Below are 121,896 nucleotides of genomic sequence, written 5' to 3'. Positions count from 1 at the left end.
GCCCAATTTTGAGGGTAAACCATTATACAAACGTACAAACTATTTGATTTAGTGTTCTCATCTATTTATATATAAATTTACATATAAGACATCATTCTCGTTATTTATAACTTATAGATTATGGAGTATCCATGGCACACTTTCTAAGCTAAATGGCATGATCTCCAATAACTTTTCTTCTTCGGCATATTTTGGAAAACCTTTTAACTTTGTAACGTTCAGTTCATTCGCGTTTTCCCTTGAATAATTATTATGAACTTAGAATCAATCATCATTTCTCGCTGGGAATGACCTATGAGCTCTTTTGAGCATTTGAGCAGGACCTAAATTATTATTATTATTTTCCTTGAACAGGAGGAAAAATATATTGTTTATTTGCTAATAGAGATACTTCACTGAATGCCTATATCTATATGGTTAGGACAAAAATACTTGCAAAATTATTACTTCTTCCATTCTAAAATAAACAAAGACGAGTCTTGATATATTATAGTACAATAAATCTAGATAATAATAAAAGGGATCACTTATACATTTATCAACAATTTTTTTTTTCAAAAATTTAACAAATATAACTATAGTATAATTGTGATGTAATTATATTATAGCTTACGTGTAACTATAATGTAACTTGTATGTAGCTTTTTAAAATCTCTACGTAACATGATATTTCAGTGAAACGGAGATCGTGGGAATGAATCCTCTCACATGTATGCACACTGTGATTTTTTTCCTTCCTCACTTGCACAAATCTTGAAACAAATCTAACAATTCAACATGTGAAAGTTACGTACAAATTACATGCAAGTTACAGTGTAATTGCATGCAAGTCTCGATATAATTATATTATAATTATACTGTAATTACATCCGTCAAATTTTTAGGAAAAAAATTGTTGATAAATATATAACAAAAATTGTAATAATAAAATATTGAACAGAGATACTATCGATAGCCTATCCAGATTTATTTGGGGGAGTACCTATACATATTTCGAAAGATTTTTATGATCGTATCACACATATTTTTAATCTTTGCATTAAAATTCGATAGATATAATAAAAAGCAAAAAGCAATTAAGAAACACCATAATGGACACTAAATTACCATATCCTCAAGAAAAAGACCAAATCCAATACAAAATTTAAAATTTACATGCAAAGATTCAAAAATTACATTGTAACTTACAAAAGTTACAGTGTAAGTTTCATAAATTACACTGTAACTTACAAGAAAATGCACTGTAAATTTGAGTGAGAAAATCGAGTGTGAGATAAGAAAAAATCTTTCGAGTGAGATATAGCAAAATTGTTTGGTTATTTTGAAGTCCGAGGGAGTACTGTAAACATATCGTTATGGGCTGGGCCTTGGGTTAAGACAAATCGGATCCGACAGGTCCACCGACCCGACCCACTACAAATATCCCCAACCCGAACGCCGTAAAAAAAACAAAAATAAAAAAACCCTAAAATTTCCCCACCGAAAGCCCAAGCCAAGCCACACAGGCGCGGCGCCTGCCTCACCTTCCCTCGCCCCGGTCGATCGATCGAAGCCGACGAAGCAGCGGGAAAACGAGTCTTCCCCCCTCAAAAGCGAGCGGAGGAAGGAAACCATCGACCGTTTGCCGCGCCCCGATTTGAACCCTCGCCGCCTCGCCTCGCCTCGCGGCCGTGGAGGCGGAGCGAAACCCTAGGGAGGCGATGGCTGCCTCGGTGGAGGCGGCGGCGGCGGCGGTGGTGGCCCCGCCCGCCTCCGTGGGCGGTGACGAGGTCGTCGTCGGCGGCGGCGGCGGCGGGGCGTCGGAGCAGGCCAGGACGCTCATCGGCGCGCTCAACCTGCTCTCCCGCAACCTCCCGCTGCCGCCCGCCGTCCTGCACGCCGTCTCGTCCATCTACCACGGCGGCGACGCGTGGGAGGGGGAAGGGGAGGAGGGGGGTGAAGAGGAGGTGGCGGCGGCGGCGGCGGCTGTCGGGGATGGATGCGGCGAGAGCGGGGAGGGGGAGGAGGACCGCGCGGATGCTTCTCCCGGTGCGGATGAGGTGCGTGCGCGCCCCTGTGCTTCATCAATTTTGCTGTGCGTTCCCCTTTCGGTTGGGTGTGCTTCGAGTTGCTCGATTAGTGCTAGCTGTTGGATTAGCTAGCATGTTCAGTAGAATTGGCGAGATGTAGTTAGGGTTTCCCGTGCTGCTGGATTCTAGAGTGGTTTACAGTTGGGGAATGTGGGCTGCACTTGTAGAACGCTCCTCCGGTGACATTTTTTGATGAATGTCTATACCTAGTATGGTTTTGGGTTTCATCGGGTGGAGGCATTGCAAGGCATACTTACCTGATTAATCTGGAGCTAGAACTGCTTTGTGGATCGGATGCTTGTTCCACCAAAAAAAAAAAAGAGATGTTTAGTGTTTTAGGGATTTCTGATGATGTGGAAACATCATTTTTTTTTATTTTTTACAAATGCATATATGTTTGTGGTGTGTAATATTTTAGATGTCATTAATCATTTTTTTTTACAGTTGGTATGCCACCATGTTTGTGAAGTGTGTACTAGCGTCTAGGATTATATTAGTAAAAGCCTTATTGTCTTTAAGGCCTTGTTCGGTTTGGAGGGGGTTGAAGGGGATTGGAGGGGTTTGAGGGGGAATAATTGCACACCACAATAGGTGTGGAATAAATCCCCTCCAATCCCTCCCTCTTGGGGATTAACCGAACATAGCCTAAACGGGATATAAGTTCCAGAGAACTTGGTTAATACTGGGTCTATACAAGGATTTGCCCTCAGTAGATGTATTTACTTACGTACATTACCTCATATTGTTTTTATGTGATTGAAACAAAATTCTGGTCCAAAAGTTAGATTCATACTATTTGGGCCTTGTTGAGTTGCGTGCTGTTGATTTTGTTGTTAGGGTTGTAGTTTCAAAGCACCATATTGTCACTGCGATGATTGGGTGTGTCATTACCTCTTGTTCTCCTTTTTGGGTTATGGCTGAGGCATAGTGCTTATGAGTAGGCTTTTGAATGGCCTTCTCATTTGCGTTTTAACTGAGAATAAATCGATTGCCTTATAGGGAGTCACCTTGATTCAAGAGCTTGAAGATGCTGTATTGAAGAATCAAGGACCGTATATGTCATACTCAGAGTTGACTGCTTTAAAAGAAGACCGCTTCAACACTTCCATTCAGCATAGGCTGACTGAACTTGAAGGTCTGCTCATACATCACCTATTTTTACTTTCTGATTTATTCTAAGTTAAATTACTTTAACGGCAAGACTCCTCTTTGGTGTTTGTGATTATCCTGCTTTGATTTTCCTGTTCTTACAAAACTGGATGGGTTGGGATGTGTTTTCCCGGCCTACTACGTTTTGGTCTTACGAAGTTCCCAGGCCTGGCCTTGGTGTAAACTGCAAACCTTTTGCTTTTGGGCCTGTAAGCTTGCACTGTGAAAAAGTTGAATTATAACTGGCCTTCTGAAACGGTGCAAAAGCTGATGTTGTTGTGTTTGACTTTTTAAAGTCTATACGTGTTTTATTGTCAACAGTTTAGTTTTTTCTGAAACTATTCTTAGCATATATTCCACCAATAGGATGCTGCCTACTAATATTATCATGCATAAGATATTTTTAATATTCAGCCTCTCTAAAACCTGCTTTGTTGTTGACTACTGTATTAGTTATGTACCACCACCAAACTCATTTCTGTTTATGTGCCAGGATTACCATCTACTAGGGGTGAAGATTTGCAAATGAAGTGTTTGCTTGAATTGTACGGGCTTAAGGTAAATGTGATATTAGAAGCAAATGTTACTTTGGAGGCGTTGATGTTTTCTGCTGTTACTGCTTTTCTTAGATGGTGCCTTTTGTGTACAGTGATGTCCCTAGTGGTGTGAAGTATACAAATTAACTTTGTTTGGAAAGCGACATTTGTGCAAACATGCATAATCTATTGCATTTTAGACTTCTAGTACATTTTATGGACGGGCAGATTTCAGACGTTACTACCCAATAATGTACTGCAGTAGTCTTGTCCAGGGAAAAACTGTTCGTCTTTTCTTTTGACTGTACCAAAAAACTTATTGTCTTTAACTAGCAGTTTGCCTACCAAATCTTGATGCATGTGTGAAGAAAACCATAACTGTACTATCCTAGGCAGTTGTTTTAGCTCCTAGAACAGAAACCAAGGAAACTATTGATGTGGCGATGATTACTATGTAAACGTCGGGGGCGCCTAATGGGCGAGGGAGTGTGTGGCACGCAATTTGCGCTCACGTTATCACGCGTAACATGCGTAGCATTAGGTACGAGCCATCTAGGAAGTTTTGATAACTTCCTATATGGGTTTAAATCTTTCCATTAGAAAAATCACTCTACAGATTTTTATTCTGAGAGAAAACTTCCCATAGTTATTATGGATACAAACTTTAATATGGTAAAACTGTCAATAGAGAGAAAAAAATCCAATGATCCATTGGAAAAACTTCCTTTTCTTGAAAATTTTATCTACTCAAAGATTTCTTTTTGAACCAAAATTGATAAAACCTAAAAAGAAGAAAGCTCATGTAGCCCTCTACCTCTAAAGCCCAGCGCTCTGTCAGTGGAATGACCACACATACGTTCGCGTAAACAGATTGTTTTATGCGGAACAGAAAACGGATATCACTCACTGGGAGAACGCTAAAATGGAAAGCGTGAGAACCATTCACACTGAACGCGCTTGCGAATCAGGAGTTCAAATATATATGTGGCCGGTTGAGGAATTCAGGGATGGAGGTGTGAAGCTACATCAACCGCAATGGTGATTTTGCAAATTATCTAATAGGCCCTCTACTCAATAGATAAATAAGCTTCACTACTAAAAATGTTCGAATTGGTGATTGTGATGGTGTGTTCTAAACCACATTCCTCCTCCCCACTCCCTCAGTAGTAACTAGTAAAGATGTTTGACTGCATGCTTTCTAAAATATCATATTTCTGAACGGATAGAATTTGTTCCTAAATTTGGGTCTTGAATGTACATGTAAATAACTCACGCCTTACTGATTTTTTTTATTTAATATGCCTCAGTACTTCTATAAAAAAACCACAAAGGATCTCTGTAATTTCTCAACTGTACAATGATTTGCATAAGTAATTAAGTATTGTGCTTTTCCACAAAAACTGCTATGCACCTAGCTAGATCCAACTCCGTTTTGATCAAGGCATTGAAACAATTAATCAGTTGAGTAGTTGGTATGGAGGACGTCTTTAGGCAGGGAGTACTAGTACAATAGTAGTATCATCATATGATCTGTGCACTATCCTTTAGTGAGGTGTTAATTCTATTTTGTTGGACAGTTTGGCTATTTGAAAATTGAAACTATCTAGTGCAAAGCTCAACAAGTGTATGAATTCCATAGGTCTATATCAAGAAGTACGATATTAGAAGTGAGTTATCCTATCAAGCTCGCTGATTATTCATATACTTGTGCAGTTATTAGACTTGCAGAAGAAAGTAAGGACTGATATCAGTGCAGAATACTGGCTACACAAAAAATGTGCACACCCTGATAGGCAATTGTTTGACTGGGGGATGATGCGTATACGGTATCCTTTTACCATGTATGGAATTGGAGATAGTTTTTCAATGGATGCTGATGATATCAACCGCAAAAAGAGATTCTCAGAGGTTTTGTATCATGTATCTTTTGATTATTATATGTTTGGTTAATTTATATACACTTGAATTAATAAGGACTCCCTTTTTGGTATTTGGGAACAACAGAGGATCTCAAGACTTGAAGAGGAGGAAAAGAACCAGGCAGAGATCAGGAAGAGGAAATTTTTTTCAGAAATTCTTAATGCTGCTAGGGAGTATCAGCTACAAGTACCGGCTTCTTACAAACGAAAAAAACAGCGCAATGATGGAGTTCTGGTACGGTCAATATAATTTTCATTAGAGATTAACAGATAGCTTGAGATTGGCCTAATTGGTTCCTTCCCTATGGAGAAACTAACTCACCATATTTTGGACCAATTATTCCCTTTTTTTTGGTTACAAAGACTAGGTTGCACTGGTACCAGTACCTTATGACAGTGTTGTTTGCCAATAGTGCCTATAGGTATAAGAGAAAAGAAACTATTTTTGTTTTACTATGCCTTGGAATAATATTTTATGCCCTATGCCCCTATCTGTAATGGTCTCGCGCCTATAACTTATGATATGCCTTGGAATAATATTTTATGCTGTTGGTGATTATGGAAGATGAGAATTTTGATGGCACACACATTTTGGTGAGAAAACAAGTGAACAATACCTTATGGATGATGACTTAATTGTGTACCCTGCAAAAATAATGAATTAAAGATTGAGTTTTTGTGTGATAGTATGGATCAAGTCTCTATAAAAGATGTTTAAATTCTTGATTCTTGTTTGCTACTTCATCAATACATTATCGAGTTATCATTGTACTGCATTTCCTTTGTTAGAGCATATGTACTTGTTCCTAGATATATTCCTTTTGTGGATTGTTCAAATGTTTGTGACCTTTTTTTTTCCTCTAAATGTAGGCATGGCATGTTCGTGCACGTCAACGTATAAATCGCATGGAAAAGAGTAGATTACAAGTTTTGAAGGCTGGTGACCAAGAAGCTTATTTGCGTATGGTTGAGGAGAGCAAGAACGAGCGCCTGAAACTGCTCCTTGGAAAAACAAATGAGCTTCTTGAAGGAATAGGGAAAGCTGTGCAGAGACAAAAAGATGCTGAGCATGTTAGTCGCCCTGATGGATCTGAACTGCCAAAAGGGTCAGAATCTGATGATTGTTCTCAAATATCAGGCCTCAAGGTTGAATCCCCTGATGAAGAGTCCCCATCAGATGTTGATGCAGACCATCATAGTTCTGCTGATCATAGTAAATTTAATGCTGGCCATAGGCTTGATTCTACCGTCCACTCTATTGAAGAGAAGGTATATGAAGTTCATCTTTCACCATATGAATTTTATGCATGTGCAGCCTGAGAAAGTGATGGGGTCATCTGGGTTCTTAGGACAATCTTATTTGTATAAGTAAAAAAAAACTAATGTGGCAGCTTAGTAGAAGAGGACCAATGTATTGATGTGAGCATACGATAAAATTCCAGAAGTAGGCGGGACATAATTTTGACCTTTGAGTGCGTGCTTTTGATGTGCACTAAAGTTTATGCTTCCCTCGGATCCCTGGTGTTAATAAATAAATGACGATTTGGATAAGGATTAAATTTGGGAAAACTACATATACATTGCCGAAGTGTGGGAAACTGAGAAAATTACAAATTCAAAATTTTATTTCACAAAAGTACAGATCTTTTTACGCAATTACCAAGAAACCCCACTGTTACATTAGCTGACTAGGCATCAGTGGTAGTCTGGTAGACATGTAAAACTTACTGTGTTTGTTCATCTCTCATCTGCAATGTGACATTATGGCATTTCTTGAAAATTGCATGCCACTGGCATGTGCCTACCTTGTCAGTTCGATTGCAATATGATTCTGTAAGGTTGCTTGAAACTTTTGGGCAAATGATGTGCACTTGTGTAAAATTAACATTAGATCTGTAGTTTGGCAACATATACATAGTTTGCGAAATTAACTTTTGAACAACTGGCCATTGTCACTGTTTGCATTCTCATGTGACATGGGCAATCTGATATTAAAGACTTATCATATTTCAGTATTTTTTTTCTTTTTCTTCGTTAACTTGCTGATATAATGATAGTTGTTTCTGTTTGATTTCAATACCTGCAAATGTATGATACTTCACTGCCCATGGGTCTACAAATGGGGTACTTCCAGTGTTAACGATCGGTTATCCATCTCTTGTTGACGATTTTGCTGTTCTGGTTTTACATTATTTTATCCTTTTCCTGCATCATTACAGTACAATTGTAGCGCTCTGCACTTTTGGACTCATGCAACTAAAAACAAACATTTTTTATTCCCTTTCTTTGAATTTATAGGTAACGGAACAACCATCAGCTCTTGAAGGTGGGGAGTTAAGACCATATCAATTAGAGGGCCTGCAATGGATGCTTTCTTTATTCAACAATAATTTGAATGGTATTCTGGCTGATGAAATGGGTTTGGGGAAAACAATTCAGACCATAGCTTTGATCGCCTATCTATTGGAGAAGAAGGAGGTTACAGGACCACACTTAATAATAGCACCAAAGGCCGTGTTACCAAATTGGTCTAATGAATTCAAAACTTGGGCTCCTAGGTACTTTTCATTGGGAGGATGATCATAACATCTGTGTATATTTCCATTCTACATTGTATCAAAGTACCCAAACTGATCATACTTTTGTGTTTTGCAGCATTGGGACAATTCTGTATGATGGTCGTCCAGATGATAGGAAGGCTCTAAGGGAAAAGAATTTTGGACAACGGCAGTTTAATGTTTTGCTCACGCACTATGACTTGATACTGAAAGATCTGAAGTTCCTGAAGAAGGTTCACTGGCATTATCTGATAGTTGATGAAGGACATCGTTTGAAAAACCATGAATGTGCGCTTGCTCGCACACTAGTTTCTAGGTATAGATTTTGCTCATAATATACTCTAGTAAAACTCAGCATGTGATCACATACCACTCACAATTTATGTCCTATGATTTTTGACCCACTGGCCCATAAATGACTTCAGTATTAGCGACCCAAAAAAATTAAGCATTATTTGTAGTACCAGGTCTTACAAACCTCCTCCCCAAAAGTGGTTTTAAAAACCTTGTGACTTCACCAGTTTGCATTCAGGAGACTAGTTATATTTGGCTGATTATCACTTGGAACTTTTCTATTTCTCATCAAAGAAGGTGACAGTGGGCCCCAAACACAACATCAAATTCATTGTGGATTGGTAACATTCACTAAAATTATAAGAATGAAATTTGTTCTGTGAATGTAATACATTATTAGTTTGTTTTGTGAATATAATTTGATATTTAGCACACCTATTTTCTTTCGCACCTCAGTATTTGTTTGCTTCATGGCTACTTGCCTACTCTCATGTTAGCAAATTCTTTTACATTTATTCTTCATCCTTCTTTTTAGTGATTGGACATTATTAACATATTCCTTCAAGCTTAGTGAAATGAATAGTTTTGATTTTTTAGGATAATTTTACATTGATTTTTTTGAATTGACATTTTACACTGACTTACATTTACTATACTTCATTTGTAGATATCAAATCCGTCGCCGATTACTTTTGACTGGCACTCCAATCCAAAATAGCCTACAAGAGCTGTGGTCTTTGCTGAACTTTATTCTTCCCAATATTTTTAATTCATCACAGAATTTTGAGGAATGGTTTAATGCACCATTTGCATGTGAAGTCAGCCTTAATGATGAGGAACAGCTGCTAATTATACATCGTTTGCATCAAGTGAGTGATGGTTGCCCCCAATCCACCTACTCATGTCATTCAGTATTTTTAAGTTTTAACTTAAAATTTGCAATAGTTAGCTTTAACTTTCTCTTGCATATCACCTTTTCGGTTGAATTCCTGCAGCATGCAAAGTGTGTGGCTAAAACATGAGTTAGGCTAATTATTAATATATGTGAATATTTATTTAAATAATTCCGTTACTCTTTGTTCTCTGCACAGGTGCTGCGTCCATTTTTGCTGAGGAGGAAGAAAGATGAAGTGGAAAAATATCTTCCTGTGAAAACACAAGTAATACTCAAGTGTGACATGTCTGCTTGGCAAAAAGCATACTATGAACAAGTCACTAGCAATGGAAGGGTTAGTCTAGGATCTGGTATGGATACTAATCCTTTTCATATTGTTAATTGTTTGTAATGTTTGACTGGTTCGAAGAGATTGGAATAATGCTCAGAATTAATGACTTGGCTCCACTGCAAATATGGATCTGTTTTTTCCCCTGTTGTTGCTATATCTAATTCATAGTCTCATCCTTGCTTTTAGTTTTTCACTTTCATTCTTTTTATGACCTTTCTGTCTTGCTTAAGAAAACAACAAACTTATTGTCATGTTTGTATATGCAGGACTCAAATCAAAGGCTTTGCAAAATCTGTCGATGCAACTTAGAAAATGTTGCAATCATCCCTATCTATTCGTTGAGCATTATAACATGTATCAACGGCAGGAAATTGTTAGATCATCAGGGAAGTTTGAATTGCTTGACCGGCTACTTCCAAAATTGCAGAGAGCTGGTCACAGGGTTCTGCTTTTCTCTCAGATGACAAAACTGCTTGATATCTTAGAAGTATATTTGCAAATGTACCAGTTCAAGTACATGAGGCTTGATGGATCTACGAAGACTGAAGAGCGAGGGAGATTATTGGCAGATTTTAACAAGAAGGACTCAGAATATTTCTTGTTTCTTCTCAGCACCCGAGCTGGAGGCCTTGGGTTGAACTTGCAGACTGCAGACACTGTTATTATTTTTGACAGTGACTGGAATCCTCAAATGGATCAGCAGGCTGAAGACCGTGCCCACCGTATTGGACAAAAGAATGAAGTGCGTGTATTCGTTCTTGTTAGTGTTGGCTCAATTGAAGAAGAGATCTTGGACCGTGCAAAACAGAAGATGGGTATTGATGCAAAAGTTATCCAGGCTGGGCTGTTCAACACAACCTCCACAGGTTAGATTAAATCCTCGAACAAAATTCATACTTCCTCTGTTTCATATTATAAGACTTTCTAGCATTGCCCACATTCACATATATGTTAATGAATCTAGATTCATTAGATTCATTAACATATATGTGAATGTGCAGGCTGGGCTGTTCAACACAACCTCCACAGGTTAGATTAAATCCTCGAACAAAATTCATACTTCCTCTATTTCATATTATAAGACTTTCTAGCATTGCCCACATTCACATATATGTTAATGAATCTAAATTCATTAGATTCATTAACATATATGTGAATGTGGGCAATGCTAGAAAGTCTTATAACCTGAAACGGAGGGAGTAGATTTTTTATGGTGCTTGGAAAGGTACTGGAGGTACTTTACTTAAAGAAATATTAACTGCTGAAATGATCTTGGAAGGTGCTAGAGGTACTAAAATGATCACGGTGGATATTTATTTGAAGTGGAGGTACCCCTAGTAACTTGCAAGCACTGTAAAAAAAATGCGAATTCATAGAGCCTTCATATCACTTTCATTTTCTGTGCGTGTATTGCGAATTAACACTTTCAATTCCTTCTGCAGCTCAGGATAGGCGAGCATTGCTGCAGGAGATCCTGAGGAGAGGAACAAGCTCACTGGGAACTGATATCCCTAGTGAGCGTGAAATAAATCGTTTGGCTGCTCGTAATGATGAAGAATTCTGGTTGTTTGAGAAGATGGATGAAGAAAGGCGGCAAAGAGAAAACTACAAACCGAGGCTCATGGAGGGAATTGAGGTTCCAGACTGGGTGTTTGCCAATGATACTTTAACAGAGAAGATACCTGCAGATGAACCCCAGAATGTTCTGCTAACTACGAAGAGACGCAGGAAAGAGGTTGTCTACTCAGACTCTTTTGGTGATCAGTGGATGAAAGCAGATGATGTAGTTGAAGAGACTCCAAGGATGGCTCCAAGAGCAAAGCGGAGCGCTTATTCGTCTGATGTACAAGAAGTCGATTTCAGTGAGAGGAGGAAAAGGCATAAATCTCTAGTGAACATTGCAGATGATGCCAGCATTCCAATGTGGACACCAGAAAAAGTAAGGGCTGGGGTTTCTTCATATAGCAAGGATGAGAATGAAGACGATGCCGAAGATGAATCCACCACAAGTGTTTTGCAGGGGGGCAGTTTTACATGGAAGACCCTTAGAAGGAAAAGGTCAAGCCACTTCTCCAATTCCTCAGATTCAAAAGGGCGCTCGGCATTCTAATCTTGGGATTCAGGAATGTTGTTGCCCTGATGCATTTGTTTGAATCCTCTCCTTTGAGAAAGGAGTGCTCCTGGATAGAAATTAACAGGGGGTATTTAGGGTACATTTAAGCTTACAAATTTTAGGATTAGTGGTATTGTATGGATTTCTTGGTATTAAATTGTGTCCATCAGAACTAAAACATCGTAGTTGGCTTTCTGGTATAAAGTAGATGTACTGTTCGTCTCGCCGTGATATATCCAGTGGCAGAGTGGCTTTCTGGTGTGAAGAATTATACTGTTGGTCGTGTTTTGGGAGTGGTGTTTATTGGTAATCTATCGAGCGATCGGTGTTAATCTAGCTAGGTTTCTGCAATGGATCATATCCATGGTTGTGCGCTCTGTGCGGCCGGATGATCGCATTAAATATTCATCATTTTTGCGCGAGCAATTTATACATACGATGAAACCAGGAAAGTTAAATAAATTTGGACTATAAGGTGCTCCCTCTACATTCTGGACTGAGGATATCAAAGCAAGTTTATTTGTTTATCCTATATGAATGTGACATCTTTCTGGTTTGAAAATCGTTGGCACTCTACACGTCCTGGTGCCTAACTGCCTATGTCTAATGCATGGAATTTAGAAATGTCAATAGAATTATTGGCATTAGTTTCTTGATGATTATGTTCAAGAGATACACTTACAAATAAGATATAAATGATAGTCTGTATTTATATAGTTGGAAAAAAATTAGCATCTTCAATTGAGGTGCTAAATTTGGCTCTCCAAATCTTCGTTCCGCCGTTCTCACCAAAATATTGTTTTTTTTTTGGTCCACTCCAACAGACTCTTTTACGTTAATTGGATTTGCATGTCAACTTGCATATTAGCGGGACTTGTACATGAGAGGAAGGGAAAGAGAGAGTATGGGTAGGGAAACAAAAATAGAATGGTCAGGGTGGCTAAATTTGGGCACTAAAAAAATTGTTGTTGTTTTTGTCATGTTGGCTAATACTCCCTCTCTCCGTACTCGTAAAGTAAGTCGTTTTGGACAGCCACACGGTCTCCAAAACTCAAATTTGACTTCTTGTTTCTATAAAAATATTTATTGAAAAGTGATATATGTATATTTTTATGAAAGTATTTTTCAAGACAAATCTATTCATATAATTTTTACATTTCCAAACTCAACAGCTTGAGAGTTATTCATGATTTTATATTTTCAAGGTTTGACTTAAACATTGTCCTAAACGACTTTCTTTACGAGTACGAAGGGAGTATTTCTTAAGATAGAGTGAGACGGCTTGAAGCATTTATTACATTCAAATAAGTAGGCACAAAAAGTATCTTCGATATTTTGCCTACTCGAAAATTACCGCACATCTTAAATAAATATAAATACAGAGTAATAATTTAGAGGGATAGATAGTGAGAGGGAGAAGAAATTAAAATTTTACTGCCCCGTTTCAGACTATAGTTGTTTAGATTTTAGTCAAAATCAAATTGCTCTAAATTTAATTAACTTTGTAGACAAATTCAGTAATATAATATTTACGACACCAAATTAATTTCATTAAATCTATAAAATATATTTTGAGTAACTTGCATATTGGGTCTATATTTTTTACTTGGACTAGAGGCAATCTAACCTTTCCACTATGAACCACCTAATTTTACAATCGATTTCAGTTTGGACCTCCGTTTCCTCAAGCTTCCTCTCCCTCCCCACTTCTCCATGTTGCAGGAACATCACCGGTGAAAGACCCTATCCGGCACCACCGCTGCACTCAGCATCATCCCTCACAACCTCCATTCTTGACATCGAGCCTCCGTAGCACCGACGCGGCGTTCGACCTCAAGTCCTATTGGTATCGGCGCTGGCGCAATAACATCCGTCAGCCAAGCTAGCACCACCTGTGTGCCCCATGGCTTTGGTCCTTGTCTTGAGCTCGAGCTCCACCGGTCGGCACCATGCTACACCTCGAGCTCCGCCAGCGTCGATGCAAACGAGCTTCACCTCTGTCCCTGCAATGGCCAAGGCCAATGGAGAATTTCTTTTCTGCTTTCTTTCTGACCGCAAGTGAAAATCTAGGTGGGGGAGATATCGAGATGCCACTCAAGCTTGCAATGCTGGGGAGCTCCGGCGTGAGTGCTGCAGCGGCGGTGGACTGGTGGTTGCTCAACCTACTCGGCAAACCTGCTCATGGTAGGGAAAGCTGAAGGTAGAAGAACATGCCCATGGTGAACCATTTGGTAATTTTTCTTGGTCCAAGTTGAAAATGTCAGCTTATCTCTGGTCCAAAGTGCGATAGTGGTAAAACAATGTGACCCTATGTACAATTTACTCATATATTTTTATAATGTATTTGTCTTATGTTAAATATATTACTACTCTTTTTATAAACTTGGAGTAGCTTAACTTTGACCAAAGTCAAAACGACTTATAGAGTTTGTTTGGGGGAGTTTCTAGCTGCTGCAGCTTCTCCCAGAATCAAAAGCTCCCCCAAACGGTGCAGCTTTTGGTTCAGATTATGAGAAGCTGGAGTTACAGAATCTAGAAAAATAAATTGAAGCCAGAAGTTGAGAAACCTAGTTTTTTCAGATTCTCGGAAGTTGGCTAACAAACAAGTGTTTATCATAATCTTAAGCTCCTTCAAACAACCCCATAATCTGAAAATAGATAGAATATATGGCTCTGAATTCCATTATATTGTTGGAATCTACTACTCCACTACACGCAAATTTTGGATTAACTGAGATCATTATTTGTGTATTGCCCTTTCACTAGAAGCTACTGACAGGTAGGCCTCGCTCTTCCATGGCCTGGCCCCACATGTCAACCACCTGTAATTCCTCCTCTCCTAATGAATCAACCCAATGGCCCACTTGTCAGTGACCCTGTTCCCATCCTAACCGCAGAAACCCTAACTCCCCACAAAGCCTTCCTCCCAAACCCTCCGCCTCCGCCTTCCCCTTCCCGCTCTCTCTCTCTCTCCCACGTGAGCGCGAGGCGGCGGCGGCGGCGGCGCGAGGTGAGCGGGGCACCAGCGGCGGCGGAGGAGATGGGGAAGGCCTCGAAGGGGTCGCGGAGAGGGAAGAAGGCGTGGCGCGCCAACATCAGCACCGACGACATCGAGGACTTCTTCGAGAAGCAGACGCGCGACGCGCACGCCGGGGCCGCCGCCATCCCGTCCCTGCCCTCCGACTCCCTCTTCTTCGTCGACAAGCCGGCCTCCGCCGCGTCCACCTCCTCCGCCGCCGACGCCGCCGCGGCGGATGTCGCCCCCAAAGGTAAAATCACAAGGCACGTGGGGTCGAGCGTGTGGATGTTGCTGGGTGATAGACTCCCGAGTCTTCTACCTCGTGGTTCGGGTTGTGGTAGTAGTTTCGAATCGACGCTAAAGTTTGTGTTCTTGGAATGCTTAATGTGAAAAATCGCTTCATATAGTCGCGTCAAGCTGGTTCTATCACCATTTATCTATATATATTGTTTTGATACTGTGAAGATTAGTTAACCTTCAGTTTGGGACCTGAGGATATGCTCTGTTACTTTTAACCGCTCCTTTTGATATTTAATTATAAAGTGGTTCATATCAGCAATGAATTATCTCACTTGCTTCAAAGTAGGCGCAAAGTTTCTAAATGAGTTAATGTTTATTGTGTCTATTCCCTCGTAACCTCTGTGTTTCCTGCTAATGTATCCCTTGGTGTGTTGGCACTTTTGTTTACTGGCTATAGATATTCCTGTCCAAAGGAAGATTGAGAAGAAGAGAGAGAAGGTTCTATATCATGAGAGTGTATTGAAGCGGAATCCATATGTACAACCAGTCCCGTCTTCTTTAACGACAAAGAAGGATAAGAAGAAGTCAAAGAAGAAGGAATCGAAAGAGACACAGGAAGCGAAAATTGTTCCCATGGTATCAATTGCTTTTATTTGAGACAAAATGAATTTCCTTTTGTTCAAGTCCCAGGTTGCTAAGGTGGACTCATCTGTTTTACAGGAAGATGATTCAGGTGATAAGATCCTTGACATCTGGGGTGAAGATGTTAAAGGAGATCACAAGGCTAAAAAGGTGTTGCTATGCTCCGCATTCTGTTAATCTGTTTTCACTTTCTCTATTTGTATTACAAAAAGTCGATTTTTAGAACTATGCAGTCATATTTTTCAAAATTTACAAATCTCTTCTGTTGCAATATGCTGAATTTGTGGGTTTTGTATATCAATTTTAATTTGTTAGTTTCTTTTTTTTTCTTTTTATCATTTTTGTTGCAGAGGTCTACCGCATCTGTGATTCCTGCTGTTGAAGTTGAGGCCCCAGGATGTTCATTTAATCCCCCATTCGAAGCACATCAGGTATGTTTTGTAATTTATGTTCCGGATTTGGCAATGTTACCCATGTTTTAGGAACTGATGATCCTTATATTAGTGGATATCTTAGCACTTATATTTAACAACAAAATCCTGTTGACATTGTAGGATTCTCTTGCTCAAGCTGTTGCTGATGAGATGCGTAAAATCTACACGAAAGAGTTAGGGCCCAAACCTGTGCCACTTATTGTTCCTGGTGAAGCAATCACTGAAGAAGATGTAAGTCTTATGCATCTCTTTGCCAATAGATGGTTGAAATTTCTATATTCTCATGTCTTGGAAATGTTACACGCGCTCTCAACTTTTTAGTTACTTTGCAATGAAAACTGCCTTTTTGTGAACTTCGTTGTGTATTATGAGTTGAGTATTTTTGGAGTTGGATTCCATATACAATGCCAGTATGTTCTGTGGTATATTCATTTAGAATAGCATGGCCCTTCAGGCCTTCACCTTACTAGTGGATTGTGCTTGTGATGTCTATGTAGCATTTTTGCGTACAATCTTACTTATACCTTTTTTCTGCATGTTGCCTACAGAAATTTTTTCTTGATGCGGATGATGGAGATGAAGCTGTTGAAGAAGGTGATGAAGACCAGGCTGCTGATGCTTTGGCTGTTCAGAGGTTAGATTCGACTGTTCTATTGGAAGTATAGTTTTAATAGGTTATGCACTTATGCTGTACGATAGACTTATGCGTGATGCTTAAATTTCCAAAGCTTTTACATGCTTTTAGGGATAACATGGTCACTATGCCCTTAATATATATTTTCAAAGCTTTTATGTTTTAATATATCTTTTTCCATTTCTATATGATAATAAGCTAATGGGGCAAAATATGGGTTATCCCTGTTTAGAGTTTTTATATTCCTCAATTGCTATGTGGCACTTGCTAAGTAATTATATTAGAATTCAGGTTTACTGTATTTGTGAAAATAACCATGAAAGTCACAGCTTATAACTTAAGAATTCTGGAATTACCATGTGCTGTTCTTGATGAACAAAACACACTGTTCTGACTCAGTAAATTTTAAATTTGTCTTGCAAACACTATTAGAGTGTACTTTTGATTGTATGATTTATTATTTTTTCAGGAAAACTAAAACGAAAAGAGTTACAAGAGTAGAACTGAACAAAAGAGCTCGTCGTAAGGAGAGGTTAAGAGCAGAAGCTGAAGCAAAGAAGATGGAAAATCTTTCAAAGGAAATAGATAGGTAGTTCTTTTTATTTTTGTTCACTAATCTCCCAAGATCTGCCATTTCAGTCAAAGTTAGCTTGTATTATTATATTATTCTTTTTGCAGCCTGCCTGATATAATAAATGAAATTGCTAAAGAAGATGAGGAAAAGGAGAAAAGGCACATAAGGCGAACTGTGGCTAAACAGGAAAGACTGAAGTCAGCCCCGCCTCGTCTGGGCAGACACAAGTACACCTCTAAAATCACCTACTCTAAGTCACTCATATTTTCTTACAGCAATTCCTTTAATCTTGGATAAAATTGCTACACTGTTTTAAAGATTCTGCAAATTAACAAAATAGTTTAGTTTGCATATTTCACATATAATGATGCCATAGTATATCATGGAGACATTTAAGTTAGTAGGCAAGATGTTTCATGGACACTCAAGTAGAACAATAATTTTAGAATACCGTGATGTAGTAGTCGTATTCTTTTTGGAAGTGAGGCAGTTGAGTACTCCCTCCGTTTCATATTAGAAGACTTTCTAGCATTTGCCTACATTCATATAGATGCTAATGAATCTAGACGGGGCAATGCTAGAAAGTCTTATAATATGAAACGGAGGAAGTAGTTGACACAAACGCTATGAACTGTGAGTAAAGTTCTCTTCCGGAGAAGTATTTTGGTGTTATACTGTTATGCACCCACTTACAAGCACATCACATGTTAGAAAACAGTTCAGCAAAGCAATAATCAAATCATCGCATGTGCCTACTTTTTCATGGAACTTGTCAGCCACAAACTCTTTATCTTAATTAAGATAGAAATATTCATCTGCTCATCCAAGTCCTTTTTCTCTCGCCCTATTACTTTATGCTGTTCAAATTAGCATTGACAGTGACTTATTTCTGAGGGTATATTTTAGTATAGCAGGATTTGTTGCTACTTCCTCCGTTTTACAATGTAAGTCATTCTAGCATTTCCCACATTCATATTGATGTTAATGAATCTAGATAGATTTATATGTCTAGATTCATTAACATCAATATGAATGTGGGAAATGCTAGAATGACTTACATTGTGAAACGGAGGGAGTACATGTGATGCTATATGCCTTGTTATTTGGTGATGGGTTTGGTTTTCTAATTAACAATTACAAATTTCAAACAGATTTGAACCAGCTCCTGTTCAAGTTCTATTAACAGAAGAGATTAGTGGCTCTCTTAGAAAGCTGAAGGTGAGAGGGACTCCTTTAGTTTCCATTCTGGTCCAGAATTCAGCACGAACTAATTGCTTTTATATGATTTCATGCAGGGGTGCTGTAATCTAGCAAGGGACCGATATAAGAGCATCGAGAAACGTGGAATACTTGCACCAAGCAGAAAAATAAGGTTTGTGTTCTTGTTTCATCTTAAAGATAAGTCAAGGAATTTTGCATAGTTTTGTTCAAGTCATGGCTGAGAGTCTGAGAGCTTTGCTGATTGATATCTTTTGGTTGGCACAACATTTTTTTTTTTGCTGACTGTTAAGTGTTCTATGGATGGTTTGCTATAATTCTCCAAGAATGCTTCACAGTATAACCCATGTTTACATCAAATCTGCCCCCATGAGCAGGAAGCAACGCTAGAAATGCCACCTGTGCATGTTCCAGTACAAATGAGGAACATGGCGATCCCAGACGTGGAGCGTCTTGAACAACATCAAGGAACAGGCGCTGTGGAGGCATTGGAGAGCGCTCACAAGGCTATGGAAAATCGTACTCTTCAAACAGATCTGACGAAGCCAAAATTGCTTCGGAAGTTTAGACGGATAGTTTATTCTCTTTATATTCGAGTTTTTAATTGTTACAAGTTTTGTAGTGCCAGGGCAATGCTCAATCGTTGAATTGTCCTCTGAATTGCCTGAGGCAAAGTTTTGGAACGTCAAACTATAAATCTCTTATTATTGTAAACTACTGTTCTACTTGTTTATGTAAGATATGGCTCAATTTTACCATCTCTACACTGAAATTAGCTTCCTATGTAATATGCCTTAAATACATAAAACCTATTGGCTTTATTGCGGTGAGCATTCCTGGGTTATTTTTGGAGGTCAAGTCTGTGTGTTCTATACTTCCTCCTAACTTTTGCTTTCTTGTTTTTCGAACTTTTAAACGTTTATCTTTTTAATATTTTTAATTTTCAAGTTTTTCAACTAATAGTAATTCGTCGTTTCATAGGTTTTCCAACCCTCAGCTTCAAACACAGCCAAGTATTTGATGATCAATTCAGTATTACTAGACATATTCGTGAATTTTGGATGCAACAGAACCAATTTTCACTGCCATTGGGACACAAATCATTTATAATCACATTCTCAAGCCTTGTTCGAAGAAGCTTAAGATTCTAAGAATTTACTGGTTGGTAACCAGTTTCTAAGAATATATTCTACAACTACAGATTTTCAGAATCTAGATGACAATTTGGTCTATTTGGAGGAACTGGAGATTTTGTGAAAAGCATTGCTAGAAGCTTCCCTAAACATGCCTCAGTTGCAAAGCTCTACAAGCCAATTTGTACTGCACCAAATGCTAATGCTGCCAACCGTACAAGTGTTACCGTTTTGGACAGTTACCATTTTTAGCAACTTATAAAATTTAGGTTTTCTATTTTTTTTCAACATCATATTGTCGCTGAATAGTTAAATTGATAAGTATAGTCAATTCCTGACTGACTGAGAATTGTGCCCAAAGAAACGCTACCGTTTTCGACTGTTTTCACCCCTATATACACTGTTGCAATCAGGAGAGCACAAATATAACTCTTTGCAGGCGACCAATGGCCTCTCTACAACAGAAAATGCAGTTTGGCAGCACCCAGTCCTATACACTGTTGCAATGAGCATTGCAATCAGGCGATTACAGATGTAGCAACATCACAACTCCTTACAGGAAACCAAAATGACTTCTCTTCCCTACAGCAGAAGGTGCCGTGTGTACGACTGACGGTAAGGACTCGTCCTCTGTTCGTTTTCCGTGAGCACAGAAAGGTCGTCCTCGTCCCCTGATGCCTCCCACCTTGCCAGGTAGCCGTCCCAGGAAGAGCTGACGATTGTCAGGTTGTAAGGATGCCAGGTACAGTCCCTGATGATCGATCCATGCCACGAAAGCTTCTCGACGATATCCCCAGTTACCTGAAAGAACATCAGTTTTAGATTTTGGAACGAGATGGATTTTATGCCCAATGATAGTTGACACACTATTGGTGTAACATAACAAATGACCCAAGTATCTGAAAAATGTACCAACTCAACAGGCTATAGTTTACAAAATATGAAGAATAAACAAATAAATCAATAGAGTATCCAGAGGAAATTGTTGAATCACATACCACGTCATAGATGTAGACATACTCGTCGCTGGATCCTGTGTATATGTATCTCTGACCCGTGCTGCAATGAAGGAAATTGTTATTAATAAGACTAGTAACTGAACAAGATCCATGCTAGTTTAAATTCATTATAATAGCTGTCTTTACAGTTTTTCACTCAAATGGTCACAAGCAAATCGACTACCTTAAACTTTTTTTTTCTTTAGAAGGGATCAACTACCTTAAACTTAGATCTACCCACTCCAGAAACCAAGACTGACATAAACCTCTAATGACATAAACCTAAGCTTTTATAGCGATTAGTTAGAGTATGATGCTCTACCAACTTTGATGGACATCAAGGAGTAAAAAGCAGCAGCAACACTGATTGTTTCTTTAACAGTATGTACATGATGGTGCTGAAAGAGTGAAATATAGCTTTGCTAAAATGGTTAAAAATAAACTTGAATGCGTGTGACTAAAATAATCCATCTTGGGCTCTAACCTGTACACTGGGGAGAAGTAGCAACGGATAAGTGTCCGCAGAACTGAATGGCCTCTGTATGTGGCCAGAGACTGATCGTTTGGATGCTTACAGTGTCGAGCTTCCAACGGGAATGACATCCATCTGTAATCCCAGTCAAAAAATCTCGGTTGACGGCTGCAAGAACAGGCGATAGAGAGTCTTAGAAATATATATAATAAATATGGGGATCAACATTGTAAATGTAATTCCTCGCAAGAAAAAGAAGTGAAAGTAATGAATGGCCGTAGAGCAAAAACTATACCCTTTAATAGAAGCGGACATTTTCCTCACATCCCAAAGTTTGATCGTTTGGTCCTTGCAGTTGGATATGAAATAACGTCCATCACCACGGCTATCAATAAATGTAATCCCATCTAAATGTCCTGTCAAAACACCTGCTGGTTTTTCTCTAGCAAGGCACCGCCTATCCCACACCTAAGGATCATAAAATATTGTTAGGACAAGCACTGACTACAAGATTGGATGTTTTAAGAGTCTATTTATTGGATTTACTACTGTTCCTTCACAAATGCATTCTAGCATCTAGATGCTAGGAGCTGTATTATTCCATTTCCAAACCGTAAACCCTACCCTTCACCATCACCTATTCAACTCTTGTTATGCTCATTATACACATAGTTTGTGATAGTTCTTCTTTCCAATTGATAGAGTACGTTTTCATATTGAAGCAAGATTAAGAAGGCATTATTCCAACAATTAACAAGAACACTAACCTTACAGAGATTATCATCACTTCCAGAGTACAATAGATTACCACTTTCATCAGCGAAGGTGACTGCATTGACATCAGCCTTACAGAACCAATTGAGAAGAAAATAAGATAGCAAATAAATGTGTTATACAATTGCGTAAAATAAAAAACTAGAAGATTGGTATAAATGAGATAGCTAGGTCATGAAATGGAATGAACAAGGCAAAAACCAGTCATACAACTGATTGAACCAAAAAGCATATGGCAAATCAGCTAATTTATACCGCATGAGCACGGATGCGAACAGACACTTTATTTGCTCTAAGATCATAAACATTTATAGATCTATCACTATTGCCAACAACAATTTCTTGACCATCCTTTGAAAACTTCACAGAAAATATTCCAAAAGAATATTCATCATCGTCATCATTAGAAAACTCCAAACCATCATGAATTTCCTGCAGAAAACGAACAATTGAAACATGGCTGGTTACAAGAACATTACTAGCATTTTATGAATTCAACAAAGCTAGGCAGCTCATGCTTTCAAAAGCTAGTACTAATATAGGGAAAGCTTCGGAGTATAGAACATACAGTAACATTAGCTTGTGATTCCTTTGCAGAACTCTGCACATTCACTATGTGAACAGTAGGCGACAAACTGGAATATGCCTGTGAAAGGATCAAATAGACTTGAGGGAAAACAAGCACACACATGAAAATGAAACATCCAGAGTGCTAAATGATTAATGTCAGCACCCAGTTCGATGCAAAACAGACCGTTCACCACGGAGATAATTTTATTCATAAAACAACGGCTATTGTTTGTCAATTGATATATCATTGAATTTTAAAATGGTAAACTAAATAACAAATCATAAAAAAAGTGAACTTCACCAATATCAGCATGCAAAAGAGAAAAAATAGTTTTTCAACATGTCTTCTATTTTCTATATAGCATCTACATGGAGATAGCAAGTAGTTTTTCAGATTGGATAAATGTTACCACTATGGTTATCATTCCCCGTAACAATTACAAATCAGTTCCTATATATTTTCCTTCATCCAAACAACAGGGCTAAGGTCTTAGATCGAGTCCTGTTTATTAGATGCATCATAGACAGACTTACAAGTAATTGCTGATCAGGTGATAGAGCAATATCTGAAACCGTCCACTGCAGGCTTCGGCAGCTTATATCCTTATGAACCTTCCACCCGTTATCGGCATCGTAAATTCTGATGCGGCTTCCCTTATCATCAAAATTTTGTGGAGAGAAACATTACCAATTAGCTCTGAAACTTCTGTATGCACAACTTTCACTAATAGAACCACAAGAAAACATATCAAGGTAGATTATTCTCTGCAGCAGCAAAATCACCTACCCGAAACCCAGCAACAAGCAGTGAACCATCACTAGAGAACTGCGACACATACGCCTCACTAGTCATGTCATCCACACACCATGGTCCTTTTGTTGGCAGGTGTTTCCGGGCAGCGTAAGCGCAATCGGCTCTAGAGAATCCACCAGCACCCGAACGGCCAGACTCCCTCCCGGACAACAGCCCGAACGTTGAGATGCCCCTCTTGCGACCGGCGTAAAAAGCACCAAGAGTCTTTTGACTTGGCTCTGATCTAATCCTGGTGAGATGGGAGACCTCATCGTCAATGGTGAATGGCTCAGGCACAGGGTCAGCTTCCCGAGCTCTCCGCCGTCTCCCTCGCATTCTTGCTGATGCTATTACTTCTACTGCTCCTTTGGAATGAATATCACTAGCTCACTACTACCTAATCATCAGTCAAAATCTCTATCAAGAACACAGGAACTTCCTTGTTTACTAATAGGATAACTCGTTCAGACAACAAAATATTCACGGATGACGGATCAGATCATCTTTACGAAAAAACAACATAAACCCCCATAGAATCCATTGGAAAAATACAAACTTTAGGTGCGGTTCTTGAATCACGCAGGCCTAATTTACCCTGAAAAAAATTCACCAGTGTAAGCTTGCATAAATAGTAAATCGGTAAAATTACTGAGAAATTGCAACGACTGCTAGCAACGTACTCCATCAGTGGATTGCGAAATGGAAGCAGCCAAAAAAACCCACAAAAAAAAATTTCGCACCTTGGTTTTCCCTGGATGCCGAGAGGGTTTGGGTGCGCGCCGCTGCAACCTCTTCTTGGAAGGAAATGGAAATGGAGAAGACAGAAGAGGATGGAGAAGAGGTGTTGTTAGCAAATACCGTTTGATGTGGGGGTGTTTATGTAAAATGCGATTTATCCATATCTACTGATGAGCCACTGACGGGTGGGGCCAGTTGACTGACATACGGTGGTAGGAGAGGCCACGTGTGCGTCCCAGCAAGTGGGGAGAAGGTGATGGACACGTGCCTGAAGCGCGAGCGAGTGATAACTTGCCACGTGGCGTGAGACCTGATGCCACGGAAAGCCCATGGGCCTTCGTTGACGGGCCGGGCCGGGCCGCAAGATAGACTAATAGTTGGGCCCGTTATCTCAGCCCACATAAGTCGCGGAGCACACCCCACTCGCGGCGGTCGCCGGCGACACGCACCACCGTCTCCGCCTCCGCGCCGCCGCCGTCGTCTCCGCCGCCTCCGGTGGAATCCTCGCCGCGGCCCCGTCACACCTCATCCTCTTCGCTTGGCCTTCTCCGCATCCGGTTATTTTAGGTCGGAGAAGGCGGCGGATCCGCCGCTCGCCGGGCGGATCACGCTCCCTCATCATTGGTATCAGGGGCGGAGACGCGAGCGGTGAGCCTCCCCGCCGTTGGGAGAGATCTTCACTTGCCAAACTCAATTCTCAGCATGTCGTGGAGGCGGCTGGAGCTCGCCGCGCTCTGCGCCTACGCGCTGGGGTTCTACCTCGTCGTGATCCGGAAGTCGCTTCGCCTCTCTCATGGTATCCAATCGTCTCAGATTCCAAAATCTTCCATTGCTGTTAATTTTGGAACTGCTTCGCATCACATTATCGCTTGGTTTGTGCAGATTACTCTGGGAGGTTGTACGGCCTACGAGCAGGCTCACTCGCTGGCCATCTGAACGTGTGTTAAATTCCTCCCATTCCTTTATCAGTGTTCTAGTTTTATCTGAAGATTGAGGAGCTACGCATCTGATTTCCTTGCATTCTGTCGTTGCAGGACTTGTCCGATGCACAATGGAGAAATTTCCGGGGGAACTTACCTGTTCTTACCATTGTGATGGGTGCATTTCTGATGTTGGCGAATATGCTTCGCTACTGCTACAGCTTGAAGGGAAGAGGGGCCTCTTTGGTGTGGCTTCTCCTGTCTGTCACCTATTTATGCTATCTACATGGTGCTTGGTAGGAAACTGACCAATGCTTTTCGCTTGTTCTTCTCCAATATTTGTAAAGTTTCTGACATATCTATCTCTATGGCAGTGTTAGTTTCATTCTCCTAATAGCATTGATTAACTACTCCATAGTGAAGGTCAGTGCTAGCATCTTTGATCAAAACTACTGTTGATTTCAGTTGTCTTAGTCGTTGTTTTTCTGTTTTCCTTTTTTTTTTGCATAAATATATAGATAGGCAATGCCACAAACAAAAGTACATGGAGCAAAACAGAATGCTTTTTTGTTCATATTCTTGTTATAGGTATTAGAGGTAGCATATTTGTCAATCGAGCATATGTTTGTGGATGTGCACAATGTATGTGTATGTTTAACGGATGCAACTTTCTCAACGTGATATAGAAAACTGAAGACTACTCCACAGGTGCATATGATATCAAGCACATAAAAGATAAGAAACATAGTACACATCAACTAAAGAAGAGACACTGTGATAACAGGAATGCCAGATCAATGGATTTTTTAAGTCATTATTCAAGGGAAAACTAAGACTCTATGTTGGTAAAATTCATTTGGGATGAATTTTCGGTTTATGTATTGATTCCAAATGTTTCATTCATCAACTAGAACTGGTCAACACAACTATTACAATATTGTTGGACTGAGTGGTTAAACATCTAGTCAGGTTGGTTGAAAATGGTGTCCTCAGTTAAGGAATTCAAGTTAACATGCTGTTTATTATGTGATTATTGTCAACCTGTAAGTGGTACCTTAGTTGTAAGCAATCATTCCGACTGTAGTGTTGACATCACTGTTCGATTTTCTCTGTTCTAATTGATTATGGGTTTAAGTTTTGCTTTTGACCATAGTATTCTCTCTTGCAGCTATTTTCTCGATATAAATATTGTGTTGGGCTCATTTGGAGCTTCAACTTAGCTGTCCTTATACTTAACCGAGTCTATGAAGGCTATTCATTCTCATTGTTTGGGTGAGCTGTTCTGAAGCTGCTCTATCTGTATGATGCAATTCCTTTCAGTGAGGTTCCTTTTCTTTTTAATTTTTGTGACGTTTGATTTTCTTATCGAAATAGGCAACAGCTTGCTTTTCTAGACAATCATCGGGGTACATTTCGGTGGCACATTTGCTTCAATTTTGGTATAGTTCTCCTTTTGTCATCTTGATTTGGTTGAAATCATGTTTATACGAATAGCTTTTGATGTTTACTATGTAGAAATCTATAAACGTGTTCTCCTTATGCCCCATTTGATTTGTCTGGCAGTTGTATTACGAATGATAAGCTTTGGATGCGATTACTGCTGGTCACTCCGGTCTTCTCAGTTTGATCATAAGGTATTATATTTCCTGATGACTTGTCTTTTTGTACCACATTATCTGTACTTCATTATTGGAACATCAGATGCTTTAAATCACAGAAACATAGTTTTAAAAGCACACATTACATCCCTGTTGGTCCATAAGATCTGACACTCTTAACAAATCTGATCTTGTGTTTTCTTATTCATCTTGGTACATTTTCAAAACAATATGTCTACTTGTCTTGTTTTAAATGTTATTGGATAAATTATAAAGTTATATCTGATATATGTTGTGTACCTCATGGGAAACTGATAAGTTTATGAACAACTCTTGTAGAGATCTGTACCTGTAAATTAGTAAATTTATTTTTGACCATACCTCTGTCTTGTCAGTACTGCACTGTACTGAAATGAGTTGCCTTGGTACAGAAGCATATGCAGCGATGCCAAGTTTGTTATTCTGGCAAAACATGCTACTTTGCTTTGCAGGTACTTATATTTTCATACTTCCCTTGTCCCAATAAAAATACTGTTGTTGATAGTGCTGCTCTAATGTGGTACTGATTCATGGTAGTGTCTTACAGCCATTGTTGGTTTTACCATTTTGGAAGCATTACGACGGTATCCCTTTAGTTTCCAGCAAAATAAGTGTTGACACAGCACAGAATGAAACTAGTGGTTTTGTTGAAAGATGTTGATAATTACTAAGCGTAAATGAATGGTTAACATTTCTGCTGATACCAGGTTGAACTGTTCTGAGTTGTTAGTTGCAATATAAATATTTTCTGAGTTACTTGTAATGTAGGTCTTGAGTCTTGACATTAGTGTATCTTATTTACCTTTGTTTATGGTATTATCATTTGAAATTTGCAGCTTTGATAGTGACTCTTGTATCCTACAAGACCTTCCTTTACAAAGCATACTATATTCACTCTTATATTTGTTGATAGAATTTTGCATTGTTCTTGGCAGGAGAGAGCGCTCATTGGTGACAAATACACATTACTAACATATTTATGCTACTTGACATATGCTCCACTCTACATCGCTGGACCTATTGTAAGCTACAATGCATTTGCAGCCCAGGTTGGTCTGTTTCTTATAGATAATGATTCAATGCAGCTGAATCGGTTAGATGAACTTCAAGCTAAAAGCAGCAGAAATAAATATTAATTTTAAGAAAATGAAAGGAAGAAGGGGAGAGAACTACCATTTAAATTAAAAGATGTCAAAATTGAACAGAAACAAATATTGCTTTCATGAATGTTTCTCTCTATTTTTCATTTACAGGTCGTGCTTTATGAAATGAAGATGATATCAAATTTGACATGATTCTTTGGCTATAGTAGAGCTAAAACAATACTTTCATAAAAGCTGAACATGTGACAATGACATCATATATTAATGCATTTTTGACCTGTGCGCCTGTCAATTTTATGTACAATGCATTGCCGTGACTTAGGGATTTATTTCATGCGAAGGGTTAGCGTGGGGGACTTGATCCTGATCCAAACTCTGACCTTGGCTTAGGTGTAGACTTAACTTTGAGCTAATTTCTTTCTTTCCCTTCTTATACTCATTAATTGACAAGTGACATCCTTTATGCACTGTGAGGTTCTGTAAACAAATCTTGACTAGAAATGAACTGGTGTATTTCCAAACAATTTTTTAACTAGGATAGCGAGTGATTATAACAACTTGTCTCTAAGTTGATGTGGTTGAGGGACCAGCCTTTCCCTACATCAGGCACTAATCTATTTTTAACGTCTAATTAGATCAGGGCCCTTTGCCACTGCCATCTTAGTCTAATCTACAAAAATAGACACAACATTTACATCCTTCTTTAATATATTTGGAAGTCATTAAAAGGAATTTCTGAATGGTCCTTAACAGGTTAATCTATTATCTGCCATAGTTGTTAACAACGAATTTCAGCTCTGAAAGGTAATAATATAAAAGATATTAGCAATTTATGTGTAGTGAACAGTAAAAGGGCACTAGCTATTATGAATTTGCTTTCCCTGTCTATAAATGAGTTATGCCTTTGTTTCTTCCTTTTTTGTTTTGCAAAAATATCTTTGAGCTTGTTATAAACGATCTTAAATGGTACTGACCATTGGGTGACTTTAGGAACTATATAAGTAGTAAGTTTTATTAGTTGGATATAGTGTAGAAATATCTTGACAAATACTAACCTGTTCTTGTTGTAGCGATCTTGCAGTTAGATGCACCCCAGAAAAATTATTCAGTTGCACAAATATCTTGGTATGGGGTGAGGTGGATCCTAAGTTTCCTTCTTATGGAAGCTATGACACATTTTTTCCACTACAACGCCTTTGTAGTTAGGTACATGCTTATCTTTATATAGTATAATCAATCCATTCTTTTTTTACTATATTCTGATTAATTATTCTTTTGACAGCCGATTATGGCAGCAATTATCGCCATTTGAGATCTTCATCATTAGTTATGGGGTAAGATTATGTTGTACATACTGCATTTTCTAGTATATACTCCGGTTTTTCCTTCAGAGTTGTCAGTTATGGAATTTTTCTTGCATCATTTTCAACAATATGTAGCAGTTGATATTACCATTTTATTACTTATTATGTTTTTATTCAAGATTGAATACAAGTTTTCGTGATCTCCTGTATGAATACGTGTCCTGACTTGCAATACTGTATATTTGTTTCCAAAGTTGTCTGCCTAGGTTGTTTTCTACTTTAATGCGTTAACTTGCATGCTTACCATATCCACGGTCCTGTTGCTATTCTTAACTAACATACTGTAGCTTCTTTTTTCAACTTGGTATACCTTGTTGTTGGGGTTAATAATCATCAATAAGCATTGACTATCAAAACTTTCTTATGCAGGTGCTGAACTTTATGTGGTTGAAATTCTTCCTGATTTGGCGCTACTTCAGGTTTTGGTCACTGGTAATTTGAACATTTAAAATCAATATTGATTCATCATGCACCCTGCATGCTTTACCTTTTGATACAAGGGAACATTGTCAATAAAACAACTGTGTTCTCATATCCGCACTGTTTTATGTAATGTTTTTTGTGTTTTATGCTGAGTGTTTCATTGCAGGTAGGAGGAGTTGAGACGCCTGAAAATATGCCAAGGTGTATAAATAATTGTCATGATCTGGAGAGTTTCTGGAAAAGCTGGCATGCTTCTTTTAACAGATGGTTGGTCAGGTTTGTGTTAAAGTAGCTGCTTTAAGTACTAATTTATGAATTCATCTGTGCTACCATGCATATATTTCATTTTGAAGTTTTGGGGTTAAAACTTTATTCCTGTTCATAGCCTCACTTCTTTAACATATGCTCAAGAAACGCATGCAAAAAACTGTCATATGTCCGCTTAGACAGAGTTTAGGCCTATCAACATTATTACATAACCCCATGCTTACACAGAGTTGGTATGTGTGCATACCAATGTGCATCTGTAGTCAATCCATAAGTATTAATAGTCGATAAAATTAAGTTTAACTTTCTTTGACATATGTCTTTCTTGTTGCAGGTATCTGTACATTCCTCTTGGGGGTGCTCAAAGAAAACTACTTAGTATCTGGGTGGTATTCACGTTTGTAGCAGTTTGGCATGACCTGGAATGGTAAGTTCTGTAAAATTTATAATTGTTATTTTTGTTTGGCAACAGCTAGGTTTTATGATGACTTACGATGTCAATTTGATTGCATTCTCATAAACAGGAAACTTATTTCATGGGCATGGTTAACATGCTTATTTTTCGTCCCTGAAATATTGGTCAAGTCTCTATCCAACAAGTTCCAGGTAAAGTTCCCTTGTGTGATTTGATAAGACTTCATAACCTAAAGGATAAAGCAGCATTTCTTTTTCTGTTGTTGCATTCATTTGCTTAGTTGCAAGAAACAAACTTAAGTATTTTTTGTATGGAAATTTGTGAGATGGTAAAGTTGTTTTACTACCATGTTAAGTTACTCCCTTTGTTTGGAAAAATAAACCAGTCTGTACAGCTTGAGTTTGGAAAGGAATACTAGATACTTCTAATTTAAGGTACAAACAAGAACAACAGCATGGCAACCATATATACTCCAAACTAATAAGTTTTTGTTTTCTCATGCATTGATGGATTCTTCATCATGCTTGTTTGATGTCGATGGAAATTTCATATGATTAGTAGCTAATGTATTTAAAAATGTAGCCAAGAAGTGCCCTTGGGTTGTTCATTCACCGGGAGTTAAGTGCAATTGCTGGTGCTGTGACAATAAGCTGCCTTATGGTACGTCTTTTTTTTGGGGGGGTATTTGAATTCATATTTAAATGTATTCAACCGATTATTCTCTTACTTCGCTACTGGTTTACTACAATTAAAGATTCCTGGCACCAAATCTCCTAGGAAAAAGTATGCATGCAACAGCATTTGTTGTCAACAAAGATTCTTTTAGAGTAATTCATATATCATTAAATCTAGGATTTTCAGTCTTACACTAGATGGGTCACATCCTTGTTCCGCATTGATACTGATATGCTCCACTCATGCAGGTGGCAAACCTTGTCGGTTATGTTGTAGGACCCTCCGGCATTAAACTTCTCATGTCACGAATGCTTGGGAAGGATGGTGAGTTGCGAATTCACATCCATTATTTCATAGTGAATTTCATTCAGTCATACGGCCTCTTCAGCTGACGCCTGTGTCTATTTTGCAGCCCTTCCTGTCCTTGCCTTCATATTTATCTCATTCTATGTGGGAGTTAAGGTGATTCCTTTGCTAATTACTTTCTTTTTGACGCTACAAAATAAAGGTGATTCCTTGTCTCACAGCTGGTAAACTTTTGCAGCTTATGTTTCATATACGTGACGCACATGAGAATCAAGGGTGATAACTGATAAGTCGACGGGGAAGAACTCCCACTGTAAAATGTAGACAAGCAGCTGCGATGAGACGCTGTCAAGACTCAAGACAAATAGGCTTACCTCTTCTTTTATGGGATTTGTTTGACACGAACGAAAAGCTCCTCTGACCGCCGAGCTTTGGCTCTTCTGTAATGTAGGGCTTATTGATTGGGGTAGTGAAGATAATAGAGCACAAATGGAAATGGTACTACGAGCTCTGTTTTTAAGAGTGGAAATGCAGGGCACACTCCATTGGATTGAAGGAATTTCAATTCTCAGACAATTTTCCTATGAGCTCTTTTGGAACAAAGCAATATCACTGGCAAAAATCCTATGGAGATTTGCTTCCTATGGCTCAATTCCATAACAGTCTAAGCATGAGCTCATACCTCACGTTTTCGTTTTCCTTCGAGAAGTCGTATGCATTCTCTTCCTTTCTTTCTCTAGCATCTCTCTCCCACAAAACAATTTCTTCTAAAATTCATATGTTTTGTTTTCTACAAGCCATCCACACACAAACTCTTAAATTCCTATATTTTGGAGCGTATAAGATTTTATTCCTACGTTTTATTTGTTCTTGTGTTTTATAGAAATCGTACTTTCCAAAGGAGCCATAAGAGGCTCGTGTTCAAATTACTCTTTTAGGCCTTATGAAATTCCTATCATTCCCAATGGGGCATCTAGGTAAAGTAACAATAGTTCAACTGGTTAGGTTACTGGATGAAGCATGTTCATTTTTGTTCAAGCTATATACTTAATATGGGTGTTTGTATTTATGGCTTTATTCTTTTATTGGTAGAAATAAAGTGACAGAAAAAGGAGACATCTCTTTCGCTCTCATCGTTTAGAGATCCAAACATTAATTGAAGAAAAGGGAAAAAAATAAGTCCAAGTAGAAATAGGATTTAAAATACCTGAAATCCTCTCTCAAAAGATTAAAAAGAGTTTTCCAATTTCAATCTTCCACATCAATGCTTGACACCAAAAAGATTCAAGAGCGATGATTTGCTCTATGATTGATAAACCTTCATAAATGGTAGAAAAATAAAAAAAAAATCATTCTTAACTACTTGAAAGCCAATGACGAAAATTTATCAATGATAAAAGCCTTAAAACCTAGTTTAAAATTGAGTTTTAAAATTCAAATTCCGATTTCAACTGATAAGCTAACAAGCAAAAGGTAGAGCCTAATTTAGCTATAAAACAATATCGTAAAATGGTACTCTCTCCGTTTCATAATATAAGACTTTCTAGCATTGCCTATATTCATATAGATGTTAATGAATCTAGACATGTGGACAATGCTAAAAAGTCTTACATTATGAAACGGGGGAAGTAGTACATACTAATTGGATAGTTTTCGTTGAATAGCAAATGATTTGGCAATTCTGTCTTTTTTGGCCTTTCAAAATACCTGTCTACAGAAACCAGAAACAAGAACTAGTGATCACTACCTCTAAAAATACCCAGATACTTAGCCTTTAAACCTGATGAAAAATCATGAGGCCGGTTCAGCTACTGGGCGGTTTGATTCGTACGGCAAAAGCGGCTCGGGTTGGCTATTTAATTCTTCTCGCAGATCAAGAAATTGTGGATCAGAATCCTCTACCTTTTTAAGTCACGTGACTTTATCACTGACATGTGAGCCAGATAGATCTAGACCCACGTGTCAATAACAAAGGCATGGTGAGGATAGATGATCTACATCTGAAATGGTTCGCCATCGCTAACTCAGAAAACTCAAGTCATCCCCTTCGACGAGACATCGCCGACATCCCGTGAGGTTGCCATCTGCAGGCCACGTCAGCTCGCCACGCCACGCCATGCCGTCGCCTGCGCCAACCTTGGGAGTCGAGCCGCGTGGACAGCCAAGAGCCGACGCCGCCGTCCTCAAGAAAAAGCAACCTCGGCGCATCGTGGCACCGCGCCGATGTGCAAGAATGTCGGTCGCGACATCAGTACGGTTAGCTGCTGAGGTCATAGACTCCGAGGAACGCCAACAGCAACCCACCCCATTGTGGCCTGCGGGCGCCACACGCCGCCGACGTCTTCAAGAAACAATAGCCGCAAACTCGGCGCGCTGTGGCACCGCACCGGTGTGTAAGAACATCGACCTCCCCCGCCGAGGCTTTCAACTCCGAGGAACGCTGAGCGCCGCCACAGCCGCTGACAGGCCGGCGTGCGCCAGTTACCACCCCGCTGAGGACGCTGAACTACCATTGAATCAAAAAAGGACGTTTGAGATTCATTCACATCACCATGAGTAGCATTTTTACTCATGGTGATGTGAATGAATCTCAGACGTCCATTTTTCGATCCATCGGTAGTTTATAAGTTTTCACTGCATATGTGGTTTGCACTATATATTTTTCCCATCTTTTCTTCTCTATCTCTATATGACCATGCAAAAATATGTTTTTAATTCTTTTTTGCAATGTGACTGACATGTGGGTCCCACTGCAATGCATGTGCCATCATACCATGTCACATCAGCGGATGAAGGGAATTAGAGCCTATTTGAACCTATATGACACCAATGACAAGTTTGAAGAAAAAAAAATACATTTTTGGAGTTTACAGAATTACATGACACATCCACACTAGTTTTTAAATACCGTCTGTATACTTTAATCTATTTTTTTCATCAGTGGTCCTGTTCTTTTCTCCAATAAGAGTTGGATGAAGATTAAAATTTTCGTGGCACGCTTTTCAAACTGCTAAATGGTGTGTTTTGTGCGAAAACTTTCTATATGAAAGTTGCTCTAAAATATCATATTAATCTATTTTTTAAGTTTGTAATACTTAAAAAATCAATCAATCATACGCTAATACCATCTCATTTTATGTAAAAAAACTTAATCTTCATCTTTAGAAGAAAAGAACACAATATATATTATCAGAAAAACTACCTAATGGCATCCCGTGGAGACGGAATAGTAGTACTGCCTTATCTCCTCTTCCCCTCTCTCTGTGTCTCTTCCCCTCCACTCGCTCTCTCTCTCTCTCTTCCCCTCCACTCGATCTCTCTGTGACTATCACCCATGAGCACGGAGGCGGCGACGGCGACGATGGCGACAGCAACGACGGTGATGGCGGCAACAACGACGACGATGGCGGCGGTGCCGTCACCACTAGCCCCCGCGGATGACCTGGACGACAGCCGGCGGGGCTCCCGACCACCACGGGCGACGGCTGTCGTCGAGAAGCCTCCCCATCAATCTCCTCAAGCCGCTCCTCCTCTTCGTCGTTCTTGTCGCTGGCTTCCTCGCCGTTGCCGCCCTCCTCTTCCTTGGCGGTGCTAGCGCCTCCTACGGTCGGGGAGCGGTGGACGCGGCCACCGGGGGCGAGCGCTTGCACAACATGAGCGACGAGGAGCTGCTCTAGGCGGCGTCGATGGAGCCACGATTTCGGCGGTTTGGAGCGAGGCACGACGACGAGCGACGGAATGGCACAAGGTAGGCACCAGATCTATCGCCTCCTCTTCCTCTTCCTCTTCCTCCGCCGCCGCCCCGCTGCTCGACCTCCCCGACCCGCGACTCCTCCTCCTCCTCCTCCTCTCTCTTGGGATATCACGCTGATACCCAGGTACCAAGGCATGATACCTAGGTACCAGCTCGATACCCAGGGTACCAGGTATCAGTCGATACCAAGGTATCAAGGCCTGATACCCAGGTACCAAGCCCTGATACCTAGGTATCAGCTCGATATCCAGGGTACCAGGTATCAGTCAATACCCAGGTACCAAGGCCTGATACCTAGGTATCAGCTCGATACCCAAGGTACTAGGTATCAGTCGATACCAGGGTACCAGCTAATACCAGTGTATTAGATACCACCTCGATACCTTACCCAAGGTACCAGGGAGGATTGGATAAGGTGGAATCACATGATAGCGTGGGTCTCCCCACGAAATTGACGATGCATATTAAATCTCTCAGGATTTTAGTTGTCCCGTGACTAACAAGAGTAACGGAATCCCGTGGGGTAGCAGCCCTCATATATTATTCTGTCTGGGGAAGCTATGTGAGAAAAATTTATAACTTCGCAAGCCACCTAATATGCACCACTCCACTAGTTTTTACAAAACCAGCTAATTTCGAGCTGCACCACCTCCGGGTTGACCAACCCAGCCGCCCGCCAATGGCGACCGCCGCCGCCGACGAGCTCGCGCTGCGGCGGCTGGACGACGCCACCCGCGACGCCCGGAGGCTTCAGCTCGAGACCCTCCGCGCCATCCTCGCCGAGAATGCCGGCGCCGCCTACCTCCGCCGGTACATCCCCTCCGACGGCGGCGCCCACCACCTCCTCCGCTCCACCGACCTCGCCGCGGCGGCCGACGAATTCCGCCTCCTCGTCCCCGTCACCTCCTACGACGACTACGCCGAGTCCATCCGCCGCGTCGCGGATGGCGACGCTGCCCCCGACGAGCTCTCGCCGCGCCCCCTCCTCTGCTTCTTCCTCAGGTGATCCACCTCTCCTCCTTTCCACTCTTCACTTCCATCAGAATTTCTCCACCAATCCATGGCTGATCCGATCGACGTGCAGCTCTGGGACGAGCTCGCTGCGGCCGAAGCTGATACCCTACTTGGATTCGCCGGGGGCGAGGGCCGCCACCGCCGCCGTGATGCAGGCCAACTCCGCCCTCGTCAGAAGGTGTTCGACGCCGACCTCCTCAGCCTTCACCATGTTTCACACTGATCAGGGCTCTGATCTGATCTGATTCTTTCAGGCTGTTCCCTCCACGGCCGGCGGTGAGCAAGGCGCTGTGGTTCTTGTACGCCGGCGAGGTCAGGAAGACGAAGGGTGGATACGAGGCCATGGCGGCGACGGCGTGGGGCATCCGGAGCAGCGGCATCCGGGGAGCCTCGCCGGTGATGTCCGCCTGCGTCAGCCCCGCCGAGGTCATCCTCGGCGCCGACCACCAGCAGCAGATGTACTGCCACCTCCTCTGCGGCCTCCGCCGATGGGACGCCGTCGACTGCATCCGCGCGCCGTACGCCGCCGCCCTGGCGCGCGCCCTCCGCCTCCTCCAGTCCAAGTGGCGTCAACTCTGCGATGACCTCGAGTGCGGGACAGTCTGCGCCGACGTCGTCACCGACGCGGCGATGAGAGGCGCCGTCCAGGACGGAGTGCTCGCCGGGCCATGCCCCGAGCTCGCCGGCCGCGTCCGCCGAATCTGCGAGAGGGATGACTGGCGCGGCGTGCTGCGCCAACTGTGGCCGGACGCGAGGTACATCTCCTGCGTCACGACGGGGACCATGGAGCAGTACTTCCCGGCGATCAAGCACTTCGCCGGCGAGGCGTTGCCGGTGCTCGGAACGGACTACCTCGCCTCCGAGTGCGCCATCGGCATCAACCTGGAGCGCACGTCGCCGCCTGAGGAAACCACCTACGTGCTCCTCCCCAGGGCGGCATACTTCGAGTTCATCCCGTTCGACATGGACGCCGCCGGCCGCGGCGCCGCCGCGGCAGAGCCGGTGGACATCGCCGGCGTGGAGGCCGGCAAGACGTACGAGTTGGTGGCCACCACGTTCCGTGGGCTGTACCGGTACAAAGTCGGCGACGTCGTGAAGATCGCCGGCTTCCACCACTCCTCCCCTCGGCTTCAGTTCGTGACCCGCGCGCCGCCGCCGCAAGAACACGGCGAGGTGCTCACCGAGAGGGACGTCATGGCCGCCATGGACACCTTCCAGCTCATGCTAAAGGACGGCGGCGAGGTTATCGAATTTGCGGCGTTCATCATTGACGGCGACGGAGGCCAGCGGCGGCGGCGATGCGCGACGATCGCCGTCGAGGTGAGCAATGGAAGCAAGCTGCTCGACCATGAGAGGTCAGCCGCCTTCCTCAGGCGATGCACCGCGCCGCTCGAGGGCTGCCTCGGCGGAGCGTACAGGCTGAGCAGAGCCACCGGCGACGTCGCGCCGCTGGAGGTCGCCGTGGTGAGGCCCGGCACGTTCGACAGGCTCGCCGAGGCCGCGATCCGCGGCGGCGCTCCGGCGAACCAGTACAAGCCGCCCAAGATCGTCAGGCACCGGCACCTCGTCGATGTGCTGCAATCCTCCGTGGTGTGCAGCAGCAGCTCAATCACTGAACCAGCTGCTCACTAGCATCTGTCTCATTGTGTCACTGAACCAGCGGCAGTTTCTTGATCGTGAGTCCAATTCCGGCACTGACAAGGTGTTCATCTCCGATTCGATTCTGAATTTTCAGCACTGGGGAGGTTTCAGTCTCCGATTCGATCTACAAGAAGAATCCCTCACCCTTTATAAGGATCACCCAAGCTAGAGGGAATCGTCGGTCGGTTGCTCTCGTTTGGTCAGCGCTGATTTCAGAAATTCAGACTTGCGTCCCCGCAAAAAAAAAAAAAAAGAAAAGAAATTCAGACTTGTGCAGTTCAGAAGCAGAAGAGATGGAAGCTGCATCATCATCGGGAGCTCTGCCATTGCCGTTGCCATTGCTCGTCCATGATCTTGGAACCCGTAGCGATGACTCGCAGACGCAATTCAGCATCTGCAACCAAGCACTCAGCACTGCAGCCATCGAGCTACTGAGAGATTTCAGGTGCTTCGAGACTCCACAAGGCTGGGTACTCACTCTGAATCCTGCGTCACTGCAAACCTTCCTATGGCGACCTCAGGACAGCAAGAAGATCGATCTCCCAACGGCGAAACAGAACTTCCCTAGAAGCGGCAAGTGCCTCCTCTCCGGCAACCCAATCTCGTCGTCGTCAGATTGCGCCGTGTTGGTACTAGATCTTGACACCCCAGCGATGCTAGTCTGCAAGATCGGAGGCAGTGAATGGGATTCTTTCAGCTACGAGCTCTCCATGGTCAGCAAGAACAACAAGACCCTGGAGGTTCACATGGCCAAGCTTCAGGGCATCGATGCTGTTGCCGGCAAGGTGTACTACACATTCTCAGGAGACGCTCTCGGAGTAATCGAGTTCAGCCTGGAGGTAAAACTCTCTACCATGGATGTCGACATGGTTGAATTGCCTGCCAGTATGCCAAACTTCTCGACAGTCATGCGGCGAGCTGTTTCTTGTGGTCGTCTTCTTCCTCGGCCACAACCTGCACAGGATCGCGGAGGTGGCGGTGTACAAGATGGATTTCTCGGGGCCATCAGAGTGGTGCAAGGTGGACGGGATCGGTGACAGTGTGTTTCTTCTCGGTGGAGATTTCATCGGAGCTTCTAATTTTGGAGCGTCGTGCTCGGCTAGTGACCATGGTTTGTCCGGGAATTGCATCAATTTTGTGAACAATATTGCCGCTGAGGAGAATTTTGTTCATGTCATCGACTTGGAGAAAGGGACTGAAGAAGTGCTTCGGCCTTTCAGACACAAAGGATACCCGCTGCCGCTGCGTCCACCCTTCTGGCTATTAACCACCCATGATTGATATCTTTTCCTTGTAGAATTTGCACCTCACTTGTCATATTTGTTAAAGTAGGTTTACAGTTAAATTTGTCATTTTTGTTACGAATTATAGAAATCGAATTTAAATTTATGTCTGTGGAGTTATATATTTTATATAAATCTATTTTATTTTTTTTAAGAAAATAATAACTATGTAGTTGGCAATTTGGCATACAAGGAAAAAAAAACAATTTCACCTCCTAAGTAACAACAAAAATTCGTACCATAGGGACATAGGGTCACTGACATTGAACAACAATATAAAAGTTTATCTTAAATCATAATTAACAGGTGAGGATATGTTTAGTAGAACTTCAACTCTCAGATCTACCTAAAGCTCAACCAAACGGTTCAGCTTAAAAAAACTAGAGAGCTAGATGGAACGTTCTGAAAAAATGTACTAGCGTCGTGGTGAAGCGGGGAAAGGCAGCTTAAATTTCTGAGGAAATTTCTGTTGATCAGACGAGTTCTGCAACAGGAGCCAAGGAAATAGTCCTCAACAATATTCAGATAAAACTAGAAGACTGACAGAAGAGAGAACGCATGCAACAACAAGTAAATCATCTGCGTCGTCACGTCACGGGTGCACGTAGACGCCGACGGCGTCGAGCAGCCACCCAGACCGCGCGAAGAAGCCGACGACGCGGCCGCCGCCCTTCACCGGCACGCGGAACGCCGCGCCGCCGACCTCCTCGCCGAACGGCCCGTGCGTCTTCCCGGCGCTGGTGACGAACGCCAGCGACCTGACGACGCACGCGTGGGGGCCCCACGGCCCGAGCGTCCCGGAGACCTCCGTGACGCGCTCCGCCTCGCCGAGCTTCACCTTGTGCTTCTCCCCGCCGGAGCCGCCCCACGGCCCGGCGGCGTGCTTCGCGCCGTCGATGGCAGCGTAGGTGAAGGACAGCGCGTCGATGGCGCCGCCGCTCCTGACCTCGATGCTCACCAGGCGGTGCGGCGCCGCGCCGGCGCCGAGGGCGATGTCCTGCGGGTCGCCGCCGTCGCCGCCCCATGGACCGATCTTGGCGAGCCCCTCCATCTCCCTCCTGCACGACGCGGACGAACACCTTGCAACACACCTATCTACTCCTATATACTACTCACGTACACAGCGCACGAACACCCCTTGGTATCTCCGAGGCGATTAATGGATTGAATTTTTCAGTAAATGCATTGAATTCAAACCAAATCGTACTATTGGTTATCGAGCACCAGAGGCCGGTTTGAATGAATTAATGCGGAATTTTGAACGGCGCCTTCAGTTTTCGATGTGACTTTTGAGCTGCCACGTTACTCCCTCATTCCCAAATTAATCATCATATAATAAATTTAAAATTTCTTAAATTGATCATCATATAACCGCATAGATATGGATTTTATCATAATACAATTAGTACAGCATGGGAGAATGTGTGAATGTGTGCATGCTAAGGTATACTCCCTCCATTCCATAATGATCAGCATATTTCATTGTGGCATCAAGACCAAGGAGAGATCCTCTACCCGTTTTCTATTTAATCCTTGTAATTAATCTCCATATTAATCGGCTTGGAGAAACGAAACGACGTTACTGCCGCTGCATGATTGCACAGGCAAGGAATGTTCCATGCTGCATGCAGCTCGAAAATCGCATGGCCTACTCGATCTCCGTGATAACTAGTTAATCCATCCAACATGCACATGCTACCAGCGATAATATGCTGATCAAATCGGAATATCTCCACTTTCGTTATGTGCTGATTATTATGGAATGGAGGGAGTAATTGGTATGGTGTTTTAATTTATGCATGCACTGTGAGAGAATGTGTACATGGTGTCTTGGTTGATGTGATTTAGACAAATTATCCTTGGTCTCGGTAGATAAACATACTCCCTCTGTCCATAATTATAGAGGATTTTGGTCTTTAGATTTGTCTAAAATTATGGACGACTTTGCTTCTCCCAATAGGATGAGTACAACCGTCATTAGTAATCGAACTCCCATCCTTTGTAGTATGCTTATGCTAAATTAAATTATTGATTGGAATCCAATAAACCATTTTAATATTAATTGGTTGCATGCATGTATATGATTCCTTTCTTTTGTCACATAGTGGATAAGTTAATTCTTCCTCTATCTTGATGAAAAACAAGTCTTAGACATTTAAATGGAAGAAGTACTATGTTTAAGCAGGTAGATTATAAAAACTAAATGTAGAAATGAATTGTTTTGTTTCACTTGATAGAAAGTAAAACAAACAATTTTATCTCTAGGTACATAATCTTTCCGTCCCAAAATAAACTAATTTTTAGAGTTTAAATTTTATCTCTAAATAAGCTAATTTATGTATTTTTTTATATATACCTTTAGTCCACAAAATCAATAGGTTTATTCCTTCAGTATGTCTTGCTGCACCTACCTACTCCCTCCATAAAAAAAAATCAAACTAGTATTAGATGGAGCCTTTCCTAATACAACTAATTTGAACATACTCATATCTAAATTCATTGTACTAGAAAATATCTCGTCCGATATTAGGTTAGCCATTTTGGGACAAATGGAGTACGTACTAATGCTATACTTGTACTTCAACCATTTCAAAATATAAGGCATAATTTTTTTTTAAGATGTTTCATAATATAAGGCATGCGTGCATGCATGTAATTAACTAGCGTCTACTATTAAATTTTAACCTATTCATTCTCAAGATCTCTAATTTTATTGTATTAGGATGATTCAAACAATAAGGTAATAATAATTATTATTTTTTTGTCTTTAGGTAAAAATGTGATTATGCCTTATTCTTTGAAATAGAAAAAAAATTATATTTTATGCATTGAAAAGCGAGCAGTCGAGTCTTTAATGTGACAAAGCAAGTACAAATAACGAACACCAGAACACCAGAGAATGCAATAGAGGATCAGCACCAGCTTGGCTAGGTTGAATGATAGTGCGAGGCTAGCTAGGGTCAACGCCAACGCCAACGCCAACGCCAATGGTTCAGGGCAGGTAATTGCACTGCAAACATAGTACTGTACTGCTCGTTTCAAAATGTAATAATTTTCAACTATAAACTTAGTCAGTTGTTTGTCTAAATTCATAACTATAAATGATTATATTTTAGAATAGAGATAGTACTATTTTAACCATATAATGGTCCTAGAAACATAAAACTAGTGATGTTAAACTGTATGAATTTATAGAAGAGTATAGTAGATGGGCCTGGTGTGTCATTAGGTCCCTGAACTCCTAAAATGCATTTTTAGGTCCCTTGCTATGTATGTCATATAGGTCCAAACGAGTTCTAACCCGTTCCATGCGCTGACGTGGCAATGCCACGGTGACGTCTACGTGTCAGTGGAATCCACATGTCAAACATATATAAAAATTAAAATTAAAAACCATATTTTCTCCTCTTAGGTAGACAGAAAAAAGATAAAAATTATAAGGTAGAGAGGAGAAAATATGTTTTTCTAATTATATTTTATTCTATGTGACTAGCACGTGAGTCCAACTAACACGTATACACTATCGTGGCATGCCACGTCAGCGCATGAAGGGGTTGGAGCTCGTTTGGACCTATATAACACCCAAAAAAAGTTTAAGGACCCAAAAATACATTTTGAGAGTTTAGGGACCTAAATGACACACCCGTTTAGACCTATATGACACCAAAACAAGTTTAAGGACCCAAAAATACATTTTGAGAGTTTAGGGATCTAGATGACACACCCGCACAAGTTTGAGGACCGCTCGTGCACTTCACTCTTTATAGAAATTAATTGTCAAAGATATAAATTTTTGACTTAGAACAAAGCTTGAACACCAAAGTAATTTGAAACATAGTAGTTCAAATACTAGAGCTGAATTACAGGCTAAAGGAGGGAAAATACTTGAAATGCAATTAAGTTTTACAAGTTACAGCAATGTCAGATAGTAGTACATAGTTGCAGCTCCTAGCTCTGCAAAGGGAACAATGTTCCTGAGAACGAAATACTAAAGCAATGTCCAACATTGTGCTGTTTACATGATCCTTCTTCGGATTTACTTGGAAAATAAATTGAATAGCAGCATCAGTCAGGTCAGTAAAGAGTCCCTTGTTTTCTCAGCAAGAAAATGTTACAGTCCACTTGTTGCTTCCAGTTTCCACTATACCCCCTTCGAACTGAATCATGTGATGTCCAATTCCATGAGATCTTGTTTGTGTACCAGATCATTCAGAGGTTGAGCTATGAAGAAATGAAGAAACAGGCAGCCTAATCCACTAGGGCTTGCAGTACAATTCTACTGTTTTTATCATGGAAAAGCCCCCAAGAAACAATACAAGTCTGTACAGAATGACATGTTTTAAATGTCTAAGAATTTACTACATAGAACAATAAACCCATGCTGATGCTGTGGTAATAACTAGCGTTTTCGCTGGTGCGCTGCAGAAATTTACCAGTGGCCACTCCGACCATCGACGGTAGCAGGCAGTTTGTTCGCCACATATGGCTTCGGTGGACCGGTTTGGCTGGAATCGATCCTTTCAACATCACCTGTTTCACTCTTGCAGGTCTGGTTTCTTCTGGGGTATGAGCTCCCCAGAGGAACACTGCTGTTTGGAGCAATTGCTGGGTTCCGAACAACCCTTCGCTGCTCATATTGTTGCTCAGCAGCGGATGTCGAACAGTTACCGTAACGCAGCACCGAACCAACTGCTTTACCAGGTCTTGCAGCAGCACCTGGAAGATAGGTAACGTGCAAAATCTATCTTGAGTCACACAATGTATGAAAGATATAATGGAGGATACAAGTTTAATTGCAGGTTAAAGTCAACTGGTAAGGACAGATGCTAACCTTGAGGGATTCTGCTTGCACCGACTGAAGCAGAATCCTGTGATTTTAGATTGTTGTCTCTGATTAAACACCTGGAAAGATCCTCAGTGACACTGGCTGTGCTTTGTGGCCGGTTATCTGAATAGACAACACAAGGCCTGTCGATACAATAGTAGATAGTCAAGAATCAAGTATATATTCAACTGGAGCTACAAGTTCCATCGGTTAATCCATGTCATATAAAATAAAATAAAATAAATATCTTACCTTGGTAATGAGTTATGTTGTCTCTCAGGTGGAGCTGCTGTTGATCCCTTGGCATAATGTTCTTCAAGGTATGCAAACTGTTTTTTAAAATGGTCTACTGCACTGTAAACATAATAGAGTAATTGATCTTAGTTCTTTGAATTATCTCAAGTTTTTGTCGTGCCTAATCGATTTCGAGCAACAAATAGAGCAATTAAAATAAGTAATCACTACTTAATACGGTGCATCAACAAAACAGTCAATTCGCATAAATATTTGTTATTTAATTGTTAACCTGGACATATAGCATGTTCAACAACATACAACTGGCCTGGCAGTTCAACAATAAGATCACTAAATTGTCTCAGAAATTATAATAGGAACAACTCAGTTGAAGATTTTAAAGCAATGGAATAAAAATAAACTTGGCATGACTACACACCTTGGGTACATGAAACCAGTGGACTCAGTTCCCTCAAGGAACTCCCTCAGCATCTTTGGATGATACTCCAGAATTTCTCTATATATGAGTTCCCTTATATCTTCCTTAGTAATTCTCCGCCTCTCGAACTCAAACTCTAGCTTTGTGATAGGTTGAGCAGAAGGCTCTCTATCAACATTGGCTATGTTCTTGAAATAAGGATCAGCAAGCGCCTGAAAATGTGGCTGCTACATTAGCTGCTGACACTTGAGATAACACACCAAAAAAAAAAAAAGATGCAAGGTTGATGCTAATACTGACAATACCTCCTCAGCACTTGGCCGATCTTTTGGATCAAAAGCTAACATTCTCTCTAACAACCGCATTGCAAGTGGATCTGCATTTGGGAACTTCTGTGTAAATGGTATAGGTTTTTTCCGCCTCATACTGTTCAAGTAACGTCTTGCCTTCTCATTTCTAATCTGTTGCATAAGTGAATGTAGATATAAGCATTATAGGATTTTATTGGAACTAAGTAATAAGCAATTTTTTGAAGTCAATCCATACTGACCCTAGATATTGTTTCTGGAGAAGGTGTTCCTAGTAGATCTGTAATTATATCAAGTTGATGAACCACATTCTTCCCAGGGAAAAGAGGTTTTCCGGTTAAAAGCTCGGCAAATATGCAGCCAATACTCCATATATCTATTGCTGGTGTATACTGCAAAATAATGAAACACATTATGTTCATCGGTGCTTCGGATATTGGACAAACATAGAAGCCCATGCAAAAAATAAAAGGAGAATACATGTGTACACTTCCCGGCGAAAAAAAAATTCCCCAGCGAGAATACATGTGTACACAGCATTCCTTGTATGAAAGAAGACAAGTCATAAAAACAAAAACAGTTTTATTTGCTTGGCAATGTCTAGATGTTAAATCAGTTTTTTTTAAAAAAAAAAATCATGATACGCATATGAAACCCAACCTATCATATGATCATTGTATAAAAACTAGGTAACCCAATTTGGACCATTCGTGAAGGAAAAGGTATTTTAAACGGTTATATGGTCAGGACATAAGGCGGGGAGGCTCTTTGTGTAGTTCACTAGTTCAGGTTGTAAAATATGTCAAATTATTTGCAGGCATCAATAATACTAGACACAAGTGGCATGAACTACAATTACATATGACTTTATGTGACATTAATTAGTTGGTTCACAAAATTCAAAAATAGCATAATCAAAATGGAAGTTGCCAGGAACATAGTAGCAAAATTAGGCATGAAAAGTAACATAAAGAGGCATAAATGGCAATGAAACACTAGCTATCAAATGCATAAGAAAACATTACTAACCAATAAAAACATTCCATTCATCTGTCAATAATTCCTAAGCAAGAAGGCATGTTGTCTAACTGGTAGAAGCTGCCCTTCAGATAAAAAAAATACTTTACAGTATGTTTGGATAAAAATCCTAAAGAAATGTTATCCACGTTTGCTTCGCTGCCCCAGGTTAATAAAGGTAAAAAGAACAACAATGTATTTCTTTTTGCAGAATATCATGATCCAATATAAAATTAAAGATGTGATTACAACCTTGGAGAAAAAAGATCCACACAGCTCTGGTGCTCGGTACCACCTTGTTGCAATATAATCCTAAAAACAGAAAAATCAATTAGCTGATGATATAAATCTTAAGAGTAATGAGCTGCATAGTGTGTAGTGGGCGTGAAATGACGTACCGTCCAGAAGATGGCGGTTGGAGTATCACTAAAAGCTACCCTTGCAAGGCCGAAATCACATATTTTGAGCTTACAATCAGCATTCGCCAAGATATTTTTTGGTTTGAGATCTCGATGAAATACATTTGCTGCAAAAAGCTATCAAAAGATGCATCAGTCAGGAATTAGAGTCACAAATAGGATGGACTGATAAATAGGAATCACACAAACATAGAACACTGAGTACAGAAAAAAGATTAATCTGTTAGTAGTCCTCGTCTTATTATTCCTTTCCTGAATGGTGCGTTTGTATTTTTCAGCCTTTCATATAACAAAAGTACTAAATTGGTCAAACTGACTTCTTAGAATAATTTAGAAAAAAAGAGGGGATGGGGGATGAGCACATGCATTATTTACAGCATCATTAGAAGCAAAGCAAGATAGATGTTTCTATCATGGTATAAAATGAATAGGGAAATCCTATTCAATCACAATCAGGTTAATAAAAAAACCTAAAGAACAGAACTAACTTAGTCACAAAAGGGTGCTTCATGTGAAGGGTATGTCTATCAGGAACAACGAATGCTGGAATGTGTCAAATATATGTAAACACTTGTGCTTGCCTTTGTTCTTCTGCTTTTGAAAACAAACTAAGTTGTCTGACCAAAGCCAACAAACAACCAGGGTAAGAAGATGAAGAAACCAGAGAATATGAAATTCCTTGTTTATTACAGCCCAAACCTCGGTTTGCACCATGGCAGATGTGTATCAGATAACAAATCCAGTTCAATTGGAAGATGTTAGCTAGTTGTTCGACTTTTCACAAAGGGCAGCAAGCATAGCCTCTTCCCTAGGAAAAGTATTTGTTATATTGTATTGCCAGAAGGTAAGAACCATGGTCAATAGCATGTACAGATAGAAGATGAGGTTGCAGTTACATGCATTATACTTTCAGGATGCCATGAATAATTTTTTGGATGGTTAAACTACCCAATGCCTCAGGCTGTACCATCCTGGCACAAATTCAGTGTATCCACAACTTGGGAAGCAAAGGAAGACAACAAGATTCTGTTGATGCCCGCTATGGAAGCTTGCTAACACTTCAGATTTTATAAACTCTACATCAAAGGGCGCCAGGGGGCATCTAGTCATCCCACAAGAATGATCCACATTTCAGGAGAATTTTGGGGTACTGCTGGTTTATTTGTACTAAAGCAACCACAGTTCCATAAGATTGTTTTCATTATATAGTTTGTGCAGATAAACTGTAGGTTCCCAAAAAAGCACAAATGCTGAAGGAACAATCCCAGAATAATCTGCTAGTAGAAAAATAGTTTGGTTGTTATCTGGCAACAGTTATAACATGGTGGCAATTGTCCTTAGCAAATTTATTTATTTAAATAGAACATTCTTCACAGCAGGCTACTGAAAGAAATGCAAAAGAACCATCTTTCATGTGAAAATAAATCAATTACCTGTGTGTATATATTTCAGTCCTCGGAGCAACTGATACAAGAAAAACTGGTAGTGTTCAGGAGTCAAGTCATCGTTGGCCTTTATAACTTGGTGCAAATCAGACTCCATGAGTTCAAAAACAACGTAGATATCCTTGAATTCTCTCCTTGATGGAGGAAGTAGAATATGCTTAATTTCCACGATATCCGGATGTCGCAGGAGTCTAAGCAACTTGATCTCGCGAAGTATCCGTGTTGCATCGGACACATGCTCAAAGATGTCATTGATTTTCTTGATAGCAACTTTATCACCGGTGTGAGTGTCCAAAGCAGAGCAAACCACACCATAACTCCCTTTTCCTATAACCTCTTCTATCTTGTACCTGTTTCCCTCACCGTACTCGGTGAAAAAATCCATCTCAGAAGGTGTCTGAATCATAAAAAGACAAAATGGATCAGAATCAGACTAGTTCTTTTAGTATGACAAAAGAATTTTTTTAGTATGAGAAAAAAAATCCTTTGTTCAATTAGGTCAACCATCCTAAAGGCATTAGCTAAATCATACTGTATGAAAGCGGTTTCATCGGAAACAACATACCATGTCAATCATGTATGATGCAAAACAGCAAGCGTTACTTTTTTTATGGGGATAAATAACATCAAGTGATATTCTTTTTTATTTCAAAAACTGCTTAGGGGTCAGAACCGCATGATTCAACGATGTGTATGGATGGGGGCCATACGTACGCATATCTCCAAGTCCAGGATAACAAGATGCAAATTTATGTACTGCATAAATCAGATAAAAATATGAACATACAAGACAATAACTTGAGGTCAATTAACAGTCGCCAAGGAAAGTTCACAGCACATAGTCAATGAACATTATCCCATTCGCAGCAAACTTCATTCCTCGAAGAGACAAGAGAACTGCCAATATACTCAAAAATACTCAAACCAATAAACTCAAAAACACTAAAAAAAATTTGTTGGAAAAAGCACTCGCGCTCACGAATCTGTAAAACAACAATACCGATTTTTCTGACCCCCTTAATTTGAAAACCCAAAAAAAAAAAGCACATCAACTCCAAATTGAATGGATCCAACTAAAAATAAACAGCCACAGCAAGAACAAGATGGATCAGCCAAAAATAAAACACACAGCTTCAACTCACCGAGATCTCGAACCAAGAAGACGAGCTCCGACCACACAGCCGCTAGCAAATCGAAGAAGAAATCAGCAGCAGCAGCACAGGTAGAAACAACTCCTAGGAGATCCCAAGAACCATCAGAGATGTGGATCTCCTCTCTCTCTCCTCCGGGGAAAGTGAGCAAGAAAGGCAGGATCTTTTAAGGCAGCAGCAGTCCAGCAAGAACAAGAAAAGAGAGCCGCACAGCTCACTGATCCTCACGCGCACAAGGCAAAAAGAAAGGGAAGGGAAGAACAAGCTAGCTAGCTGGAAGAGACCTGGAAGAAGAGGAGGATGCGGCCAAGAAATCCAGCTGTGATCTAGGCAAAGCTCATGGAGGAGAGAGGAGAGGAGAGGAGGTGGTAGCTGGGGAGTCGAGACTGGAGAGAGAGATCGTTGTGGCCTCTGCTTTTCCGATTGATTGATTTATGCTGGTAATTGCAGGTTGATTTCGCTTTCGTTTCTTGGAAAAAAAATTTTTCTCTTGGTGTTGTTTGGTCTGGAGGTGAGAGAGCTCCCACTAGAATAAGGGATTGGAGCACATGGAGCCATCTGGTTTCTGACGTTCTGTCCACATCTTGTGTTTCTTTTGATTATTTACTCTTCTTTTTTCTATTATATTAAAAAATATAAAAAGAATTGGTACTCTACTTTGTTTTTCTAAAACAAGAAATATGTGATATAATTATTATATATATATATATTGAAAAATCTAAAAACAACCGTTGAATAAAAATGAACGTCTTTGTCTATATCATTAAAAGTAAAATTTTTACGCTAAGATTTAACTATGAGTTTTACTACGAGAAGAAAAGGTTTATGTTTGTAACGTAGACAAATCATAGCCGTTTATTTTTATATCTATCCTTATATATGCGGTTTGCTTGACATATTTTTCCGGTTTCTTAAGCAAACTAATTTAAGTGTAGAACTTAAATTTAATTTTATGAGAAACTAATTTGGTGTTGTTTTTCTATAAATGTTGTGACTTAGGGCATGTTCATATTGTAGCCAAAATAAACATTACCAAGTTTTGGCAATATTGCTAAAATTTTGGTAAGATTTCTTATGTATTGATCAAATTTGGCAACAAACTAAATGTATTTTTTTTTGCAATTTTGGCAACTTTGCCAAAAAATGGTATGGTTGAAAATGGTATCAAAGTGAACAGACCCTTAGAAAACTTATAATTACTTATAATATGTGACAGAGAGAGCAATTTGGCTTAATATATTTTTACGCCGAGGCAAAAAATAATTTATTCATAACAAAAAGTCCAAAACGGGATGTCTTTATCTACTAGAGAAAATACGCGTAGGAATAATGAGAAAGGACCATGTCCAGGCTTCCTGTTTAAGGAAAAATGGAAGAGATGAAGCAATATGAATTTCAACCTTTCCTGAAAAGATATAAATTTCTATCATTGCTGAGGTGTGACAGCGTTTGTGCAGCATATAGCTATAGAAAGCATCTGCTCTTCAATTATTTCCCGTTCCTGTGTACTGAGAATGTAGGCAACGGACCGCAAATTGAATGAACATTTGTGTAGCCCCTATAGTTCCTGGCAAGAATTCAAGTGAATTTACTAGTATTTACATAGAGACAGCTAAGCTGGAGTGCTGGACTAGTTATGCAAGGAAATATCTTTATCTATTTTAACGAGTATTAAGCAATGCCCTCTTTTTGTTTATGTGATCAGGCAAGTAGTAATTCCATGCTTGATCATTGTTTTTTTTTTCTAAACATGTATCCATGTAAAGACCATTAAAGAATAATTACACGATAATATTGTTCGTGGAAAACCTAGGACCTGTTCACTTTGATGCCATTTTCAATCTTACCAAATTTTTATAAAGTTGCAAAAAAAAAGTGGGTACATTTAGTTTGCTACCAAATTTTTGTAACTATATAAGAAATCCTTACTAAAATTTTGGCAACTATGCTAAAATTTTGTCATTGGCAAAGTTTGATATGGTTTTTTTGGCATCAAAATGAACAGGCTACTAATAACGTCATATAATCCGTCAGTTTTGTTTTTTAACAATATTATGGGTGTCATTTATTTTGCTATAACTTGTTTCATTATTAGAGAATTTTAAACGTTTCGTTCAAAAAAAAATTAAACGTGACTTATATTTTCTATATTTTACACTAAATTTTAAATAAGATGTATGATTAAACATTATATATCAAAAGTTAACAGTACCCTATATTAAAAAGAGAGAGATAGTATCTCACGTATATTGATGAGATGAGATTTCCAGATTTGACCGTACACGTTCTAAACAAACATCCTTTTAAGAACGGATGAGAGTATCAGACCAAATTAATGTTTGTTGGCCCATGCACAGTTGCATACTCCATTATCAACTTTAGAAACAAGACAAGGAAATATCAACCTTCCAAGTTCCAAGTAAAGAGTGTTTTGCCAGGTAAGAAACAGCAAAAGGTTGAGTAACCACCCTTTTTCCTCTTGGTTTCAGTTGATTGCTTGATTCAGTTGGATGTCCAAAAGACAAACTGTTGTGTACAATTATAAACAGGTCACCAAATTCTGTGCAAATCTGATGTCTGAGGTTAACATGACAAAACTGGTAATCAGATGCAACAATTAGCAGTGGACAGTGTCAGCCATCTCAGGTTCACAAGGCAATATTTTCCAAAGCAGTGATCCATGAAACATCATCAACTAATTTTGCCCACTTCAGCACTAAGAAACATGTGGAGCAAATAATATCACTTTTTTTTGTAGAAATGGTACTTTGAAGATACTCTTTCATCAAAGCAAACACTCCACTTTTAAGAGACTTGGACAAAGTTGAGTGGGATTGCATATGATCCTGATTGCTCACTAATTATAAAAATGGCTACAGATGCCATTGCCAGCCATGTGCTGCCAACTAAGGCAAAAGAGTCGTCCAATTTATAACGATCACCAGTGAACTAGATTTCTCTTGCCGAGGACGTTAATAATCTTGGTTCTTGAAGGACCCTGGGTTAACAAGACAACTAAAATGATGACAATCTAGAAAATTAACAATTTTAGAACATGTACCGATGGTTCATTCTCCTAACTGATTACTGTTGACTACATATAATAGGATGCCACATAATTTCCTCTTTCACAGGAATCAGCACATCGGGTCACCCTCACCTCCATAGTTGACCCACTTAGAGATCACGACAAAACCAAAGAAGACTTGTTTCTGATACGTCTGTCACAGAGTTTGCATCTTCAGTGGTCACTTGCTAGCATTTACCTTGTGATTCGCATCAAATAAGGTCGATTTGCCCACTCTCAACAAGGCCCTTGATGGACTTGTACCGGAGGACATACAAATCATCAGCAACTAAGTCCACAACCTCCTCCCCTCTACGTGAAATTAGAGCACCACAGTGTTAAGTAGAGCTTGAAAAGGCGCAACAGCAAAAAACAAGAGAACTTCGGCACTTACATATCATCTAGCTGGAATGCTCCTACGTCACTCTTGGTTTTGCAGAAGACAAAGGTGTCAAGCTGAGGCTCTGGAACTGAACAAGGCAAAAAAAAAAAAATCGAATCATATAGTTTCTAGAGGTCAATTACAGTATTACATCACTCAAAAATACATATGTCCCACATCAGCGTATCTTCAGAAATAGGAAGGAATTTTGAGCAATAAAAGGCATGTAAATAAACAGTCTATAAATAATTCCCAAATCTTCTTAAAATAGAAAAGAACCTTTTGCTGGAACTTTCTTTACTCTTTTAACTAAAAGTGCAGCTCAGGTTCCTGTTCTAGTAAAAAGCACATGGAATGTATTTCAGCTCCAAGATACATACCATATATTAACCAGTTGGACCATCCTGATCACACTATTTCATTAAAAAAAGTTATGCACCGGATTGTTAGTTACTACACACTGATTAATTCCTAACTGTATGCAACACGGCTCTTTGGTGGATTGAAGATTGCAACCACTATACAAGGTAAAATATATCTGCATGGATCTTTGGCACAACTGATGATCAGTAAAAACTGGTGATTATGTTAGACAAGGAACATTATCGCGCTGTGTACGGTTGACATTTCTCACTCTGTACTCCCTGAAACTGTGTATGGTTGACATTCCTGCATACTGTTGTGTCATGCATTTCCGTTTCAAAGAACTAACTATAACAGCATTTTACTTTCTATTCATCTATGCATGCGGATAAATAGTACTAACTCTAGGAGGACTTAAATATTTTCAGGGCAAACCAGTAAGACACCATTTTCTCGTCAGTTAACTGTATCAAAGAATATACCACTTTGTTAGTAAAAATTAGCAGTCATTAGTACTCCCTAAAAATTATAATAAAAGGATTGATATATGCGAAGCTGATTCAGTTCTAGAACTGTTTAAATTGAGCATATCCGAGACTACAAGATGAATGAGTATACAAAGAGGTCTTTATTGCATCCTGTGGTTAAATAATGTTATTTATGAGTATGATATGAACTCAAATTTTGGGTGCACCAAATTTGATACTTAAAATTTGATCATACTCCAAATTTGATCATGCTATCTGATCAAATCTCTGCCAAATAGTGACCAAAACTCCAACCAACATCTATTTGGCAGAGATTGATCAGATAGCATGAGAAATGTCGTGTTTTCTGCTTTGAAATGGTGAATTTTGTACTCATCATTTGCATTAAGCAGATTATGTATCGCTCAAAACTACAACCACCAAAATAGTATTGCATCCCAAATAAACGCACTAATTATAGGATCAAAAGGAATACCCATGTCATCCTCCGTGCTCGACAATGATTGCCTCGTGACGGAGTCATACCCGTATGGAAGCTTCGACAGCACTGACTGCTCGAGATGCTTCTCCATCATCTCCGTACAACTTGCAACAAATCAAACCCAACAAATGATCATCAAAACCACCTGAATCCAGTCAATCAACTAACCAGCGTAATCACAACGAGTAGACGGTCTAGTCGCCTGAAAAATACCTCTTCGCAAATCGCTGCTCCTGCTGCGACAGCCGGCTCAAGAGATCTTCAGACTTGGAGATGTGCATCATGTACTTCTCAATCTACATCCATCCGTCAAAGTAACAGGCAATGCCAATGCCACCAGTTCAGTTCAGTGATCGATCCAATGCGGGTGGAGTTACAGAGAATGGAAAATTGAATTTAACCTTTTGTAGGCGGAGGCGGAGGTAGGATCGGAGGAGGAAGAGCGTGCGATCGAGATCCATCTGGTAGAGCGACACCACCAGGTCGTCGACGCCGCTCTCGCCGAAGTCATCCAGCGTCTCCTCCTGACCAAAATCACATCACATGACAGTCGATAAGAATTCCGGAACAATTTGAGCTAGAACACGACGAATTGGGCACGAATCAAGAATCGAAGGGAAGGGGAGGAGAGGGAAACCGACGAGGAGCTGGATCTGCTCGCGGACGCGGGAGACGAGGGGAGAGTCGAAGCGAAGGATCTCCGGAGACGCCTTCTCGTTGCGCCACGCTCGCTTGAGAAGCTCCACGTCAGTGCTCGCCGCCGCCGCCGCCGCGGCGGCCGCGGCCGAGTCGTCGTCTTCCCAGGAGGACATCTGCTTTCGCTAAACCAGTAACTGGCACTCTCCCGGATGGTGGCCTCGCCGGCCAGCAAGGGGCGGCTACGCCGTTTGTGTCGGTCGGTCAGGTCGACGCGGCGGTGGCGGCGGCGTCGGCGGCGAGGTCGCCGGCGGGAGGGGAGGAAGCGGAGCGCGACGGCGTGGTGGTGGGGGGGTGGTGGGCCGAGCCAAGGAGATGGACGTGTTTGGGCCTTGGTCCATTTGCAGAGTACGCCTCTCTGCAGCGAAAGCGTATTTGATACTGGACTTCCTCAAAGCCTGATGTAGCTGACCGGCTGGCTGAGCTCCAAACATGACCAGAGCATGAATACCAAGAACCCATCAATGGCTCCATCCAAACGACATATTTACAAATAAAAAATAGTTTATAAATAATTTTTTTATATATGTGTTGTTATTGATCTAAAGGCATTGGCTAAAAATAAATTACGATGAAAAAAAACTAAAATCAACTCCAAATTTAAAATTGAAAATTTAAATCTTGGCTTATAAGTATAAGTATAAGCGGAAAGATGAGGATGCAAGATTTTTTTTTTTTTACTAAAACATAGAGATTCCATTAACCTATGTACTAGTTACCTCCGTACTCGAATAACTGCCCATATTAACTGTAAGTCTAAAATATCTCACTTTAATGATCATATTATATGGTGAGTGCAATTTGTATGGTTATATTTACCACGCAACATACTCCATTTAACTGAAAAAAAAAACAAATCCTAGCACATATATACTCTCTTTGGAACGCTTTGGAACGGAGGGTGTACTTCAATAATATAACATCTTTTTTAAGTTTTTATAATTTCTTTATAAAACATTTAAAGTTTAAACTAGAACAATAGTAGCGCTAAGAGAGTATGTGATTATGTTGTCAGGATAGAGAGTTTGAAACTTTGGAAACTTTGGATGGCTAGAAAGTTAGACAAGGTAAACCCAGGTTGTCATTATCCTGATCCATATTTTAGTATCTTACAATACTATGAAGCCAAAATGATACTGATCCCACCTATGATATCCTAATTTTCATAATATCTCGATCTTACTATTCATTTTTCACATGATCCTATAAAATCTGAAGTAGTATCTTGGTACTACGATTCTACCAAATATTATTTAAAATAAGGTGGATTGAAAATAATGTGAATAAATATGCTCAAGTTTACATAAAAACCAATTTTTTTTTCAAAATCAATATTACATGCTTTAATTTATACATTTTACTAGAAAAAAATGCCCGTGTGTTACAAAGGGTGAATGTTCTTTTAATTATTATTATACGGTTTAGTTAAGTTAAAATTCACCGTGAGAATTTGCTTGGATTTGTTTATTTTTACAAAATCATGAGCGGCAATTAGGAGTATGATCGTCTCAAGTTAGCATGCGAGTTTTTTTAAAGAGATTTCTTATACGACTCTCTTTCTATATTCCAAAAGCGAACGTCCTTAAAATCTAACTCAAACACGGATATGGATTTCCAAAAGCGAGTGAATTTAAAAACCGACTCAAACATGGATGACGTACCAAAGTACCGGCAAAAACATCTTCAGTTTTTATAATAGTAGACATATAAAAATAATGTACTTTCCAAATCTGATAGCATCCCGATCCTACGGTAGATTTCAATACTATGATACTACAAATCAGAAAACGATCCTACCTAGCATCTCGATACTGATTACCTTGGGTAAACCATGCAATGTTGGTTTCAATGTTTCAATGTTTCTAAAGATTAGCTTTGGAGGAGTACTTTAGAAACATTGAAACCAACCTTCAATATTTTCAATGTTAAAATCTCTAGGATAATCATAAAACTTGAATGATCTTTAAAAATAACTCCATCAAATATAGAATTACGATGGTTGCTTATCATAGTCCTTCTCCAGTATTAGGCAATCGCTCTTTAAGATGATTTTGTTGATTCTTAGTGAGCTTGCCATGTTGATAGCCGCTGCATTGCTTGAACTTCCACTTGTATTGTAACTCAAGAAACTAAATGATTTCCTCTTGCTTCTTTTCAAAATTACCTCACGAATCTTCGCAACGGGACACCATTGTTAACTTCAACAAACGCGAGCAATGGTCTGGAATAAGAGAAAAACCGATGATTTTATCATACCCAGTAACTCAGATGATAAGGAAAAAAGCTTCTCTTGGATGGAAGTGACAACTAACCACAGCCAAATGTTTTCAATACTTATCCTCCTCCTACAAAATCAAATAGAAAAAAACCAGGGAAAAATCACGTGACACGTATTTTCATCAATGCTTCCCATTGTTTACCAAATCTAAAATCAGCTAAGGTCAAGATTTCAAAGTTTTTCATTGAAGTTTTTTTCTAAGCATTGACTTTTAAATCGCTAACTATATACTCCTATATATTTACACATTTAACAACATATTATTATTGTTGTTACTACTTTGGGCAGTGTTTAGCTCCTTTAAACTTCCAAAAATTCCGTCACACCAAATGTTTAAACACATGTATAGAGCATTAAAATGTGGACGAAAGAAACTAATTGCATAGTTTGCATGTAAATTGAGAGACGGATCTTTTGATCCTAATTACGCCATGATTTGACAATGTGATGCTACAATAAACATTTGCTAATGACGGATTAATTAGGCTTAATAAATTCGCCTCGCAATTTATAGGTGGAATCTGTAATTTGTTTTGTTATTAGTCTATGTTTAATACTTTAAATGTGTATCTGTATATTTAAAAAAATTTTGGCACACGAACTGGCCTTGTGCTGCGTTCGGGAGGAGGGGGCACGTAAAACGGAGCACCCATTATTGCATGATCAATTAAGTATTAGCTATTTTTTTTTCAAAAATGGATTAATTTGATTTTTTAAGTAACTTTTGTATAGAAACTTTTTATAAAAAACATAACGTTTAGCAGTTTGAAAAACGTGCACGTGGAAAACGAGCTAGATGGGTTGGGAAGTTGAGGGAGATGGTCGAGGTGGCAGTGCCAAGCAAGCAGCCAAGTTGGCAACCGAAAATATCAAAGGCTTCCCGCGACCACCAACCCCACCACCACACACATCCATCCTCACGACGCCCTCCACCGCTTCGCGAATCTTCCTCCCCAACCACACGAAAACCAAAAAAAACTCACCTTCACCCTCGCCGTCGCGGCGCCCCCCAAAAAAATTCACCCCTTTTTCCCCACGCTCCGGTGGCTCCACGCCGCCCCGCCCGCCGCCGCGACCACCCGTTCCACCGGCGAATCCGCGGATTTAATCTCCCACAGCTCCCCGTGAGATCACAAAGACCGGGCGGGCGTGGGCTGTGGGCTGGGATGGTGGGCGACCTCTCCTCCCTCCTCGCCGCCGCCTCCTCCGCCTCCCCCGTCGTCCTCGCGCCATCAAAGGTGCGCCGCTTTTCTTGCTCTCTGCTACCCCGGTTGGGGCTGATTGATGATTGGGGGAATTCTTGGTTTTGTAGGAGCTCCATGGCGTGCACTTGCCGATGCCGCTCCAGGGGAAGAGGCCGCCGCTGCAGCCGCAGGACGCTGCCGTCCACATCGAGGCCGCCGCCGCCGCCGCCGCCGCCGCCTTCCAGGGGCAGGTGATGGTGCCCGGCCACGCGCATGCCGGCGCTCCCGCCGCCTTCCAGGCCTTCGCTGTGCCCGACATGGCCGCGCTCATCGACGTCCAAGGTTCGTGTTGCCTCTTCGATTCCTCTTCTTCCTTCGTTAAGTGCATGCACAAGCACACCGTTGGCTAATTTGCTAGAGATTTTGTTGTTCAATTGAATTTGGAATTTGCCAGTCGCAGCTATGGATCCGAATTGTGAGATTAGGCATGCTTTTTTTCCCCTAAAGTTAGAGACAGTAATTTGCTTTGCAGAAAGGAGTAGAAACAAAATTCTTTGCTTGTTCATGCGCGCGCCTTGGCTTGTGGTTTACAAATGAGACCTGAAGCCATTGCTTTACACATCGGTTGCTTTCTTCTGTGTGCTTGCACATAGTACAAGATTGTGTAGTGAGCTTTGCAATGGTCTTTTCTAGTAGGATGGTTTTTCATGGTATGTTACACATAATTCAGGTCAAGATTAAAATTTCCTACTCTCACTAAGTGGTTTGTCCCGTTCGATTCATGATTTAATCTGTCAAATTTTCAGTTTTACAAGTGTGGATTAGAATTCATTTTCAGTTTTGCATTTTATGCTGATTCTAACCTCGATGTATCTGTGCAGCAGACTCTCACCCTGACTCAGTTCAACTTAGCCTTGGGATTGCCGAGCAATGCTCAAGGCAGGAGAAAATCCTGAAATTTCTAAGGTCAGGGTCCGATGTGAAAGAACTTGATGTATCTTTACTGACTGAACTTACGGGGCATCAAACTCTGCCAATCAACTTGGGTACTCAACCATACATCCCTGATGATAAGTTATCAGCTCTTCCAATCAGCATGGCCAGTCAACCATATATCCCTGACGATAAGTTATCTATCTATGAGTTTGAATTGGATGAGCCCCAGCAGTATCTACCAGAAAATCAACTTGTCATCCCTGATCCTCTTGTGGAGTTTTTCCAGTCCCATGGTTCTGCCCTTACCATAGATCAAAACAGGAGAATCCTCTTCAATGGAAATGGAGATGATATGAGATATTTACTTTCGATTGTCTTGGCATTCAATATGTCTAAACGAGAAATAAGCAGTTGCAAGACAGCATATCTAGTTCCATATTTTGAAAGGTAATACTGTGAAGCATCATGCTCCTTGTAGACCTTCTCATTCATCTTATTCATTTGTTCATTGAGGTTTAATACTTGAGTGATATGCAAACTCCGTGGTAACCGTGTTCTCTTGAGCACTGTAAGGTAGACCAATGATTCTAATTTTGCCACTCAGGCTGTTTTCCATTAGATAAAAGCTGTGTTAGGCACCTATGGTCATCTTTTAGCTGTATTAGCAAAGATGTCGCATTAAGATCTTCCTTGGTCTGCTGGACATGTTGACACCGTTTCAACTGGCCATGAATAGTGCATAGCATATTTGTTCGCGGTTGGAATGAATAATTCCATGTCTGGATCAATACTCCCAACAGAATTCTAAAGACTGCTGCATCACTTCACGCACAAGACGCTTTCCCTGTAGAAATACAGAAGAAAGATGTTAAAATTATTTCTTAACACTATTGCTGTTCTAGACGACATGTTTCCTTGTGCTTCACAATGATCTGTTAAAAGGGGCATTGCATTGCCTCTGTAATCAATGTTGAATCATGTGTTTTTTTTCTTGTCTTAGTGACCCCATCCTCATTATTGATGCCTCTTTTTTTTGGCTTTTGTCTAATTGTCTTATAAATGTCTTTTTTGATAAACAGGAAAAGGCGATCCCGAGCAAGCAGCCATGCATCCAATTCAAAATTAGCAAGCACAGCAGTTGATGCTTCAAAAAGGTACATTGCAGTCACTTGTGTATTTTCTGAACACCAACCATTAGCATAACTTCTATACTGTTTTCCTGCCATAGTCATGATAAAGGTTAAATACTCAATGGATTGGGTTGAAGTAGTGCAATTCTTATTCTTCAAACTGCTAGTGTAGACTTTGTAGTTACTTCGAAAAGATACACAATCACTTGCAGCATAGACTAGACACAAGTAGTGGCAGGCTTTTTTGTTTGAACAAAATAAAAGATCAGACACATAGAACAGACATGTGGGAATTACTGGACTAAACTACGATGATATTGCTCTTTTTACCTGTTTCTAAAACTGCATCCAAGGTTATTTTTACATATTAATGTGATTTTTTTTAAATACTCAGCACTGCAAATGGGAAGTCAAAATCTTCATCAAGGAAGAAGCAGAAGAGTAAAAATATTAAAGAACGTGACCTGTACCCGAAGAACTATTTCCATGCTAGTGAAGCATTTTTATCTATGCTCCTGGACAAGGACAATAGCAGCTCAACAATTCATTCACTGAAAAAAGCTGGTCCTGAGATCAGTGAACTGCTGACAAAATGCTCTATTGGCATCGCTGGAACTGGCTTGGCTGTTCTTCTCTCAGTTGTGTGCAAGATGGCTACCGGTATGAAGAGTCCTATTGCTGCTACGCGGCTGGTGAACACTGGTGTTGGACTTGGGCTCTTTTGGCTCTCCTGGGCAGTAAACGGATTGCGAGACACAATTACTAGCATATTTAGAAGCCCAGGTGACATGAACTTGAAGGACGAAGAGGTTGCAGTCAGAATACAAAAGAGCATGAACGACATTCTCTTCAGAGCTATCACTATATTGGCAATCACTGCTTTTAAGTTTGCGTAAGTGGTTACATACTAATTTACCTTTTCCCCGACCCACCTGTAATATATAATCCACCATTTTGGTTCAGGAGTACAGCACTAGTGCTTCTGTAGGATTAAGTGCCAATTGAGCAAATGATCCCCGGTAATTTTGTAGAAAATGAGAAACCGTTGTGAACTGTACAGAATTTTGCTGGCAGCTTGGTGTATATGAAAGATGGGTTTTTTTCTTATCTGTAGATGAACAATCCAATGCCCAATGATTTATCTATCCAGCAGACAGGTTCCATATTTTAGCTACTTATCCTCGTTTGTTCCTGATCTATCGATGTTTGATTGAAATGTCAGTCCTGGTGTAATTTTAAGAGATTCATGCGCTAAATTTTCTGATATGTTAGAAACACCCTGATTTGCAGAATGCTCGTAATTTGAAATGGTTAAAGCCTGCTCTCTTCTTAAAAAAAAAAAGCTTCTAGCTATGAATCTGGATAGAGTTTTTTTTTTAAAAATTTTTTTTGGGAAGGAGGGTGCCCATGCAACATGGTTGCTATAGTCTTTCTTCACCAATCACATGGAACTAGCAATGAGTACATCCGACGTTGATAATTGTCATTGATACCATTTCGAATTTATGATCATAGTCAACTGATTACTTCAAAAACGAATTTATGATCAGTCAACTACTATAAAAAAAATGATCTGCTGGAGTTCCAATCAGTGTCTTAGGATAATAATGTAATTTTAAGTAGCTGTACACTTGATCTATCATATGAGAGCATATAAGGAAGAAGACTCAAAGGAGCTTCACTGTTGGTAATGTTGACAACAGACAACTTGGCATCCGCAGCTGCTTTGTCAAAACAGTTGAATGTCTCGGCATTCCGAATAACTGTGGCTATGTAGGCGACAGGAACTTCTGTCGCAGCGCTACTGAATTCGTTGCTGGTTTCTTCTTTGTTTGCGACATTATTAGTTCCTCGATTATTCCCCCTTCTCAATAGCATAGAAAGCACTCTAATAAGGTGCGGCACACAGACCGGATCATATATTATATCTGCACCAAGGCTGTCAAAAGATATCAAATTAGTGTTTATCGAAACGAAAAAGAAACATATGAAGGGACTGATGTAATCTGGATCATGTGTCAGCAGGGGTGTATCCTGTCATCAGCTTGCAAAGGCTATTTGTATTTGTTCAACCAGATCAGTTCAGTTTAATGGGCATGAACTCAACGACACTATGCTCAAAAGGTTTTACTCTCTATTTTCCAAGTCGCAATAGCTCGATAAATTGATAATTGATTCAAACAAGTGTTTCATGGCTCCCACAGTCACATGTCCAGTGTCAGATGGATAATGGTAATGGAAAAACTAAGTGTAAACTGCTACAATAATACAAAAAATTATTGCCCAAGGAAATACTGTACTCACACTAAGTCTGGCCTGCAGTCCCATAGATCGCTTTCAGATGTTTCTTCCCATGAAAGATATTTGCATTGTACCTGCATGCCAGAATATAGTACAATCATATTTTATCCAGTAGTGCATTTGATCTAACCTCAAAAGGACAGGTATCTGATTCAAGGTGGTGTCTGGTGGTTAAAGTGCAACAAGAGTACAAGACTACAAGAGAGACTAATTAAGCTACAACATTTACTGGAAAGCACACAACTATTTTTTCTCAAATGAAATCATACTGAAAAATATACACAATGTATAATCTTGAAAGTATATTCTTTATATAAGAAGATAGCATACCTTATTCTTGTTCTCTTCCGGAAGTTGAGAACCTTCCTGCTCAACGCATAAGTTATTCATTTCCATGTTGCCTTTCATGTTTTCTAGTGTAGATGCATCACCATCAGTAAGAATAACCTGCATCATCGTATAAACACTGTGTCACCTGTCTTTCCTGTTGAACTAATCTCTAACCTTTGAAGAAGTTTATGAGCTTAGTTAGGAGTAAATATAGCTCATAGCATAACCATCACTAGTCGCTACAGTCAGTCAAACTTAAAGAGTTGACTATATGTCTGCATTTTCATTTCTCAGTTAAGTCGTCTTGACAAACTATACAAGGCTTACTTTTTCACAGATATCCATTTACTTGAATGGAGAGTGGCATTATAAACTTTCATACCTTGGAGGCGCTGACATAGTTCAGACATACACCAACCAAACCAACACCAGAACCTAGCTGTTTATCATGGAAACATTTAGAAGGGTAAGACACACTCACATATAACTTTTAAAAGTTTCGGTCATGAGATTTTCTGTTGATATAACAGGCAAGGAAAAAGTATGATGCTGATGAGACAGATGATCATACTAAAGTCATAGCAACAGTAACTGCATATCTATTTGCTCAAGAAAAACATCAAGGTAAAGCGACACATATAGTAGAAGGGCTTTGCAGAGAGCTAGCGACAGAGTTCAAGCTCAATTTTACACATTGTATAATCACTAGAAAAAATGCCCGTGCGTTGCAACGGGTAAAAACGTTTTTTATACTATACATTATACTCCCTTGATTTTGAACCAAATGCTTTCTTGTTTTTTGGACCGAACGTTCATTCTTTCCTTCCTTTTCAGCTCTAGTCCTAGAGCAGTCCGTTGCCTCTATCTGCTCGACCTATCTCTCTTCGGCTCAGCCCACAAGTGGAGCTGTAGACCTAGCTTGAACAGTCCTTTGCCTGGCCTACCTCTCTTTGGCTCAGCCCACAAGTGGAGCTGTAGGCCCATGTCGAACAGTTTCGTGCCCGTACCATGACGGAGCCGATCCTCCCACCAAATCCGGTAATTTGGTCGAGCTCGCATAGTACCGTGCCCGTACGATGACGGAGTCGATCCTCTCCGTCAAATGCGGCCGAATCTTTCTCGATCTCCAAAATTGTTGAGAAATTTTGATCCACTCGATCTCATTTTTCGAATTTTTATCAAAATCGAAGCAATCCGCAAAACTCGGAATAAAAAATGACGAACTAATGGGAAATTAAGGGGAAAATGATGAGAGAGTAGTGGGGAATCGGTTTTTGCAATCAATTGGATGAGGAAACGCATGGAGAGGCAAATCGCCATGGCGGCGGCGCTAGGATTCAGGCCGAAAAAAAAAAACCGCCAAAAATAGCGCGTTGGATTTCGTTGAAACCGGAAAAATGGTGAAAGAAAAAAAAAGAAGAGAAAAACAACGCAAAGAAAATAAAAGGAAAATGGACGAAAAAACCGCGAAAAATGGTGAAAAAATGGCAAAAAGAAAATAAAACCGAAAAAGGGGAAAAAAAAAAGAAACGGACGAAAATTTTGCCGTGCCGAGCTTCTTTTTTGTCCGCTTTTTTAGTACAGATAAGAATCGGTCAGGTTTTTTTTTTGCCACGCCTTTTTTTTTCCGCGCTGGACTTTTTTCGTTACAATCGAACTTTTTTATCGCTTTTATTTATTAACGGACGAAGGAAACATCTTATACTTTTTAAGTAGTAGTAGATTAGAGAAATGTACAATGGACTTCTATATATTTGTGTTGCAAAACGCATGCCTAAGCAAGATATAACCAGTATTTGCTGGGGGATGATCAGGTTGGCTCACTTTGGATCTGTCCCTGGTTACAGTAATAATATTTTACAGCAGAAGATAGAGTAGTTGAGCTGAACATATTCCTATAAATATATATATGCTAGATAAAGATAACATTTTCCATGTATCTAAACTAAAACACAAAAAATAATCGGTATTTACCTCAAAGCAACACTTCCTAGAGAAAATTTTTGGGTATGAAAGAATAAACTCAGATAGGAATAAACCTGATGGCCAAAGAGAGCACCTGTAAAAGAAAAGTATGCACTGACATGAATTAAGAATTTATGCAAGTAGCTTAATATATAGATAATAGTAGATTATATATTCAATGCCATCATACCCTGTATCACCTTCGAGCATATTGATAGAACATGATAATCGAGCAACCAAGCTTACTCGTTTATTGTCATCTACATAAAAGGTGCATGTTACAAACTATTATAATTTGGAAGAATTCAAAATTAAAAACTCACTTGTAGGAGAAATAAAAGATATTTCTTTATAGATCTTCTCAGTCCTATTTAAGGATGAATTATTCTGCACATGTTATAAAATAAGTTACTTTTAGTACAGCATTTCAACAGTTATTAACTACTACTTGGCTATATTACGATGTTTAAAAGACGTACTGATTTTGACGACATGAACTGGCCAAATTCCTCATAAAGTCCATCAATCACAATATCTGACGATAACTCAGCTTCTGCTATAATCCTTTTAAGAATAGTTGTAACATAACTACAGTTTTGATCTCCCCCTGCCTGTAATGAAAACTCAACATTTTAGATTAGGAGTTACAGGAAAATATTGTGCAACAACCAGAAAATTATAAAAATGTCAAGTAAACCAAATTGTGACTCTTTTGTATTATGCATCTTTCTACAACGCACACATCATGGTCGTTTTTTTTTCTGTTGATAGTTTTGCGTGAGATAACAAAAGACATTTACATTATTGCCAGTACAACTCTCCAAAATAAAATTTTGAACGTGTGGCGTGACAGAACCTCCCCCAGCTTTTCTGCACAATCAAATACACACAAATTTAAATAAACACCACCATAAACTTATCAAAAAAAAGAAGAGAAAACAAAATAGCGCTTTGCCTTGTCAAGTTACAATCACATTCATACAACTGAGAAGAGGAAGATTATTATTTTTTTTAAGAAAAACCTTTGTATGAAATTTCCTGACACATTCATATAAGGTGGAAACTGACAAGTTCTCTGAACTTTCCTGGGTCTAAAGATCTCTCTGCTCATTGGAGCTCAATCACTAGCCAAGTCTCATCACACTACTGACGCAAACACAGCCTCCTCCACTACTAAATCCAAACCAAATCTCTGTATCGGCAACATTTTTCTGAAGGCAACCAACCGCATAGGCTTGCCTGAGATTGGGGACTCGATCGATCGATGCAGAGCAGCATACGAATTCGAGCGCGTGGGGGGCGCGCGTACCTGGCGAGGGAGAGGACGCAGGCGGGGGGCTCCCGGGCGAGGAAGGCGAGCTTCAGGTGGAGGAGCAGCTCCTGCTCGGCGGCGGCGGGGGCCATGGATTTCAGATGCCGCGCGTGGAGATGACGAGATGAGAGGAAAAGCTGCTGATTTGCAGTCTGGGCCTTGGCTTTATTGCAGTTTTGGGAGGGGACAGACTGAGGCCGTGTACGGGCAGGCTTTCTAAACCGCCGGGGCTGGGTTACTGTGCCCCGACGGTAAGCACGGTTACCGTGTGGTAACCGCGGTAACCGTGAAAATCCATACAAAATCGTGTAAAATTTATCAAAAATTAATTATTTTTTAAATTTATTTGAATTTAAGGAGGTTATCGCGGTATTTATATTACCGTACCCCGTGGTAAGCCCAGTAACCATGGTAACCGTGCGGTTACCGGCGGTAAGTCAAATCCTATGTACAAGTACTTTTTGGAGGATATAAGATTGTTTTAGTATCATAAAATTATTACTACTTGTCAAAATAAATCTACAGATATTTTTTTTCGAAATAAATCTGCAGATATGGTTCCTTCATGACACCATCCTAGTATAAAATCCTAATATAAGTGCGCACCTGTACCGGATTTGAACAGTTTTACTACTACATCTTCTGATATTATGTGCACTTATTCTTGTGGTAGTAGGTGCACTTATATTGAGACGATGAGAGTAACATATATTCAAGGTAAATATATTTAAAAATGTAGTATTATGCTTAAGATATTTGAAATTTGGCCATAAATATTTTTTACAGCAATAAGGCACGTTCTTTTGGATAAATAAAAATGAATAAATGCACATGTTTCATGAGTTTCTAAATAGTTTATTAAAGGGATAATGATGATGGTGAGTGATGAATTAGTCACCAGTCACTACCCTAATCACCACTACCTTTTTGGAATAAAGAAATGACATAGGGTCAAAGGACTCGCATGTCAACCACCACTACCATCATCTCTACTTTTGTGGAAAAGAAAAATGATATTGTGAGCCTATAGAGACCATATATTAGTTATAAATATGTAGAATTTAAGAGATGATGTATACAGAAAATAATGATAATAGCAGGTTAATGATCATTTTCATCAATTAAAATTCCATTACAATGCACGGGCAATATGCTAGTATATACAAACATATATAACAATATAAGAAACGGTAGGTCATGTTCTTTTCTAATCAAGATGTAGATTTTACCTCAGTTTCATTAACGGTTTTTCAAACTGCTACACAGTGTATTTGTGCGAAATTTTTTTAGTATAAAAGTTGCTTTAAAATATCAAATAAATATATTTTTCAAGTTTGAAATAATTAAAACTGCTAATGGTTTTCTCGTTTTACGTACCCTACTTGATCTTCATCTTTGTCAAATTCAAACGGGCATAATTTCTGCCTCTCTAGCTAGTTAAGTATTACCACCTCCATCCTAAAAGATAAGAAGTTTTAAGGATAGACACATAAGTTAAAAAAGTTGGTGAAATTAAATAGAAGAAGATTGCAATTGATTAAAAAGAGAAGGTAGATGGGAAATCGGAATGGTAAAAGTTTATGATTAATTGCGAAGAGAACGTAGATAGAAAAATTGTTATATTTTGAAATAAATTTTGAAGGCTTTGTTATATCTTGGGACGAATGGAGAACTCCTTTCGTTTGACATATATTAATTCAGATATGAAAAGACGAATATTTTCTTTATTAAGACGATCTATTCGATATTTCTCCTAAGCTTACATGCTTGTCAGACTTTTGAGGTGGTCAAGTTCTAATCAACCACGTTTATACCTGAAGATTGGAGGTGACAATGGTCTCTAACTAAGCTTGAGAAAACAAGGATACATACTTAAAAATGAAGTCTTTTAGAGATAGAGGAGTTATCTCGATCGTCAACTGGCATGCCCAAGTTTCTGGGCTACATGCCTACATCAAGGAATCGAATAACGAACATATTATAGTGATATTAATGATTCCACAATAGCTGCCGGAATGCATTTCGTTTCCATCAATTCCGAGCTAGTACTGCTCCCTCCGTCTCAAACTACTCCCTTCGTCTAAAAAGAGTGCATTTCTCAGTTTTAGATACAACATTTGATTTTTTTGTCTTATTTATTTTTTTATGATTAGTATTTTTAATGTTGTTAGATGATAAAATATAAATGATAATTTATGCATGATTATTTTTTAATAAAATTTTTAAATAAGATGGACGGTCAAACGTTGGACATAGAAAAAAACATATTTTTTGATGGATGGAGTACTAGCTAGAGTAGTAGCATCGGATTAATAATGAACTTCAACAACAACTTTCGTGCAACTCGATATACTATGTACTAACCCCGTCACAAAATAAATTCACTTTTCATCCATCCCACACGCTACCAATATACAAAACAAAAAACTAAAATACTCTTATTTCATCAAATCCTAATGCAACTCTTACTCATTTTATTTATTTTTAATGTAATTATTCTCTACTTTCACAAACACAGATACGATGAGTACTTTAAAGACAAACTTATTTTTGAGATAAATGAAATGAGTTAAAAAAGAACTTATTACGGGACAGCAGAAAGTACTATAGCTAGCTAGACCTTATCTTCCAAATCAGAATAACCAACAATCTAAAGCAATGAGAATAGCATGTAAGAATCATCAGGAGACTAACCATCTCCTTAAAGCTTCCTCGCAAACAAACACATAAAGAAAAATTAGACTACTTAGGGTGTGTTTAGTTCATATCAAAATTAGAAATTTGGTTAAAATTGGAACGATATGATGGAAAAGTTGGAAGTTTACTCCGTGTGTAGGAAAGTTTTGATGTGATGGAAAAGTTGAAAGTTTGACTTATTGTAATATTTTGGCAGCCTCGATCGCTAGCCTAGCTATATATATAATAACTAATAAGTAGTACCATGTCCCATCTCTGCTAGTCAAGTCTCTCTGTCTTTCTCTCGACTTGAATTTTCATCGATCGGTTTTACCGGCAAGCATGGCGTCGCGGCGGGCCGCCGGCAGCGTGGGCGTCGTCGCCGGCGACGGCCAAGCTGCTGCTGTCTGCGTCGACAAGGTGGCGAAGATTGGCCGGCAGCGGGAAGACGTCGATGGCGTCGGCGGCGGCGGCGACGACGCGGCGGTGGCGGTGGCGGTGGACAGGGTGGAGGAGATCGGCGGCAACGGCGTGGACATCTGGGCTCAGATCTTCATCGACCAGACGAGAAGGAAGATGAATTCGCAGCTAAATAAGTAAAAAATATCACTCTCCGTCCTAAAATATATTAGATTTTGATTGATGTAATACATTTTATACTAATCTCATTCAACCAAAATCTCTTATATTTGAGAATGGGGTATACTAACTGCACATATAGTTATTAAGGATATATAGATAAGTAATTAGCTGCGACCATTTGTGATTGTAATTTCTTTCAACAGTGTGTATAACGTACAAAACTCGTGTGTTATCGATGAATTTATTTATTATTGCACTCAATGATCAGTTACGGTAAGTACAACTTGGGGAGCCAATCGACCATTCGACCGTGTTAATTTTGTTTAATTTCTCGTTTTGCTTGTACTCACAATTTTGTGAACCTCAACTGTTGGGCTTCCTAAATGTGGCCCATCTAATGCGCCCCGGCCCATGCATGTGAAGGTGCCAATGCACATAGAGTAAAAGTATATGAGATGGATTGGAAACTTATTAATTTCTCCGTTTCACAATGTAATTCATTCTAGCATTTGAATGCGATGTTAATTGTAGCGCCCGTTTCGTCGTGGCGCCTAGCGGGAAAACTATCTCTTAAAAACCCTAATTGCGAAATCCGTTTCTTTGCTTGTTGTCTAGTGTCCGTGCCATCTCATATCTCAAATCCCTCCGCAAAAGTCTATCTTGCCTCCCTCGGGTTCGATGGGCCGAATTCCTCTCGGCCCATCTCTCCCTCCCTCCCCATCTCTCTCTCTCTCTCTCCCTCTCCCCCACTCTGCCCGTGCGCTGCACACGCGTGCGCGTGAGCCGCGCCGAGCCGAGCGCCCTCCGCCTTCGCCGCCGCTTCCCGCCGATGCCACCCAAATCGCAGCGCCGCCCGCGCGCGCGCACGCCGTGGTGGCCGATCGGCCAGTCGCCGCCGCCGTCAGCGCCTGCTGCGCCTGCCCCGCGTCTGCCGCCCGAGTCGCTGCTCCGTTCCAAACCGCCCCGCCGTCATCGCCGTCGTCATCGACTCGGCCCCGCCTCTCCCCGCGCGTGCCTCCAAGGGACGGAGGCAGAGCTTCCCCCCTCCGCCGCGTCGCCCTCTCTCCCTCCTCCTTTTCCCCAAAGTGGCAAGGGGGCAAGCCCCCTTTCCCTCCTCCCTTTTTCCCTTTTCTCTTCCCAGCCGGCGTCATCCACCTCTGTCGCCGTTTTGGCCGCGAGCGCCGAGCGCCAGCTCGCGCCTTGACCGCCCAAGGTCGGTTTCCAAACCGACATTGCCGCCCTATAAGCCCAGGCACCCTCCCTCCCTTCTCCTCTCGTTTGTCCCACCGCCTCCACTCCATTGTCGCCGCCTCCCGTGCTCTGTTCGCCGCCGCCTTTCGTGCCTCGCGTGCCGGAGGAGCCGGCACGTTCGTGGACGCGGAAGGGGACTCCAGGAGCTCGTCTTCTTCCTCTTCCCCGGCCCGAGGCCGGAGAGAACACTCCCGCGCCGTCGGCCCCTCGTCACTGCACCCCGTCCCGCACGGTAGTGCATCCCTCCGTTCTCCCTCCTCGCAACATCTCTTCCCCTTAGCTTTGAGTAGCCGCTCGAGTAGTACCCCAGTAGTTAGCTGGCGCCGTTCCGACTGCTGTCGTCGCTCGCCGTGTGCTCGCCGCCGTCGCCGCCCGAGCTCGGAAGCGTCTCTCGTCGCCGGCCTCCCTCGATGCGTTTCCTCCTAATCCGGCGCAAGCGATGGGTTCCCGTAGCCGCGTAGATGCTCTCACCGCCGGGAATCGGCCCCTCGAGACCTCGTCGCCGTTTCCCCCTTTCCTCTCCGCCGGTTGCCGCCGCCGCAATCCGCCGCCGACGGACTCCCTCCGGCGAATCCAAGCCGTTGGCTCGCTCCCTCTCGTTCTCCCTCGTCATCCCAGTGTACGCCCCGTCACCCCTCGTCGTCGCACGGCGTCCCGGAGAAACCGCCGCCGCCCGCCGTCCATTCGCGGCCGGCGCCTTCGTCTTCCTCCAGCCGGCCCGCGTGGCAGCCACGTAGGCACCACGTCGGCGCCACCTCGGCCGCGACCGGATCGGCTGACCCGGCCAGCCGCTCCCTCCGTTCCCCCCCCCGTGCGCATGGTCCACGGTGAGCCGTGAGGCTGCGCGTGGGCCCGCCGCACCGCGTCCTCCGCGAACCGCGCGCATGCACCGCGCCTCCCTCCCCAAACCCTAGCACGCCCCGCGTGCACCTCACTCACGGTGAGCCGAGTCGCCGACAAGCGGGTCCCACTCGGGACCACACGGGATGGACCCGGCCCACCGGCTCTCTCTCTCTCCTCCCCACCCGCACGCGCGCCTTGGGCCGCCTTCTTGGGCCGGCCGGCCCATTAAGCTCGGCCGAGCCGCCCCTTTCTCTCGGGCCGCGCCCTAGCCGCCCGAGGAAAGTCTAATTTCCCTCCCTCCTTCTTTTCTTTTCTTTTCTTTTTCTAAAAGGATTTAAATAAATCCTTTTCCTTTAGACCAAAAATCCAATAATGTTAGAAATTCAATATCTTCCCAACCGTAAGCCCGTTTGACTCCGTTCAACTTCCAAAACTCCTCAAATCTCGAGATCTATCTAATGGCATGCCTAGAGGTCAATAATAGGGCTTTATTTTCGCCGTTTGTTGAGTTGTCCCATTTCGCGTGTAGTTTCGGAGCCCGAAGACCCGCAGTGCGAGGATTTCGAGGATCAAGCTCAAGATCTCGAGCAAGGCAAGCCACCTTTGAACATCTTGAACCTATATTTGAACGTAATTATATTGCTTGCAAAATATTATACATTGATAGGAGTGCACTTAATCTGTTTGCCCCGTCTGCAAGGCAGACCGGTGGGCCTACCTAACTTGTTGCATTTGATCCTTCCGTTGTTAATTGTTATATCATGTTCCCTTGTAACCACCTAGTTGCGCCTCGGTAATCGTGCACTCTGTACGAGTATCGACGGTCGCCTTCAAACTTAAAATCTGAGAAACATCTTGGGTAAAACTTGGGTTTTACAAAAGACTTGGAAAACCCGACACCTGGGTCGGTGCTTGCAAACTAAATGAATTTCCAAAATCGCGGACCGGGGAACGTACCGGGTGTACGGTTTCCCGCTCTTGCACTTAAGGACCGTTTCCTTGGAATTTCATCCGAACATAAGACAAGTGCGACCACATGGGTGGAATGGGACACCCCTGGCTGAGTAATTAGCTAATCAGGGGAGCCTTGATGCTGAGAGACAAGTGGATTCGCCGAGGTGGTGTCGGGGAGGACCCCTGGGCTTCCTGGCACAGTATGGTCTGGGACCTAACCTGTTGTTGGTCTGGGACCCCTCTCGTCAGCATATGGTGAACCTGTGTCGGCTTTCGAAATGCCTTGTCATGAAAGCCCTAAGGTCTCTAGTCGTGGCCGTTCTGCACGGGCTGGATGATCCGGGTTAGTAATTAGTAATGTCGTGTGGGTAAAGTGTACCCCCTCTGCAGAGGTTATTAAACTGTTCGAACAGCCGTGCCCACGGTCATGGGCGGATGTGAGGTGATTCCTTGCGTAGTTTTGTTTGACTACTGCTTTGTGAAATTTGCTGATGTGGTTTGGGATTGATGTTTGGAAAATCTGCGGCTGATGGGATCAGCCAGGCCCGGGTGGCCGTTTGAAAGTTGTTGGCCGGGTGCCAATCCTGATCAATTCAAAAGACTGATACATTGCACATACTCCGACCGGACGAGACGCACTGTCTCATCCGTGTCGTTTGAGAAGCACTCACTTAGTTGTTTCAGAAAAGAGTTTAAATAAAATTAATTGCAAAAACAACAGCCTTTCCTTGAAGCCTGCATAAAATACTTATTTCCCATGGCTTGCTGAGTATCCCTGTACCCACCCTTGCTCTATATAAATAATCTCCCCCAGTTGCTGAAGAAGATGAAGCGGAACCCGCTGACGAGGAGTTCTTCCAGGAGCAAGTCGGCCCCGATGAGTTTTAGGGTTTCGGCCTAGTTCCCAAGTCGCGCCTGTGATGTGTGGTCCAAGTCTTGGCTTCCGCTTCCCTTATGTAATGCAGTTGTGAGCTCGGGATCTGTCCGCAGCCCAACATGACTGTACCCCTACTCTATAATAAAGAGACCTCTGTTGCTGTGATATTCTGTCTTCCTGTGATACCAGCACTGTTTCCTGGGACTGGTATCGATTAACAGGTTAATTTGGAGCGTCACGGGCTAGTCCCGCTCGGGGCTAGTTCGGGGCGTGACATTAATGAATCTAGATAGATATATATGTCTAGATTTATTAACATCAATATGAATGTGACAAAAGCTAGAATGACTTACATTGTGAAATGGAGGGAGTATAAACTTTTCTATAAAAGTGTCAGGGTTACGGGTTAGGTATACCCTTTACCCTTCGATATACGTCGCATATCGGTATGGCATACCCACGCGCATACGGATATTCTCTGCATACATTAAGGAAATCCTTCACGGAATTTACGGATGGAAAGAGTTCTACTCGGACAAGACTGGGTCGTCAATGTATCGTGTAAGGTCTGATGTCTCCGAGTTCTACTTGGAAACCGCTTGACCTGCGATATAAAGGGACCCCCCGGGGAGGACCTAGGGATCGAATCTCAGAGCCAACACAACCCTCACAGCCTACGAAGTCAGAGCCTGCAAGGAGCCAAATCGCCGGGGATCTAGTCGAACCAACTCGACTACGAACTCGCCGGATCCGTCGAGTTCCATTGTTCCCATTGTAAACTGGATTAGGGCTATTACCTATCAAGGGGCCTGAACCAGTATAATCTTTGTCTTTGATTTGCTTGATGTCGTATTACGTAGATTCTTGTACCAACGTACCCCAATACCCTCTATATCCGGTCTACGGGTATCACCCGTCGACAAAAAGTTCTTAAGAAATCTTTAAAAAATCACTCAGATAGGTAATATGTAAATAAACAATTCTATAAAATTTCATGGACAAACTCAATGTGATACAAAATTAACAAATAATACTATTTTTGTTTGTCTTTTTTTCTCCAATGTTTCTCTATTTAATATCTCACGGATAAAGTTGAGTTTATCATCGAACTTTAAAGTGTTGTCTAATATTATGTTAACTATCTGTGAGATATTTTTTTTTCAATTTTTTTGAAAACTTGTATATATCATCTTTTCTTCAATGTTTCTCAATTTTATATCTCAGACACCGATAGATATGAAATGTTTCAAATAACTGATCATATAAGACAAATTCCAGTACAAAACCAAATCGCCGCCTCTGCATACATTTCCTATCTATTTTCACATGAATGATATGATGCATGCATATTTATATATATGTGAGAATGGAACTTATAATTTAACTCTTATAATATACCTTGTTCGTTCCTGCCTAGCGAAGCTAAGCCAAATCTAGTACATGGCTGGCCTTCTGACGTATGCCAAGTGATATCAGCAACGCACACATAACACATAATACATCACGCGTGTGATTTTAGGAGAAATCATGTGAATTTCTGACCTTCAGAAACGATCGTGTATGCGCATCGCATATACCATGAAGAGGACGAAATCTTTGTTTGAAAAAGAAACTTTTGATGAAAGCGTTAGCGGTTGACGCCTTCGATTATTATTCAGTTCTTACTACTATACAGGCATATACAACTCAGTGCACGTATATCGCTATCGATATCTTTGTGCCTGATACTCTCTTAAGCGTAAAACCCTTTTTTTGCCATACGTATGTTTGTCCCTTGATGGATCAGCTGGATTGTGCGCTAGGTAGCTCCCTTCATTATTTTAGTTCACTATACTTTCAGTTTTTAACATGTGTTACTGTTACTATTTCTGTCACTACCAGAACACAACACCCGTGCTGCCTCGTCAGTGTTGGTTAGCCAAAAGCCAACATTAATGGGATTTCTCTCTCCGCGCGCGTCCAATCTGACCAACTACTAGCACTTATGACTATTCACTAGTGCCTTTATTTTTTAATTGAACCAGCATCAAAAGAATGTGAGTCGACCAAATCAAAACGAGCCAATTTTTTAAGTCGGACTCCGGAATCTAGATTGGTCGATCCCCTTTTCCTCCTCCCTGTCCATCTCCCCCTACTCGCAGATGATAAGGTGTATTTGAATTTAGATTGAATATGTGATGTTGATTTGTATTTGTCAGTGTTGATCTATGCATATTGATTTGTGAGTGTGTCCATTGATGTGTTTGTGAGATGTTGATGTTGATTTGGATATGAGGATTTAGACATTTGGTATTGAGTTGATCTAGGCATCCATCGATTTGGACGAGCCAGCTCTTTTTTTTTTTAGCTTGTCAACCTCATCAGCCAGCTCATAGGTGCCCATATATATATTATTGTGCCGGTTGGGGACCCATTTACCGGCACTGATGAGAGAGGGCTCATCAGTGCCCTATTGTTGTGCCAGTTGGGGACTCATCATAGATGAGAGTCTCCAACCGGCACTAAAGTTGTTCCCTGTCGTAATGTGTAAACTAAAAACCATAGCCTTTACAAAGTAATTAATTTAATTATACCATATAGATGTAAGAAGTAATATTCAAAACAAGTATTTCCTCTATCCAAAATATGAGCATTCCAAACGTTTAAAATTTATTTATAAATTTAGGGATTTCTAAGAACTACTTGTTACATCAATTTATCTCTCATTCAAATTACTTTCCATCTTATATCCTTAATCATCCTCCTATCTCCAACCGTCCTTTATTTAATGAAGGACACAAAGCTCTTTTCTCCTTAGTCTTAATCTCCACTAAACATGTATAAATGTTTGACATGGCACATGTACATAACCAATTAGATGGAATTGGACAAGTAACATTCGAACATGAGCTACAATTAGCATAGCATAAAGCTTAAATAAGGCAGTAAAGTAGTAATTAAACCGAATGAACCCTAGGCCTACTTGGAATGTCTGTTTCTGGTCCAAAACGGTGTAAAATACTGGCCTATATCATTTTTCAGTTGGACTGAAAAACACCCTTGGAGAAGTTGTATCTCGGATTATAATTCGGCATGGTATGCCCATTACCATAAAAAAAATAATCTCATAACACGCAAAAGGGAAAATAAGTTGGCCGATTAAGTGCTCTCCGCCCAGCACCGACGCCAGCCTCTTCTTTGCCCATGCCCCCACAGCCAAGGCTCCACATCACGACCATCTTCTTCTTCCAGATGCCACCACCTCCTCCTCTCCCAGGATCTGCTTTCTCTCATGCGCACCGGATCCGCTACCTTCTCCGCCCTGTTGCCGTTGCCAGTGCTCCTCAGCACGCGTTGCCTTCCTCACCGCACCACCCCATCAACAAGCTTAGTCTTTTCCTTGAGGTCGATGGCACCCTCTCCAGTGTCCTTATGAGTTTTGAGTTGTTGGCATCATCTTGGAGTTGCATTGTGCCTCCACAGCTCAGTGATAACTTGTGCTTGCCACTTCTCTTCCAGTTCAAATACATATTCCAAAATTTTCAATTACCGTGTTGATGATTCTTGTATATCTTCTACTTAATCCAAACTTTCTTGTTCCAATTCGATGTTCCATTTATGTTTTGATGAATAGCGATGTCTCGAACTGAATTGACCATTCGCTTATCCAGTTCTTTATGAGAGAAAACTTTCACTTTTGTGCCTTCTCCCAAATAGCTCAGCTAGGGATTTCCTTTTCACCGGTATTCAATTTTTTTTTGGGTAACCGAAGTTATAAATGATTTTATTTATTTTTGGACTAGAAAAGAAAACCCGAAACATTCAAGCCTATATCTCAAAGTGAGCCACGTGCTATAAATAAAAATTTCAAGACTGAAATAAAAAAGTTTACGTTCTTTGCGGGAAACTATTTTAATCCCTCAAGGGGATATCCACTCGTTCTTTGCATGTCACTTAAATGGTTATGAAAAAAATTAAAAAAAATTGAGAATGTGTATTAACATGTGATATAACACTCCACAAACATGTAAGTTCAAATTCAACTTCTATATCTCGTAACGAAAAAAAAATTAAACCGCAGCTAGTTAACGTATATTCAGAGTCAAATTTGTTTTTTCGTTGTTAGATTTAGAAGTTGAATTTTTACTTGCATGTTTGTGGAGTGATATATCACATGTTAATACATCTTCTCAATTATTTTCATTTTTTTTCATAACCATTTGAGTAAAATGCAAACAACGAGGGGATATCCTCTCGAGGGATCAAAATCATCTTCCCTTATTTGCTGTTGGATATAAAAGATACAGTACGGTTGTTGCACACCATAAAAGAATTGGTAATTAACTATGGAACACTAGGCCATTATTTTATTATTTTTATGAGATTTTAGAAAGAAAAATTTGCCCCTAGGGCTAGAAGCTTGTATTGGAAACTTTGACGACGAAGTCGAAATGATCTTTCTTGAAAACAAAAGCTTGACGACGTCGAGTGTATTGCAGACTTGCAGTGTGCCGATCCTTAATACCCAATCCAAGATGCTGTCTTTTTAATTATGAGTAGAGGAATCAAGTCAGAAATTAGGCATGTGATAGCATCGTAGTATCTTAGGTCTTAAGGCAGTACGTACACAGGTAGCTGCTGGCTACCGCGTTATCGCATCTGTTGGTAGGGACGACAGTATTGAAAGGCAGCTAGTGATTGACTGCTAATTATTCCTGACGAAATTACGATAGGCATACTGTTCAATTCAACAACTGCTATACATATATATGCATCAAATTTTATAAGTATATATACGTACGTGTATGTATATGAAAAGTATATGCATGAATGTATGCGGCGATCCAGTCAATAAGTCTCTGGATCCGTGTGGCCGCGGCCTGCAAATTGCAAATTCTAATTCGTCACAGAGACCGAATCTGATTCGAATTTGGAACACGCTCCTGACGCATTCGACGATTGGAGACGAAACCACCGTGCAATTTGACGCAATCAAAGCGAACTGCGAGTATTACTACTATGCAAGGAAGTTTCAGTAATATATATTCAGTCTACTGTAGCTTTCTGGTCCATATTTTCCTTGCTCTGGATCTTCAAATGGTTCATACAGCTTTTACGCTTTAATTTGACCTTCACTAGCTAATGCTGTTCTGAACCTCACAGATTTCTGCATTATTATCTCCTCTTGGATCAGTTAGTTTTCGTCAGAAAGAAAGAACAGCGCATTTTCTTCAGCTGAATAGGTCAATCAACGCTCGCTACAGTGTAATAATACAAATTAAACCTCACAAGAAGCTTCTATAAATACATGCAATGAGTGGTTTCGTGATCATTCATTCAGAGCAACAGAAAAGATCAAGGTGAACACATCAGAGAGCTAGATCATCAGCAGATCGATCAAGAAAAAACACATTTCGTCATCGATCTGCAGGACGAACAGTATGCCGAGTGTTCAGGAGATCAGCGTCCACAGGGTGGCCAAGATCGAGCCGACGACGCCGACGACGGTGGCGAACGCGGTGAAGACGCCGGCGCCGCCTGCAGGCGGCGGCATTGACGCGGCAGCGGCGGGGTACATCGCCAAGATGAAGCGGCGGTGGGCGGCGGAGTCGGCGGCGGCGGCGGCTGCATCGTCGTCGTCGTCGACTCGTGCTACTGCGAAAAAGCGTTAGAGATTAAGGAAATCAAGGATTATATTGCATGCAACACATAGATCTACATGCATGGATGGATGAAAGTTAATTAGTTTTTGGTGTTAATTTTCATTGACAGGTTGTTTCCGCTGATTGTTTGTTGTTATTGATTGATTAATTGACTGGATTATTGTACGTAGCTTACTTGTTACAAACAAGGACGTTGAGGTGTATATATGTTTCTTATTATTAATATAATATAAAGCCTAAACATGTGTATATATGTTCCTTATTAATCATTGAGTCAACATGGTATCCATGTTCTTAGTTAATTAATTAGTAATCAGTGTGGTGTGATCATGAGTTGTCAAGGTATCTTGTTTGGTATAGCTCTAACTCTAACTTCAGCTCTAGCTCCAGCTCGAGCTTCATCTCTCCTGGAGTTTGAGTCTAGCCAAATAGTTTAGCTCTAATATCTAAAATAGGAGTAGAGCTGGGTGGAGTTCTCTCACATGAACTAAGAGAGGTGGAACTGCTCGACAACTCCACTTCAAACCCAACTCCTAGAGTTAAATTTAGAAGTTGGAGCTCTACCAAACAGTTCATATGGGTCATATCAGTCGCTAATTTACACACTATGCATGACGCAATTAATTAGCCCCTGATGCACATGGAGTAAGTAAAATAATTGTTGCACCGGACGAGCTCTTTTTAGAATTAAATTTGAAAATATACTGTTGATTTGTTTGTTTCTCAAAAATATTCGGAATGCAAATTTATTAGCAGAAATATACCGTCGATCTCGCACAACCATTCCACGAAAGTGACGTGGAAGTGATGCCCTGAACGGTCTCGCGCGAAGAGAGCGCGAGACCGCACGGTATCGCGTGATCATAGCACGATACCGTGCGGTCTCGCACGACGAAAAAACGATACCGAACGACGAAATCGAGGACGTACTACGTGGTGGCGGCATCAGACCACGCGGTCTCGCGCGGCCAAACCGCGAGACCGAGCAGTCTGGCTCAGTCAGTGAGCGATAGCGACTGCCTCTACCGATTGAATAAGGTTAATTAGTGATTAATTAATCGATAATTAGAATAATTAATCACTAATTATTATTAATTAATCATTAATTAGGATAATTAATGACTAATTAAGTAGCTCCGTTGGACATGACATTCGGTCTCGCTGATTCCTTACGCGAGACTGTTCGGTCTTGCTGCTTCATCACGCGATACCGCGTGGTCTCCCGCTCCTACCGCGCGACACCGGTATATTTTCGCTAAAAAGTGTATATCACGAATATTTTCACGAAAAAACCAAATCAATAGTATATTTTTAAATTTAATTCGCTCTTTTTATCACTAGCTAATAGCCAGGATTACACAAGAGGCATGTGGCATAAAAGTGCACTTGACCAGCAAAAATGTAGTGTTCAAAACTAAAAAAAATCATGTGTACTTATTGGCAGATTAATTTTTTTTACTATGTATATATATAGATCAAAGCGCTCTCTCCTATAATATTATTGGCAATAACATATTTTGACAAAGTATTGATGATAAAAGCCTTTGGGGAAATTTGCAAGATAGATTTGCATGCATGGTATATATATACCTGTGACAACGTTATAAAAGTAAGAAATTATTCTTGCATTCTAGAAAAAACAATGTGTACACATTAGGAACTTGACGGCAGTAGTTTATATTATTATTGCAGTATATATGCCAATCAATGCAACATGCCATCTTTTATGACCAGAGGAACCAAGCCAGGAAATAAAAGCATAGCTAGTGGATACCCGCAGCTTTGCTATGGGATTTTATAAATCTTTCTAATCAAAACAACTAAAAACAACATTGAACTAAAGGCGATAAAATACTCAATATATGCATGTTAAGCCACAACTAATATAGAACAATTAGCATACGTAATAAATTTATAGTTATGCTTAAGCATAGAAATAATCTAACGACCGTGATTAAGAATGATAGTGATCCAGCGGTCCTTTTTTTTTTGTTGACGACGTGACTCACCGCATGTTAAGCGTAATTGGGTCTAACTATATAACTAGTAGACATGGGCATTTTTATGTCATCTTCCGGAGGTAGCTCGGTGACGTCACATATTATTTTCTATTATGTGGAAGCAAGAAACGCGAGAAGGTTAGTGGGCGAACATTCACCCACTACCTATCTCGCGAATCGGTCGGAACGAAGAGGATGAAAGATGTGCCACGGAGGAGAAGGGGGAACTCATGGGGGAGCGATATTGTTCTTCCCTTTCCAATTTTCGGTTTTCCTCTTTTTATGTGGTCCTTTATCTTTTTCTTTTTTTCACTACCTTTTTCTTTTTCAGATTTCTTTTTTTAACTCTTTTCATTGTTTCTTTAACATAAACATTTTTATATGAATTATTTCATGAAAACTTAATTCCTAGATATACATATAGATTTTATGTATGTAAAGTTTCTATATGTAGACTTTATGTATATAAACTTTTTATATATAGACTTTACGTATATAAACTTTATATAGAATTTATATCTCTGTAATTAGAAAGTTTGGTGTATCAGTTTTAATAGAAATAAAAAAAATGCTGATCATCACCGGATATTTTTTTTTAAAAAAGAGAGAGTCCAATCCAAACAAAACCTTGCAACAAGAAAACATAAAGCATGCATGCGTGTACTTGGTATTTTAACCGAAGAAACAAACTACCGGCTCGTTAGTCATTACTCCGTACTAATCATGATTAAGCACGTAATTAGACATGTAATTAGCCATGAGGAATAAGAGATGAAACGGCAGTCGGGACAATCATGAGATTCCTAGCTCGTGAACATTCGTATACTAGACATCCCCTTCACTATTTATACAAAAATATATTGATAGTGCCGACATATATGAATTAAAACATCATCACTTTAATAATAGATCACAAAAACATTACTTGGTTGGTTGAAAACAAACAAATACAACTAGATTACGTCACATTTAATTCTAGATTTGTTTTTTTGGATGGAGGAAGTACCAAAAAATTGACCGTGCCCACCACAGGACCTGTCGAACAACCAATTCGAGAGGTTTAACATGCCACAAATTGTATTAATTGCGGCTGTTTGATACGAGACTTGTAAACTTTGATTGTTCAACATGGCATTAAAATTGCGATTTCTTACCATTATTGTTGCAATTTTTATTAAAAGAGTACTATTATTTTTTTTAAATAAAATCTTCATATATGGATGTATGCGGCGAGATGGAGTCAGGTTTCTTAATTAAATTCGATGCGCGTGTCCACGGCCTGCAATTCAATAACAGAATCTGATTCGAATTCTGGAACTCTCCTGATCGAGTCCAGCTGACGCACTCAAACAGACGAAATCAACCAGCTGCAATTATTTGATGACGTAATTAAATCGAATTGAGATTACGTATATATACTTGTATCCAGAAATTAAAGCAGAAGAAGTTCGAGGCCGCACTTTTGTTGTGTTTGTGTGTGTGCATGATGCATGCATGCACGGTCAGGTCAAGTCTTGCTCTATCAGACTACTGTTTGAGAACACGCTATTCCTAGCTGGTCCATACATTTTTTGTTGCTAAAGCTTCAAATGGTTCATACAGCTTTATGTTTTAATTGACCTGCAGATCGAGTGTTATGCACATAATTATCATGAAGACGTCGTTTTCGTCAGGAAAATACACTGCATTTTCCTAAGCTTCTGATATGATCTCGCCTTCCTCTGTTCTTGGAGGCTAAGGTACTCCAAAGTTATTATTAGTGTTTCTTCTATCATTTCATCTCCATCTATAAATACCTGCCTCGAGTTGCTTCATGATCATTCATTCAGAGCAAGCTCAACCTAGCTGATCAGTACTCGATTGATCAATCAGCTATATATACAAGTTAATTAATTACTTGCTAAGTACGGAGTAATTAGCTAGCCTTTCTCTGTGTGTGTGAGCAAGACAGATTAATTAATATGCCGGCGGAGATCAGCGTCCTCAGGGTGGATAGGATCGAGCCGGCGAAGAAGACGAAGACGCCGCCGCCGCCGCCGACGGCGGTGAACTCGGTGCAGACGCCGAGGATGGGCGGCGGAGCACCGGCACCGGCGGCGACTAGTACTGCAGGCCGCAGCAGCATTGACGCGGAGGCCGAGGGGTTCATCAACAGGGTGAGGCGGCAATGGGCGGCGGAGTCGTCGTCGGCGGCGACAAGGCGTTAGATCATCAGAATGTTTTCTGAGATTTTTTATCGTAGTTTGGTTGTTGTTGTTAATTGTTTGTCATTAACTGGATTGATACGTAGTACTGTAGTTTACTTTTAACAAATATATAGTCGAGGTTTCATTATTTAGGTAGGCTATAAAGCTATAAATATGTATACATATATATGTTCCTTAAACGTCGAGTCAATATGCATGATAATCTTACTTAATTAGTAATTTATTTTTGTGATGATGAGAAATGATTAAGGAATATGTGAGTTGGCATGGGCAATACATCACTAATTTATATGCTGAAATTTTTACATTTTGATCCTTTTTGAAAACTTATTTTACAAATAGACCCCTGAAAAACTTAAACCGGAAATGGTCCTTTTTGGGACGCCAGAGTGGCTGGCGCCGTACCCCAACATGGCGGCGCCAGCCACACTGGCGCCGTGCCCGTGCCACTGTGGCAATAGGGCTGTCGTGGAGGTGCTGACTAGGCCGAAGGGGGCGCCAGCCAAAGTGGCGCCGCCCCTCATACCACGGCGCCAGCATGGCTGGCGCGCCCCTCCTCTGCAGGCCCCACCAACTTTCTCCCCCCCCTAAAAATTTTCGCCCTGTTCTGCCTCCGGGCAACGGCTGGCGCCTCCCCCGACCGCGGCGCCAGGGTGGCTGGCGCTCCCCTCCTCCCCCCATCGAAGCCCTTCTGCCTCCGGGCCTCGGCTGGCGCCGCCCTCATGGACCACGGCGCCAGGGTAGCTGGCGCCGCCCTCCCCCAGCCCGAAACCCTTCTGCCTCGCGGCACTGGCTGGCGCCGCCCTCCCCAACCACGGCGCCAGGGTGGTTGGCGCCGCCCTCTGCCTCCCTGCAAATTGAAGATCCATATTGCACAAATGTACCATTTCACAGTTCGCAATTCAAATCACAATTCACATATTCGTACAGACTAAAACAGGTTCCAATTGCACAAATCACAATGCCAAAAGTCCATCACATAGTCCTCACATAGTCCATCACATATTCCACACATCAAACAATGCAAAAAGTCCATCACATATCCCACACATCAAACAATGCCAAAAGTCCATCCTATATTCCACATATGAAACAATGTCAAAAGTCCATCACATAGTCCTCACATAGTCCATCACATTTTATATCACATAGTGCACCACATATGTCATACTACCAACCAATAGATTAACTTCATACAAATTACTTCTTCCGTTGGCGCCGAATTGCTTGCGAGCCCGGAGTGTACCTACATTTGAAAATCCAATGTTTAAAACATTTTAAAAACAAAATAAGGGAAATCAAATAACATTTGAGAATGGTAAGCTCATTTTACCTCTTTTTCGCTGCCCGAGTGGATCGCAAGTTGTATTGCGTGGGTTGCGTCCCCTGAGGCGCGTCGGGAAGCTGTGACATGTCTATCTCCTCGGCGTCTGGTGTGACGTAGTCCTCATCCTCCTCGTCCTCGTCGTCATCGTCGTCGCTAGGTGGAGCCGGCGCCTTCCCCTTTCCCCTCCCTTGCTTAATGCGTGACGACGACGAGCCACCAACTCCTTCACGCTCTTCTATCCTGATGGAGTGTCGAGCGATACTTGGACGCGCGGATTGAGGTAGTGGTGGTGGTAGTCTCCCCGGTTGGTACACGTCGTCCAATCCAACCGACCTGCAACCTAATCTTGCTGCAAGTTTCCGGCACCTTTGACGAACTTTTTGCATTTCAAAAAAAAAGAAGTTTGTTAGGCATAACTCAAGTAATGCAAAGTGCTAAATAAATTTTACCTCTAAAACATTGCGGAGTGTGTTCTCCGTGTCCTCACCACCCCTCGGAGCTTGGAGGGCATGCCCCATTTCATTCACACTCCTGAGGAGCTCTCTCGACTGAAAGCGTGACAAGATATATGTTAGGGTCTAGGGTGCAAATGGAAATAACTTTGACAAATGCAAGAAAACTTACGACTCTGTCTCTAAGTGGGGCGTGCTCCATTTGATATCCAACTCTAGTCCGGACATCATAGGGATTCCGCCCCTCATCGGAGTCGCGGTCATCCTCTATGTCGGCTTCCGTCCAAGTAGGGCGGAGGAACAGTCTATATGTCCTATGCAGCCAACGAAGGTACTCTGATAAAAGATGATTTTGGTGTATAGTCTCGATGTACCTGTCGTTCCTTCCGGCTGTCCTCCATTCATCAATGTATCTATTATGCTCTAGCCCCCAGTCTTTCACCTTCTTTGTTCTCACCCTGTCATACCTAGACAAGTAGAAGGTGATGAAACAATAGTGAGCATCGACAAGGGTTAAATGGTACAAAATTGAACATTGACAATGAAAGCAAATAAAGATAAGAAATATTTACTTGTGTAATTCAACTCCAGTTGAGATGTCCTCAACCGGCCAATCTTGTTTCTTCTCGAACTGTCGCATGACACGGTGCGGAAGGTGGTACTCAACTACCCAGAAACAAATCAATGGGCACTGGTACATGAAATAGTCAGAGTCTCGATTGCACATCGAGTTCAGGGTCAGGCTTGAAGCCTCATTTGTGTGGTATGGTAACCACTCAATCTGCAAAAGTTGAAGAGATGTCGTTGGTTAGTATCTCAATTAAAGAAGTAAATGTCTAACTAGAAGTGATATTGGAAGTACTTACATGTTGAGGCTGTAAGCAGTCCATCTCATTGACAACCCTATCAGGATGAGTATCGATGTGGTAGACCATACTGGGATTCCTCTGCTTAATGGCTTGCAGCAAAGTGGGCAAACGGACATACGCTTCACCCCATTCACCGTAAATGAGCTTCATAGCCTCCTCTCGTGCCCTCCAAGCCTTGCCATACTTCACCCTATACTGGAAAACCTCAAATATATACAAAGCTAACGCAGAAGCAGAGAGTGTAGGTTGCAGTTTTATGGCATTGCATAACCTATTTGCTATGAACTTTGATGTCAGCTGCCGGTGGCTCCGTGAACCTTCGGCAGTAGCACAACTATGTTCCTTACCTACCCGTGATATCCTCCACGTGCCACTAGACCTCTTAGTTGCATGGACCTTCCATTTGCACCGTGGGTTTTCACATTTAACAGTGTACCTCCTATTTGCGGCAGAATTGACAACACGGTATGGACGATGGTGCACGATGGCGTACTCCTGGAGCCATAGCTTCAATGCGACCATGGATGAGAACTCTAAACCCTTTCTGAGACCATCCACCTGGAATGGTTCTGGCAACTGATCTAGGTTGATGCTGCCATCTAGTAGTGCACCATGGGCATGTGTTAGGTCCCTAAACTCAGGAATGTCCGGCTTCCTCCCAAACACCTTCTCAAACGCACAACATTCCTCTAATGCTAACTTGTCATTATTAGTAAGTGGAGGGAATGGATGGTCATCATCAGAGTCTTCAGCAAATTCAACATCATATTGCTCAACACTTGCCTCCTCGTCAACATCATCTCTATTGACTTCTACTGAGACAGAATCGTGACCACCACTCAATTCGACATCAAAGTAATCATCTGTATTCACATATTGGCCTGCTACTTCTGTCGGGTATTCAGGGTTGACTCCGTACGACGACCAATGAACACTCGCCGACAAATGTTCACTTAGATCAAGCCCCTCTTGTACTAACTCCCTTTTCATCTCCCTCGCTGCATCCACATCATCACTACCGCAATGTCTCTTTGATGGTCCTGCCTCCCATAAATCATTTCCAAGCAAAGGTCTCTTCTTCTCTCCTTCCCCCTCCAAGTCTTCCCGTACCAACTCAGTCTTACTTGCACTCCCTCCACGACGAGAATAATATGTCACAAAATTCTTCTCAACGTAATGATAAGAAGGAGATTTGTTTAGATCCAAATTTTCTACGGTACGAACTAACTTTGATGCAAACACCTCTAGAGATCTAAACTGAGACTCTTTTACCAAATCAAAGTAAACTTCCCATTCCAACTGACCTATCACATTTAATATATACTTATGCCCTTGACCAACATCGTATCTCCCATAAAAACGAATCTCCACATTATCCTCGGTCCATCCAAGAACTTCTTTCACTCGTGACCTTAGTTCATCTAGAGTTGGGTGGGTGGGAAACAAAATGGTCTTCAATGACATATCCTCAAACTCAACATGTGCACCAACATAAGGTTCCACCACTCTACCACCGTAGTAAACATGAACAAGTCTATCCATCTACACCAAAAAATCAAATGTAACTTTGCAACAAAAATTAAATCTTCATTCCTAAACGAAGTCCAAACCGACATATTATAACCAATGCATAACTTAAATTGTCCCAAAGCTACTACTCCAAAAAAATATTTAATCCACCTACAACTATCAATAAGTTTACTAGTGCATTACACATCGAAATATTACAAATACTCCGTCATACAACCCAAACCTCCGTCATGCCTCAACCATAATTTTTCATCCATCCATCCAACCAAACCATCCAAAAATTAACATTACCACATATATGGTTAAAAAAATCATGACACCAATGAGTACATTGCAAACATGTAGCACTACAACAAGCCAATCCTAAGAACAAATGCTAAAAATCATAAATTTGGGTAAAAAAGGGGTTCTAGGGTTACCCACCGATCTACAAATTCAACCAATAAAAACGAAAAAAAAGAGGGGGGAATGAAGGAGTCTACCTTTCTCTTCGATTTCCACAAAAAATCCTGCGAAAAACGGCTTCAAATTGAGTGGATTTGAGGTGGAGAGGTGAGGGGGAGAGAGAGGGGAAGAACTCCTGCGCTGCTGCTCGGGCTGGGACTTGGCGAAAATGGGAGTGGGGAGGAGAAAGGTGGTGGGGCCCACGGGGTTTAAGGGTCGGCCCACAGAGGAGGGGCGCGCCAGCCATGCTGGCGCCGTGGTATGAGGGGCAGTGCCAGTGTGGATGGCGCCCCCATTCTGCCCAGTCAGCACCTCCACGACAGCCCTAGTGCCACGGTGGCACGGGCACGGCGCCAGTGTGGCTGGCGCCGCCATGTTGGGGTACGGCGCCAGCCACTCTGGCGCCCCAAAAAAGATCATTTCCGGTTTAAGTTTTTCCAGGGGTCTATTTGTAAAATAAGTTTTCAAAAAGGACCAAATTGTAAAAATTGATGAATTTATATGACCATGACACATAATTTGGCCTTGATTTATTCCGACTAAGGCTCTCTTTAGCACAACTCCGTATCCAAGAATTTGTAGAGCTAGGTATCCCTAGCTCCAAATTTATGCATCTAGATCTGCGATTACGTTAACACATTTGAATTAATTATTTTATTCTCATTTTAGATAAAATATAAAATATAACAATAACTATAATTTAACATATGAACTTCAAATCTATCATGCATCTAATATCTGAAGCTGTGTCAAATTAACCAGACCTAAGTAATTAAACTGTTGCACCAGAATGAGCTCTTTTTAATTATCCCCAGAAGGAATGATTACAAGGATCGCGGAATAAAATGTAGTTGACCTGCAAAAATAGCATTTAAACTATATAGATCAAACAACTCTCTCGGATATTGTTGACAACAAAATATTTAGATTTGACCAACTTTATAAAAAAAATTAATAACATCTAAAACACTAAATTATTTTTTTAAATAGCCTAATCTTAGGCCCTAACTCACCCTCCGTGGACGAACCTTGCGGAGGAAAATGTAACGTTAAATATAATTTATTAATATGTTTGTTGAAAATGTTGCTATATTTTTGTGCAAACTTGATAAAAAACTGATTAGGAAAAATTAAAGCAGCTTATAATACGAAAGGAAGGGAGTACGTAGAAGGCATAAGGCCTGGTTTAGTTCCCAAATTTTTTTCCCAAAACATCACATCAAATCTTTGGATACTTGCACGGAGCATTAAATATAGATTAAAAAAACTAATTGCACAATTAGGGGGGAAATCACGAGAGAATCTTTTGAGTCTAATTAGTTCATGATTAGCCATAAGTGCTACAGTAACCCACATGTGTTAATGACTGATTAATTAGGCTCAAAAGATTCGTCTCCGGTTTCCAGGTGAGTTATGAAATTAGTTTTTTCATTCATGTCTGAAATCTCCTTCCGACATCCAGTCAAACATCCGATGTGACATCTAAAAATTTTCTTTTCACGAACTAAACAGGCCCTGATTAACTTGCGTGTTGCACTATCGATAGATGAGAGCAGAGAGGCAGATGTTTACTAGCTAGGGATGGGCGCATTTGACCTTGATGAGCAGTTACACTGTATACGCGCCCATCCCTACCAAATCGGATTCCGATTTGGAGTTCTCCTGATCATGACGCATTCACGCTGAAGAAATTAACCAGCTGCAATCTAATGACGTAATTAAAGCGAATCGAGAGTACGAACCAAGGAAGTTCCAGGTAAGTCTTGCTCCTTCAGTATTAAGCCTACTGTTTGAAAAAAACACCGTGTAGTGCAGCACTAGCTGGTCCATGTTTTCGTTGCAAAATCTTCAACTGATTCATATTACTTTTTACGTCTTAACAATTGACCATCAGATCCTGTGCACTTGGTAGTTTTGCTAGCTTGGGCTAGGCTATTCTGAACCGACAATGCGATAGATATGCACATTATACTAGTTAATTAATTATCTCCGATACATCCTGCGGCGATTTTCGTCAGAAAGAACACTGCATTTTCTCCTAAGCTGAATAGGTCCAGTCAATATCAACACAAATGCATGAAGCTTCTGGTATGCCTTCTTTTCTGTTCCTTGGGTACCAAGGTACTCCACATAGTTAGCGTTACTTCTTCAGTCATCTCTTCGTTTATAAATACATGTCTTGATTATCATCTATTCATTCAGAATTTCAGACCAAGCAAAACCTGAACACATATATAGAAACAACAATATGTCGCGTGTCGAGAGGACGAAGGAGATCAAGATCAGCAGGGTGGAGCGGATCGATGATGAGCCGGAGACGAAGACGAAGGTGATCATCAACGCGGCGCGGACGCCGAGGACGGCCGGTGGCGGCGGAGCACCGCCGGAGAGGGCTGCAGCTGCAGGAAGGAATATTGACAAGGCCTCCCAGGCGTACATCGACAGGTTGAAACAGAAATGGGCGGCGGAGGAGGCAGCTGATCATAGCAGCTAGAGATCAATGCGCAGCACTAGTGTTACTACATATATATGCAAATGGATATGATATGGATGCATTATGCATATATGTATATACTTATGTTTTTTTGCATGTTAAGTATTATTACTGTTGTTTGTTGTCAATTAATGTTAGTTAACTGGATTAATTAGTATGCAATTTTGTACTTTTGTTATACAAATTTAGCTAGGCTAAATATATATGTGTGTGTTTCTTCATTCGTCGAGTCAACATGATAGTCTTACTTAAGTAGTAATCAATGTGTTGGGATTGAAATGATTAAAGAAGATGCAACTTGACTTGGCAGTTTATATGCAGAGAGAGCCGTATACCAGATTTTGTTTAGATAATAAAATGATTACCGGTGTGGAGGTGGAGTTGTTGGTTGCACGCATGACTCTATCTATCTGAGTTTATTATTTATTTTTTGGTGAATAACTAAATTAGTCCTCTAAATTTCACATAAGGCTCAATTTAGTACTTGACGTTGCAATCCATCCATATTAGTCCTTCAGTTTTTCATTTTGAATCCAGATCATGTGCTCGAACCCACTTGAGGAGCCATGTGGCTAAATCTAGTCAGCATCTCTTGTGATAAATGACCCTTATACACCTCATTCACATACATAAGAATGATTTCAAATGAGAAATATGCTATAATATTTACTTATTGGACAAGACTTCCCATCAAATATACATCCAATGATTATATGCAGCTACTTTTTATCAAAATTTGTGTACAATACATTTTTCATCATAATGAATACATGGTAATTACTTCTAGGGGTAGTGCAATATATCCATTGAAGCTCTACTGTTGTGTGTACAGCTCGAAATAATGAGAAGTACATTACATTGCTATTTATTTAGTTTTTTCCCTTTTGACCCGTGTGTGCAAACTGGGACATTTTATAGTAGAAACGTTGACTAGGATTAGCTATGTAGCATATCAAGTAGGTACAAGGATGATTTTGAGCCAATACGAATATTTAATTCGTTCTATACGAACAAAATGCAACTTAAAGGACCAAAGTGAACCTTTGTAAAGACTTGAAGGACTAAATTGGCTATTCACCCTTTTTTAAATCTATTTTTTTATTATTCAACTGAAAGTTTTCAAGAAAAATATAATGAATCATTTTTTTTTCAAAAAAAAATCATTTTTCACAACAAACTGCATTTTATTTTACTGTAGACCAAATTTAACTTCTGGGTTATATTTATATATGCATGACACACTTGGCTCTAAAGGCTAATTAATTGTCTGAAACATATTAGAATAAGTATTCCAGGTGCTATGTTATAAGCTCTTTATCCACGCCAAGTGGAATCAACGGAAAATAACACAATTACAGGCTTATCCACGTCAAGCGGAATCGACAAAACAATAATTACAGAACCACATAATATCGATGATCACAAATAATGAAATACTCTCTCCTTTTTAAAATATATTTTTTTTAGATTTTGTAGCAAAAATTAATATAGAGGCGAAGAAAAAAAATGTATTTTAGTCACTTAAGTGGTCAAATTTTGAATTTTAAATTGCTTAGATTTGCTCTCTTCATAAACATCTCATTTGGCTAAAAATGTATAGATTTTCATGCATTAAAATATTGGGAAAAATATTATGATACAAAATTTGAATCTTAAAAATACTTATAATTTATAATTTTGAATGGAGGAGTTACTACAACGAAATTTCAGTTTGCATAACATGTATTGCTAAACGGCTCCGTAACAATTAATACTCTCTCGCGACAGCTGTGGTTTGCATGCACTGCCTCAACTGTTTCACTGACAGGAGGGTCCTCTACCCAACCGACCCACGTATTAGCAGTGTTTATAATTTTGGTTCAAAATTTCGGAAATAATTTTGGACCCCACCGGCAAATCAATTAATATACCGACCGAAATTTTTGGGTTTCCTCAATTTTTTGTGAAATTTGGTCAAAGTTTATTTAAATTCATTCAAAATCTTTCAAAATTTCAAAAAATTTTGGTCCTACCTAAATCACCAAAATTTTCAGAAAACGAAATTGTAAACCCTGCATATTAATTAGTGACTCAAAGTAGTAGGAAGTAAATCAGAGAATCCTCTTCCAGTATCCTCTCTTCTGGCCGAAGATCTGAAATACGCTACTCCTGTATATGTAACAAAAGAAGTCAGCAAGAGCGAGCTAATATTCCATGTGTCACCTGTCAATCAGACAACTGATCCATCGATCGATTCGATCGGGCGCCACTCTTTCGGACTTTTGTGAATGCAGCTAGCTACCGTAATGCACCTTCATTCGCACAAACACGCACGCAACGCAATGTATATGCAATTACGCATGTGTGGCTAGCCTTAATCTGAAGATCAAATAATTACTCCCTCCGTATTTTAATGTATGACGCCGTTGACTTTTTAACCAACGTTTGACCATTCGTCTTATTCAAATTTTTTATGCAAATATAAAAATACTTATGTCATGCTTAAAAAATATTTGATGATAAATAAAGTCACAATAAAATAAATGATAATTACATAAATTTTTTAAATAAGACGAAATGTCAAACGTTTATCAAAAAGTCAATGGCGTCATATATTAAAATACGGAGGAAGTATTTCACTTTGCACAAATGACAAGTATATATATATATATATGTTCCATCTGACCTGACCCGTACCTTACATTAACCTTAAGTTACACTTCTTTAACGGTATGCAAAGCTACTACCTGTTCAGATCAAAGAGCCAGTTAATTAACTGTACAATAATTGGAGCTAGCGTAGCTTGCCAGCTGAGTCGAGCCAGCCTATAAATACAATCCATATCAACCAAGAGAGAAGTACCCAATCCTCCTCATATTGATCTAGAATTATAAATATTGTAGCAAGTTAGATCAAAGTAGTCACAAGCTCCGGGGAATATGTCACGAGGCAGCGGTGATGGTGGTGTACTGGACGGCGAAGTCCATGTCCAGAGGGTGGACAAGATCGTGGTGGTCATGAACGGGGTGGCGCCGACGGCATCGGAGAAGAAGGCCGGGGACGGCCTGATGAACATCGACGAGATAGCCGCGGATTTCATCCGGAGGAAGAAAGAGGCGTTCCAGCGAGGCAACAATAAGCCCGCAGGCCAAGTTGATTAACTTTTGCACATGATGCCACTGAAACCGTTGAAGTACATACGTGTGCGGCTATATGGCGATCGGTGTATATATGATATATATATGTAGGGTCTGTTCGGAGGAGTTTTATATTATGTGAAGCCGTACAATAATATACTATCCTGCAAGTATTATTTTGTGTTCTTAGAGTTGTGTACTCTACCTCCGAGGGTGTATAAAATTGTCTTGATTATATATATGTAATTTATAAAGTTAAGGTTTACCAATATCTTTAATTTTTCTCTTGGATATATATATTCTATCCCTGGGCTTACTTTGAAAAATGAAGGATTTTTTTTAGGAAATTTGAACTAAATACTATTATTTAAGTTCTTGTAAATTTTCCATGTTTGAAAGAAGCCCTTAATTTTAATTTTGATGGAGACGTTGAAATATACCTGATTGGACAAAAGTCACACACGAGGCACAAGCCTTTCTTAATTATAAACTGTTCATGTTATTTTGACATGTTTCAAAGAGTCGATATATATATATATATATATATATATATATATATATATATATATATATATCACAATAAGGCAGCACATCTTCTACTTCGGTTTTTTTTATATATGTTGATAGTTTTGTTTCCTACATGGTGGTAGCACATGTGTTGTCCTACTTGCATGTTAATTTGATTGTTAGTTTAATGAACAGAATATTAGTTCATCCAAAAAACTTAAAGCCACTCATGATATGAGAAACCGAACATTTTAATATAGACCAACACAAGCTACAGTTATTTCTCTTGCAAAAGGAAAAGTACAGCTTTGTCTCTGGTGTGCACTATGCCATTTAATTTTTCGTTGTAATTGATGTCGAGTGGGCTTGCAGACAGTGAATATATTAAATAAATCTCTGGTTACATATAGAGATTCTCTGTCATCCTTGGACAGGAATATATCTCTCATATCATCACTTGATGAGACTGCTCTTCAATAAGTGATGTATCAAAACTAATCTCACAAGTTAGTGTAGGATTCAAATTCACATACATTATACATATATGTTTTTGATGTGTTACTTCAATAATCTTTGGGAGATGTATAAATATTTAGTTTTTAGTCAGAGGTATATAATTCCTGTCCAAAATTGAGGTATATATAACTTTTATATGCCCTGGTGCTCTCTACCGTTAAATGATGTGGTAGTAGAAATAGATCTGAAACCTTCAATCAAATTAGATTAATGGTTCATATTGCTTTCTAATAAGTAAAGAGCACCGGAGTGGGACTCTGGTTCTAATCGGTTCAATCAATTTATTTTTTTTTTCTTTTGAAGTAGTATATATGGAGGTATATATTCAAGGATGGAAGAAAATCTCATATATATTTGGATAATTTTTTGCTCACATAATTAATCAAGCTTAAACCATATATTTCTATTATCTAAAATGAATGTAAAAAATTAAAAGTGAAGGACAACAACCGGTAAATTTACATGCAATGTACTTTAACACTGATAATTTAATTATTTAATTTGTCATACAAGGATTGCCAAACTATTGTCGCAATAATTAATTGGCGACAGCGTATAAAAACTCGACACAGCTTGGGCCAGGGACATATATGCTTGGAGATAAATATAGTTCAATAGTTGACTAATAAAATCTATATATCTCTCCGACAAAAGAGCATGCATATATATATGGGCTTTTATATATTATATATGAAAAAAAAGCAGCTGCATCCTGAAACTTTTCTCCACTGTGCTCAGTTATTGGAGATCCTAAGCTTTTGAATTAATTATATTTAGCATGCAACGTGCAGCACGCTTGATTTCTCTTTGTTAGGTAAATAAGCATGAGATTGGTAGTGTGTCAATGAAGCTTAAAAGCTTTGGATGATCATCAGCAAAAATATGAAAATTTCTCCTTAATTGATTTATATAACCAAAAGTATACAGATGCATGATCGGAATTCGCATGCAGATTCAGATATTTACATTCTAATTAAATTTACACTCCATATATATAACACTTGGCATAATTTTTTTCCATGAAACATACCTCAATCATAGCTATTGGTTACGATTCTATAGCCCTTTTTGTTTGGACCTCCTATGAGTGCTTTATAAGTCTAAAAGCCAAAGTCTAAACAAACTAGCAATATTTTCAATTGGCTTTTTAAAGTCATATATAATCCATAAACCATTCTTGCACAATTGAACCAAAAAACTATATTTGAGAAACTATATTGACTTATATATGTGGATTAGAGTATAACTCTACATTTGAAATAAAATCTAAATATCCACCGGTTTATAAAACCATAACCCTATAAAAGCATCTTAAAAATCTAAGTCAATATGCTCAAGCCGAAAAAAATAGGGGCTATATATATTCCATATGCTCACAAATGCCTGCAGCGCGCTAGCACGAGGCTTAATTATTGAATGATCCAGGACAGCATGAGTTTTCACTTTTGATCAAGAGCATCGATGCGAATTCGGGATCGATATTTCCACATGGGTGCAAAAAAAAGATCAGACTGATATTAATTGATTGGAATCAAGATGCCCAAAACGATAAGCACTCTGCACAGCAACAACCGAACAGATAGCACAGCATCATATCCAATCCAAAATTCTTTTCAAAAAAAAAATATCCAATCCAAAAAAGTGCAGCCACGTCGACCAAACAGCAGCAACCATTACATATTTCTCCATTGATTGATTGCTCTCACTGTACAATTGGCATCTCCATGGAGACACTGCAGAGTCCCACAAGAACACAACTCCTAGTTGTCTAGGAGTATAAATGGTGGCCAAGGCAAGCTCACACAAGAACATGTACCATCTTGCTAGCTAGAGCTTGAAATCCCTCCTAACTGTGATAGATATACCTAGCTAGGCTGATCTCCATCATCTGATCAAAGAGGGGCGGTGTAGAAAGGGAGGGAGAAGATGTTCCGCACTGGAGCCAAGAACATGAGCAGCGATCTCCCGGTTGAAGGTGTGGTGAGGGTGAGGAAGGTGGAGAAGATCCAGGCTTACAACCTCGTCACCAAGCCATCAGCGACCACAAGCAGGATATCGCCGATAACAGGTCAGGCCGAAAGCATGGCCGTCACCGTTGTTCGGGTTGGAGCTGTGGCTGGAAAACCAGACGACATCGTCCCAGTGGCTAGAATGAACAACTAAGTTATGATCGGAGAAATAGACGGTGTACGTCATCGTCTAGTGGCTATACATAACAACTAATTAGCACGCATGGTTTACTAGGGAAAATGTGAGTTTCTACTTGGGATAACTAGGGATGATGGTTATAGGCTCTGTCATATGTCATGTGTAACTGGCCAGTCATCTACCACGGTGTCGCTAGATGCCATGAACGTAATAATCCATATATGTATAAGTTTATTATATGTCAATAATTGTGTGACATGCTTGTAATGACATATATATAAGATACAAAAGTGGCTACTACCAGTCATGTAAAGGGCTAAAAGGCCCCATTTTGTGTCTTGAAACTTCATGGTAATAAATTGTTTTAGAAATTGTGCCTATTTCACCTGTGATACTTCAATTTCCACATCGCCATGCTCCAATATGCAAAAAAAACAGATTGCAAATTTACTACCCCTCCAATTGTGTACAGAAAAACTAGCATCTTTCTTTCTCCTTTGAGAGTGTTTTTTATTGAACGAACTTTCTCCTTTGAGACTGAAACATTTGGAACTTAGATATGTTTGTTTCAAGTGGACTAGCAGGTATATGTTCTCTATATGTTAAGTATGTTTGGAATATATATATCTCCATATCAAGTATACTAGGATTTAAGTATCAGAAGCAGGCGACAGCTACGCAAAGGACGGTCAGACTAGAGCGACTACACTGGTCAGACCGGAGGCACCTGTGTGGTTAGACCGGCGCATCAACTCCAGTCAGACCAAGCTCTATCTATTCGAATGTAACTTTTAATTCTGCTAAAAGTTTTGGTTTTTGGGTAGTTCAATCATTCACCCTCCCCCTGATTGGTTTAGTTATTGCTGTATAATCCTACAATGCCCTCTTTGTTAAGTATGTTTGGAATATATATCTCCATATCTACTATATACTAGGATTTTAAGTATCTCATCTGACTTATCTGTATGGGTTGCCTTACCTAGGAGATCAAGCTTCATGCCCTCCAATCTGTTACTCCATATAAACAACCCATGATGCTCAATGCAATCTAATAAAGGCTACTACCAATTCTCTCTAGTTTACACTCTAACATATCTAGAATTTGATGGAATGTTAGCTAGCAAGCTGCACTAGTGCTACCAATTCTCTCTAATATTATTAGCCTGTGGAGATACTGGCCAATTTCAATTTTTGTGTTTTGAACCATTTAGTTGGATTTTAAAAGTGATCCGGTAACTTATTTTTAATTTAGAAATAAACCTTAGTTTTGGCCATACCATGACTTGGTGGGATGTGTGGGCAAAACTTTATTTTAAAAGATAAATTATCAGACACTTTATTGAATTATATTACAAGTTCAAAGAATGAAACAGAAGTGTACATAATGAACTCCCAATGATTGATAAAACAAGAACTTATGATTCACCCTTATTTCATGGTTAATTTCCCAGTTTTCCTTCTTTTACCAAAGAAGGATATACCCAAAAAAAAACATATATGCAGTTTGTACCCATTTCTGAGGTAATGATTTTTATGCCAAGATTTACCTAGCTATTGCCAATTAATTAAGAGCAGTTAAAAGTATTTAATGATCAGTAAAAAGGATTTATTTTCAGTAACATAACTAGCCATGCATGTCTGCTGCAACTTTTATTTAATTTCAAGAGAATCTCTTCAGCAACTGTAAGGCTACATTAATTGAACCAAACATCTTTTTTTTTGTTTGTAGAAATACAAACACGTTCAGAAGCCAGAAAGTGAAATCTAACAAAGTTTGCAAGTTGGAACCATAATTTGGAAGTTAATTTAACCAACAACCAACTAAACCAAACATAACACAAAAACTATAGCTGTATGTGCTGAACTTGATTCACTTTGTTTTTTTTTTCTCTCAGACATCACAAGCTAGTCCTAAAACAGTAAATTAATAATTAATGGATACCTTTTAAAGGTTGCAATCGCCAACTTGTAGATATTTCACAAGGCCAGCACATCAAAAAGATCAAAGCTTCCTTTCAAAAGTGACACAAAAATATCTTTGCTATGGAGTGTCCACTATCACACTGAGAAGTGCTTTCCTGAATATATTTGCAATTCTTTGCATAGTAGTAGTAGACTACTGTTATGAGTCCAATTCATTATCCGTCTTGGAGAGAACCTGATGCTCTTGCATTTGCAGCTAACAAAGATCGATACCTCTGAGTTGATTGGGCTAGCTCTGTAGCAACAAAAATCAGCTGCGTGAGCAGCAACGTCAGAGAAAAATTATAGCGATTGCGATCGCCATGAGCGACGATATATATTTCGAGTCATCGTTCAGAACTTATTCCTGAACTTTAACGTTGTATCAACACTAGAAATCACGCTGTATTCGGTAAGATGAATATCGTTTGCCTGCTTTTGCTTGAAATTCAGTCATATATTATATGCTTTCTCCGTTCCTAAATATTTGATGCTGTTAACTTTTTTAAACATGTTTGACCGTTTGCCTTACCTGTGAACCCTACATGATCAGGAATTCAGGATGCATATTCCAACAAGATTTGCATTCAGTGATTCGATCGATAGCTTAACGCGGTTAACCTGAGATTGATAGACACGAAGTTCACTTACTGAAAAAGAGCAACTTTGATCAGGTGCTTCTTCAGAGAAACTTAAACTTTGATCAGGTGCTTCTTCAGAGAAACTTACACGCAGTTTCTCGGTGAGATGATTACGATGTTTCTCCACTAGCAGGCAATCAGGCACCCATGTTTTCCAAAGCAAGAATCCGTCGAGCACTTTCGATTAAGCAATTTACATGGGAATCTAGGGATTTCAGCAAAAACTCTTTTGGACTTTTGAAGCAGCTAGCTAGCTTCTTCCTGCTGCCTTTGTTGATTGTTGCAGCCAACTAGCTAGCTAGCTAGTCACCCTTATCTTCACCGTGCTGATCTGGACCTTCTGAAAAATCTTCTGTTGTTATTAACTGACTTAAACTAGAAGGATTCAATAACGGAGAAATAATTTTGCCCAGCTTGGTTCAGATTATTGACCGGATTATTGTCGTGGATTATCCGCTCGATTATAGTGATAAACTAAATATTTTTAATAAAATAAATTTAACATTATGTAGCCTAGAATTAGATGGCGAGATGACATGGTAGCTTTTGCACTCAGTTTGACGGTCTTTGCCAACGGCAATGCCCTTCCCTGTTGGTGATGTACTAACGTACTTCACTGAATTATTATCCTAGATTATTTGCTTCACGTCTATGTAAACTGGAAAAATATCCGTGTGTTGCAATGGGTGAACGTTATTTTAATCTTATTATTGTTAGTATGTACGGTTTAACTAGGGTAAAATTCATAGTGAGAATCCGCTTGGATTTTTTTTTAGAAAATCATAAGGTGCAATTAGGAGTTCGATTTTCATCTCAAGTTAGCATGCGGAGTTTTTTAAAAGAGATTTCTTGTACGACTCCTTTTGTATTTCCAAAAGCAAACGAGCTTAAAATCCAATTCAAATATGAATTTGTATTTCTAAAAGCGGATGATATTAATTAAAAACCGACTCAAACACGGATGATTTACCAAAATACCAGGCAAAACATCTTTAATTTTTATAATAAGTAGAAATATGTTTTCTTGGAAACATTTCTTTACCACATTGTTTAGACCACTCATTGTAAGGTATTTGCTAAGTTTCTTTTTTAAAAAAACTTACTTAATTTACCCCTAGCTATGATCATTTTTTTGGATAATGACCCCTACGATCAATTAGCTAGATAATCCTCTACAATAACATGTTTCAGATAGGCCCTAGTTTGGGATAAAGAGACTAAGTTTGATATTATTGACTTAAAATTAATTTGAATACGCCGAATATTTCCTCTCTTTCAAGTAGCAATTATCCAACTTCATGGATGGATGGTTCTACCATGCATGTGTCCATTTGTCGCCAATGCTCATTCATCACAATTCACACACATCAAGAGATTTGACCGTTGGATCATGATGCCAAAACCATCCGACGATCGAGGAAGAACCATGTCATCTGCTCTCGCTTTCCCAACGTGAAAACTCCTCCCCCACAATCTTCGTCAATAGAGATAAGGAACCTTCTCACTTTTCGAGTATGTGGTGTAAGTCGCAGACAAAGATTGTTTCCGCACTAAAGTTGTGTTCGGCTCCAGCGATAAGAATTCATCTCTGCACGTAAAACAGAGCGACTCGTATGAGTAATTAAGTATATTATACTTTTTTTAAAAAAAATGGATTAATATGTCATTTTAAAACAACTTTTTGCGCGCGAAAAACGAGGAAGTAGAGATGGGAAGATGCATCGAAGAACATGACCTAACTAGGGTCTAGCGTATATAATTGCATTTCGTAAAAATAAAGTTTATATAGACCAACAAATTCAATATTTTATTGGATTCGATCTTGAGCGGTTTCTTAATGGGTTTAATGATTTTTAACTAAATTCAAATAGATCCAAAAAAAATTTCCAGGCACAAAGTCTTGGGAGTTTTGAATACCGAAATTTCACGAATGCTCCATAGAGATTCTCAACTTTGCTTAACTGAACTTGCACCATGTCACCGAGCCAATACAAAAGGTTTACAATTTTGTCAACTGTGCAGGCAGGTGCTTAATTCCCACTGTTAGATAGATCTCCCTCCCCTTGAGCCCAATGGCTCAAGGGGGCCTTGACCGCGCCCTGATCGGGGGCGCCCAGCCCAATGGCTGGTGGGCCATCGTCACACTGCGCCATATAAAAGAGGGGTGGAGGCCGGCACGGCACAACGTACGAAGTTCACCGCCGCCGCCAACTCCACCCCACAAAACCCTAATCCGATCGAGAGGGGGCGCAGCCAGTGACGGGAAACGCCACCGCCGCGCCACGCCTCATCGCCGGGACGTCTACGACCACCACTGCCGCAGCCGTCATCACCGTCGACCTCACCGGCGCCGCATCCACGTCAAGCCGCGACGAAAACGACGATGTCCGGCGCCTCTTCCTCCACGAACTCCTCAACCGGTCGGTATCTAAACCCTCTCCCTTTCATCTAGAATGTCGTTCATCAAACCCAAATAGAACCACCCGACTAGATCTAACCTAGGTGATCCTAGTGCAAAGTTCAACAATGGTATCAGAGCAACCCTAGGGCTTAGATCGGTTCGGGAAAAGAAATCCAAAGAAAGAAAAGCACAAGATCCGCACGGATCAAAAGAACCAAATACCCTAACCCTAATCTTACCTCGTCGCCGGCCGTCGTCGACGCCGGCAACGGAGGGGGGGAGGGGCAAAGAGGCGCCGCCTAGGAGCCACTCGACGGCCGCGCGCGCACCTGCACGCGCATGCCGGCGAGGGGGCCCGCGGCGGCGCCGCCATCTCCGTCGTCGCCATCTCTCTCTCACACGGTGGGGGTTAGAGACGGTGGGGCGAGCGGAGAAGAAGAGAAAAGAAAGGCGCGCCGGTCATGGCGGGGCGGCGCGAGGGCCGCCGGCGTCGGCGACGCCGCTCGGCGCGGCCACGCGCCCGCGAGAGAAGAAGAGCTAGGGTTTCCGGCGGCCTGGGGGTCGGGTTTTGGTCTCCCGATCTCCCCTCCCGGCCGTCCGATCGAAACCCTAGCGATCGGACGGCCGACGGCGGCTCGGGCCGAAAGCGGCCCAAGTGGGGAGCGCGCGGCGGCGGCTTCTCCCGCCCAGGCCCAGGTTGCGGCCTGGGGGAGAGGAGGGGGCGCTCGCCCGCGCGCAAGGTGGCCATGGGCCGACCGGCAAAGGCCGGAAGAAGTCCATATAAGGTCCCTTCGGGGCCGAAAAATGAATAAAAGAGAACAGTAGCAATTTTTATTTTGTCAATTTTCATGCAAATTTCAATAGAATTTTGAATAGTTTTTTGCATGTTTTACCTCTGTTTAAATTTGAACCAACGGGAGAATTTTCACAGAGAGAGAATTACAGAGATTTTGCTACTGTTCATATGATTTTTATATAGTTTTCCGCTGCAAATAGATGTAATTGATGAAAATTAGTGTTTCTAAAATTAAATTTCAAACCAACGGGAGAATTTAATTTTAGGAACATTAAGTATGTGCTATGATGTTGTAATTTTCTGACCAACGTTGTTAATTACAATATTATAGTTATGGTTATATGTGTTATGTCTAATTCTGCCCAACGGTGATGTAGGCTTAATGCATAATATTTTAATGTTAATTTTGTTCTCACCGCACATGATTATTTCAGGTGGCTACTCCTTGATGGGTTGCATTAAAGATATTCCGACCCTAAAAGGAGATAACTACGCAGAATGGAAAAGAAAACTCGACCTTGCTTTTATCTTGGGAGAGGTGGACTGGGTATTGACTACCCCATGTCCTATAGAACCTGCTGAACTTGTCAGAGGTGAAAATGAGTCAGATGCTGACTGGCAAAAGAGACAGAGGGACAATGCTCCTCTCGTCATGTCGTATGACATTGAACAAAAGAAATGGTCCTTAGCCAACAAGAAATGTTTGGCTGTGGTAAAGAATACGATTGAGCCTACCATATTGGGCTCGATCCCAGAGTGTGACGCTGTCTCAGAGTACCTTGAAAGAATAAAGAGTCAGTTTACTGGCTCTTCAAAGACTTATGCTACACAGCTGATCAAGCAGCTTGTGACAGAAAGGTACCATGGAGGTGGTGTTAGAGACCACATACTTAGAATGAGCAACATGGCTTCCAAGTTGAAGCCAATGGATTTGGGCATAACAGATGACTTTCTGGTCCATCTGGTTATGGCCTCATTGCCAAAGCAGTTTGACAATTTTATTGTCAACTACAACATAAGTCCAGAGAAATGGAACTTTGAGAAGCTCATTGCTAATTGTGTGCAAGAGGAGGAGAGAATCAAAGAATCAAATGGTGGTTCAATAAACTATGTTAAAGATAAGAAAAAGAACCACAAGTCTCCCACCTCAAAAGGTAAACAGTCTCAGCATCTGCCTCAGCAACAACAGTTCGCTGTTGAGAAAGATCAATGTCTCCACTGCAAGAAGACAGGACACTACAAGAAAGATTGTCCTGACTTTTTGAAAATGATCATGGCAAAGAAAGGTGAGAACATTATTACATTTGTAAATGAATCTCATTATGTTGGTTACTCTAGATCCACATGGTGGATTGATTCTGGAGCAACTATTCATGCTTGTAATTGTTTAAAGGCATTCCGTTCGACGAGGACTACGCAAGGAAGAGAAAGCACCATTAGAGTTGCCAATGGAGTTGAAGAAAAAGTTGAAGCTGTTGGAGATCTTCCGCTAGAGCTCGCGAATGGCTTCACACTTTTACTTCGAGATGTCTTTTATGTTCCTTCTTTGCAAAGAAACTTAATAAGTGTATCAAAGTTGGATTTTGATGGATATGATTGCCGCTTTGGAAGTGGCAAATGTGAACTATGGCATAATAATGCATGTATTGGTCTTGCTGTGTTGCGAGACGAGCTTTATTTGTTATCTCTTTCTGAGAATGTGAATGTTGTGTCCTCGTTGACAAAAGAAAACAAGAAAAGAAAGCGAACTCCCGATGTCTCATCGAAATTATGGCACTGTCGTTTGGGCCATATTTCGAGGGGGAGAATTGAGAGACTAGTTAAGAATGAAATTCTTCCTCCATTGGAGTTCTCAGACTTAGAACAATGCATAGAATGCATTAAAGGAAAATTTGTAAAGAGCATCAAAAAGGGTGCAAAACGAAGCGCAGGAATTTTATAGATCATTCATACAGATATTTGTGGTCCATTTCCTGTAAAAAGTGTGGATGGCTATGACTCGTTCATAACATTCACAGATGATTACTCCCGCTATGGTTATATTTATCCAATTAAAGAGCGATCAGAAGCACTGGATAAATTTAAGATATTCAAAGCTGAAGTTGAAAATCAGCTTGATATAAAGATTAAAGTAGTAAGATCTGACCGTGGGGGAGAGTACTATGGTCGACATACGCCTTATGGGCAAGTCCCTAGACCTTTTGCAAGGTTCTTGCTAGAGAATGGAATAGTAGCCCAGTATTCAACACCGGGCGAACCTCAACAGAATGGGGTAGCTGAAAGGCGCAACCGTACGCTTATGGATATTGTGCGCAGCATGATGAGCTACTCCACACTACCACTCGGTTTATGGATGGAGGCGTTAAAAACCGCCATTCATATTCTCAACAGAGTTCCAAGCAAATCGGTACCCAAAACACCGTATGAGCTATGGACAGGGAGAGTACCCTCGCTAACTCACCTCCGTGTGTGGGGGAGTCCTGCAGAGGCCAAAGTATTTAACCCAAATATTGGGAAGTTGGACCCCAAAACAGTCAGCTGCCATTTTATTGGCTATCCTGAAAGATCAAAAGGCTATCGTTTCTACTGTCCAAACAGTTATACAAAGTTTGTAGAAACGAGACACGCCGTCTTCTTGGAAGACGAAATGATTAGGGGGAGCTCGGTAGTTCGAGAAATTGATCTTGAGGAGAGGCGGGTGTCTGTACCCGCTCCGTCGACTCAGGAACCTTTCTTCTCTCTACCTGCTGATGTTGTGCCTGCAATGCCTGTCATTGAGGTACCAGCACCTGTTGTTACCCCTCCTGTGGCAACAATGAATGAGAGTGAGGAACCTGTTATACAGGATTCAACAGAAATGGTTGTCACACCAGAGGAGGAGCTACAACAGCCTCAAATAGATAATGTGCCAGTACAGGAGACTCATCAAGAGCCTCAGGTACAGGATGTGCCAAATGTGCAGGCCCCTAGAAGGTCTGAAAGAGTCAGAAGATCGGCTATCCGTGATGACTATAAAGTTTATAATATAGAAGAGTCGCATATGGAGGATGATCCCACCTCATATGAAGAGGCCATGAGAAGCGCTCGCTCATCTGAATGGTTGGAAGCCATGAAAGATGAAATGAAATCAATGAAACTAAACAATGTTTGGGATTTAGAAGAAATTCCTAAAGGAGCCAAAACAGTAGGCTGTAAATGGGTCTACAAAACCAAATATGACTCCAGAGGGAATATAGAAAAGTTTAAAGCGCGACTTGTGGCAAAAGGCTTCACGCAACGAGAAGGGATTGATTACAATGAGACATTTTCTCCAGTCTCTTGTAAAGATTCCTTCAGGATTATAATGGCACTAGTGGCACATTATGATTTGGAATTACATCAGATGGATGTAAAAACGGCATTTCTAAATGGAGATTTGGAGGAAAAAGTATACATGGCGCAACCGAAAGGTTTTGTCATGAAAGGAAACGAAAATATGGGATGTCGTCTAAAGAGATCCATTTATGGATTAAAGCAAGCTTCGAGACAGTGGTACTTGAAGTTTGATGGGACAATAAAGAAATTTGGGTTTCAAGAGAATGTCGAGGACAACTGTATTTATTCAAAGTTTAAGAATGGGAGATTTATTTTCCTAATTCTGTATGTGGATGACATTCTACTGGCTAGTAGTGATGTCAGTCTACTGCAGGAAACAAAGAAATTCTTGTCCTCAAACTTTGACATGAAAGACCTCGGTGAGGCTTCATATGTTTTGGGCATAGAGATTCACCGAGATAGAACAAAGTATGCATTGGGACTTTCTCAAAAGACATATATAGAAAAGGTGTTGAAGAAATTCAACATGTACAGATGCAGTGCTACACCTGCTCCTATAATGAAAGGCGAAAAGTATGGGGCATCGCAATGTCCCAGAAATCAGTATGAGCTCAATGAAATGAAAACAAAGCCATATGCGTCAGCTGTAGGAAGCCTACAGTACGCGCAAGTGTGCACACGACCTGACTTGGCATTTGTTACCGGGTTACTTGGCAGATTTCAGAGTAATCCAGGCCTAGAGCACTGGAAATTGGTAAAGAAAGTCTTGCGTTATTTGCAAGGAACAAAAGGCCTCATGCTGACTTACAGAAGATCAGAATCACTCCAGATAGTGGGGTACTCAGATTCTGACTTTGCAAAAGATAATACAAAGTCAACATCGGGATACGTGTTTACCCTGGCAGGAGGAGCTATTTCATGGAAAAGCTCAAAACAGACTATCACTGCAGGGTCTACTATGTATGCCGAGTTTATAGCATGCTATGAGGCAACGGGGCAGGTGAACTGGCTAAAGAAGTTCATACCCGGTTTAAAGGTGGTTGACAGTATTGAGAAACCACTAAAGTTATACTGCGACAACGAACCCACAGTAATGTACGCTCACAACAATCAGTCAAGTGGTGCTGCCAAACACATTGACATAAAGTACTATGTTGTGAAGGACAAAGTCCGGGATCAAACAATCAGTCTCGAGCACATTAAAACAGAAAGGATGCTCGCGGATCCGCTCACGAAAGGCCTACCACCCAACGTGTTCAAGGAACATGTAGCCGGCATGGGTTTAAGGGAAGCCTTATGAATCCTGGACTACAGGGCCCAAAAGTAAAGTATCTGTTTCTGAATAGAGTTGTGTATAGTGGCTGTCGAATCCATCGGTGATTGACCGTGACGATGAAACATGCTCTATTTACAAATCTGTGATGGAATAGAAAAAGCTAAAAGAAAAAGTGAGATCAAGGGGGAGAATGTTAGATAGATCTCCCTCCCCTTGAGCCCAACGGCTCAAGGGGGCCTTGACCGCGCCCTGATCGGGGGCGCCCAGCCCAATGGCTGGTGGGCCCCCGTCACACTGCGCCATATAAAAGAGGGGTGGAGGCCGGCACGGCACAACGTACGAAGTTCACCGCCGCCGCCAACTCCACCCCACAAAACCCTAATCCGATCGAGAGGGGGCGCAGCCAGTGACGGGAAACGCCACCTCCGCGCCACGCCTCATCGCCGGGACGTCTACGACCACCACTGCCGCAGCCGTCATCACCGTCGACCTCACCGGCGCCGCATCCACGTCAAGCCGCGACGAAAACGACGATGTCCGGCGCCTCTTCCTCCACGAACTCCTCAACCGGTCGGTATCTAAACCCTCTCCCTTTCATCTAGAATGTCGTTCATCAAACCCAAATAGAACCACCCGACTAGATCTAACCTAGGTGATCCTAGTGCAAAGTTCAACACCCACGGCACGTAGCGCGACAAAAGATTCTTTAGATGCAACAAAATGTGGACGTTGCTGCCTTGCCTGATTTCTAGATCCACTAAAAAAAGCAATCTTATTGGGTCATTCCGTCGGTTCACATAGACTCACATTTTTCCGTCCGAACCAAAGTGAACCGGCAGAGATGGCTATTTCTGTACTAGTGATTGGTCACTGCTCACACTGACCAGTGAGTCAGTGACCATAGAGGGATAGGTGCAGTAGCTCACTCAATTGAATTCAGTTGCAGCTGCAGGCCTATAAATTGAGCTCACCACTCACTCCCATGGCAGCAATCAAGCAGGCAAAGCTCAGCTTCAGCAACAACACAATTCAATTACAGTCACAATTAGTGAGCCAAGAAAGAAAGAAATTAGAAACGCCATGGCTCGTGCCAAGAACTCCTCTTCTGGCAATGGCGAGGTGGATGTCCAGAAGGTGGAGAAGATCGCCCCGGTCTACAACCTCGTCACCAAGCCCTCCGTCTACGGCGCCAACCGGAGGGCGACGACGGTGAAGGCGAGGCCGGCGACCACTGCCGTCGCCGCCGGCTTCGCCGGGAGCAGCAACAGTAGGCAGCCGGCGCCGGCGCCGGCGAGCTGGCCGCATGGATCAGTGGTCACCAAGGAGTTCATCAGCAAGTACATCGAGGACAAGAAGAGGCAGTTTAATCAAGGAGACGAATGAGCAGTAAACTCAGATTAATATTATCAGTTGATCGATCAGTGCAATATTATCATGTAATATTTAGTATAAATACAGCTACATATCTACATAAGAAGATGCTCTACTTATTAGTTATTATGTATTAATTAGAAATGCATATAATATGTAAGTATTCCATGAGAGTAGAACTCATGAATATGTATATCTAGCTTCCAGATGGAGTTGTTTATAAAGTATATTAACGAGTTATATATATGACCTGAAATTTATGGTTTTCAGCTAGTTAATTGACCAGTACACTTGTCTTTTCTCAATGAGTTATCTGAAATTCTGATTGATGTGTATCTGAAATTGTACTTGGGATGAAAAAAGGAAGTTCAGATAAATATTGTTGCAGAGCCTGATCTAGTTCGTCGGAGAAAAATTAATCGATCAACTAGCATCGATTTAATTCGATCATGCAATTTGGTACGATCGAGCTTTTATTATTCTTTTAATTTCTGGGTATGTTGGGTGCTCACCTGTTTCCCCAAAGCAGGAAGTAAAGACAGACACTCGGAAGAACAAGATTCTGTTCTTTCTGACTTTAGACTTTGAGTTGTTGAGAAAACATATTTTCTCCCCTGTTGTCTTGTTGATTGATGATAACATGCATGTTAGTTAGTGCTAGCTAGGCTCTTTTTGTTTTTAGAAAGATAGGACTTTTTGGCTTTTTTCTATATTAATAAATCAAAAGTAGAATATATGTAGGTATAGAGGCCAAATAATGTTTTCATTACCTTAAAATTAAGGAGTAAAGAAAACAAAAGAAAGGGAAGCGGTGGTAGCTAGGCTCTTACCTACAAGGTACTTGTCCGAACTTTCTAAAATCTCTCTTTATTAAGGAAATGATATGCAACGTACTCATATGCTAAAAAAAATGTAAAAATGTCTAAACAGTTAATGAACTTATATCTTACAACAAGGGCAACACCTTTTCTTTATATAACTTTACTAGATTAGAGAGTTTCTTCTCATACCTTCGTGATCAAGTCGCAACGTGGTACACATTTCCTTTTGAGAGATTAAAGATCATGAGTCAATTAAGACAACCTAACAAACTAAATAGAGGTTCTTTCTTTTTTGTTAAAGTTCAATACTAGTATTTTGTTCTCCCTCTGTTCTTTTTTATATGGATTGAGGTAGTATGTCAGTAAATTTCTCTTTATACAATAAACATATATTTAAGAACAGATATTATATATCCTTTTTAGCAAAAAAAAAACACATAAGAGTTGGAATTTTAAAACTCTTTTTTTATGACGTGGTAGAACATTTGGTTATAGAGAAATAGAATGGCTTTCTAACATCGTAGCCAGAATGTAGATAGCGTTAACGCTTGTGATTAAATATATTAACAATAGAAGCTCTTGCTTTTGGTTTCATATATAGTCTGATTAAATGTTTTGGAAGTTCTTATCTTTTAAATAGAAGTTTAAATTTCTAACAGTAAGAAAGCAATAAGAGCAATGTCTACTGGAAAATTCAAATCTTTAACTTCAAAGTTTAAATATAAATTCAAATCTCTTTAAGCTTTTCATATTGATTGTTCTCATAGAGTTTTTTTTTCACTGTGTAGATGCTCCTTTTCAGTTAAAAAAACAAACAATATTATTAGGTAAGAAATAATATTTTTTTATATGTAATTTGTCTTACTTTTAGGAAATAATATGAAGCCCCATATGCGAATTGGGCCTTAGATGGTTAAGCTCATTGTGTTGGAATCTGTTTGTAGTTTTAGATTTGGCACCAGCCGGGTGTTGTGTATGGTCCGACTTGTACTCGAAAAAAATAAACCTATTACGCCATAAATGGTTAACTCACTAAACATTAATTGTAGCATGAGACATAACCTTTAGATAAACTCAGGGCTGGGCTGGCTCGAGGGCTTAGGTCGGTTGTGCGACCGCCTAGGGCTCAGGCTTATCACCAACCAACCTAGCTAGCAGAGGGTGTCATCGTCCATCCTTATGCCTGAATCCCACGCGGCCACACCTTACCTCATCATGACTAGAGTTTATTTTATTTTTTTTTCATCTATTTAGTCCAAAAATTAGGCTAAGATCTTGTTTTGTTCTTCTTGTTTAATTTACTCCATAATATTATGTGTTTATTTTGTTAGTATTACTTATTTGTGTCACTTTAGATGATACATGATTTATAAAGTATATATTACAAGTAAACTTATATTTGGCCTTAAGGATTTTTATCACCGAGTTTGCCTAGGGCTCTTAAAAATATAGAGGTGGCCCTGGATAAACTAGAGACGAAGACTATCATCTAACAATAGATACTAAGCAAATACATGATGATGTGGCTATATGTGAAGGTTGCTTTACAGATAGTGTGTGAATATATGGCAATCTAATGGCCAAGAGTGTTGATGACTTGGCTAAACATGAAAACTGATTTATGGATAGTGGGTTTTGACTATATACAAAGAAGTGATAGGACCGCTGAGGAACCAAGTTGTCCGCGGTCTCTTATTATGGGTTGCATTTTCCCCAAACTTCCGTGGGACTTCCTTCAATACCCATGTGTCGATTTTGCTTTTGGAATTGATACTCGATATTTCTGCCAAGGAGAGGCTCCACTTAGATGCCCACGCGTTTATTAATCGCCACCACCTTACCATCACAAACTTAATTAATTCCAATAGCATATACCAACAATTTCAGACTACAAATGAGAATATGTACAAACCTCTTCCTCCTTTACATAGTTCAGAGAAATGGGAAATGGTGCCACTTGCTCTCACAGTGATGGACAGTCCATAGAATCCCATAAAAGAAAAAGTAGAACATTCCTACCAGCTAGCTAGCAACATGTGCAGCTCCCTATAAATTGAGCCATTGGTAGATCAGCCATTGCCATCAGAGATAGCTAAGCTAATAAGAGCAAGCTTAGAACAAGAACACATCACTGTCTCCTAGCTAAGCTAGCCAATTCAATTCAAACACACAGAAATTCAGACGACGGCGACGACGATGTTTCGCCGCGCCGCCATGGCCGCCGCCGCACCCTCCGACAGCGAGGTGAGGGTTCAGAAGGTGGACAAGCTGGACCTCGTCTTCAACATCCTGACAAAGCCGCCGGTGTACGGCGCCGGCAAAGGTAACAACCCTCCAAAAGCTCCAGCACCAAGGCGACCGGCGGCTACCGGCGGCGACCATGGCAGCGGCGGCGCCGTCGCCGGCAGGAAGCAGCCGGGCGTCGTGTCGATAGAGGACATCAACAAGAGGTCTGAAAACTACATCAGGGACAGGAAGAGGATGTTCTTTGGCCAAAATTAGTCCAAATTAGTTTCGAGCTCGATCATGGAAATTAATTGAAGTGTTAAGATCGGTCTGCATGATGTGATATTTGCACTGTATTACGTACGTATATACGGATGTATGCATGCATAAATATGGGGAAAATAATTAGCCCCTGATCGATGGGCGCTTGTGTTGTAAAATATTTACCTGAAATATATGAATAGCTTGCTATATGTTGACTGTGTTTTCAAGAGATTTTTAATTTTCAGAGACTGAACTTCATAGGCTATAGTTAGTGCTTATATAAGGATAAGGACGACTGTAAATTAAATTTTTTTTGTGAGGATTTTCTAGCTAGGTTGCCTACTGTAAGAAATTGTACAATTTTCAATACAAACATTACACATTATTAATCAATTGTTGGCACGATAGTTGGATATATTTCTTTTAGAAAATGGATTAAAAACCCAGCCTCTACATCTAAGCTGGATGTACACAGCCAAAAGATGGTTGGATACATATGCACATCATCTTAAATGTAGAGGCTGAATTGAGATTTTTATTATCGAAAGAAACTGTTGGCACGTTATCCATTAATTTCTAGCTATTAGCAAATCTGGTTGGGCTCTATGTCTAGCATGCATGATGAGCCCTTTTCGCAGTTTTTGAGTAAATACTTTGAGGTACTATCGTTTTCTATGTATGGAATGTCTATATTACGTGCTATATCAGTTGAAAAAAATGTACCTCACCCAAGAGTGCAGTTTAACTATCTTAATTACTTGGCCAATGATATTGTCTAGAATTGTATTGGTAATTTTGCTATGAAAATGTTTTGACTGATATTTTCAGAATGTTTTTTCAAGTAACATAAGACTTTGGGAGCGAATTGCTTATAATACGCGCATAACACTGAAAAATGAGAAATAAGCTGCATGAGTCACTGACATGCATGCAAGCCTAGAGGCTCCTATGCTATACTTATACAGGAATTTTATCATTCTTAAGAAGATACCGGGATATACCATATTTTATATATATCTCCAAATATATATTAGATATCTCGAGGTACCAAAATTTTTAGTGTAAAATTTTTATTAATACTTACATATACTTTCTTAAGGACCGCAAAATTTCTCTACTTATATATCTTGGATGTTATTGAGCATATTTCTTGAGAAAAAAAGGTAATGATAAAGGTGTTATTTTATTAAGTATATAATTTTAACACAAATAAATATATTATTTTTAAAAATAAAGTTTTCCTTTTTGTGAATGGGTCGATCAATCGAAAGTAAGCCAATCTAGCCACCTGCTCAAGTTAAGACCTGTCTCTGGCCATCAAAGTCATGGAGAGTTATGATCTAGCTTGGTACCTAATAAAATTCTTCTAGACAGTTTGAGACTTTCCAAAAGATGAAGATGATCAAAAATCCAGACAAGAGAAGCAGTCATTGTTCCTGCTCGCTCCAGTATTGCATCTAGCTAGCTATTCATATGGACTCCATTGCATTCACGGAGAGATCGAGAAGACTAGATCGATATGATCCTATCAATATTAATCGAGTCTCTTAATGATCTAGCTTGCGTTCATGCCCTACGTGTGGAAGGTACCTGATGCGTCTGCAACGTGCAAGTGTGCCAAATAATTGGCAGCAGATATATTGGTTTAAGTTATAAAAAATTTTGAGCAGTTGACATGAGGTGCTAGCTTGAACAGTAAGATCGATTCTGTAAATCTTAATTTCCTGATACCAAATTTGTGGTTTCAGTTTTCATTTTCATCGTGGTTGTCATCGTCGTCTGCGGCAGCATCGATCCCCGTACTGTGAGCTCTCCAATCTGAGATCAGCTGCGCCTATTCTGACCCAAGATAATCAGTAATAAGCTGTAATTTCTTTTCTTCTTGTCCCCCGGCAATGGTCCTCTGACTGGTTGCGATATGTAATTAAACTCTTCTTCTAATATAATATATTGATGTGCATGTAATTCTTTTCTGCGTTCAAAAAAGAAGTAATAAGTTGTAATGAGATGAATGTTAAATATTATATGTTCCCCACAAAAAAAATATTATATGTTCTCCCTTATATTAAGAAAAACAGACGTACTTACATATTAATCACGGGAAATTAGTGATGGTGGAACCATGGAACATACGACCTCCGTCTAAAAATAAATTTATTTTTAGGTCTGTGCCCTACGTTTGATCGTCAATCTTATTTTATTTTTTTAAAAGAAACTAAAAAAATTAGTCACACACAAAGTACCATTTATGTTTTATCATCTAATAATAATAATAATATTATTATTATTATTAATCATAAAATAAAAAATTTAAATAAGACGAAGAGTCAAATATTGTATTTAAAAACTGAAAAATGAACTTTTTTTATGGGATGGAGATAGTATATAAAACCACCACATATATTTCCTTTTTTTCATCGTAAGATTTTGTTTTTTTTTTTGGGGTCGGCCGAAGGTTGTAAGGTTAATCTTGTTTAATTTTTTTATAATGTATTAAATTTACACCAATATGGGTGTACATAGGCATAGCCATAATCTTTTTAATTGGAGTTAGCCTACCTAACTCTTCAGAATGAATTGACGAATGATGCACGATTAATAATGCCCATTAATAATCACACTATAATTTTTACGGCCTTTACAAAAGTACTACTATATAATGGCATTTGTTAATTTGTTAAAAGTGGTGTTAAATATGGTACCTTCTCGAGAGCTCTAAATTAAATATTTCAAAATCTTGACAACTGTAGAGAGAAAGAATTAACGTTAATTAGCTTGTGCCATGTGGAATTACCAGGTGCGATTAGTGGTGATATATTCGTGAGATGATGATAAGCTAGCCCCTTGTACTTTTTCGAGAGATTGATTAGAGTAGTCGCAGTCATGGATGCCTAATCGTGTCAATTATTATGGCTGATTAGGTCTCATTACCAAACTAATTTGGCAGGAGAGATATATTCCATGCATGTACACCGCAATATATAACAGCTTATATATCTATCGACTTGACGTTAATGATTTGCAAAGTAATTAATTACATACAACGCAGAGATCATGCGGCAGGAATATAATGACGGTGATTAATTAAATTAAAGAAATGAACACTTCCATCAGAAATTCCCTGTGATTATAAAACAAAACTAAAGCAGCTTTTACAATGCGGCTGCAACGAACTGAGTATTTTCCATGCCGTAGATATTTTGTCACACATGTTACTCGTGACTTATGAACAGATCAATATATAATGATTTTAATGTATTGATAAAGTACTGGTTCGCCTATCAGAATCCAGAAACTAATGGAGTTAATTAGATGGAACTATGAATTTTTATCCTACTGAAGAGTAATCTGAGGTATATGTTTCATTTCTCAATACAGTCCGGCCTTTACAACTGAAAGAAATTTTACAATCATTAAAAAAATCACCACAAGTTACATAAATTTTATACTAAGAATTTTGATACCTCAAATACCTGGAGATATCAATTTATATACAAGAAAATATAATATCTCCAAATACTTCTTATTTATTGTGAAGTTACCTGTACATCTACTGACGATAAATTTTCTGAAATCTGGATAACATGCATGACCAGGCAGCAGGTCAAGTCATGCCAGAGTCAAGCTAGGAACATTGTTACCTGACGATTCTCTCCAGACTAATCACACAGGTGGTCATATGGATTCAAACTTCAGTTCTTTTTTATCACATTAATCTGTCATACACACACAACTTTTCAGTCACATCATCTTCAATTTTAACTAAAATCTAAACTTTGCGCTGAACTAAACACAACCATATCTGAAGAGAAGCAATTGCGTACGACCTTCTGTCTGCAATTCTGACTATACAAACTGTACAAAAGTTAGCTGAAACTGTACCTGAACCTTAATTTCATGATCCAGGTGTAGAAGGGACCTGGTGCTTCTCCTTTGCGTCAGTTGACATCTTGAGACTCAGAGACTGAATATGATCGATGCTCTTTTTTTTTTTCGTGAACGCACAGAAGGATTACATATCATTCTATTAGAAGGAGGAGGAGATATATTGATGCTGTGGCATGAATGCTGACGATCGATGATCGATGCTGGGAACGTAACGCTATCAAACATACGCAGGCGATCGAGATAGCTATAGACGCTATAGACGTGGAGCGATGTGAGCAACACAAGCAACCGATTTTATTAGCTTAAATTGATTCCATGGGAAACCTTGCGTACATCACGTTTGATTCCCGTCGTCCGATCCGGTCCACGGCGAGAGCGACGGCCATCATATATCGAGATTCCTGCATGTATGCATTATTGTGATTGATCCAGGGATTAATCATCACCTGGGTGAAATCTCTCTATTAACTATTCACCTCTCTAATAACTAGGTGAAACCCCGCGCGTTGCTGCGAGAATTCAGTATGAAAATAATAAGTAAAAATAATATGTAAGATAGCTAAACAACATAAACTTACATAAGCACTAAAATCAATTGATGTGATATGGATTAATTAGAGAAGAGAGAAATAGCATTAATCAAGTGAGGATGAACTTACATAGGTACATAAGATATTATAAAAAATAATGAAGATATATATTGAAATATTATGTGAATTATGGGGGATGATGATTTAACATGCTTTCATTTTAAAAGCTCTAAAATATAATAAATTTTAAATTATAGATAATATAGCATGTTTGCATGATGTTAAATGTATTGGTTGTTCGTGGATGATGATGTGTCAACTTGTTAGTGAACGATGATGTGTCATCTTTGCATGTTAAGATTTAGGAGTTAGTGGATTATAACTTTATAGTAAGATAGAATTAATCACCGCAGATTTACTAAGTACTTTTGCTAAGCTAATTTGGCTGTTTGAGTAACTGCATGCATGCACAGTTTGCTTGACGTGTCCAGAGCTTGTTCGGTTAATCTCATTCAAAAGAGGATTGAGGGGATTCGAAGGGGAATATATAGGGGTTGTTTGGTTCCCTCCCAAACATTGCCAAACCTTCTTACCAAACCTAGCTAAATATGTGGCTTATAAATTAATGGCCACACCTTAAACATGGTTTGGCTAAAAAATGGTTGTATGACATGTGGGCCTTTGAATTAAAAAACTGTGGCATGCCACAAGTTTAGAAGTGAAACAAACATATGTCTTAAAAAGTATGGCAAAGTTTGGTAAAATGAGGGAGTGAACCAAACAGCCCCATAATTTCATACTTATGGAGGTGTGGACCTCAAATACATTCAAATATGGGGAATCACTGAACAGGACTAGACAAGGTTATCAGTGCCTGTTTGAGATCGTTGTCAGTGTCGATTCCATGTGTAAACAGCAATGATAATGTAGTAGTGTCAGTTGTAGAACCAGAATAGATTAATTGATGGTGCTTTCATGAGAGAATGAAAAATCGAGCCGATGCTTTGAGCTAGATCAAAGGCATTGCTATCCTTTTCGAGGCATTTTTGATCTGTTGTTCCCATAACTTTAAACCATAAATCGGATAAAAATGAAATAAAATTTCAATTGCTCATCCATAAACTAACACAACACACAATCAATTCTAAACAAGTCACAAATTTCATCAAGTTGAAAAAAATGCACAAAATGTATATCCAATAATGGCACTTTACAAGTCACGAATTTCATAAAAAATAACACCCAAGACCAACACAAACACACATATGCATAGATCCCATTTAATCTACAACTCACTAGCTTAGAAGATGCATGAAGAGGCTGCTGGAGGAGGTCATTGTTTGCCGAGACTTTTTTTTGCGGGGAAATTGTTTGCCAAGACCTTGATCAATGGTTTCTACCCTTGGGGGCAGCCAGCCCGCCAGCCCAATGGATCTATAGCAGCCTGTGTATGTCATGGTAGAGCAGCCCTCTGCTCACCAAGGAGAGGGAGGTGTTTGCCCCTAAGCTCATGACCATAAGATCTGGACATTCTTGAGCTCTAGATGGCCAGCTCCATGAAGATGAGAGGGAGTTGCCATGCTAAGGAGGGAGCCACAAGGGCCTCTGCTTGTCGGGAAGAGAAGGAGTAGGGTGGCAATTTCCCCGTTAGGGCCGGGGTGGGGAGCAATTTTCGCCGGCGGGTGAGCGGGGATGGGGGCGGGGATCGTTAGCCACCCGTGGGCCGTGGGTGACCCGGCAGGGCCCCGAGGTATAAGATATATCTTAAAATATAGCCCATTTCAACAATACAAGCCCGGTTGGCCCAATAAGTGAGTATTATAAAATCTAAACCCTAATTTCCCAATCGCCATCCCCTACTCCTAGTCCCACTCCCCTCACACATCCTCCACATCCACTGCTGGCTGGCCGCCGCTGTGTCGCTGATGTTTCCGCTCCTCCTCTGCCTGTCGTCACGCTGCCTTGACCCGCCGCCTCCAGCTCCGCCTGTCACCACACCACCTCCGCTCGTCGCCGTCTCAGCTCTGCCTCCGCCCGTCGTCGCACCACCTCCGTCTGTCGTTGATCAGCCTTAGCCTGGCTACGCCGCCTCCTCCTGCTGGCACACGGTGGCGCCTCCACATACTGCTTCTTACCGTCGCTGCGTCGAGCATCCTTGCCTACGGGTGCAATGGGCCCCCGGTCGAGTGACGGGCCCTGGAGGGATGGGGACGGGGCTCATTTTTGACCCGGCCACCAGTCCGAGGCTAGGGCCGAGTAGACGCGCAAAGGAGTGGATGCAGGGTCGTTCCAACTCAATCCGGCCCCGCCCCGCCCCGTTGCCATCCCTATGTTAAGGACGGTGTCACTGATCGCCATGAAGAGGGGAGGGGCGCCATCACAGGAGAGAGGGAGATAGCCATCATTAGACAAGGAAAGATGGCCGCCGCTCGCTACAAAGAGGAAGAGGTGGAAGAGAAGAGGGAAAAGTAAGAGAGTGAGGAAGGAGAGCAGGGCGAGATCGACTGAAACCACAGCCGGCTTAACTCTGTTTTTGGTGTCGGTTAATTATAAAACCAGCATTGATATTAGTTCCATGCCAGTTCATGTAAAAAATCATAATGAATACATCAGTGTCGGTTGGTCACTTGAACCGGCATTGATACGGGGTCATCACAGTATCAGTTTTTGTCCGTCCAGTGCAAATCTTATCTAATCGTTACCGATAAGACGTCATATTTGGCAGATTCTATGTATAGTGATAGTTAACAGTATAGCTCAGAGCTTGGATGGCCACACGCATGGCGATATACAGTCTCTTGCGCTATACACATGTCGCCGTCATGATCCATTTGGATTCCTACAAACGTGCCTAATTAGTGATCTGTAATGGATTCCACATGCCGAACTAATTCGGTAGTAGAACAGGTTAATTATTAATCCATAATTAAGCTTGCTACTATTGTCCATCTTTATACTCTATTGTCCGAAGGAAAAGTTCTACTATTGCTGATGTTATGAGATCTGTTCGACTCAATTAATGTTTCCTTTAGGAGATCATTTAGTTGATCAGAATCTTGCATATTGGCATGAATTGTGTGCTTCTATTGTACATATTCAATTGAATCAATTCTCTGATAGCTTTAGATGGAATTATCATCAGAATGGAATATTTTCTGTTAGGTCGATGTATCTAGTTTTAATTAATAATAGTTATATTGAGAGAAACAAGATTATTTGGAAGCTTAAGATGCCACTTGAGATTAAGATTTTTATGTGGTACTTGTTTCAAGGGGTTGTGCTAACCAAGGATAATTTGGCAAGACAAAATTGGAATGGCAGTTTAAGATGTTTTTTATGAAAAATGAGACTATTTAACATCTTTTTATAGAGTGTCATTATGCAAAATTTGTTTGGAGAGCAGTACAGTTCTCTCTTGGTCTATACCTTCCTACTACCATATCTAATATGTTTGATGGTTGGGTTTTGGGGTAGACAAGAAGAAGAGTAAACTCATACTTGTAGGAGCTTCTATCATATGTTGGGCTCTGTGGTTGACTAGGAATGATATGGTTTTTGACAAATCACCATCTATCTCATATATTGGCTCCGATTTTGGGCACAGCTGCAAATGTGTGAAGATGATCGAGAGCTTACGAAGGTTACATGTCGTAGGCTTGAGACAACGGTCATGCAACTCTTTGCAAATTATGGATGGAGATTCACAAATAGACTTGAATAAATGTGCTCTCCTTATCTTAGTTTAATTTTTTATTTTGTTGGGTGTGTTTAATTCATTTGAACTACACTCAGTGTTTGGGTGTTACTTTTGTAATAATTGGCTATAGCTCTGATGAGCAAAGGCCGGGATGTTTTATTCCATTATCTAAAAAAAATTAAGCTTGCTACTTTTGCTTACGGTGTGCATGCACGATGAAATAAACATTGGGCATATACAATATATAACGTAGGAAACTTTAAAGTAGGAGACTCAGAGGTGATCAATTAAGTTAAGAAAAAAACTTACTCCCTCTGATAATAAATATTTATTCCCTCCATTTTTCTTTATATGACGGTTGGCGTATGTATCCAAATTTGTACTCCCTCTGTTTCACAGGAAATGCTAGAATGATTTACATCGTGAAAAGGAGGAAGTAAGTATGGTGGTCCAATTTAAATAAACTTTTTAAATACCACAAATATATATAACATGCCAATATACAATATATATATGTATAGAAATTGACCTAAAGAAACTTAATTAGCTGGGCCTTGGGCTTCCCTAGATCCGCCTTATATACGACTTAGAAAAGTAGTACAATTTAAAAATCTAAATATATCAAGAATTTCTCGAATGCTTAGTTTATCAAAGATCATACCACGTTGTTTTTTTCTAAAAGAAAAATCTGTCTTGAATAATACTATCATACTATCATACTATCATAATTTTTTAAGTTTATAACTAACTTCCCCACAAAATTAATCACCGCAATTAAGTTCGATTGAATTTTTTTACCAAAAGTTTGACCGAATATTTGTACCAAAAGTTTGACCAAATCTTATCCACCCAATCACCAAATATTCATGAATCATGATGATTGAAGAGAGGCACGGCCATATATAATATAGAAACCACACGTGGAAAGGATGAACAATTAGCTAGAGCAGCAGGTGCTGTAGCGAAACTGATTACAAAAGAAGATAAATTGGCCACTTTAAGATTATCATCTGGGCGTTTGATATTCCAAAACTGCTTAGCAATAGTCAGATAAGTGAGTAATGCTGGGCTGAACCAAAAATGTGCTCATTTTTTTTCACGTTTCCTAGCTTTAACCCCCAACTGGAAATTGGCATTAACGGTGGAACTAAAGCTTAAGGTTAATTAGTTGCAGGATCTTAAGTACGAAACTAGCATCACGCCCCTGTATGAATGCATGCCAATGGAATCATCGATGAGGTGATGAGATGGCGATGGAATGCCGTGTGCTGCGACTAACGGCGCCGATGATTGTCGCAGCTAGCGCCAGCTTCCTTAGAATATGCCCATCGAAAATAATCCCTTCGTTTCATGCACATTTTATTCTTTTCCTAAGTCTAACAACTATAAGTTTAACTGAGATTATAAATAAATTTAGTATTAAGATAAATTTTATGATGGATTTGACAAAACTAATTTAGTATGGTAGTTGTTGTCGTGCATTTTTCATAAACTCGGTCAATGCATAAAGTTGAAAAATAGCATATATAGAACAAAACTAAAATATTTTTAGAAATTAGCTTATGAGAATGCCCATGTAAATAAAATTGGTTTTATTTAGGGCCAGTGTACTACATTAGTTGATTTGATGTTGTCGAAATGATAAACTTTTTATGTTAAAAACTGGCTTATTCTACAAAAAGTTATCGTCTTTGATAATACCACGGGAGGAGCGGATGGTACGCACAGCGGTGCTATATTTTTGGAATTGGTATTTAAGGGTTTTTCTTGCTTTGAATATAATGATATAATACCTACGGAATTATTCGTTAGAATCTATATTATTTGTCTTTAACATCTCATTCAGACGATCATTTTTCAAGAGGAGCTGAGGACTTGTCCCGTCAGTTGATACTGTTTTTTCTTTCACGAAACAAATTTGAATATATATTGGTATAGAAACCGAAGATATATATAAACCAATTTTCATAATAAAAAAAACTAACATAACTTGCAACATGAAAACATGAATTGGAGGGAGTAACTGACAATTAATTGACCTTGAAAAGGAGATATTGTTAACCCTGACAACTTCAACTCCAAATTAGGAGCTAGTGTTACATGTTTCTTCAAGCTCTCGGTTAAAATGACTTGCACACATAAAAAATAAGGGTGAACAAAAAACTCAAAACTCGTGGCTTGGATTAGCTCGTGACAAAATGCTTGGCTCGAATTGGCTCAAACTTATAATTTTAATGAGCAAGCTAACCTTTTAGCTTGTTAACATTAGCAAGTCGAGCCAAGCAGGCTCATCTATTATATTATTAAAGGAATAGAAAAAGAAGCCTCCATGTTTGCTCTCATGGTCTATAAATTCTCACATTAATTAGGGAAAAAGAAAAGACAGAGTCCATATAGAAATACAATTTAGAAATAGCTGAAATTCGGAATTAAAAAATATGGAATCTTAGAAGATGAGACTAGAGTCCATATAGAAATACAATTTAGAAATAGTTGAAATTCGGAATTAAAAAATAAGGAATATTAGAAGATGAGATTAGAGTCCATATATAGAAATACAATTAGGAAATAAATAACTGAAATTCGGAATTAAAAATAAAGAATATTAGAAGTAGAG

The 121,896-nt window shown here is 40.3% G+C and overlaps 13 protein-coding genes and 2 long non-coding RNA genes across 21 annotated transcripts; 8 read left to right on the top strand and 7 right to left on the bottom strand.

The window, feature by feature from the left end:
- Positions 1-1,489: 1,489 nt before the first annotated feature.
- Positions 1,490-12,200, top strand: LOC4337784 (probable ATP-dependent DNA helicase CHR719). Its single transcript, XM_015784614.3, has 12 exons — positions 1,490-2,039; positions 3,069-3,204; positions 3,712-3,776; positions 5,468-5,662; positions 5,759-5,908; positions 6,544-6,942; positions 7,972-8,231; positions 8,329-8,547; positions 9,193-9,394; positions 9,617-9,770; positions 10,018-10,617; positions 11,194-12,200. Exons 1-12 carry the CDS (start codon positions 1,701-1,703, stop codon positions 11,859-11,861), a joined length of 3,387 nt encoding a protein of 1,128 aa, XP_015640100.1. The 5' UTR covers positions 1,490-1,700; the 3' UTR covers positions 11,862-12,200.
- A 2,536-nt stretch (positions 12,201-14,736) lies between these two features.
- LOC4337783 (ribosome biogenesis protein NOP53) lies at positions 14,737-19,389 on the top strand. Its single transcript, XM_015781979.3, has 11 exons — positions 14,737-15,133; positions 15,581-15,759; positions 15,844-15,915; positions 16,116-16,196; positions 16,320-16,430; positions 16,748-16,833; positions 17,303-17,422; positions 17,512-17,634; positions 18,559-18,625; positions 18,703-18,779; positions 19,003-19,389. The coding sequence occupies exons 1-11, from the start codon at positions 14,905-14,907 to the stop codon at positions 19,013-19,015; spliced, it is 1,158 nt and encodes a 385-aa protein (XP_015637465.1). The 5' UTR covers positions 14,737-14,904; the 3' UTR covers positions 19,016-19,389.
- Positions 19,390-20,107: 718 nt separating this feature from the next.
- LOC4337782 (LEC14B protein) lies at positions 20,108-24,187 on the bottom strand. Of its 2 annotated transcripts, none has more exons than XM_015784976.3 (10): positions 24,106-24,187; positions 23,360-23,960; positions 23,107-23,226; positions 22,571-22,648; positions 22,258-22,434; positions 21,996-22,073; positions 21,524-21,696; positions 21,241-21,396; positions 20,757-20,817; positions 20,108-20,559 (listed from the first exon to the last, which is right to left on the bottom strand). In XM_015784976.3, exons 2-10 carry the CDS (start codon positions 23,699-23,701, stop codon positions 20,341-20,343), a joined length of 1,404 nt encoding a protein of 467 aa, XP_015640462.1. In that variant the 5' UTR covers positions 23,702-23,960; positions 24,106-24,187; the 3' UTR covers positions 20,108-20,340. The 2 variants fall into 2 exon arrangements, with proteins under 2 accessions (XP_015640462.1, XP_015640463.1); XM_015784977.2 differs by having other exon boundaries at positions 23,107-23,221.
- A 314-nt stretch (positions 24,188-24,501) lies between these two features.
- On the top strand, positions 24,502-31,865 carry LOC4337781 (membrane-bound O-acyltransferase gup1). 3 transcript variants are annotated; one of them, XM_015782074.3, is made up of 19 exons: positions 24,502-24,899; positions 24,986-25,041; positions 25,138-25,319; positions 25,398-25,446; positions 26,192-26,295; positions 26,398-26,462; positions 26,587-26,657; positions 27,053-27,112; positions 27,596-27,709; positions 28,845-28,969; positions 29,046-29,097; positions 29,497-29,559; positions 29,717-29,826; positions 30,152-30,244; positions 30,342-30,423; positions 30,815-30,892; positions 31,156-31,231; positions 31,320-31,369; positions 31,452-31,865. In XM_015782074.3, exons 1-19 carry the CDS (start codon positions 24,806-24,808, stop codon positions 31,491-31,493), a joined length of 1,566 nt encoding a protein of 521 aa, XP_015637560.1. In that variant the 5' UTR covers positions 24,502-24,805; the 3' UTR covers positions 31,494-31,865. The 3 variants fall into 3 exon arrangements, with proteins under 3 accessions (XP_015637560.1, XP_015637562.1, XP_025881401.1); XM_015782076.3 differs by lacking the exon at positions 27,053-27,112; XM_026025616.2 differs by lacking the exon at positions 30,815-30,892.
- Positions 31,866-35,571: 3,706 nt separating this feature from the next.
- Positions 35,572-37,875, top strand: LOC4337780 (probable indole-3-acetic acid-amido synthetase GH3.6). Its single transcript, NM_001420166.1, has 3 exons — positions 35,572-35,969; positions 36,052-36,159; positions 36,236-37,875. Exons 1-3 carry the CDS (start codon positions 35,647-35,649, stop codon positions 37,611-37,613), a joined length of 1,809 nt encoding a protein of 602 aa, NP_001407095.1. The 5' UTR covers positions 35,572-35,646; the 3' UTR covers positions 37,614-37,875.
- A 40-nt stretch (positions 37,876-37,915) lies between these two features.
- Positions 37,916-39,015, top strand: LOC107278051 (uncharacterized). The gene has a single exon (XM_015783953.3). It carries the CDS (start codon positions 37,916-37,918, stop codon positions 38,657-38,659), a length of 744 nt encoding a protein of 247 aa, XP_015639439.1. The 3' UTR covers positions 38,660-39,015.
- Positions 39,016-39,168: 153 nt separating this feature from the next.
- Positions 39,169-39,982, bottom strand: LOC4337778 (salt stress-induced protein-like). Its single transcript, XM_015783954.3, has one exon. It carries the CDS (start codon positions 39,954-39,956, stop codon positions 39,498-39,500), a length of 459 nt encoding a protein of 152 aa, XP_015639440.1. The 5' UTR covers positions 39,957-39,982; the 3' UTR covers positions 39,169-39,497.
- Positions 39,983-42,681: 2,699 nt separating this feature from the next.
- On the bottom strand, positions 42,682-49,240 carry LOC9267958 (mitogen-activated protein kinase 14-like). 3 transcript variants are annotated; one of them, XM_026025337.2, is made up of 11 exons: positions 48,735-49,051; positions 47,581-47,989; positions 46,847-46,955; positions 46,127-46,264; positions 45,981-46,040; positions 44,954-45,103; positions 44,709-44,864; positions 44,404-44,615; positions 43,983-44,084; positions 43,737-43,873; positions 42,766-43,621 (listed from the first exon to the last, which is right to left on the bottom strand). In XM_026025337.2, exons 3-11 carry the CDS (start codon positions 46,859-46,861, stop codon positions 43,335-43,337), a joined length of 1,257 nt encoding a protein of 418 aa, XP_025881122.1. In that variant the 5' UTR covers positions 46,862-46,955; positions 47,581-47,989; positions 48,735-49,051; the 3' UTR covers positions 42,766-43,334. The 3 variants fall into 3 exon arrangements, with proteins under 3 accessions (NP_001391724.1, XP_025881122.1, XP_066166389.1); NM_001404795.1 differs by lacking the exon at positions 46,847-46,955 and having other exon boundaries at positions 42,682-43,621; positions 46,127-46,254; positions 48,735-49,240; XM_066310292.1 differs by lacking the exons at positions 46,847-46,955; positions 48,735-49,051 and having other exon boundaries at positions 46,127-46,254; positions 47,581-47,998.
- Positions 49,241-51,471: 2,231 nt separating this feature from the next.
- Positions 51,472-54,565, bottom strand: LOC4337776 (DNA replication complex GINS protein SLD5). Its single transcript, XM_015782323.3, has 6 exons — positions 54,166-54,565; positions 53,926-54,048; positions 53,738-53,820; positions 53,519-53,628; positions 52,205-52,280; positions 51,472-52,122 (listed from the first exon to the last, which is right to left on the bottom strand). The coding sequence occupies exons 1-6, from the start codon at positions 54,334-54,336 to the stop codon at positions 52,023-52,025; spliced, it is 663 nt and encodes a 220-aa protein (XP_015637809.1). The 5' UTR covers positions 54,337-54,565; the 3' UTR covers positions 51,472-52,022.
- Positions 54,566-57,519: 2,954 nt separating this feature from the next.
- On the top strand, positions 57,520-60,855 carry LOC4337775 (uncharacterized). Of its 2 annotated transcripts, none has more exons than XM_015784675.3 (5): positions 57,520-57,736; positions 57,811-58,024; positions 58,567-59,065; positions 59,698-59,772; positions 60,143-60,855. In XM_015784675.3, exons 1-5 carry the CDS (start codon positions 57,665-57,667, stop codon positions 60,642-60,644), a joined length of 1,362 nt encoding a protein of 453 aa, XP_015640161.1. In that variant the 5' UTR covers positions 57,520-57,664; the 3' UTR covers positions 60,645-60,855. The 2 variants fall into 2 exon arrangements, with proteins under 2 accessions (XP_015640161.1, XP_015640160.1); XM_015784674.2 differs by having other exon boundaries at positions 58,564-59,065.
- Positions 60,856-61,221: 366 nt separating this feature from the next.
- Positions 61,222-65,844, bottom strand: LOC4337774 (uncharacterized). Its single transcript, XM_015784676.3, has 10 exons — positions 65,654-65,844; positions 65,145-65,214; positions 64,824-64,955; positions 64,668-64,731; positions 64,535-64,604; positions 64,354-64,438; positions 62,762-62,818; positions 62,380-62,496; positions 62,053-62,123; positions 61,222-61,687 (listed from the first exon to the last, which is right to left on the bottom strand). Exons 1-10 carry the CDS (start codon positions 65,746-65,748, stop codon positions 61,345-61,347), a joined length of 1,104 nt encoding a protein of 367 aa, XP_015640162.1. The 5' UTR covers positions 65,749-65,844; the 3' UTR covers positions 61,222-61,344.
- Positions 65,845-84,464: 18,620 nt separating this feature from the next.
- LOC112939084 (uncharacterized) lies at positions 84,465-85,245 on the bottom strand. The gene is made up of 3 exons (XR_010741724.1): positions 85,040-85,245; positions 84,640-84,934; positions 84,465-84,563 (listed from the first exon to the last, which is right to left on the bottom strand). It is a non-coding gene; the product is annotated as an uncharacterized lncRNA (long non-coding RNA).
- A 10,475-nt stretch (positions 85,246-95,720) lies between these two features.
- On the top strand, positions 95,721-96,471 carry LOC136356612 (uncharacterized). The gene has a single exon (XM_066310859.1). The coding sequence runs from the start codon at positions 95,870-95,872 to the stop codon at positions 96,104-96,106; it is 237 nt and encodes a 78-aa protein (XP_066166956.1). The 5' UTR covers positions 95,721-95,869; the 3' UTR covers positions 96,107-96,471.
- Positions 96,472-104,228: 7,757 nt separating this feature from the next.
- LOC4337768 (retrovirus-related Pol polyprotein from transposon TNT 1-94) lies at positions 104,229-107,865 on the top strand. Its single transcript, XM_015783287.3, has 2 exons — positions 104,229-106,301; positions 107,472-107,865. Exons 1-2 carry the CDS (start codon positions 104,245-104,247, stop codon positions 107,863-107,865), a joined length of 2,451 nt encoding a protein of 816 aa, XP_015638773.2. The 5' UTR covers positions 104,229-104,244.
- Positions 107,866-114,562: 6,697 nt separating this feature from the next.
- Positions 114,563-115,301, bottom strand: LOC112938952 (uncharacterized). Its single transcript, XR_003242210.2, has 2 exons — positions 115,047-115,301; positions 114,563-114,880 (listed from the first exon to the last, which is right to left on the bottom strand). It is a non-coding gene; the product is annotated as an uncharacterized lncRNA (long non-coding RNA).
- Positions 115,302-121,896: the final 6,595 nt, after the last annotated feature.

Source organism: Oryza sativa, chromosome 5, assembly GCF_034140825.1.
Source record: "Oryza sativa Japonica Group chromosome 5, ASM3414082v1".
Lineage (NCBI taxonomy): Eukaryota > Viridiplantae > Streptophyta > Magnoliopsida > Poales > Poaceae > Oryza > Oryza sativa.
The sequence above is the reverse complement of the archived record's forward strand: the minus strand, read 5'-3'. Positions and strand labels throughout refer to the sequence as shown.

Bases quoted from the DNA above. Each gene is read 5' to 3' on its own strand.
- LOC4337784 (XM_015784614.3), top strand. From the start codon at position 1,701: ATGGCTGCCTCGGTGGAGGCGGCGGCGGCGGCGGTGGTGGCCCCGCCC. The intron at 5,663-5,758 runs GTTTTGTATCAT...TGGGAACAACAG, and splicing joins GCAAAAAGAGATTCTCAGAG to AGGATCTCAAGACTTGAAGA. The intron at 10,618-11,193 runs GTTAGATTAAAT...TTCCTTCTGCAG, and splicing joins GTTCAACACAACCTCCACAG to CTCAGGATAGGCGAGCATTG.
- LOC4337783 (XM_015781979.3), top strand. From the start codon at position 14,905: ATGGGGAAGGCCTCGAAGGGGTCGCGGAGAGGGAAGAAGGCGTGGCGC. The intron at 15,134-15,580 runs GTAAAATCACAA...TACTGGCTATAG, and splicing joins GGCGGATGTCGCCCCCAAAG to ATATTCCTGTCCAAAGGAAG. The intron at 17,635-18,558 runs GTACACCTCTAA...AATTTCAAACAG, and splicing joins CCTCGTCTGGGCAGACACAA to ATTTGAACCAGCTCCTGTTC.
- LOC4337782 (XM_015784976.3), bottom strand. From the start codon at position 23,701: ATGCGAGGGAGACGGCGGAGAGCTCGGGAAGCTGACCCTGTGCCTGAG. The intron at 22,074-22,257 runs GTATAAATTAGC...TGGTTCTGTAAG, and splicing joins TTCGCATCCGTGCTCATGCG to GCTGATGTCAATGCAGTCAC. The intron at 21,397-21,523 runs GTATAGTTTTTG...CTGTTCTTGCAG, and splicing joins ATGTCCGCTTCTATTAAAGG to CCGTCAACCGAGATTTTTTG.
- LOC4337781 (XM_015782074.3), top strand. From the start codon at position 24,806: ATGTCGTGGAGGCGGCTGGAGCTCGCCGCGCTCTGCGCCTACGCGCTG. The intron at 29,098-29,496 runs GTAAGATTATGT...TTTCTTATGCAG, and splicing joins TCTTCATCATTAGTTATGGG to GTGCTGAACTTTATGTGGTT. The intron at 30,424-30,814 runs GTAAAGTTCCCT...TTAAAAATGTAG, and splicing joins CTCTATCCAACAAGTTCCAG to CCAAGAAGTGCCCTTGGGTT.
- LOC4337780 (NM_001420166.1), top strand. From the start codon at position 35,647: ATGGCGACCGCCGCCGCCGACGAGCTCGCGCTGCGGCGGCTGGACGAC. The intron at 35,970-36,051 runs GTGATCCACCTC...ATCGACGTGCAG, and splicing joins CTCCTCTGCTTCTTCCTCAG to CTCTGGGACGAGCTCGCTGC. The intron at 36,160-36,235 runs GTGTTCGACGCC...TGATTCTTTCAG, and splicing joins AACTCCGCCCTCGTCAGAAG to GCTGTTCCCTCCACGGCCGG.
- LOC107278051 (XM_015783953.3), top strand. From the start codon at position 37,916: ATGGAAGCTGCATCATCATCGGGAGCTCTGCCATTGCCGTTGCCATTG.
- LOC4337778 (XM_015783954.3), bottom strand. From the start codon at position 39,956: ATGGAGGGGCTCGCCAAGATCGGTCCATGGGGCGGCGACGGCGGCGAC.
- LOC9267958 (XM_066310292.1), bottom strand. From the start codon at position 47,998: ATGATTCAGACACCTTCTGAGATGGATTTTTTCACCGAGTACGGTGAG. The intron at 44,865-44,953 runs GTCAGTATGGAT...CTTATGCAACAG, and splicing joins CTCCAGAAACAATATCTAGG to ATTAGAAATGAGAAGGCAAG. The intron at 43,622-43,736 runs GTTAGCATCTGT...CCTATCTTCCAG, and splicing joins TGCAAGCAGAATCCCTCAAG to GTGCTGCTGCAAGACCTGGT.
- LOC4337776 (XM_015782323.3), bottom strand. From the start codon at position 54,336: ATGTCCTCCTGGGAAGACGACGACTCGGCCGCGGCCGCCGCGGCGGCG. The intron at 54,049-54,165 runs GTCGGTTTCCCT...GATTTTGGTCAG, and splicing joins GCGAGCAGATCCAGCTCCTC to GAGGAGACGCTGGATGACTT. The intron at 53,629-53,737 runs GTATTTTTCAGG...ATTTGTTGCAAG, and splicing joins GAGCAGCGATTTGCGAAGAG to TTGTACGGAGATGATGGAGA.
- LOC4337775 (XM_015784674.2), top strand. From the start codon at position 57,665: ATGGTGGGCGACCTCTCCTCCCTCCTCGCCGCCGCCTCCTCCGCCTCC. The intron at 57,737-57,810 runs GTGCGCCGCTTT...TTGGTTTTGTAG, and splicing joins TCGTCCTCGCGCCATCAAAG to GAGCTCCATGGCGTGCACTT. The intron at 59,773-60,142 runs GTACATTGCAGT...TTAAATACTCAG, and splicing joins GCAGTTGATGCTTCAAAAAG to CACTGCAAATGGGAAGTCAA.
- LOC4337774 (XM_015784676.3), bottom strand. From the start codon at position 65,748: ATGGCCCCCGCCGCCGCCGAGCAGGAGCTGCTCCTCCACCTGAAGCTC. The intron at 62,819-64,353 runs GTAAATACCGAT...CATGATAAACAG, and splicing joins CTAGGAAGTGTTGCTTTGAG to CTAGGTTCTGGTGTTGGTTT. The intron at 61,688-62,052 runs GTGAGTACAGTA...ATCTTTTGACAG, and splicing joins GACTGCAGGCCAGACTTAGT to CCTTGGTGCAGATATAATAT.
- LOC136356612 (XM_066310859.1), top strand. From the start codon at position 95,870: ATGTTCCGCACTGGAGCCAAGAACATGAGCAGCGATCTCCCGGTTGAA.
- LOC4337768 (XM_015783287.3), top strand. From the start codon at position 104,245: ATGGAGGCGTTAAAAACCGCCATTCATATTCTCAACAGAGTTCCAAGC. The intron at 106,302-107,471 runs GTACGCTCACAA...CTCCCATGGCAG, and splicing joins GACAACGAACCCACAGTAAT to CAATCAAGCAGGCAAAGCTC.